General features: G+C 45.9%; 1 protein-coding gene across 1 annotated transcript; it reads right to left on the bottom strand.

Moving 5' to 3' along the window:
- Nucleotides 1-27,772: 27,772 nt before the first annotated feature.
- Nucleotides 27,773-136,163, bottom strand: hs3st6 (heparan sulfate-glucosamine 3-sulfotransferase 6). Its single transcript, XM_033041064.1, has 2 exons — nt 135,350-136,163; nt 27,773-28,887 (listed from the first exon to the last, which is right to left on the bottom strand). Exons 1-2 carry the CDS (start codon nt 135,805-135,807, stop codon nt 28,269-28,271), a joined length of 1,077 nt encoding a protein of 358 aa, XP_032896955.1. The 5' UTR covers nt 135,808-136,163; the 3' UTR covers nt 27,773-28,268.
- Nucleotides 136,164-144,179: the final 8,016 nt, after the last annotated feature.

Raw genomic sequence — 144,179 nt, 5'->3', positions numbered from 1 at the left:
TGATGGCAAGCAGTCCAAACTTCATCTCGGTTTAGTTTAGCTTAGAGATACAGCGCGGTAACAGGCCCTTCGGCCCACAGAGTCTGCACCGACCAGCGATCCCCGCACATTAACACTATCCTATGCACACTAGGGATAATTTACACATATACCAAGCCAATTAACTTACAAACCTGCACGTCTTTAGAGTGTGGGAGAAAACCCACGCAGGTCACGGGGAGAACATACAAACTCCGTACAGACAAGCAGCCGTGGTCAGGATCGAACCCGGGTCTCTGGCACTGTAAGCGCTGTAAGGTAGCACCTCTTCCGCTGCGCCACCGTGCCGCCCCAAAACAGAATAATGTGATTTTATTAAGAACTGCAGTGACTATTGTATGTCCACATGTTGTGGTGGGTGAAAGAGTTAACATTTTACCTTAAGCAGTAAAGCTCAACGTAGTCTAGTTGGCTGTTGTTTTTTTTTGTACATTCATCTCCATTGACAATGTCTTCTGCCCTCTGTCTATAAAGTTGACAGGGTCACATGATGAGAAAGTAAGAGCTGGGCCTAGTGTCCATCTGACTGACAAGTTCACATGATCACAGGGTGACCCCTACGACAGCCTGTGCGTTCTGACTGACAACATGGAATGGCCCAGTCCCAAACCAACCGCATCCCAAAGGACAAGACCTACACCAAAGTGACCTCAACACAGACTGTTCCTTTTGTTTCCACAGCGCTAGGAGATTAAACAACAAAAAAACTGGGGGGGTGGGGGGTGGGGGGGGGGAAGCATCAATATTCCGATTTCATTGGGTTGTCCCTGAAGATAATCCACATAGTAATTCCCAAACACATTAGATGGGGAACCATGACAATGGTGTGGCCTGTTCACCCGAACGTCACTGATGTGCCCGAGTTAGAATGCAACAAATATGGCTCCTTGCTCCTGATGAACCCAAGCACATTAAGTTTCCAGGCATTCTGTGGCTAATGCATTCCACACAATAGCGACAAAAGTTGTTCGTTTTTTGTAACTGATCTTTCAAAATTCAAATCCTGACTTTAATGGCCTCTCATCCAAATCCCTCGGCTCTCCGCAACACTGAGCCATGTCCTTTTGAGGCAGAATTATTCCTGTTTTTTTCTCCTTGAGAATTTGTTCATACGTTCCTAAGTGATAGGAGCAGAATTAGGCCATTCAGCCCCTCAAGTCTACTCTGCCATTCAGTCGTGGCCGATCTATCTCCTAACCCCATTCTCCTGCCTTCTCCCCATAACCCCGACACGTACTGATCAAGAATCAATCTCTGCCTTAAAAATACCCATTGATTTGGACACCACAACCTTAAGCAGCAAAGAATTCCACAGATTCACTATCCTCCTCATCTCCTTCTTAAAGGAACGTCCTTTAATTCTAAGGTTATGACCACTGGTCCTAGGCTCTCCCACTAGTGGAAACATCCTCCCCACATCCTCTCTATCTTCACTATTCGGTACGTCTCAATGAGGTCTACCCCTCATCCTCCTAAACTCCAGCGAGTAGAGGCCTAGTGCCGCCAAATGCTCACAGTATGTTAACCCATATGGTCCATGACAGGAGGCAGTGCTGGGAGGAAGAGTCTCCTAAACGCTGGGAATGTAAGATGAAGCCAAGGCATGGGAATCTCACAGAAACCTTAGAGAGGAATTCTACGCCAAATTACGTCCACACCAACGATAGAATGTTTTGGGAACCGTCATCGCAAACATTTCCTTGGCAGTATTATTGTCAGTGAATCTAAACCAAGTTGTCACATCTGCTGACTTTGTGATTTTTTTAATTTATTGTAGTTTATGTTCACATGTACCGCAATACAATGAAAAGTTATTTTGTTACGTGCTGACCAGTCAGTGGAAAAACTATATATGATGGAGCCACCCACAGTATACAGATACAGGATCAAGGGAATAACGTTATAACAGATTTTGTTTCCAGGGGACCTACCGAACCGCACCGCACCGCCAGGCCGGGCTGCTAACGTCGCCCCTGGCCCACACCGCATCCTCATCCGCTCCGCCCGCCACCGCCTGTGTTGCTGTATCAGTACTCCACACCCAGGCAGTTAAAAGGAAAGCCAACCTCATTACACAGGATCCCACCCACCCCCTGCACAAGTCCTTCCAACTTCTGCCATCAGGCCGCCGATATAAAGTCCCCCTATCCAAGAAAAACATCCACAAAAACTCATTCATACCCATTGCCATAAATAGCTTTAATGAAAAATGAACAAGGGACAAATTAACCCTGACGCACTGTCACTTTACACGTATCCACAACTTTTATCTTGTCTATTTTTACAGTTTCTAATCTTTATACTTGCTTTTAAGATCTATACACACTGTGTGTGCTCGCAGAAATCTGTGTTGTATGACTGCTTATCAGTACATTGTCCTGGTTGTATGTTGAGCCACGTTAAAGAAGAAGATTTTCTGTTACGACAGACAATAAAATTTTCTGAATCTGAATCTGAATCTGAATTGAGATCTTGTAGCTATGTAGCTCAGGACAGGTAAGACTTTGTTTAATGTTTCAGCTGAAGAAAGGCACCTCTGTCAGTGCAGTTCTTGCTCGGCCTACATGTTATTGTTGGGTCTCTACACATGAAAGACAATAAGTGCTGGAGTAACACGATGGGTCAGGCAGCATCTCTGGGTGACGTTCTGGGTTGGGACACTTCTCCACACTTGGTTATAACGGACAGTCGGCGATAGCAGACATCATCTCCCCTGCTATGGTCCGTTGTGACGAGGGATTACTGCAATTGGTATGAGCTATTCCAAAGTAGTCTATTTTAGTTTAGTTTAGTTTAGAGATACAGCGCGGAAACAGGCCCTTCGGCCCACCGAGTCTGCGCCGACCAGCGATCCCCGCACATTAACACCACATACTAGGGACAATTTTGCATTTATACCAAGGCAATTAACCGACAGACTTGTACATCTTCGGAGTGTGGGAGGAAACCGAAGATCTCGGAGAAAGTCCACGTGGTCACGGTGTGAACGTACAAACTCCGTGCAGGCAACATCTCTGGAGAACATGGATAGTTCACGATTTGGATCACGACCCATGTTCAGTCTGAAGAAGGGGCCTGACCCAAAACATCACCCATCCATGTTGTCCAGAGATGCTCCCTGACCCGTTGAGTTACTCCAGCACTTTGTGTCTTTTTTTCCCGGAAGGTGGCATCTGCAGTTCCTTGTATCCAAATAATAACATTACACTGTTCATAAAGTAACTTTATTATTCTGTAATGCTACATTAGCACCTGTAGTCGAGATCAACCCGGAACTCTGGCACTGTGAGATGGAAACATAGAAAATAGGTGCAGGAGTAAGTCATTCGGCCCTTCCAGCCAGCACCGCCATTCAATGTAATCATGGCTGATCATCCAGAAACATAGAAAATAGGTGCAGGAGTTGGCCACTTGGTCCTTCCAGCCAGCGCTGCCATTCAATGTAATCATGGCTGATCATCCAGAATCAGCACCCGTTCCTGCTTTCTCCCCATATCCCTTGATTCCGTTAGCCCTAAGAGCTCTACCTAACATATCTAAGGCAGCAACTCTACCGCTGCGCCATTGTGCCACACTTTTTCATTCGTTGTGACTTGACTGTAGGAAGGTGATATCATTTTGCCAGTTTTCGATGGTCGGACAGATGTTTCCTGCTGGAAGCAGTCAATGATTACAGTTTGGATGAAGGAGATGACGGATAAAAGTTGCGATCCTGCCCACTGATCTGATGGACATGGCCCTTAATATGAACAGCACAGCAGAGAACGATAACTAGCGACTGAATCATCTAGGGAGGAAGCTTAGATATAAACAATGACAAATTTTCACTGTTTATTTACATTTTTGTAAATATTCTAAATATTTAATCATTAGTTGCAATTATTTATCCAATGAAATTTGGCACCAGGGAATGGCATAAACATTTGTTTGTTAGCTGCCTATGTAATAAAACATCCGCCAGTTTCTCACACTGCATGTGAACTTAATTCTGCAAGTTACTATAAGCCCTTAACTTTTGTAAGCGATGAGTCCCAGAAATGCTCCCTGAAAGCTGTGAATGCCATTTTAAGTTGATAAGTACAGTATGAATGCAAAGAGCATTAGAGAATAACATTAAAAGACACACAGTGCTGGAGTAATTCAGCGGGTCAGGCAGCATCTTTACAGAACATGGATAGGTGATGTTTTGGGTCAGGACCCTTCCTCAGTGGGTCAGGCAACATCTCTGGAGAACATGGATAGTTGACGTTTTGGATTGGGACCCATCTTCAGTCTGAACAAGGGTCCCGACCTGGAACGTCACCCATCCATGTCCTCCAGGGATGCTGCCTGACCCTTGAGTTACTCCAGCACTTAGTGTCTTTTTTTTTGTAAGCCAGCATCTGCAGTTCCTTGTATCCAAACCATAATATTGCACTGTTTATAAAATTGCTTTATTATACTGCCAGGTGTCAACTTCTCTACATCGGTGAGACCAAGCGTAGGCTTGGCGATCGCTTCACCCAAGCACCTCCGCTCAGTTCGCACTAACCAACCTGATCTCCCGGTGACTCAGCACTTCAACTCCCTCTCCCATTCCCAATCTGACCTTTCTGTCGTGAGCCTCCTCCATTGCCAGAGTGAGGTCCCCAGCGCAAATTGGAGGAACAGCACCTCATATTTTGCTTAGGTAGTTTACACCCCAGCGGTATGAACATTGACTTCTCAATTTGCTTTCTCCTTCCTTTCCCACCCCTTCCCAGCTTTCCCACAAGCCTACTGTCTCCACCTCTTGCTTTATTTCCCCCCCCCCCCCCCACCCGACATCAGTCTGAAGAAGGGTCTTGACCCGAAACATCGCCTATTCCTTCTCTCCATAGATGCTGCCTCACCCGCTGAGTTCCTCCAGCATTTTTGTCCACCTTATTCCACTGTAATGCTACATTCACAGCTACAAAGGCTTTGGGATGTGTTTGGTTGTAAATATGGAATGCAGATTTATGTTGGGAATATGTGCAACCATGCATGAGTTTCACCAGGAACACTGAACCAAAAGTTCCCAAATGCAAACATGGGGAACTATAAAAGTTAAATATGAAAGAAAAATGTCCCGGGATTACTGTACATCTGGAATGATAAATAAAACATTGGCCCGAGTGTTAATGGGAACAATGCAGGACATCTGGAGAACCAGCTGACATGACTTGCACAGAGTCTTTTACCCACAGGAGGGCAATTAAGAACCAGATTTTGGTTTTAAGGTGAGAGGGACAAGATTTAATAGGAACCAGAGGGCAACTCGTTCACACAGAGGGTGATGAGAGTATGGAACGAGCTGCCAAATGCGGCACGGTGGCGCAGCGGTAGAGTTGCTGCCTTACAGCGCCAGAGACCCGGGATCGATCCTAACTACGGGCTCTGTCTGCACGGAGTTTGCACTTTCTCTCTGTGACCACGTGGGTTTTCTCCGGGTGCTCCGGTTTCCTCCCACACTCCAAAGACGTGTGGATTTATAGGTTAATTGGCTTCTGTAATATTGTCCCTAAAGTATAGGATAGAGCTAGTGTACGGGTGAACCTAGTGGGCCAAAGGGCCTGTTTCCACACTGTATCTCTAAACTAAACTAAACTAAACTAAACTTGAGGCAGGTACTATAACAACACTTAAAAGACAATTGAACAAATACATGGATAGAAAAAGGTTTAGAGGGATATGGGCCAATCGCAGGCAGGTGGGACTAACGTAGATGTGGGCATGGGCAAGTTATGCCTCAACTACCTCCTCTGGCAGCTCATTCCATATGCCCACCAGCCTCTGTGTGAAAACACTGCCCCTCCAGGGAGTTCCTGGGCTTTTGACCAAGAACTGCTGTAGCTTTGGGAGCAACAACAGCAGCAGCAGGAGGAGATTAGCAAGAGATACGACTGATTGGCTCTAGCCCAAGTGGGAGGAGAGAAGTGAGTCAGTGCTGGGAAAACAGTTGAAAACTGTGGAATTTGGTTTGTAAATCTGTAAATCAGGCAATTTATCAGTCAATTTAAGCAAGACTGCTCTTTGCGAGCGGCAGTGAGTGAGCGGCCTTGTGAGGGAAGTGCCCTGTGAGAAAAGTGTGAGTCTTTGGCTCGAGAGTCTTCGGAGAGGAGGCTGAGGAGAGGAGACTACGCAAAACACTGCAGAGGGAGAGACGAAAGAAGGAGATGTCAGGCAAGCTGATTCAGTGTGATGCTTGCAGTATGTGGGAGGTCAAGGACACCGCTGGTGCCTCTGGCTGCTACAAATGCGAAAAGTGCATCCAGGTAGAGCTCCTGAAGGGCCGTGTTGGGGAACTGGAGAAGCAAGTGGATGACCTCCGGTTCGTCCGAGAAACGGAGTCGTTCCTCGACAAGTCTTACAGTACGATTGTTACACCTAAGGTACTGGAAGAGAGAAGGTGGGAGACAGTGAGAACGGGAGGGAAACATGGAATGCCAACGTCCCCGGGGGTTGTACCTCTTGTGAACAGGTTCACCCACTTAGAAGCTGTCGGGACAGAAGAGGTGTTTACACTGGGCGGCGGACTGGCTTGTGATGCGAATAGGGCTGTTGAGCCAAAACCAAAAAGGCCTAAGGCAGGCAACGCCATTGTAGTAGGAGACTCCATTGTGAGAGGTACGGACAGGGGTTTCTGCGGCAACAGACGGGATGCGAGGATGGTGTGCTGCCTTCCTGGTGCCAGGATCCAGGATGTCACGGACAGAGTGCAGAAAATCCTCAAGGGCGAAGGTGAACATCCGGAAGTGGTAGTGCATGTCGGCACAAACGATGTCGGAAAGAAGGGGATGAATATTCTGCAGCGTGACTTTAGAGAGCTCGGAAAAATGCTGAAAAGCAGGACCTCCAGGGTTGTTATCTCCGGTTTGCTTCCAGTTCCTCGTGCTGGCGAGAGCAGGAACAGGGAGATACGGGACCTGAACGTGTAGCTGAGGAACTGGTGCACGGGGCAGGGATTTAGATTCTTAGATCACTGGGATCTGTTTTGGGGTAAGGGGGAACTGTACAAAAGGGACGGATTGCATCTTAACAGGTGTGGGACCAGCATTCTGGCAGGCAGGTTTGCCACTGCTACACGGGTGGTTTTAAACTGAATAAGGGGGGTGGGGTGTCGAATGGGCTAGTGGAGGATGGAGTTAAAGGGAAAGGGTTTCTTAAATGTGTGAGCGTAGAGACAGAGGGGTGTAAAATGAGGGTAGAAGCAATAGGTAGCAAGGTGAAAAATAAAAGTGGCAGGCCGGAAAATCCAGGGCAAAAATCAAAAAGGGCCACTTTTCAACAAAATTGTATAAGGGGTAAGAGTGTTGTAAAAACAAGCCTGAAGGCTTTGTGTCTCAATGCAAGGAGCATTCGTAATAAGGTGGATGAGTTGAATGTGCAGATAGCTATTAATGACTATGATATAGTTGGGATCACGGAGACATGGCTCCAGGGTGACCAAGGCTGGGAGCTGAACATCCAGGGATATTCAATATTCAGGAGGGATAGAGAGAAAGGAAAAGGAGGTGGGGTAGCGTTGCTGATTAGAGAGGAGATTAACGCAATGGAAAGGAAGGACATTAGTTTGCAGGATGTGGAATCGGTATGGGTAGAGCTGCGAAACACTAAGGGGCAGAAAACGCTGGTGGGTGTTGTGTACAGGCCACCTAACAGTAGTAGTGAAGTTGGAGATGGTATCAAACAGGAAATTAGAAATGCGTGCGACAAAGGCAAAACAGTTATAATGGGTGACTTCAATCTACATATAGATTGGGTGAATCAAATTGGCAGGGGTGCTGAGGAAGAGGATTTTTTGGAATGTATGCGGGATAGTTATCTAAATCAACATGTAGAGGAACCAACGAGAGAGCAGGCTATTTTAGACTGGGTATTGAGTAATGAGGAATGGTTAGTTAGCAGTCTTGTTGTACGTGCCCCCTTGGGCAAGAGTGACCATAATATGGTTGAGTTCTTCATTAGGATGGAGAGTGACATTGTTAATTCAGAAACAATGGTTCTGAACTTAAAGAAAGGTAACTTTGAGGGTATGAGACGTGAATTGGCCAAGATTGACTGGCAATTAATTCTAAAAGGGTTGACGGTGGATATGCAATGGAAGACATTTAAAGACTGCATGGATGAACTACAAAAATTGTTCATCCCAGTTTGGCAAAAGAATAAATCAGGGAAGGTAGTGCATCCGTGGATAACAAGGGAAATCAGGGATAGTATCAAAGCGAAGGATGATGCGTACAAATTAGCCAGAAAAAGCAGCATACCGGAGGACTGGGAGAAATTCAGAGACCAGCAGAGGAGGACAAAGGGCTCAATTAGGAAAGGAAAAATAGATTATGAAAGAAAACTGGCAGGGAACATAAAAACTGACTGCAAAAGTTTTTATAGATATGTGAAAAGAAAGAGATTAGTTAAAACAAATGTAGGTCCCTTGCAGTCAGAAACGGGTGAGTTGATCATGGGGAACAAGGATATGGCGGACCAATTGAATAACTACTTTGGTTCCGTCTTCACTAAGGAAGACATAAATAATCTGCCGGAAATAGCAGGGGACCGCGGGTCAAATGAGTTGGAGGAATTGAGTGAAATCCAGGTTAGCCGGGAAGTGGTGTTGGGTAAATTAAATGGATTAAAGGCCGATAAATCCCCAGGGCCAGATAGGCTGCATCCCAGAGTACTTAAGGAAGTAGCTCCAGAAATAGTGGATGCATTAGTAATAATCTTTCAAAACTCTTTAGATTCTGGAGTAGTTCCTGAGGATTGGCGGGTAGCAAACGTAACCCCACTTTTTAAGAAGGGAGGGAGAGAGAAAACGGGGAATTACAGACCAGTTAGTCTAACATCGGTAGTGGGGAAACTGCTAGAGTCAGTTATTAAAGATGGGATAGCAGCACATTTGGAAAGTGGTGAAATCATTGGACAAAGTCAGCATGGATTTACAAAAGGTAAATCATGTCTGACGAATCTTATAGAATTTTTCGAGGATGTAACTAGTAGCGTGGATAGGGGAGAACCAGTGGATGTGGTGTATCTGGACTTCCAGAAGGCTTTCGACAAGGTCCCACATAAGAGATTAGTTTAAAAACTTAAAGCACACGGCATTGGGGGTTCAGTATTGATGTGGATAGAGAACTGGCTGGCAAACAGGAAGCAAAGAGTAGGAGTAAACGGGTCCTTTTCACAATGGCAGGCAGTGACTAGTGGGGTACCGCAAGGCTCAGTGCTGGGACCCCAGCTATTTACAATATATATTAATGATCTGGATGAGGGAATTGAAGGCAATATCTCCAAGTTTGCGGATGACACTAAGCTGGGGGGCAGTGTTAGCTGTGAGGAGGATGCTAGGAGACTGCAAGGTGACTTGGATAGGCTGGGTGAGTGGGCAAATGTTTGGCAGATGCAGTATAATGTGGATAAATGTGAGGTTATCCATTTTGGTGGCAAAAACAGGAAAGCAGACTATTATCTAAATGGTGGCCGACTAGGAAAAGGGGAGATGCAGCGAGACCTGGGTGTCATGGTACACCAGTCATTGAAAGTGGGCATTCAGGTGCAGCAGGCAGTGAAGAAAGCGAATGGTATGTTAGCTTTCATAGCAAAAGGATTTGAGTATAGGAGCAGGGAGGTTCTACTCAGATTCAGATTCAGATTCAGATTCAGATTCAATTTTAATTGTCATTGTCAGTGTACAGTACAGAGACAACGAAATGCATTTAGCATCTCCCTGGAAGAGCGACATAGCAAATGATTTAAATAAATAATAATAAGTGATAATAAGTGTCCGGGGGGTGGGGGGGTGATTGGCAGTCACCGAGGTACGTTGTTGAGTAGAGTGACAGCCGCCGGGAAGAAGCTGTTCCTGGACCTGCTGGTTCGGCAACGGAGAGACCTGTAGCGCCTCCCGGATGGTAGGAGGGTAAACAGTCCATGGTTGGGGTGAGAGCAGTCCTTGGCGATGCTGAGCGCCCTCCGCAGATAACGCTTGCTTTGGACAGACTCAATGGAGGGGAGCGAGGAACCGGTGATGCGTTGGGCAATTTTCACCACCCTCTGCAATGCCTTCCGGTCGGAGACAGAGCAGTTGCCATACCATACTGTGATGCAGTTGGTAAGGATGCTCTCGATGGTGCAGCGGTAGAAGTTCACCAGGATCTGAGGAGACAGATGGACCTTCTTCAGTCTCCTCAGGAAGAAGAGACGCTGGTGAGCCTTCTTGATCAGAGTTGAGGTATTGTGGGTCCAAGAGAGGTCATCGGAGATGTTGACTCCCAGGAACCTGAAGCTAGAAACACGTTCCACCTCCGTCCCGTTAATGTGGATGGGGGTGTGCGTGCCGCCCCTGGACTTCCTGAAGTCTACAATGAGCTCCTTGGTCTTCTTGGAGTTAAGGGCCAGGTTGTTGTCAGCGCACCATGCTGCTAAGTGCTGGACCTAAGTCCAGCTAAGTACTGCAGTTGTACAGGGTCTTGGTGAGACCACACCTGGAGTATTGCGTACAGTTTTGGTCTCCAAATCTGAGGAAGGACATTATTGCCCTAGAGGGAGTGCAGAGAAGGTTCACCAGACTGATTCCTGGGATGTCAGGACTGTCTTATGAAGAAAGACTGGATAGACTTGGTTTATACTCTCTAGAATTTAGGAGATTGAGAGGGGATCTTATAGAAACTTACAAAATTCTTAAGGGGTTGGACAGGCTAGATGCAGGAAGATTGCTCCCGATGTTGGGGAAGTCCAGGACAAGGGGTCACAGCTTAAGGATAAGGGGGAAATCCTTTAAAACCGAGATGAGAAGAACTTTTTTCACACAGAGAGTGGTGAATCTCTGGAACTCCCTGCCACAGAGGGTAGTCGAGGCCAGTTCATTGGCTATATTTAAGAGGGAGTTAGATGTGGCCCTTGTGGCTAAGGGGATCAGAGGGTATGGAGAGAAGGCAGGTACGGGATACTGAGTTGGATGATCAGCCATGATCATATTGAATGGCGGTGCAGGCTCGAAGGGCCGAATGGCCTACTCCTGCACCTAATTTCTATGTTTCTATGTAAGGCTTTCAACAGCTGTTATTCAGTACTGGAGTCATATATCACAGAAACAGGCCCTTTGGTCCAACTTGCCCACGCCAACCAAGGTGTCCTGAATCTTATATAAAATATGGATGGATATTTTATACATTTATGTTTTTCATGTTCTGATCTTCCAATGAAAAGGATCTTATTCTTATCGAGTCCACACACAAGATTAGAAGTTGTTCAGCCAGAGCTGAACACACTTCTCAGCATCTGCATACAATGGTGTATGTCTTTAAGAAGGAACTGCAAATGCTGGAAAATCGAAGGTACACAAAAATGCTGGAGAAACTCAGCGGGTGCAGCAGCATCTATGGAGCGAAGGAAATAGGCAACGTTTTGGGCCGAAACCCTTCTTCAGATCACATGGTGTCTGTCTTGTCGCTTCTTGTGCTTCTTGTGCGTGGTGGTGGAAAGATTGGTGGAAACAGGGCTCTTTCCTTGACCCCATGAAAAGAATGAGGCAATTGGATCCACCTCTTTGGTTGTTTCATAGTAAATTTGACCGTTCAAAAAATGATTAAAATAAAATAAACTTCTGTTTTCGCATCGATTGATTTTCTGTTCTTTGTCCTTTTCTGAATTACAGAAATGTAGTGATGTTGTTCCCTAGACGACTGATTCTCTTACCTATGAGCGATGCTGGATACAGCCTGGACACCAGTGAAACACAATTGTAAACCCGAACACACATCTGACTTGCTCCTAACATCGAGAGGTCCTTAACAATCTCCATTGACTTTTCCATTAGTGCATTCATCGGTAGGTAATTTGGATTTCAAATTGTGGGAATGAAATCCCATTATCTGACAAATTGACCGAGTGCCACACTTGAAACACTAGCTCAATGTCACTGAGGAACATATTATGTATTCTATGTCTGGCAAAAGTGGCCTTCCCCCCTACTTATCACCATGTAGTTATCTTGGCTGTTCACCGCTAGAATAACCATTACAAGTGCATCGATGTAAGCCTGAATAATTAGGTCATAAGATCATAAGGGATGGGAGTAGAATCAGGCCATTTGGCCCATCAAGTCTACTCAGTCATTCAATCATGGCTGATCTATCTCTCCTTCCTAACCCCATTCTCCTGCCTTCTCCCTGTAACCTCTGACACCCGTACTTATCAAGAATCTATATATCTCTGCCTTCTAAATATCCACTGACTTGGCCTCCACAGCCTTCAGTGCCAAAAAAATCTACAGATTCGCCACCATCTGACTAAATAAATTTCTTCTCATCTCCTTCCTAAAGGAACGTCCTTCAATTCTGAGGCTATGACCTCTGGTCCTAGACTCTCCCACTAGTGGAAACATCCTCCCCACATCCACTATATCCAAGCCTTTCATTGCCTATCCATGTTCTCCAGAGAGACTGCCTGACCTGCTGAGTTACTCCAGCACTTTGTGTCCTTCACATCCATGCTGCCTGACCTGCTGAGTTACTTTGTAAACCAGCATCTACAGTTCTTGTGTCTCCATGGTTCGACAGTTCAGTATAGAAACTAACTGGGCAGTAACCATACAAAGTAAAGCAATCTTTGGATTTTACATGTGCGATGTGATTAAAGTACAGAAATGTAAAACGCAAGATGACTGTTCGTACATCTGTACATGTTTTGGTGTCTTGGCAACATTTCCACCATTGTGCGTTCAATTTGGGTGCATTAGAGAAAAAAAACTCAGTAAAGGAAATATCTGTAAAAGTAATGGATACGGCAGATTATGAAGATTGCTCATCATCTCAGTTGTGTAGATAATGCCCCTGTACCACTTAGGAAACCTGAACGGAAACCTCTGGAGACTTTGCGCCTCACCGCACGGAAACCTTGGGTGAGGCGCAAAGTCTCCAGAGGTTTCCGTTCAGGTTTCCTAAGTGGGACAGGGGCATAAGTAAACGTAAGATGAAAGTTGATGGAACATGGATAAATGCGACGGACAGTCACCTGTTCTTCGGGGCTATGCAGCTTGATTGACCCGACGGACCGCGCCCTGCGGCCTGCAGGGGGAGCCGCCGAGCCGGCCCCGTGCTCGCCCCCCGAGACCGGAGACCCGGAGGATGGGGCCAGTGATGGCGACGGATGCGAAGGGTCAGGGGTGAGACCGGTGGGAGAGGCAACCGTGGTCTGGCCTCCCGCACCCTCGTGATCAAGGTCACAGACAGAGTGGATGTCGGAGAGGATGTTTTCCAAGGATTGTTCATCCCTGTATGGCGAAAAAATAAAACTGGGAAGGCGGCTCAACTGTGGCTGACGAGGGAAGTCATGGACAGTGTTAAAGCCAAGGAAGGGGCATGTAAATTGGCCAGAAGAAGCGGCAAACCAGAGGACTGGGAGAAATTTAGAACTCAACAGAGGAGGACAATTGGGTTAATTAAAAGGGGGAAACAAGAGCATGAAAGAAAGCTTGCGGGGAATATAAAAACTGACTGTAAAAGTTTCTTTAGGTATGTAAAAGGAATAGATTAGTCAAGACGAATGTAGGTCCCTTACAGTCAGAGACAGGTGGATTTATATTGGGGAAACAAGGAAATGGCAGAACAGTTAAACAAGTACTTTGGTTTTGTCTTCACTAACAAACAATCTCCCGGAAATACAAGGGGACCGAGGATCTTGTGGAAGGGAGGAACCGAAGGGAATCCACATTAGTCAGAAAATGGTGTGAGGTAAGCTGTTGGGACTGAAGGCAGATAAATCCCCAGGGCCTGATGGTCTGCATCCCATAGTACTCAAGGAGGTGGCCCTGGAAATCGTGGATGCATTGGAGATCATTTTTCAAAGTTCTCTCGACTTTGGATCAGTTCCTGTGGACTGGAGGGTAGCCAATTTTTAAGAAAGGAGGGAGACAGAAAAAGGGGAATTATAGACCAGTTAGCCTTACATCGGTAGTGGGGAAGATGCTGGCGTCAATTATTAAAGATGTTATAGCAACGTATTTGGAAAGCAGTGACAGGATTGGTCAAAGTCAGCATGGATTTTTTGAGGATGTAACAAGTAGAATGGATAAGGGAGAGCCAGTGGATGTGGTGCATCTGGACTTTCAAAAAGCCTTTGACAAGGTCGCCGGAGACCCGGGTTCAATCCCGACTACGGGTGCTGTCTGTACGGAGTTTGTACGTTCTCCCCGTGACCGCGTAGGTTTTCTCCAAGATCTTCAGTTTCCTTCCACACTCCAATGACGTACATGTATGTAGGCTAATTGGCTGGCGTGTTTGTGAATTGTCCCTGGTGTGTGTAGGATAGTGTCAATGTGCGGGGATCGCTGGTCGGTGGGGACTCGGTGGGCCGAAGGGCCTGTTTCTGCGCTGTATCTCTGAAATAAAATGCGGGCTCAGTACTGTCTACTCTGTGCAATGGACCCGGCTACATCTGTAACTCTCTACAATATCTTGTGGTCTTGAGTGGAAGAACTGTTCCCAAACCGAGCTGTGATGCAAGCCGACAGTATGCTTACTGTGGTGCATGCTTACTATGATGTGGTTCAATCCACCAGAGAGTTGCTGGGATATATTGCCAGATTCTTTGCTTGAATATATAACCTGATTCAGCCATTTTAATCCAGTTACTTATTCTCCAGATTTTCACTTGTGCAAAATGATCTTATCATTAACATGTGTGAAACACAGTCAGAAATTCGCGGCCCTGATCTAATTAGTGAATCCATACGTTCATAAGTTGTAGAGCCAGAATTAGGCCATTCGGCCCATCAAGTCTACTCGCCATTCAATCATGGCTGATCTATCTCCTAACTGCAGTATCCTGCCTTCTCCCCATAACCCCTGATACCCACACTAATCACTGCTGCCCATGATGAATTGAAGACAAAGATAGATAAATTAGTTTGGAGGAAAGGAAAAGAAGATTGTGTTGATGTGGTTAAATTTCCACAGACCCATTGGGCCACACGGCCTGTTTCTGCAATGTAAATGACATGAAAGAGACATAGAACATAGAACAGTACATGAACAGGCCGTTCAGCCCATAATGTCTGTTCTGCACACGATGCCTGTGAGAAGCAGAGGAGGGCACCTCGATGTTGTAGTGGGCCGCTGGAGGCCCTGCAGCAGCCTGGGGGCTCGGCTGGACTGGGCGGCGCTCCAAGATGCCGAGCACACGGCCTGCAGTTGCACGGGGCTGCGGTGGAGCAACAGTGGAAGACACCAACGGCTATGCTTGGCCGGGCCGACACTGCCACGCCGCCAGGACAATGGGCCTTCATGGTCTGGTTAAAAACTCTGCACTTATAATATCTGAGACTTGAAAATGGTGCCAAACCCTTAGTGCGTAGGGAGTGGATGAGAAAGTGGGATAACATAGAACTATCATGTGAACTGGTGATCAATAATCGGCGTGGACTCAGAGGGCTGATTATTACAGTAAAGTCTACCTTTTTATGCTTTACTTTTGTAATCATATCAGTTATCAAACAGGCATTCTACAGCACGGGATACAGGCCCTTCGGCCCAACTCGCCATACCAATCAAGATGCTAGTCCCATTTGCCTGCATTTGGCCCATATCCCCAAGTTGATCCAAACTCATAAATTACATTGTGGCCACTTACAATGCGAACCCTCGGCAGTCGGGGGTAGGGTCACGTGACTGGGTAATGGCAGGAAGGAGTTGTCACGAGGTATAGGGGTGTGCCCTACCTGGAAAAGATCATCCACACATTCATCTCCTCCCGCCTAGATTACTGCAACTCCCTTTACACTGGCATCAGCCAATCTTCCCTGTCCCGCCTGCAACTGGTCCAAAACGCCGCAGCGAGACTCCTGACGGGCACCCGAAAAAGGGACCACATCTTCACCCCGATCCTGGCCTCTCTCCACTGGCTCCCTGTGCGGTTCCATATAAACTTAAAGATCCTCCTCTATGTCTACAAAGCCCTCAATGGGCTTGCCCCCACCTACATAAAAAGTCTTCTCACCCACCATTCCATCTCCAGGCCCCTCAGATCGGCCGACTTGGGGCTGCTGAATATCCCACGGTCGAGGCATAAGCTCAGGGGCGACCGTGCCTTTGCGGTTGCAGCCCCTAGACTGTGGAACAGTATCCCCTTTCCCATCAGAACTGCCTCCTCCATCGACTCTATCTATACTCCCAAGCCTTTCCTGACGTCCTCTGAGTGAGGGCTATATGTATACATGTATGTAGTTTGTTTTGTTGTGCTATTCTTATAACAAATGTAAAGCAATTTGGCCAACGAGAATTGTTTTTTAAATGTGCTATATAAATAAATGTGACTTGACTTGATATAATAACGAACCCCCGGGTCAACCTTCCCCCATTCGCGTGTGTGTTGTTCCTTTTGCTTTGACAATAAAGATCTCTTTGATTCACCATGCGTGGCTTGCTTATTCGCCTGCCATAACATCCTCAATATTCCAGCATTGCTGAACTGTTTACCTTACTTTAAGGCTGCCCAGGCTAATTCAGAAAAAGCACCACTTCTACTAAAAATAATGTAACTGGTAGAATTACTTAGCACATAGGGGGGTTGTTCTGATCACTGTAATCGCTGGCTTTGTGGAATAGATATCCAATTAGTCCCACCCCACCCGGACTATCATTTTTATTTTCCTTTCACCATTTATCCAATTGATCTTACTACTGAATCTGCCTCTGCCGTGGAGAGAGGCGGTGTGTTGAAGATCTCCGCGTGCCGTGGAAAATCGTTTGCACGTGTGCCATCTGGTTCTTTCACATCTGCATCCAGTTGTGCTACACTGCTGAGAACTACATTCTGTGTCTTCCCCTTCCCTCTACCCATTGTACTTCAGTTTGTGTCGTGATTGTAGTTATGTATAGTATCATCGGAATTGATTGGGTATCACCCTTGTAATAGTCTGTTCAAACTCCTACCTTCCGGCAAGGCCCTCTACGCCTGCACCTCCAGACTCAGGAACAGCTTCATCCCCAGAGCTGTCGCTGCTCTGAACCGGCCCTGCTGAGTGCCCCCCACCACCCACCCCCATGAACTGTATTCACGCACATCGACCCGGCACAGACATATTTGCACTTTAGACTGTTTTACTGTTCTTTTTTTTTAATTGAAATTTTTTAAATTTATAAATCATGTTTCTCGGTGTATCTAAATGTTATTAGTTGTTTAAGTTATGACTATCGGAAGGAAGCTGCATACCAAATCTCGTTGCACCTATGTGTAATGACAATAAAATATATTATTATTATTATTATGCGAAACAAAGCTTTTCACTGTACCTTGGGGCATGTGACAATAATAAACATAGACGTAAACCAGTAGAAACTAAGAATTGCAGGCACTGGTTAACACACAAAGGATAAGTGGGAGAATAACTAAGCACTGGAGAACATGGATAGGTGACATTTTGGTTCAAGACCCTTCTCCAGGCTGAAACGTCACCTATCCATGTTCTCCAGAGATGTTGCCCGACCTGCTGGAGTTACTCCAGCACTTTGTGTTCTAAACCCAAACCATTCTTCTTCCCTCTCTAAATGCTGGAGTTACTCAGCGGGACAGGCCGCACCTCTGGAGAGAAGGAATTAGGTGACGTTCTGGGTCGAGACCCTTCTTTAGACTGAAGAAAGGTCTTGACCCGAAACATCCAGAGATGCTGCCTGTCCCGCTGAGTTACCCCAGCTTTTTGTGTCTATCTGCGGTGTAAAGTTCCGGCAGTCTGCTGTTTCTTCCTACACACTGTTTCCCTTCATTTTTTTAAAACTGCTTATGCTTTTGAACATCTTTTATTGTTTATCACTCAGAAGGTTTTCTGCGTTTTGATGAGATTGCAGATTATTCAGTTTCTCTGCTGAACTCAAAGCCTTCAAGCTACCTTTATTATTCCCGCTCTAAGACCTCGACATATTTCCTATAGGCACTGTGCCCAGAATTGAGCACAATACCTCAGCTCAGGCCTAAACAGTCTTTTATACAGGCTTGACGGCATGTCTTTTCTTTTACATACGATCCCACCATTATTTTAAAAAGTACAAAGATGCCAGGTATAATTTTGAGAGACTTCTCTCTTTCTCCTGCCAACCGTCACCATCTGTCTACATACAACGTTCCCCTCATTGCGCTAATAAAAACATATGAGCTTCCAGTGAAGGTGGTGGAGGCAGGTTCGTTTTTATCATTTAAAAATAAATTGGATAGTTATATGGACGGGAAAGGAATGGAGGGTTATGGTCTGAGCGCAGGTATATGGGACTAGGGGAGAATACGTGTTCGGCACGGACTAGAAGGGTCGAGATGGCCTGTTTCTGTGCTGTAATTGTTATATGGTTATATGGTTATATCATTTCACATTCCTGTGCAATAGTTTCATCTGCCCATATTACTGGTTTGTCCAAAGAAAAAGGACACAAAGTGCTGGAGTAACTCAGCGGGTCAGGCAGCACCGCTGGAGAGAAGGAATAGGTGACGTTTCGGGTCAGGACCCTTCTTCAGACTTTAAAGTCGATGCGATGGTTTACATCTGGTTAACAAAATGTTAAAGTTAGAGAAATTAATAATGACAATCAATGAGAAAGCCCACGTCACAGAGAGAACACGTACAAACTGTACAGACAGCACCCATGGTCGGGATCGAACCTGGGTCTCTGGGGCTGTAAGGCAGCCGCTGCGCCACCGTGCCACCGCAAACTATCAACTTCCCAGGCCATATAATTGTACATTGCTTGCAGCCATTCAAAACAAACTCAGTTTCCTATCCCTGAGCCAATTTCTGAATTATTCTGTTATTGTTCTTCATATCCCAGAGGGCTTAAAGTTTATTAAACAGTTTAGATTATTGTCATTAAAATTGCCTAAAAATGTTCCCCCATCACTAACAACTGGCCAGCCTGTAACTGCTAAGTTTCCCCCTCTTTTTAGCAAACAAGTTGCAGCTTGCAATACTTCAGATCGCTGGCATTCTGCTCTACATACTAAACCAGCATCTGCTCTGAACTGACAGCCAAGGCGGTTCTCAAGATGGTTCTTTCTATGCATGTTTTAGGGCAAGGATTTTCAATCCAATATTAGTGTTTTCTTTTGAATACTATTGCAACACTGCGCAAAGAAACAAGGAGGATTTTCTTTAAAAATGCAATTTGATCTTTTAAAAGGTATTGACATAACCATTCTAAATGGAATGAAGCAATGGAGTGATTTTTTTAAAAATCACAAAAATGGTGTCAGAAAGAATAAATAAACAAAAGTAATGTTTATAAAGTTTGGCGATTTTCTTTTCAAGGTTCTGCCAGCATTTTATCAATGGATCGGGGGCAACACGGGGTGGTTGCGGGTAGAAGTTGTTTAAATGTCACAAATTATCATTCCTATCACCAACTATCGCTCAATATCGTTCAGGCAAATTGTGAACGACTTTCCTCCGACCTGTTACCGCTAGGACACAGGTTTTCTGCCTTCATAAGAGTTTCGAAATTAAGAGTTTCTCCGAGTTTGGGGTCGGTCTCAGGTGCTTTCTCCGTAACACCAAGCGTTCACAATATACTGTATTGTCCGAGGCGTGATGAAGTGGAGACTCTGTCGAACAGAAAGGCCACAAGTGTTCCAGGTCCAGCTCAGTGAATGCAAACACTTGAACCCTAACTGCCGGGGCAGCAATTAGGTTCAACAGGCCATTGTTCCGACACTTCAAAAATACAAATCCTCGCAGTCAACCCTCTTGAGGAGTATTCGCAAGATCCCGACGAGCATCCTTAATGAGTCGACGACCTGAGATTCAATGCGGTGGTGCCTGCTTCGGATGCTCTTAATACCGCAGTCTATATGGCATTGTGCGCTCGGAGAAAGGCCGGCTCTTAAAGAGAGCGGTGGCTTTACAAAAAGGGAGACACAGGGCCTCTTTGAGAGCACGGCTGGGTTTTTGCATATCTATATGGCTGCCCCCTGAATGCATTCACTCAGCTGGCTAATAGGATCGCTATCAAGCGTTCCAGCCCTTTCACAGCCACTTTGGGAAACTTTGAAGCTGTCACTGAGAATAATTTGGTGGAGTGTCACCGGGACCCAAACCCCAAACATGAGGGGTGTAGTCCATCACGCCGGGCCTGCCAGTGAAGCTGCCAAACACGTTGCAGTAGATGTGACACAGCCTCCCAGCACGCCAGACCCCAGCCCACTTTCATCTCCATTCTATTTTAGACATTTTGTCCCGGAATTGTACAGTCCCCTGGAGAATGCCAATAGGGGAAGGGGTGCTTTTAATTGCTCGGTGACTTTTGTTGGCAATCGTTGCAAACGGCGGGAATGAACATTAACTGTTTGCTCTTTACATGAACTGAACACGTTCTTCCCAGCTGTGGTCGGGCGACTGAACCGTCCTCGCACCAGCCAGAGAGTGCGGTGTTGACCTCGCATCCACCCCATTGGAGACCTTCCAACTTGGACTCTATTTATTTTTCGATAGATACTTCACGGAAACAAGCCTTTCAGCTCACCCAGTTCACACCAACCAGCTGTCACACTGTACACTATATATATACATATATATTTTTTACAGAAGCCAATTAGTTTAGAGTGTGGGAGGAAACCCACGCAGGTCACGGGGAGAATGTAGAACCTCTGTACAGATAGCACCCGTAGTCAGGATTGAACCCAGGTCACTGGCGCTGTGAGGCAGCAATTCTACCGCTGCGCCACCAACCATTTTGTCCTAAATTAACTGAACAGCTTCTTCTCAGCTTTTATCAGGCAACTGGCCCGCCCTCTCACCAACTAGAGAAGTCAAGTCAAGTCAAGTTTATTTGTCACATACACATACGAGATGTGCAGTGAAATGAAAGTGGCAATGCTCGCGGACTTTTATGCAAAAGACAAACAACCAAACAAACTATAAACACAATCACAAACACACATATTCTTTTACATAATAAATGATGGAAGGAAAAACGTTCATTATAGTTAGTCCCGGGTGAGATAGGCGTTTACAGTCCGAATGGCCTCTGGGAAGAAACTCCTTCTCAACCTCTCCGTTCTCACCGCATGGCAACGGAGGCGTTTGCCTGACCGTAGCAGCTGGAACAGTCCGTTGCAGGGGTGGAAGGGGTCTCTCATGATATTGTTGGCTCTGGAGTTGCACCTCCTGATGTATAGTTCCTGCAGGGGGGCAAGTGAAGTTCCCATAGTGCGTTTGGCCGAACGCACTACTCTCTGCAGAGCCTTCTTGTCCTTGGCAGAGCAATTCCCAAACCAGATGGTAATGTTCCCGGACAAGATGCTTTCCACCGCCGCTGCGTAGAAGCACTGGAGGATCCTCGGAGACACTCTGAATTTCCTCAATTGCCTGAGGTGGTAAAGGCGCTGCCTTGCCTTACTCACGAGTGCTGAGGCGTGTGATGCCCATGTCATATCCTCGGAGATGTGGACTCCCAGATATTTAAAACAGTTCACCCTATCCACAGGATCCCCATTTATCCTCAATGGAGTGTACGTCCTCGGATGATGTGCCCTCCTAAAGTCCATGATCAGCTCCTTCGTTTTTTTGATGTTCAAGAGGAGGCTGTTATCCTGGCACCAGAGTGCTAGATCAGCCACCTCCTCCCGGTAGGCCTTCTCATCGTTGTCTGAGATCAGGCCCACCACCACAGTGTCATCAGCAAACTTAATTATTGAGTTGGAGCTGAACCTAGCCACACAGTCATGTGTGTACAGGGAGTACAATAGGGGGCTGAGGATGCAACCCTGGGGCGATCCTGTGCTCAGGGTGAAGGACTTCGATGTATTCCCTCCCATCTTGACTACCTGGGGCCTGGCGGTGAGAAAGTCCAGGACCCAGGCACACAGGGAGGTTGTTGAGCCCCAATTCCATTAGCTTCCTGGCCAGTCTGGTGGGGACTATCGTGTTGAAGGCTGAACTGTAGTCTATGAACAGCATCCTCACGTAGCCCCCCTTCTGGCTGTCCAGATGGGAGAGAGCGGTGTGCAAGACCTGGGAGACCGCATCGTCCGTGGATCTGTTCGGACGGTATGCGAACTGCAACGGGTCCATGTGGCGAGGGAGGAAGGCGCAGATGTGTTTCTTCACCAGCCTCTCAAAGCATTTCATGACTACCGAGGTAAGGGCCACCGGACGGTAGTCATTCAGACAGGCTGGGGAGGCATTTTTTGGTACCGGTACAATGATGGATTTTTTGAAGCAGGCAGGGACCACGGACTTGTCCAGGGAGAGGTTGAATAATGTAGTGAGCACTGGAGCTAGCTGCGTAGCACAGGACTTGAGTACTCGCCCCAAGATGCCATCGGGGCCTGCAGCTTTTCTTGTGTTCACCCGTGTCAGAGCCCTCCTCACGTGGTGCTCGGACAGCGAGAATGTGTGCACATTCCTCCCTTCAGCTTCGGTAGCCAGCCCGCTGGCGGTATTGTCGATAGTCGGCAGACCTGGGTTGGTGTTGCCCCTCTCGAAAAGAGCGTAAAAGGAGTTCAGGTCATCAGCTAGGGAGGTGCCGGCACTTGCGGATGAGGGAGGGGTGCCCCAGTAGTTGGTTACAATCCGTAGCCCCTGCCACAGGCTTCTGGTGTCCTGCTGCTCCATCTGTAACTCCATCTTGTCTCTGTACCTTCTCTTTGCGTACTTCACCGCCCTTCGCAGTCGGTAGGACTCTGCCTTGTAGACGTCCATGTTTCCTGATGCCAGGCCTGAGTTGTAGGCAACGGTGCGAGCATTCAGGGCCACACGAACAGACCTGTCTACCCAGAGTGGTCCTGACCTCCCATCTACCCCTTTGGAAACCTACGAACTATATTTAATCGGTGTTGTTAGGTCCACCACTGATTTTCCGGCACGCTTGGTTCCAGAGCCTTGTCATATTACAGTCGAGCCAATCGCATAGTATAGGATAAAGGGAATAACGTTTAGTGCAGGATAAAGTCCAGTAAAGTCTGATTAAAGATAGTCCGAGGGTCTCCGATGAGGTGGTTGGTAGCTCTGGTCAGCTATCCAGTTGATCATAGGATGGTTCAGTTGCCTGATAACAGCTGGGAAGAAACTGCCCCTGAATTTGGAGGTGTGCATTTTCACATCTCCGTACCTCTTGGCTGATGGGAGAGGGGAGAAGAGGGAGTGACCGGGGTGAGACTGGTCCTTGATGATGCTGCTGGCCTTGCTGAGGCAGCGTGGGGGGTAGATTAGTAATTATCCATTGTGAATGGCTGTCAATTTAATTTAATACAGTATATTTAAATAATCTGTGTTGCATCTGTATCTTTGATCTGTAATTTTGCAAATCTTAAACCTCCAACAACATTGAGGGGCTGGGTCCCAGATTGACGATAAATATCCATTTCGAACATAAGGGCGGCATGGTGGCACAGGGGTAGAGTTGCCGCCTCACAGCTCCAGGGACCTGGGTTCGATCCTGGCTACAATTGCTGTCTGTGCGGTGTTTGTACGTTCTCCCCGTGACCTGCGTGGGTTTTCTCCGGGAGCTCCGGTTTCCTCCCACACTCCAAAGACGTACCTAGGTTTGTAGGTCAATTGGCTTGGTATAAATATATAAAATTGTTCCTTGTGTGTGTAGGATAGTGTTTAAGTGTGTGGGGATCGCTGGTCGGTGCAGACTCAGTGGGCCCAAGGGCCTGTATCTCTACACTAAGCTGAATGAAACATGCCTTGTTGTATCAATTACACGTTTGCTTAGATAACAACATAATTCAAACGAAGATCCAGTTTAGAACATCCCTCTTGAGAGCCATCACTTATGTTTTCGAGACAAAACATTGTGTGATCAAGATTTCAGAAATGACTGCAGGCTCTCCCTTAGTTGATGAGTATTAGCATGATCATCATACATTCTTCCAGGGACAGTGATGTGTGGGGTAACGTTTATGTAAGTGCTCATTCAAAATGTTCTGTTGTATAAATCTCATTCACCATATATTACATGCCTTTTTTTTAATATGGGTTCCACAAATATCAGTATAGCTTTAAATTACCCCCCCCCCCCCCCCTCCCCCCTACCCTGGCCATCCAGTAGTTCCACTGTTTAGAATTAACACCCTCGCCTTGGCCTATGCCATCTCCCGGTTGCCAAACACTTTAACTCCCCTGTTCAAGAAGGAACTGCAGATGCTGGAAAATCGATGGTACACAAAAAAGCTGGAGAAACTCAGCGGGTGCAGCAGCATCTATGGAGCGAAGGAAATAGGCAACGTTTTGGGCCGAAACCCTTCTTCAGACTTCTACACTTTAACTCCTCTTCCCATTTTCACACTTACCTCTCTGCAAAAAGGAGGAAAAGATTTAATAGGAATCTATTAGGGGTAACTTTTTCACACAAAGGGTGGTGGGTGTATGGAACAAGCTGCCAGAGGAGGTAGTTGAGGCTGGGACTATCCCAACGTTTAAGAAACAGTTAGACAGGTACATGGATAGGACAGGTTTGGAGGGATATGGACCAAGCGCGGGCAGGTGGGACTAGTGGGACATGTTGGCCAGTGTGGGCGAGTTGGGCCGAAGGGCCTGTTTCCACACTGTATCACTCTATGATTCCATGACTACTGTCAGAGTGGGGCCACACGCAAATTGGAGGAACAGCACCTCGTATTTAGCTTGGACAGATTACAACCCAGCAGTATGGATATTGATTGCTCTAATTTCACAGTAACCCCTGCATTCCCTCTCACCGCCCCTCCCCCAACCTAGTCGTCCTATTAGTTCCACTGTTCGCATCCCTGTGTCCCTTCGTTATATCTACTTCCCCAGCCAACAATGGACCATTGTGGGCTCCACCCTTCCTTGGTCATCTATTGCTGGATCTGATTCCTTCTGGCCATTTCCTGCCTCCAGTTGCCTCCAGTTGCCGATGCAGAACTGCAGATGCTGGTTAGTACATAAAAGGACACAAAGTGCTGGAGTAACTCAGCAGGTCTGGCAGCATCTCTGGAGAACTTTGGATAGGTGACTTTTCGGGTCAGGACCCTTCTCGACCCGAAACGTCACTATCCATGTGTAAGATGGAACTGCAGATGCTACCTTGTTGAGATTGAAATATGCATTTGCGGAGTAAGAATCTGTTCCCAAACTCCAGTCTTCCACTGCAACATGCTAAGTGGAGGAGAAAGCTAGAGGGCTAATGTAACTAAAATGGAGGAACACCAAAAATATAAATACTCAGAATTTAAGTCTACATCCGTTAAACAATGCTTCCAGTCTAGCAATAACAAAAATATTATTACTCAGCTTCCTAAAGCGGAAGAAAACAAATGCTTTGGATATGATAAAGAGACCCCTTTATAAATTTACGTGTCTTTAGATAGCGGAATAAATAAAAAGTATTATTTTTAGGAATTATGACTTTAGAAACCAATTGATAGAAAATATGTTTTGTTTATAGAAACAAGAATGATTTTTGTCACTGAATATAGCATTTCAATGATGAAATATTACTTAAAATAATATTGTTTTATACATAATGGAGACCAATGATTTCAGTTAATTATGTCCATCAGAAATAATTACCGTATACAGTTTCGGTGTTAAGTGAACTGTACTAAAATAACGCAACTCCACAAAAACGTAAGTAGTAAGCATGTTGCAAAACATACATAACTTTAGTTGAAAAAAATTATATTAGTTACTCTTAACTATACATTATGAATACAACATTAAAACATATCAATGTAAATTAACAGTTTAAAGCATGAAATCCAAACAGAGAGGACAAACATTTTCAGCATTGACACGATAGGTGAATCACAGATAAATTTTGTTTAGAGATACAGCGTGGAAGCAGGCCCTTCAGCCCACCGTGTCCGTGCCGACCACCAGCGATCCCCGCACACTAACACTATCCTACACACACCAGGGACAATTTACAATTTTACCAAAGCCAATTAACCTACAAACCTGCACGTCTTTGGAGTGTGGGAGGAAACCAGAGCACCCGGGGAAAACCCACACAGGTCACTGGGAGAACGTACAAACTCTGTACAGACAGCACCCGTAGTCAGGATTGAACCTGGGTCTCTGGCGCTGAGAGGCAGCAACTCTCCCGCTGCGCCACCGTGCCGCTTCATTAAACGGGTTTCCCAAAGTAATTTTAAATTGGTGATGACTTTCAATGCCAGGTCATGACCTGTGAGGTCCTCACTTTGGGCAACGCTCAACTTTCTGACAAACCAGACATTTTAAATAGTAGACACAAATTGTTGGAGTAAATCAGCGGGGCAGACAGCAGTATTCTGGAGAAAAGGAGTAGGTGACGTCTTCTTCAGACGGAAGATTCTTCGGGTCTAAAGAATGATTCCGACCTGAAACGTCACCTTTTCCTTTTCTCCACAGATGCTGCCTTACCCGATGGGTGACTTCAACATTTTGTGTCTATTTTCAGTCTAAACCAGCGTCTGCAGTTCCTTCCCATGCGTTTTACATTTGATATCAGGAAGGCACCTTTTTCATATCTGATGATGAGCCGACTGTAAGTACAGAACTCGACGAAGGGCCGAATGGCTGGAAGGGCCGAATGGCCTACTCCTGCACCTATTGTCTATTGTCTAGCGACTTGATCTTATCCAAAATAATAGACTTGAGGTGGAAGTGTTGCCAGATTCACTAATAGGAGACGGATCAGTCATCTATCATTTTGGTTCCACTGAATGATGTGTAGGCATCAGATAAGATTTATGGGGAAGAAAAGATTGCAGCAAAATCAAATCACTCTTCTTGGGAGTTTCCTGTTGCTTCTATAGCGGTTTCCTCCTACATCCCAAAGACGTCAATGTTTGTAGGCTGAACGGCCTCTGTAAAATTGTATCTTGTGTGTAGGCATGTGAAAGTGGGATAGCATAGAACTACTTTGAACGGGTTGATCGATGGTTGGTATGGACTTGGTGGGCCGGAGGGCCTGTTTCCATGCTGTGTCTCTAAACCTACAGATTTGGGTCAATTTAAATCAGGTGCGTGATTTTGTTTTCCAAGTTAAGGTTCCAGAATCACAATTTTTGATGGCACTTTTGTCCATTCCAAACCACTGCAACTGAAGATGCCCTCATAGACCATGTATTATTACCCAAAAGAAAGACACAAAATGGTGGAGGAACCAAACGGGCCTGGCAGTATCTCAGAGTTACTCCAGCATTTTGTGTCTTTTTTTTTTGGTATGAACCAGCATCTGCAGTTCCTTGTTTTTACATTTTTACTACTGCCTGTAAATCTGCTTCCAAGGCATTCAAACACGAACAAGTAAATTAATTTGCTGACTGACAAATTCTGTCGATTTTCTACATCTTTTTCATTGTTTGCAGTATTGAATGTAATCTTCGACAGAATAACACTTGGCAAAATCATATATATTAAAGGATTAAAAAAACAGAGCAGTCTCCTCAACCAAAAATGTGGACTCATCACAGAGTGGAAAAAGGGACAGGATATTTTCACTTGCAAAATAAACAGTGAATCCAACTTGTTGTATCCTTCTGCGTTTAATTAAGTTAATTTTATGATTCAGATTCAGAATGGTTTCATTTGTTGGGGTCAGTGGTTAACTTCAAAATGAATGTCAAATGCCTTGGACAACACGATAGCTGCTAAGGTAGACACAAAATGCTGGAGTAACTCAGCGGGACCGGCAGCATCTCTGGAGAGAACGAATGGGTAACGTCTCGTCTTTGTATACAGTTCAGTTCAAGTGTATAGCAGTAGTGCATTGAGGCAGTAAGACAGAGTCTCGACCCGAAACGTCACCCATTCCTTCTATCCAGAGATGCTGCCTGTCCCGCTGAGTTACTCCAGCATTTTGCGTCTATCTTTGGTGTAAACTAGCATCTGCAGTTCCTAAGAGTAGATTCAGAATACTTCAGAGAGACGCCTAGCAACGTCATTTATTTTAAAAATCTTGCAACCTCTAAAGATTATCCTTAATATTCAGCATTTCTGGACCGGTGAGATCTTGCAGTTCATTTTCAATACCAAACATGAAAGCAGCACTTTAGAATTTCGTTCCCCTCTGAGTATTATTCCTTGGTTTGTCATGTAACGTTTTTTTATTAATAAAGTTCGGCATAAAAAAACCTGTAAAAAGGATTTCATGAACTCTCGCAAAAATTGAGGCAAGTGAGACTGAACCTTTACAAATTCCCAGAGAAACCGAGTGCTGAGAAAAGGTTAACATGAACGAACTCAGTTGCTCTACATGCAGTTAATTGCCAGTTGTTTGTGCTAAGTATAATGTATTTCACTCCCAGCCAAAGTCCTGGCCCGTCATCTGGTAGAACTTCTGATTAAATGGCCTGTAGAATTCTTTAAGCCGTAGGACAACATCCATATCTATTTTCGGGTGAGTCCTTCCCTTTGATTTGCCCAGGCAACGTGGTTTACTGCTGCCCTCGGGTTTCTTCAGACAGGGAAAGCCCTTGGTCTCGTTAAAATAGAAATGCTTGTCAGTAACGACCCTCTTAAGGCCCAGGAAATCCTGCACCCGGCCCATCTCGCCGGCCGGGTCGCTAACGAGCCTCTCCCCGCTCACAAAGAGGATCTTGGAGAGGGGGAAATACTGCAGCCAGTTCTCCAGGTGCTTGGCGTAGATGCCGATGCGGACCGCGCTCCACGTGGTGTCGATCAGACCCGTGCTGACGTTTTTAAAGGTCAGCGCCTGAAAGCTGGGGACCCCCGGGTTCTTGGACAGGGTCTGGGTGTAATCCGAGATGGCCCTGGTGGCAGGGTTCCTCACCACCACGATCAACTTGGTGTTCCTCGACATGGAGGAGATGCGCTTCGGGGCTTCTTTGGTGACAAAGTAACTGGGCGTTTTCTCCATGGTGATCTGTCCTTCCAGAGTCCGGGGCATGAGGTTCCTACAAAAACAAAGAGGCAACATCTCAGAATTAAAATAAAGGAATTCGGGAAAGGCAGTGCGAAATGTCAGCCTGTGTTTTCGTCAAGGCCCTTTTGTCAATGGATATATTCTTAACAAATATGTTCCTTCCCCCAGGCCCAGGCCCAGGCCCAGGCCCAGGCCCAGGCCCAGGCCCAGGCCCAGGCCCAGGGCTTCGCAGTCTCCTGATGATGGAAAGACTGGTCAGAGATTTTGGGACTTTTCCCTGACTTCTGAAGTGTAAAGTGTTCGATGGTCAGTCAGCTCACAACCACGGTTAGCGACAGGTGATTGAATCTTGGAGTACTGCACCCAGCTCCAGTTGGTTTAGTTTAATTTAGAGATACAGCATCAAAACAGGCCCTTCGGCCCACCGATTAACACTATCCTACACACACTAGGGACAATTTACATTTATACCAAGCCACAGGGCACCCAGAGAAAACCCACACGGTCACAGGGAGAACATACAGACAGCACCAGTAGTCGGATTGTAAATTGTCACTAGTGTGTGCAGGATAGTGTTAGTATAAAAGCCCTGTCCCACGGTACAAGGTAATTCAAGAGCTCTCCCGAGTTTAAAAAAATCAAACTCGTGGAAGCACGTAGAATGAACGCAGCGGGTACGTCGGAGCTCGGGGACGTCTCTTAGCGGCTCTTAACGCTAACGGCAGGTACTCAGGAAACGCGGTAAGCTCGGGAAGACTCGTGAAGATTTTTCAACATGTTGAAAAATGTCCACGAGAGCCCCGAGTACCGACGAGCAGCCATTACCGTAAATCTCCGAGTTCGAATCAGGGCAAACTCGGGAGAACTCTTTGAATGAACTCGTACAGTGGGACAGGGCTTTTAATCAACTAATAGTAGTGCAATAATAACAATAATAGTCTATTGTAGTTCAGAGTTTATTTGAGGTTGTAGTGTTTAATAGCCTGATGGCTGTAGGGGAGAAGCTGTTCCTGAACCTGGACTGATCCTGAATCGGACAGTACCCTAGCTTATGGAAGGACCGTTGCGATATTACTTAGGAATGGCACCTTGTGAAGGACACCTTCAGCCTTTGTGTTGCACGTGGAGAAGAGATAACTGGAAAGCATCATATTTAATTTTCATTGAAAGATTACCCCTCCTCACATTTTGATCGTCCCCCCCCAATTAATTTCTAGGGCGCAAGCATGGACAGAACGAGGAGAATTGCCACAGTTATTGAGAAATAAACGATTGTGTGAGTCCACCCAGCTCAAGTTCCAGTCAGAGAATCGTGAAACGGAAGCGTTCGCTTGGAGTGCGTCCGTTCCCATGCAACGTGTCTAGTCCGCACCCTCCATCCATCTTGTGCTTCACTCTTCCGTCAGCTCCTCCCCCCCCCCGACCTCTCGACACGTCAGCCTAACGCCTCGCAAATCCAACTGCTTTGTGTGTCCTGCGGAGGTTTAGGTTGATCAGCCACAGACTTATCACACCAGCCGACATCAGATGGAGGGGGAATGTGAACTGTGAAAATCTTGGCTGGTGAAATTTCACTTTGCCGCCTCAATAAATCCTACTCCTGTCAACATGCTGGTCCATAAAATAACAGGTTAATGGACATCTTCAAATCTCAAAGGCTTTCTACATTCTGTTTAAGAAGGAACTGCAGATGCTGGAAAATCAAAGGTACACAAAAATTCTGGAGAAACTCAGCGGGTGCAGCAGCATCTATGGAGCGAAGGAAATAGGCAACGTTTCGGGACGAAACGTTGCCTATTTCCTTCGCTCCATAGATGCTGCTGCACCCGCTGAGTTTCTCCAGTATTTTTGTGTGCTTTCTATATTCGGTTTTGTGGACGAGCATTACAATAAGTGCTTCGCTGTTTCCTTCCCCTAGCTAACAATGATCTATACTACACTTCCCCTTTGCTGTCTAATTTTCACACCTTACACGTCCTTATCTCTGTGTCTCTCCCTCTCCCTTGCCTCTCAGTCTGAAGAGGGGTCTCGATCCGAAACGTCACCCTTTCCATCTCTCCAGAGACGCTGCCTAAGTTACTCCAGAGTTTTGTGTCTATCTTCAATGTTTGGAAACATTTTCAGCTGTGGCTTCGAATTGCGGTTACTTAAAACGAGGTCAATGAAAAGAAACCCTGAAAAAATCATTTAAAATCGCGTCCCCTTAATTGCTTTCTAGTTTATGTTCTCCTTCTCCTAAGGAGGTTTGCACACATCTATGCATTTTTCAAAAGGTATAATTTATAGTCTGCATTTACTTTGAGCACTGAACGCTATAATTTCAGTTCATTTTGGTAAAGTACTAAAATGCAACAGTTTTCTGATTCTTCATTCCCTTTCCATCTTCCTAATCCTGTCAAATGATTTGAGGAGGTGGATGAGGCAGGTACAAAGAAACTCAAGAAGGGTCTCGACCCGAAACGTCAGCTATTCCTTTCCTCCAGAGATGTTGCTTGGCCCGTTGAGTTATTCCAGCTTTTTATGTCTATCTTCCATGTAAACCAGCATCTACAGTTTCTTCATACACAGCTACACGGAAAGGGTAGGTTTGGAGGGATATGGGCCAAATGCAGGCGGGTGAGACTATAGATGGGGCAGGTACACAAAATTGCTGGGGAAACTCAGCGGGTGCAGCAGCATCTATGGAGCGAAGGAAATAGTCGACGTTTCGGGCCAAAACCCTTCTTCAGAAACCCTTCTGTATAGATGGGGCATGTTGGCCGGCATGGGTAAGTTGGGCCGAAGGGCCTGTTTCCATGCTGTATGGCTCTATTATGTAATTGACAGATTGGAGACAGCATCTGTGGAAGGCACTGGGTACGTGACGTTTTGGGTCCACGTCCTTCATCAGACTGGGCGACGTTTCAGGTCGGGACCCTTTTTCAGATGTCTTCTTCTGCCATGTCTTAGGTCTGGGCCCTTCCTCGGACTTACCACCCAGAAGACCCACTGCACACAAGGCAAGCCCCCCGGCTACAATCTCATCCTCATGCTGCCATCCAAGATAATCGATAACCCGGAATATTTTATCAGGGTGGAACGGTGGGAGAGTTGCTGCCTTGCGGCGCCAGAGACCCGCGTTCGATCCCGACCACGGGTGCTGTCTGAATGGAGTTTGCACGTTCTTCACCTTGCGACCACGTGGGCTTTCTCCAGGTGCTCTGGTTTCCTCCCACATTCCAAAGACATGCAGATTTCTAGGTTAATTGACTTCTGTAAACTGTCCCCAATGTGTGGGATAGAACTAGTGTACGGATGATCGCTGAACACCTTCGCTCAGACCTCCTGGACCTACCCGATCTCCCGGATACCACACACTTTAATTCCCCCTCCCATGATTGTGTGATCGTCTGGGCTGCGATCACAACTCTCCCGTCTTGCTAAAGATAGACACAAAGTGGCGGGGTCACCCATCAGGTCAGGCAACATCTCTGTAGAACATGGGTAGGTGATGTTTCAGGTCTGGACCTTTCTTCAGGGGTGCTGCCTGACCACGCTGAGTTACACCAGCACTATGTGTCTATCTTGGCATAAACCTACATCACGCCTATTCTCGCTTGCGGTCTTGGGCAGAGCCGACTCCATATCAAGCTGTGGCGCATCTGGATAGGGCTCTTTGTACGGTTCATCTGTGGAAGTCGGCAAGAGTCATTGGAGACTTGCCAATTTACCGTAGGCTTGTGAAGTAGAGGTGTCGGTATGCTTTCTTGGCCACAGCCTCAAAGTGGTTCGAAAATCAAGAATTAGAACTCAATTTAACAGTTATTGAAAGGGAGAAAATCAGGTTTCAAATTAGTCATTTCCAAATTGCTTTCATTGGCTTGCTGCATGATTTTGTACATTGCCACAGTAATGTGAAAGTGAGGAACCAGCTGCTGAGAACACGTGATGTACGGGATCTCTATCAACTTGGAGTTGATCGGGTCAATGCAGAGTCGTTTGCCCAGAGTAGCGGAATCGAGAAGCAGAGGACCGGAGGTTTAAGGTGAGGGGGGAAAGGCTAAATAAGAACCTGAGGGATAACTTTGTTACACAATGTCGGTGGGTAAATGGATCAAACTGCCGGAAGACGTACAGTAGATGATGTAGGTACTATCATAAACATTTAAGAGACGTTTCAACAGCTACATGGCTAGGACAGGTTTAGAGGGATATGGGCCAAGCGCGGGCAGGTGGGACTAGTGTAGATGGGGCGTGTTAGTCGTCGTTGGTAAGTCGGGCCGAAGGGCATGACTCAAACTGCTATTTCTTTATCATCACTGTCTCTACTATACGTGATGATGAGGAGGATGCTGGTTTAAATCGAAGTTAGACACAAAATGTTGGAGTAAGTCAGTGGGACAGGCAGCATCTCTGGAGAAGAAAGGTCTCGACCCGAAACGTCGCCCATTCCTTCTATGTGGCCCATGTGGCTAAAGGGATCAGGGGGTATGGAGAGAAGGCAGGGATGGGATACTGAGTTGGATGATCAGCCATGATCATATTGAATGGCGGTGCAGGCTCGAAGGGCCGATGTTTCTATCCAGAGATGCTGCCTGACCCGCTGAGTTATTCCAGCCTTTTGTGTCTAGTCTCTACCATACGATACCATGGGAGCCCCTTTCAACAGCCAGACTATAGGGCGGCTGTAAGGAAAGGCTTGACCATACACACACTCAAAGGACACTTGGTTATGGTCAATAATTGCTCGTCTTGTTAACAACGGTGTTCCACCTATGAAAAAGAAGATCGGAGCGGCACAGTGGCGGAGCTGGTAGAGCCAGCTGCATGGACTCGGTGCGCCGAAGGGCCAGTAGCCACGTTATGTCTCTTAACTAAACTCGAACTAAACAAAGAAGCCATCAATGTTTCGCTGTCAGCTGTCCAGATTTAGTAGCCGTTGCTGATAATATACAAATACTCTGCAAAATAGTTTGAAGAACAAGGCGGGTAGCCAGGCAGAACAATGAAGCACATAATATGGCCCAGTGAATAATATCTTTCAAAGACCAACTTCCAAAGCAATCCGCAAATGCTTGAAATACCCATTAACTTTGAAGAGTGAGCCAAATGTCCTATTGAAGAAATGCTCATCAATTGAAAAGTTATTAACAAAAACAGAGGAATTAGAAGAAAAAAAAATCCAACTGGCCTTTCTCTTCCACCAATGCTGGTCTTTTGATTCACAAAAACACACAGCGAAAGTATTATGATACCTTATAAGTCACTTCATGGAAACATCCCACCTCATCCAGACTCATATGATCTCCAGGGTAAGTGAAGAAATTCCCAGACTAATTTGGGGTACATAATCTGGGACATTCCTACCATTCCAATGTTCGAAATTAGTCTGGTAGATCGCTACTTTCTTGCAATGCACTGTCTGCAATGTATTGACGTCTAACTCAGATCCGGACCTTCCCAGCTAAGCGTGCCGATTCTCGGTTCACACAAACCTATTTTTCCAAAACGCAGAGCACAGAACAGGCCCTTAGGCCCACAATGCTCGTGCCGAACATGATGCCATGACCTATCGGGATGGGCCCGGGGATTGGCTGAGGACATGCCCGAGAATAAAGAGGAGCCTGGCGTGGAGGGGGAGGGAGGGGGGGGGTGGCCGAGAATGAAGGGGAAGTATTGCGGACCATGTTGAACAGTTTGTAACTTTGTCGAGGCCCTACACATGCCCTCCCTTTGCATACACTGTGTATGGCATTCACAACAAAGAATTTCACTGTGGCATGTCACATGTGCTAATAACGTTTCATTATTTCATTCATTCATTCACTTATCTACCTGCACAAGACCCACATCTCTTCATTGTCCCTATCCAAAAGTCTTTTATATGCCACCATCATATCCGTTTCAACCACCGCGTTCCAGGCACCCAGCACCCTGTGTAAGAAACTTTGCTCTGAAGTTGTTGCAAATCTTGACGTACACCAGTAAGCCACACAACCCACCTCCTAAAGAGCACGTCAAATCCAAACGTTTCAGTCATTCCCAGTTATTCCATGCTCAGTTTTTCCCCTTTTAAATGAACAATATCAAGACAATCCCTTTGGAAGGAAGGTTTAGCTGGGAACCGCTTTACAGTTAAAGAAAGACGCAGTGCTGGAGTAACTCAGCGGGTCAGACAGCATCTCTGGAGAAACGGAATAGGTGACGTTTTGGGTCGGGTCCCTTCTTCAGACTGAGAGTCGGAGGAGAGGGAAACTAGAGGTGTGAAAAGCTACAGAATAGATCAGAGCCCGCACCGATGACCCAGGAAAGGTGGAGCCCACAATGGTCCATTGTTGGCCGTGGAGGAAGTGATAACGAGGGGACGCGAACAGGACGTCTAGGGTGGGGGAGGGACGGGGAGAGAGGGGATGCAAGGGTTACTTTGAATTGGAGAAAGCAACGTTCACACCGCTGGGGTGTAAGCTGCCCAAGCGAAATACGAGGTGCTGTTCCTCCAATTGGCGCTGGGCCTCACACTGGCGGTGGGGGAGGCCCAGGACAGAAAAGTCAGTGGGGGAATGGGAGGGAGGGGGGGGGGAGGGGGGGGGGGTTCAAGTGTGACAACCGGGAGCTCGCATACCTTTCTTCAGACTTTACAGTGACTCAGGGCCCCACTTTTGATTTTGAAAAGAAGGGCTATTTGTTTGTTTAAGAAGGAACTGCAGATGCTGGAAAATCGAAGGGGGACAAAAATGCTGGAGAAACTCAGCGGGTGCAGCAGCAGCATCTATGGAGCGAAGGAAATAGGCGACGTTTCGGGCCGAAACCCTTCAGGGTTTCGACCTATTTCCTTCGCTCCGAAACCCTTCTTCAGACCTAAGGAAATAGGTAACGTTTCGGGCCGAAACCCTCGGGTTTCGGCCCGAAACGTTGCCTATTTCCTTCCCTCCATAGATGCTGCTGCACCCGCTGAGTTTCTCCAGCTTTTTTGTGTACCGGCTATTTGTTTGTGCTTTGCAAAAGAAGAAATGCAGTGGACTCTAACCACTTCACTGATTCTACCTCAGGCAAAAACCGAGTCCTCGAAATGATTTCCGCACACTAATGATTTTTTTGCACAGTAGTCGGTAAGGCATGGGGTTAGGTTCCACGCTGAGTCCACTCCCTCCAGCCATACTCTCTCTTCACCACACTTTAATCCTCATTCCCCGCCATTGGCAACCGCCTTAATCTCCCTGCTGACCAATGGAGCCTTTACTACAAAGCAAGGAGGCTGAAACGATCTCTTGACGGGCCTGATATTTATATGCGCAAGGAGTTTTGTGCAGGCAGATGAGATTAGTTGATCTTGTCATCGTGTTCGGCTCAGATGCTGCTGTGAGCCAGAGGACCTGTTCTGTGCTGTACTTTTAGCTGGGTTTGGAGAAGCAGCATAGAAACTGGCCCTTCGGCCCACCGAGTCCACCAGTTCCGTGTTATCCCTTTCACATCCCACGCACTAGAGGCAACTTACGGAGACAATTATGCAGCCCAACAATATTAACAGTGCAAACCCACACGTCTTTGGGATGTGGGAGGAAACCGGAGCACCCGGAGAAATCCCACAGAGAGAACGTGCAAACGCCACACAGACAGCACCTGAGATCAGGATCATAGAAACATAGAAAAGAGAGTATGAAGAGAGAGTATGGCTGGAGGGAGTGGACTCAGCGTGGAACCTAACCCCATGCCTTACCGACTACTGTGCAAAAAATCATTAGTGTGCAGGAGTAGGCCATTCGGCCCTTCGAGCCTGCACCGCCATTCAATATGATCATGGCTGATCATCCAACTCAGTATCCTGTACCTGCCTTCTCTCCATACCCCCTGATCCCTTTAGCCACAAGGGCCACATCTAACTCCCTCTTAAATATAGCCAATGAACTGTGGCCTCAACTACATTCTGTGGCAGAGAATTCCAGAGATTCACCACTCTCTGTGTGAAAAATGTTTTTCTCATCTGAGTCCTAAAAGATTTCCCCTATATCCTTAAACTGTGACCCCTTGTTCTGGACTTCCCCAACATCGGGAACAATCTTCCTGCATCTAGCCTGTCCAACCCCTTAAGAATTTTGTACGTTTCTATAAGATCGAACCGGGGTCTCTGGTGCTGTGAGGCAGCAACTCTACCGCTGCGCCACCGTGCCGCTCTTACTTCAAGCCAAACGCTGACATTTGAATCCACTCCAAAATAACGTTATTGTTATATTCACTATAGACAATAGACAATAGGTGCAGGAGTAGGCCATTCGGCCCTTCGAGCCAGCACCACCATTCAATATGATCATGGCTGATCATCCACAATCAGTACCCCGCTCCTGCCTTTGTTTGGTCACCCGATCAGCAAGCTCTACCAGTTGCGACACTGTGCCGCCCAATGAACCATAGTTAGCCCGCCCTTACATCCATGTACACAGCTTTCCACCAGGTTTCGGCCCGAAACGTTGCCTATTTCCTTCGCTCCATAGATGCTGCTGCACCCGCTGAATTTCTCCAGCATTTTTGTGTACCTTCAATATTCCAGCATCTGCAGTTCCTTCTTAAACAAGAAACTATCTATCTGCGTTAAAAATATCAGTTGATTTGGCCTCCACAGCCTTCTGTGGCAATGAATTCCACAGATTCACCACTCTCTGACTAAAGAAATTCCTCCTCATTTCCTTGCTATAGGAGACGTCCTATCCAGCACAAGTTTAAAGCACAAGTGTTTCAGCAAGTAGCTTTCGTATTTTAGACTGTGGAAACGGTGACTAATGGTGGTCAGGCTGGAAGAAGGGACGGGAGGTTCCTTTGTAAATGACAGTGTTCGGGACTGCGTGTGATTTCTCTGCACGTTCGACTTCACCATTGCCAACAGCGATGTCTGGCCGAGCTTATGTTTCCAGCCACTGGGTCAGTGTCTAATGAATGAACCTGCTGGGGATCACGGCTCGTCTCTGTCACCATTGGTGGCAGCTCTTGTTCTGCCTCACAGCCCCGGCCATCTAATCCTTAAAAGGTTGCAGCACACAATCAGAGACCAACGCCAGTGGCTTACACCAGCCTTCGCTGCCTAGGCATTATTCCTCTGTCTCAGTGGCACTTTCAGCCCGGGATATACTCAGAGAGGGATGGGACTTAAATAGGCTGATAGTGTCTTCATATCTTTCAGAATACATTGTTCAGTCTTTGTGAAAGATATATTATAGAGAGAGAGAGGGGGGGAAGGATGGGAGAGAGAGAGAGAAAGAGGGGGAAAGAGAGAGAGGGTGAGAGAGAGGGAGAGAGCAAAGATAGTAAGAAAGTCAGAGGAAGAGGGAAAGAGAGAGAGAGAAAGAGGGGGGAGAGAGAGAAAAACAGTGACAGAGGGGAGAGAGAGAGAGAGGAGGGTGAAGAGAGAGATGGGGTAGAGAGAAGAGAAAGAGAGAGGGAGACAGAGAGAGGGGATGGGGAATAGAGAGAGAGACAGAGGAAGAGAGCGAGATGGAGGTTGAGAGATGCGGGGAAGGAGAGAGAGAGAGAGAGAGAGAGAGAGAGAGAGAGAGAGAGAGAGAGAGAGAGAGAGAAGGGGAAAGAGGTGGGAGAGAGATGGAGGAGAGAGAGAGAGACATAGGCCGAGGGAATACTTTCATTTATTAAACAAGGAATCACTATGCGCAGAAAGAGAATGGCCACTGCTTGCTGAGGGGCAGCTGACCAAACGTGGATCAATTATACGATGTAGTGAGAGGAGCAAAGAGAGAGAATCTCCAGCCTGTGTTGATCAACTACACGTGCTTCGATTCTGTGATCTTCACACTTACTGAGCACAAGAACCAGAATACCGTCTTGTACTCCACCTGACATGGGATATTGGGCATCAGAGAGGGTCTTTCAATCCCTTACGGATTCTGCATGAACCTGCCCAGTCTCCCGAGTGGCTGGCGGCACAAAAATACCCATCAAAGAACGCGCTTGAGCAGAACGCCCAGTTCTACTAAACCTTGCCAGTTCCACCCCACCCTCTCAGCAGCTTTGCAGCCACATTAAACTGTTCAAACGCTTCTCTTACCACTGATGTTGGTAAAATCACAAATGGAGGAGGAGGCCATTTGGATGACCCTGTCTTTGCCGGTCGATCAACGCCTATCTCCACCTTCCAGCTCTGGGTCCAGAGGCACGAAGGTCAAGTGTAGAGGTACGTGGATAGGAAAGGTTTAGAGGGTTATGGGGAGAAGGCAGGAGAATGGGGTTGAGAGGGAAAGATAAGATCAGCCATGATTGAATGGCAGAGTGGACTTGATGGACTGAATAGCCTAATTCTGCTCCTATAACTTATGAACTAAATGAACCAAATGCACGCAAATGGGGCCAGCTTTATGTTCCCAACGTGCATTGGCCCTCTGAACACAAACTCCTGACATAATTGATTCCTACAAGTCTCTTACCACACCACCCTGAACACACACGCATCTCACCATTGCCATCGGGAAGAAGGTACAGGAGTCTGAAAACTGTAACGTCCAGGTTCAGGAACAGCTTCTTCCCAACAGCCATCAGGCTATTAAACACGACAACCTCAAATAAGCTCTGAGCTATAATAGACTATTATTAGTCTATTAGTCCAGCAATAGACTATTATTCTTATTATTATTATTATTGCACTCCTTTTCTTTGTTTTTTGAGTATGTGTGTGTATATATATATATATATATATATATATATATATATATATATATATATATATATATAATATACACACAAGTACACACACAAACACACATATGTATATACATAGTTTGTTCAAGAAGGAACTGCAGATGCTGGAAAATCAAAGGCAGACAAAAGTGCTGGAGAAACTCAGCGGGTGCGGCAGCATCTATGGAGCGAAGGAAATAGGCAACGTTTCAGGCTGAAACCCTTCTTCAGACTGATGTAGGGTGCGGGGGGGGGGGGGAGCGGGAAGAAGAAAGGAAGAGGAGCAGCCAGAGGGCTGAGGGAGAGCTGAGAAGGGGAGGAGACAGTGAGGGCCTTTCTTCTTCCCGCCCCCCCCCCCCCACATCAGTCTGAAGAAGGGTTTTGGCCCGAAACGTTGCCTATTTCCTTTGCTCCATAGATGCTGCCGCACCCGCTGAGTTTCTCCAGCAATTTTGTCTACCTTATATGTGTGTGTGTGTGTGTGTTTGTGTGTGTGTGTGTGTGTGTGTGTGTGTGTGTGTGTGTGTGTGTGTGTGTGTGCATGTGTGTGTGTGTGTGTGTGTGTGTGTGTGTGTGTGTGTGTGTGCGTGCGTGTGTGCGTGCGTGTGTGTGTGTGTGTGTGTGCATGTGTGTGTGTGTGTGTGTGTGTGTGTGTGCGTGCGTGTATGCGTGCGTGTGTGTGTGTGTGTGTGAGTGTGTATATATACACTGGACATTTTTTTCCTCTCGTTTATCATACTGTTTACAGTGTACTATGTTTACATATTCTGTTGTGCTGCAGCAAGTAAGAATGTCATTGTTCTATCTGGGACACATGACAATAAAACACTCTTGACTCTTATTACTTCAAAAACTGGAAACGTGCTACTTGGAATAACTGCTCCCGCTGTAAGACGGCTTGGAGTGGTTAAGTAGGAATCAATAATGGCAACTTGTATGTTTCACTGTGGCCTGGAGGTGTGTAAAACACGGACTGACAGGAAGGTTCGGTAGAAATCAATGATGTCAGGAGTTTGTATCCTGAGAGCTAACACGTAAGTTGAAAATATAAGGGCCTTTGCTCCTTCGCAAATTAATCTTTTCCAGTGATTATTTTATTTTGTCTTATCCTCCAGTGCTTTAAGGAATAAAGTCCTAGCCTGACCAATCTTTCCCTGTACCTCAGTCTCTATGATCAGGCATTACTTTCTCCATTCGGGAATACAGCGCGGAAACACGCCCTTCAGCCCGACTGAGTCCGCTCCGACCAGCGCTCACCCCGTACACCAACATCTGTATCCAGATACTTATTGGTAGTAATCGGTATTAGTATTGATTTAATATTGTCACGTGTACTGAGATACAGTGAAAGATTTTGTTCAAAATTTCGTGGAAAATGTTGTGAAGGTGTTTTAATCACCACTAATTGTAGAGACCAGTTTACAGTGTTTAAAAAAAAATGGAGACTGCCATGTCTGATGCTTAAGATGCTGTACTGTACTGTACTGCTGTGGCACATTGAAGCGCAGATAGATTTTTATTGGTAGACGAGTTTAGTGAGTTTGACTGATTATATTTTTTATGAGTTTTAATGGAAATACTGGATCATTTATTTTACATTGATTAACCGCCTTATTAAAAAATGGAAACGAGCAATACTTCACAAATGTTTTTCTACTTTACTAACGAAAAAGAGGAAGAAGGTTGGAAGAATTTTGGCTTCCGTCACAGATAATAGACAATAGACAATAGGTGCAGGAGTAGGCCATTCAGCCCTTCGAGCCTGGTCATGGTCCACGATCACAGTGAGGAACAATTTACACATTTTCTTTAACCGAAGCCAATTAACCTGCATGTGTTTGGAGTGTGGGAGGAAACCGGAGCTACCAGAGAAAACCCACGCAGGTCACGGAGAGAACGTTCAAACTCCGTGCAGACAGCACCCTTAGTCAGGATCGAACCCGGGTTCCTGACACTGTGAGGCAGCAACTCTACCACTGCGCCACTGTGACACCCTGAGGATAATTCTTAGGACAATTCTTACAGTAGTAAAACTCTGATAATTCATCGTTCCATATTTCAGAAATCCCTTGCTTCAGCAGCTGATGTTGGCTGAGCAGCTTTTTAAACTCACCAAGACCCCATTCCAGTGCTCCCTTTAGACACACAGCCTGATGTGGCAACTGCTCTTCTCTTGTCCGCCTCAACCTGTAGAGAATGGTGAACACAGCTCAGCCCATCACGGGCTCAGCTCTTCCATCTAGTCCATCTCCAGGCTGCACGGCGTCAGGGAGGCTGGAGGTATGGTCAAGGATACCTCTCCTCGTCTCTACCCATGATAGACACAAAAAGCTGGAGTAACTCAGCGGGACAGGCAGCATCTCCGGAGAGAAGGAACAAGCCGAGATCCTTGTTCAAACATCACCCATTGTTTCCCTCCAGAGATGCTGCCTGTCCCGCTGAGTTACTCCAGCTTTTTGTGTCCATCTTCGGTTTAAACCAACATCCGCAGTTCCTTCCAACTCATTTCCTCTTTTCTACCTTCTGGGAGAAGGAACTTGAGAACACGGATGCCCAGACTTAAGAACAGCTTCAGCACCACTGGAACAGTGCAAGAGATAAAACAGTGCATGCCCAGCTAAAATATATGAATCATAGATATCTATGATTTATAGACCGCACTGACCAACAAGCCCCATCTACACTAGTCCCACCTGCTTGCGTTTGGCCCATATCCCTCTAAACATGTCCTATCCATGTACCTGGCCAAATGTTTCTTAAACATTTCGAAACTACCTGCCTCAACTATCAAGTCAAGTCAAGTCACTCTTATTTATACGGCACATTTACAAAGCAATTCTCGTTGGCCAAAGTGCTTTACATTGGTGGAGGTACTAACGTTACACAACAGTGGTTCATAGATTAATTACATACATCACTACACACACATAGCCCTCGCTCAGAGGACGTCAAGAAAGGCTTGAGAGTAAAGATGAGTTTTTAGTCTCTACTTAAAGGAGTCGATGGAGGGGGCGGTTCTGACGGGAAGGGGGATGCTGTTCCATAGTCTAGGAGCTGCAACCGCAAAGGCACGGTCACCCCCTGAGCTTATGCCTAGACCGCGGGATGTTTAGTAACCCCAAGTCGGCCGATCTGAGGGACCTGGGGGTGGTGTGGTGGGTGAGAAGACGTTTGATGTAGGTGGGGGCAAGCCCGTTAAGGGCTTTGTAGACATAAAGGATTACAACAAACCAAAAGCTTTTCACTGTACTTCGGTGCATGTGACTATAAACAAAACTAAAACTGTATCTCTAAACTAAACTAAACTAAATTAGTCAAATACGCTTTGGATGCTTCCTTGAAAAATTCAAGAAATCATTATTATACTTCATACATTGTAACCTAAGATTTCTCATCACTTCCACGATTCATCTTTTCTGATTAAATTAAATGAATCCTTCATGCTCCGAAATTCCTTGTTTTGTTTTTCGATGGACGAGTTAGTGCCTCCTTCAACGTTGGATGCCCCCAACTACCAGCGGAGTCTGGCAACTCCGCAAACTGGGGAATTTTAGCGATGATGATGATGCAGGATAGATGCAGGAAGGCGTGGAGCTTGTTAGGGTGGATGAACCAAGTGGGATCAGCTGCCATCAGTTCCTTGGCTTTCCAAAGGTCTGCGAGTCAGTCTCTGCAATGAGAAACAGCTCGAGTCCCCGTGGTCCCATTTTACACACTTCCACTTGCTCCAAAAAAAACATAATTGTGGCCAGAAGGCCAAATCCAAAATGTAAAAGCTCACCTCTAACTTCTTCATTTCTCCAGGGTGGAATTGTTTGCTAACTCGACTCCCAGGTGGTTTGAAGACCAGGTTGTGTACATGGTAGCGACCAATTAGTTGCCATTCCATTATTATTGTCCACTTTATACGAGTGAAGACAAATCGGGTGTTTATTGTATTTTTTATGTTACAACATTTTCTTTGTGTCTTTACAGCGCAGTCTTTCCTTGTTTATCAAAGTAAATCCGTTTCACCTTGCCTCATAACATCTCTCCCAATGAGAAAAGTGCACTGTGAATGATACAGTGTCTATTTCTGCTTCATTTTCTTTAGTAGTGGATGCAAAATTCATTTTAAGTTGCACGCACTAAATGTGGAATGGAGGAATCTATTCATCTGCCGAAATGTGCTTCCATCGACACCCATTTAAATCTGGGTTCTCCGGCACTGTGAGGCAGCAGCTCTACCCGCCGCTCCACTGCACCACTAGTTGTGGGGTAGTGTTACCGAGGCAGGTTCCTTTCAATGCCAAGAACTAGTGTCACGCCAACACATCTGCGAAAACCTGGAGCTTTTAAAGGGGCGGCACGGTGGCGCAGCGGTAGAGTTGCTGCCTCACAGCGCCAGAGAACCCCGATTACGGCTGCTGTCTGTACGGAGTATGTACGTACTCCCCGTGACCCGCGTGGGTTTCCCCAGGTGCACCAGTTTCCTCCCACAATCCAAAGACGTGCAGGGTTGTAGACTATTTGACTTGGTATAATTGTAAATGATCCCTAGTGCGTGTAGGACAGTGTTGTTAGTATGCCGGAGCGCTGGTCGGCGCGGACTCGGTGGGATGAAGGGATTGTTTCCGCGCTGTATCTCTAAACTCAACTAAGAGGGGGTAGTTGAGGCAGACACAAAATTAAACTAAACTAAAGCCAATTGTGAGAGAGCGATTTCAATGGATAAAGTGGCAAGACTCACCTAAGCTAACAACGGGGCTGCTCAACCAGCTAATGAGGGGAAGCTACGTGAAGTTTGATAATCCAGCTGGGATGTATTCGGTTATTGATGAAATGTCATGCATGTGAAGGCAGCTTTAGTGATGGGGACCCCTGTGAATGCCGGGAATCTCAGAAACAGGTCGATGCGAGTGCACTGTTGAACGGAGAAGACAGCGCTCTTGTTTACAAGGGAAGTGCAGACAGTGGCAGTGCCACGATGACAACATCAATCTGGCCTTGGGACTCAAGGGATGCAAGAGACCTACGACTTCAGGGGCGGCACCGTGATGCAGCGGTAGAGTTGCTGCCATACAGCGCCAGAGACACGGGTTCGATCCCGACTATGGGTGCTGTTAGTCTGTAGGTTAATTGGCTTTGGTAAATAAATGTGAATTGTCCCTAGTGTGTAGGATGTTTAAGAAAGAACTGCAGATGTTGGAAAATTCGAAGGTAGACAAAAATGCTGGAGAAACTCAGCGGGTGAGGCAGCATCTATGGAGCGAAGGAAGAGATGACTTTTCGGGTCGAGACCCTTCTTCAGACTGATGTGGAGGTGGGGAAGGGGCGGGAAGAAGAAAGGAAGAGGTGCAGACAGTGGGCTATGGGAGAGCTGGGAAGGGGAGGGGAAGGAGGGAGAATGCAAGAGTTACCTGAAATTGGAACTGTTGTCTGATAACCCTCTGATATTTTCGCCACCTCCAACGGGACCCCACCACTGGCCACATCTTCCCATCTCCTCCCCTTTCGGCTTTCGGCAGAGACCGCTAACTCCGTAACTACCTGGTCAATTCTTCCCTTCCCACCCAAACCACCCCCTCCCCTGGCACTTTCCCTTGCAACCGCAGGAAATGCTACACTTGTCGCTTTACCTCCTCTATCCAAGGGCCCAAGCAGCCTTTCCAGGTAAGACAGAGGTTCACCTGCACCTCCTCCAACCTCATCTATTGCATCTGCTGATCCTATATTTTATATCTAATTAGGAGCACAATATGCAATCTGCATATCAGTCACAACAAGTCTGAGAAAAAATATCTCTCTCCTTGTTCATCAGTCACTGAAAGTAAGCATGCAGGTACAGCAGGCAGTGAAGAAAGCGAATGTTGGCCTTCATAACAAGAGGAGTTGAGTATTGGAGCAAAGATGTCCTTCTACAGTTGTACAGGGCCCTAGTGAGACCACACCTGCAATATTGTGTGCAGTTTTGGTCTCCAAATTTGAGGAAGGACATTCTTGCTATTGAGGGAGTGCAGCGTAGGTTCACAGGGTTAATTCCCAGGATGGCGGGACTGTCATATGCTGAGAGAATGGAGCGACTGGGCTTGTATACACTGGAATTTAGAAGGATGAGAGGATATCTTATTGAAACATATAAGATTATTAAGGGATTGGACGCGCTAGAGGCAGGAAACATGTTCCCGATGTTGGGGGAGTCCAGAACCAGGGGCCACAGTTTAAGAATAAGGGGTAGGCAATTTAGAACGGAGGTGAGGAAAATCTTTTTCACACAGAGAGTTGTGAATCTGTGGGATTCTCTGCCCCAGAAGGCAGTGGAGGCCAATTCTCCGGCTTTCAAGAGAGAGTTAGATAGAGCTCTTAAAGATAGCGGAGTCAAGAGATATGGGGAGAAGGCAGGAACGGGGTACTGATTGTGGATGATCAGCCATGAATGGTGGTGCTGGTTCGAGGGGCCGAATGGCCTACTCCTGCACCTATTGTCTACTGTCCTCTCATATGATCCTATTTCTTTGGCTGGTTCTTAAGTTCATACGTGATAGAGCAGAATTAGGCCATTCGGCCCATCAAGTCTGTCATCCAATCATGGCTGATCTATCTCTCCTTCTGAACCCGATTCTCCTGCCTCCTCCCCATAAACCCTGACACCTGTACTAATCAAGAATCTATCAATCTCTGCCTTAAAAATATCCATTGACTTGGCCTCCACAGCCTTCTGTGGCAATGTATTCCACAGATTCACCACCCTCTGACTAAAGAAATTCCTTCTCATCTCCTTCCTCAAGAAATATTCTTTAATTCTGAGGCTGGGGCCTCTGGTCCTAGACTCTCCCACTAGTGAAAATATCCTCTCCACATCCATTCTATCCAAACCTTTCACTATTCAGTAAGTTTCAACGAGATACCCCCTCATCCTTCTCATCTCCAGCGAATAGAGGCCCAGTGCCATCAAAAGCTTATCATATGTTAACCCACTCATTCCTGGGATCTTTCTTGTAAACCTCCTCTGGACCTTCTCCAGACCCAGAACATCCTTCCTGAAATATGTGGCCCAAAATTGCTCACAATTTTTGTTCTTAGTCCTGCCTGTGTTTGGCACGTATCCCTCTAAATCTTTCCTATTCACATAGACACGGTAATACTGTAAACATCACTGGTCCGGCAGCATCAAAGAGAAACAGAGTTACCAAAACCATAAGAGCTAAGCGTGGACACAAACCATGAAGAACAAAAAACCATCGAAGGGCCGAATGGCCCACTCCTGCACCTATTGTCTATTGTCTAAAAATAAATAAATCTATGAGGCCCTTTATACTTATCTGAGCTAAAATGGTGGCCACATGGTGACTAAAATGGTGGCCAATTGGTGGCTAAAATGGTGGCCAAAAATGGTGGCCAAGGGAGAACAAATGTTGTCGGACACAACCCTAAGATTCCTTAAATCAAGTTTCTAAAGAGCATCAATACAATCGTCATAATTAATAAATCAATTCCAAATGTATTCTTCTGTGTAATGAAAATATAACATGCAATCTCATTCCCAAGATTTAGTTTCAATGCACGTCGAATACACGGATGAGCATTTATGCCAGATTTTGTCCAACCGCAGACATCAAAACACAAAACTGCATCCAATGTTTACAAAGTTCAAGGACGTGAGCTCACTGAAGAAACTGCCCAGGGAATCTGCAACTCACCCAAAGTCAACAAGTCAGCCTGAGATGACTGTCTGGGATGGTTATATAAAGTCATCCATTGTTTTTCACTTCAGGGGAATGCTACAAACATGCCTTTTGTGAAATGTCTCCTTATAGATCAGGGGAGCCTGAACAGCTTCAATAAGCTGCAGAGTGGCTGGTGAGCCCACTTGAGATTTGAAGTGGTTTTGAGATTTGGCGTGTGGCGGCACGGTGGCGCAGCGGTAGAGTTGCTGTGTTTACAGCGCCAGAGATCCAGGTTCGATCCCGACTACGGGTGCTGTATGTATGGAATTTGTACGTTCTCCCTGTTACCTGCTTGGGCTTTCTCCAAGATCTACGGTTTCCTCCCACACTCCAAAGACATACAGGTTTGTAGGTTAATTGGATTGGTATAAATGTAAATTGTCCCTAGTGTGTGTAGGATAGTGTTAGTGTGCTGGGATCGCTGGTCGGTGCGGACTTGGTGGGCCAAAGGGCCTTTATCTCTAAACTAAACTAAACTAAATAGTGCAAGGATGGAAAGTTTAATTTTATTGTTTTAAACCTGAAGACAAAAGCAAATTAATTCCTCAGTAGGTTAAAATCGGTAGACAAAATGTAGAAACAAGGAACTGCAAATGCTGATTTATCACAAAGATAAGACACAAAGTGCAGGAGCTACTCAACGGGTGAGACAGCATCTCTGGAGAAAAAAAAAAAGATGGGTGATGTTTCGGGTCAGGACCCTTCTTCAGACTGCAGTCTGACGCCCAACATATGGAAGAAAGGTCCAGAACCAAAATGTGCAAACAGCACCCGAGGTCAGGATCGAACCTGGGACTCTGGTCTTGGAAAGATTTGTCCATTTGCGATGTCTGAATTTACTGGCACGATCAATGTTGGATAGGGTTAATGTGATTCTGGACCCTCTAGCAGTTTATCTTTTGCTCAAGGTTCCAGCACCTGTAGTCTCTTGCGTCTCCATCTGGTTTTGGTCGTATTTAGTTTCAGCGCAGTAATTTTGACACAACTAAAGTGCTTACTGGGTCATTTCAAAATGAACTGTTATGGGCCTAGAGTCACATCTAAAGCAGATGTGGGATGAGAAGAAGGCTCCTTCTCTGAAGATCGTTATTAAAGAAATGTGTTGTTACAACAATCCAATTGTTTTATATTCACCATTTCTGAGACCAGCTCTGTGCAAACTTCTGCGCCACTTAATTAACTGAATGTAACTTTCCCAGGTGGATCTTAGGATTTGAACGTGTCTGCTTCATAACTCTGAATGTTTGGATATTGTCCATATGTTGAGCAACGTGAGATGGGCAAGGTCTTAGACGTACACCTCTCTACTGTACATACCAATGAGAAACTTGTGAAAGCCAGTGCATTCACAGAAGGGAATAGTTTAGTTTAGAAATACAGCAGGGAAACAGGTGCAAGTTCACAAGTTATAGGAGTAGAATTAGGCCATTCGGCCCATCTAGCACTCCGCCATTCAATCATAGCTGATCTCTGCCTCCTAACCCCATTCTCCTGCCTTCTCCCCATAACCTCTGACACCTGTACTTATCAAGAATCTATCTGTGCCTGAAAAATATCCACTGACTTGGCCTCCACAGCCCTCTGTGGCAATGTATTCCACAGATTAGCTACCCTCTGACTAAAGAAGTTCCTCCTCACCTCCTTTCTAAAAGAGCGCCCTTTAATTCTGAGGCTGTGACCTCTGGTCCTAGACTCTCCCACCAGTGGAAACATCCTCTCCACATCCACTGTATCTATGCCTTTCATTATTCTGTTAAGTTTCAATGAGGTTCCCTCTCAACCTTCTAAACTCCAGTGAGTAGAGGCCCAGTGCTGTCAAACGCTCATCATATGCTAACCCACTAGTTCCTGGAATCAGGTCCATAGAGTCCACACCGACCATCGATCACCCATTCGCACTAGTTCCATGTTATCCCATTTTCTCATCCACTCTCGACACACTAGGGGGAATTTACAAAGGCCAATTAACTGACAAACCCGTACGTCTTTGGGATGTGGGAGGAAATTAGAGTGCCTGCACGCGGTCCCATGGTGAACGTGCAAACTCCACACAGGCAGCATAAGAGATCAGGATCGGACCCGGGTCTCTAGCACTGTGAGGCAGCAGTTCTACCAGCTGCACCACTGTGATGTCCTGGGGGGATATAGATATTACAACACAGGAGCTGGAGGAACTCAACAGGTCAGGTGGAGTGTGGAGGGAATGGACAGGCAACGTCTTAGGTTAGGACCCACCTTCATACCGATCCAGAGGGGCGCCAACCTGAAAAGTCGCCTCTCCATTCCTTCAAACGGATGGTGCCTGACCCGCTGAGTTCCTCCAGCACTTGGTGCTTTGCTCAAGATTCCAGCATCTGCTTTTATCTTCTTCCTTGTATCTCCCATTGCCACGGTGGCGCAGCGGTAGACTTGCTGCCTTACAGCACCAGAGACCCAGGTTCAATCCAGACTACGGGTGCTGTCTGTGCGGAGTTTGCACGTCCTACCAGTGACCCGCGTGGGTTCTCTCCGGGGTGCTCCGGTTTCCTCCCACACCCCAAAGACTTACACGTTTGTAGGTTCATGTGCTTGGTCACATTTATAATAGTCCCTAGTGTGTGTAGGACAGTGTCAGTGTGCGGGGATTCAATGAACAGTCTTCAATAGCAACTTACATTATCACTGCTGCTGATGTAGGCATTTTCAGTGCTGTTCCTCTTTATCACCAACTAAGTTGGCAGAACTCCAAAAAAGCAGCACGTTGATAGAATTCCAGTTTCAGAAAGTAAAGCACTTTCTGACAATTCACACTGACTCTCATCTTCACACAAAGAAGCTAATACCTTCACGAAACAGGACTTCGAAAAGTATGAAAAGAAAGAAAAAATCTGTCACCTTGAGCGTTTTTTTTTTTAGCACAATCCTGTATTGTGGAATGTCTCGGACGCCAGCATCTGTCTTAAATTGCCTTCTGATATCATTTCCTGATGCTTAGCGTAAATTAATGTCAGAAGTGTTTCAGAGACATGCAGAAACAAAGAACTGCAGATGCTGGTTTATACCCAAAGATAGACACAAAGTGCTGGAGCAACTCAGCGGGTCGAGCAGCATCTCCAAGAGGAAAAGGAATCGGTGACGTATCGGATCGGGAACCTTCTTCAGACTGACCTTTCGCAGTTTGAAGTAAGGTCCCAGGCCGAAACCTCACCTATCCTTTGCCTCCTGAGATGCTGCTCGACCCGCTGAGTTACTCCAGCACTCTGTATCGATCTTTGTGTTTCTGAGACAGATCAGTTTACTGCCTGATACGGCTCGCCATCCCTACAGAACTGTAGTTGCTCAAGTTGGAAACGGCTACCTTTAATTTAGTTTGGTTTAGAGATACAGCATGGAAACAGGCCCCCCGGCCCACCCAGTACGCACCGACCAGCGATCGCTCCGTAGACGAGCTGCGGTTCTGGCTCGAAGGGCCGAACGGCCTACTCCTGCACCTATTGTCTATTGCCTATATCCCAAAAGTCTAAAGTCTATAGTCTGAACTCTGAAGTCCAAATGATTGAATCCGTTTCACATGGAAGATATTGAAAAAAAGAGCCTTGGGGTTTAATGAATATAGAAGCGGCCAATATCGGCGTGACACCTCTCATTATCCAGCCCTACAGTCCCCAAGCCTGACTTAGCAACCTTTACAAGACACACTTCCAGCTGTTACTATGACCATACTAACCATTAAAATTATTTCTCCCAGGGACAGCCACACAAGCTACTTTTTTTTGATACTGAAATCTCACTGAAGCTTTTATTAATAACTGGGAGAAAATGAAATTTCCAGGTCTTTCATTTCAACAGCCTGCCATGTAAAAGCTTTCTTTTTACCACTATCTTTATTCATAGGCCGGTTCCAACACCCAGATGTCACTCTGTAGTAAGGGCGGCACGGTGGCGCAGCGGTAGAGTTGCTGCCTCACAGCATCGGAGACCCGGATTCGATCCTGACTACTGGTGCTGTCTGTATGGAGTTTGTACGTTCTCTCCGTGACCGCGTGGGTTTTCTCCGGGTGCTCCGATTTCCTCTCACAGTCCAAAGACGTAAAGCTTTGTAGGCCAGTTAGCTTAGGTAAGAATTGTAAATCGTCCCTCTTGTGTGTAGGATAGTGTCGATCGCTGGTCGGCACGGACTCGGTGGGCCGAAGGGCCTGTTCCCGTGCTGTATTTCTAAACTAAACTAAACTAATCCAAACCAAACACAATTAAACTCTAAATTGGAGTCTGAAGAAGGGTCCCGACTCGAAACCTCACCTATCCATGTTCTCCAGAAATGCTGCCTGACCTGCTGAGTTACTCCAGCAATTTGTGTCTTCTCCTGCCTAGACTAGGAGTCAGGCTGACAATTTTGGCAATGGAATCACACACCAACTTTGTGACCATGACAGGCCTCACAAACAGCCCGTCTCCTTGCGTTTCCAAGGAAGCTGTGCTCTGTTAGTGCACAATAAAAGGTCATTTTGTCAAAGTGCACATTTCTTCTCCAGGCACACTATACACACACAAATGCCGGATTAATGGCCTCATTTGCTCCTTTGCAAATGCTAATCCATTAATTTCCTATCCAAAAGCGTCATTTTAACATCTCATTATTTATGAACCTCCCACATTCAGCCCATGCAAATGTCCAACTCCCCTGAACCAAAGATCCTATAGGATCTTTGCCCTGAACTAGTTTAAACCCTTCCCCCCCCTCATCCCAGCAATAGTAAATGTAAAATATCCTGCCATTGACTCCATCTACACCTCACACTGCCACGTTAGAACAGCCAACATAATCAAAGACTTGTCCCTGTCATTCCTCCTTCTCCCCGCACCCGTCCGGTAGAGGATACAGAAGCTCGAAAGCGCGCACCACCAGACTGAGGAACAGCTTCTTCCCCTCTGTTATTCGGCTTCTGAATGGTCCCATCATAAGTTAGAGAACTGTCCGATTTTACGCAACATCGTTTACGCGTCACGACGCACGACGCGCGCTGGTGCGTGGTGACATAGGTAGTGACGCGCGCTGGTGCGTGGTGACGTAGGCAGTGACGCGCGCTGGTGCGTGGTGACGTAGGCAGTGACGCGCGCTGGTGCGTGGTGACGTAGGCAGTGATGCGCGGTCGAGCGCGGCACCCCAGGATTTGGGGATGTACAAAATCTTTGCGCGCCATCTGCGTGACACGCAAATGACACCCAAGTGGGACAGGCCCTTAAGACTCGAGTCTGGGAAATGCCAAATAAAGATAGGAAGGATGAGTGTGGGGAAATGAGGGGATTATAGGAAGATATCTTCAAAAAAATGGCTTTGACATTAAGTAATCTGGCATAGTTGAAATTCACGGCACATCATGACTATTCATCCCCATCATAAGTGACATCAAAGTCAGTGAAAATGGAGGAACCATCTAAGTGTAAATGATGTCAGTGATAATATTTTGAGGGAGTTACCAGACTGGGGTTGTAGAAAATTCCAAAAGATTTTTGTGTGTGCGTTGAACTCTTTTGCAGATTGATCTCACTGGGTGGAATGAATCAAAGTTACAGTGGGCAATATTATTCCCTGCCCAATGAACTCGTTATCCTTTTTCCTTATTACGACATACAGTGCATCCGAAACATAATTATCTCTCGATCTTTACAACTGTACGGGTTCCGACTTGGTCCTTTTTCAAAACTGCAGGAAACTACAGCTAGAAAGAGTGCAGAGAAGTGTAGGAAGCAACTTTGGTTTAAACTGAAGATGGGCACAAAATACTGGAGTAACTCAGCGGGTCAGGCAGCATCTCTGGGGAGAAGAAGGAATGGGTGACATTTCAGGTCGAGACCTTTCTTCAGACTGAGAGTCAGGGGGAAAGGGAAATGAGATGTATAGGCGGTGATGTAGAGGCATTTTTTGGTGAGATATAAAAGTAACGATGATCAAAGAGTGCCGAGTAGATTTACGGGGATGTTGCCAGGACTCGAGGGCCTGAGCTAGAGGGAGAGGTTGAGCAGGCTAGGACTCTATTCCTTGGAGTGCAGGGGGGTGAGATGATCTTATAGAGGTGTATAAAGTCGTGAGGAATAGATCGGATAGATGCACAAAGTCCTTTACCCAGGGGATTTTATTTTATTTATTTATTCATGTGTGTATATATTTATATCATGGTATATGGACACATTTATCTGTTTTGTAGTAAATGCCTACTATTTTCTGTGTGCTTAAGCAATGCAAGAATTTCATTGTCCTATACAGGGACACATGACAATAAACTCACTTGAACTTGAATCAAGAACCAGAGGACATTGGTTTAAGGTGACGGGGGAAAGAATGAATAGGAACCTGAGGGGTAACTTTTTCACACAAAGGGTGGTGGGTGGATGGAACGAGCTGCCGGAGGAGATAGTTGAGGCAGGGACCGTCGCAACATTTAAGAAACATGTACGTGGATGGGACAGGTTTGGAGGGATATTGTCCAAACGCAGGCAGGTGGGACTAGTGTAGATGGGACATGTTGGCCTGGTGTGAGTGAGCAAGTCGGGCCGATGGGCCGGGTTCCACGCTGTATGACTCTATGACTCTACCCACACGGGCCGCCCAGGGTGCCGGGAGGCCGAGATACTGGCCCGCAACGGTACTCAGAATAATTCTGCTCCTATCACTTATGAACTCATGAACTTATGTACTCAGCGACTTAACATCTTTGACTTATTGGCGTTGGGAATCGCAAAGGTTCAGAGTCCTCAGAGCTTATCGTTTCTCCTCCAGTCCCCAGTTCTGAAGTATTATTTGCCCAGAAATATCACTGCAGCTGAATAGTTAATCGTCTGATTTTTTTCTTTTTCCTCCGGTCATTTATTTAACCGTTTCTACAATGAAATTGCTTGGCAATTTTTAAATGTGCCAGGTTGCTGCTGCAATTGGAAATCTCTGTGAGAGTGCCGTTGCCTGCAGGAAACAGGAATCTCGAGCCTTCATTGACTTTCTGTCCAATATTGCTCTGTAAACAACACCTGCTAGGCAATTTATACCATCCCATTTCTGCAATACATATTGAAGAGCCAATATTCCTGCAACAATTCACTATCTCCCGAAAGGCCTGGCACTAAAGCTCGGAACATTATTAGGTTACATTCGCAAAACCACTACAGTAAATCTCACAGATATCGGCCTAAACTTTCAGAATCTGCGTCCATGCCCGGACTGTGAATCTTGTGTGGCACTGTCTCTTCAATTGGCTCATTCTCCATCCATGGACATGTACTGTGGACTTGAAATTGAATTTCTCAAATAGTTTTTTTTAAGGAGTCAAGAGAGTTTTATTATCTAGTGTCCTGAAACGGAACAATAAAATTCATGCTTGCAGCAGCACAACCGACATAGTACTCTGCAAACACTATAATAAATGACAAAAGAGTTCAGTGTTGGTATATATATATATATATAATATGTCCATATATGTACATATAATAGTGTGAATATAAATATATACGCACACACACATATATGTGGGTGTATACACGGCACGGTGGCACAGCGGTAGAGTTGCTGCCTTACAGCGTCGGAGACCCGGGTTCGATCCTGACTACAGGTGCTGTCTGTATAGAGTTTGTACGTTCTCTCCGTGACCTGCGTGGGTTTTCTCTGTGATCTTCGGTTTCCTCCCACACTCCAAAGACGTACAGGTTTGTAGCTTAATTGGCTTGGTGTATGTGTAAAATTGTCTCTAGTGTGTGTAGGATAGCGTTAGTGTGCGGGGATCGCTGGTCGGCGCGGGTGCGGTGGACTGAAGGGCCTGTTTCCACGCTGTTTCTCTAAACAAAAAAAATCTAAACTAAACTATATTATACATACACACGCTATATTATATATATATATCCCTCCTGGGATAAATAAAGTTCTATTGTATCATATCGTATATACACACACACTATGTTTTATATACATATATACATACACACACTATATTATAAATATAGTGGTAAAACATGGAACTAGTGTGAACGGTGATTGATTGTCAGAAGATAGACACAAATGCTGGAGTAACTCAGCAGGTCATGCAGCATCTCTGGATAATAGGTGACGTTTCGGGTCGGAACCCTTCTTCAGACTGAAGTTCATTCTGAAGAAGGGTCTCGACCCAAGACGTCACCCATTCCTTCTCTCCAGAGATGCTGCCTGTCCCGCCGAGTTACTCCAGCATTTTGTGTCTATCTTAAGCTTGTTTCCATGTTGTAGCTTTTAACTGAACTAAACTAAACTTCCAGCCAGGAGTGTCTGAGGTTAGCTCTGTAGCGTGTCCATGGCTCTCCGATATAAAGATTATGCCCTTAGAAAGCTCTGTGATTCACAAATATGTCAAGGCCCCTCTGAATTCCTCTCACTTTCCCGCTACCTCCCATCACTACTACACTAATTCATTCAGTATCATCACTGCTCACGATCTGATACTTGCATTGTGGAATGTTCCCTTAAGAGCTGACTCGAAGTAATCACACCAGTCGGTTGTGCTGAGAAAAATACTGGAACCCACAACTAATCAATAGAGAGAGTTTCTATTTCCTACAGGCAATAGTGCCATCACACTGGGGTTCAGACTGCAGCAGTGAATATGCTCACTTGCAAAATAAGTCCAGCATGGAATCTATGTCAGATTCAGCAGAGCACTGCACAGGGAAACCTAATGGGCCTGTCTCACTTACGCAACTTTTTCGGCGGCGCCCGTCATGGGTCGTTACAGGTCGCCGAAAATGTACAACATGTTGAAAATCCAGCGGCGACCAGAACAAGGTACGACTCTGTGGGCGACTACTCACGACCATACAGGCTTCACCCCACGACATGTCGCCAGGGTGTCGCCTGTATGGTCGTGAGTCGTCTCCTCAGTCGCCCAAAGAGTCGTAGCGTCTTTCTGGTCGCCGCTGGATTTTCAACATGTTGAACATTTTCGCCGACCTGTAACGACCTATGACGGGTGCCGGCAGTCGCCGAAAAAGTCGCGTAAGTGGGACAGGCCCATGAACAGTATTTATTGTGGAAAGATGGAACTGCAGATTCTGGTTTATACTCAGCGGAGATAGGCCCAAAATGCTGGATTTAACTCAGCGGGACAGTCAGCATCTCTGCAGAGAAGGAATGGGTGACGTTTCGAGTCGAGACCCTTCTTCAGACTGATGTCAGGGTAGTGGGGCGGAACAGAGATAAGATGTAGTCGGAGACAGTAAGACTAGCGGGAGAACTGGGAAGGGGGAGGGGATGGAGAGAGAGGGAAAGCAAGGGCTACTTAAAGTTGTGGTCACGGCTTTTGTGTCTATCTTTAACCCAACCATATTGTTCACTGCGCTTCAGATTCTTCATGGTTACACAACTTTCAACGTTACTCTGATCCACAACACTGACTTAGCTTCATTAAAAAGTGGTAAAGCAATTTGCAGCAATATAAATCAAAAGCTTCATCTGCCAAACATCATACTTCATAATCTAATCCAAACATTCTTATGATCGATAACATCTCTGTAACAGTCAACACTTGTACTCAAGTTAAATTATTTCTGTCCAAATTGTTGCAGATTTCAAAACATTCCTACCAAGTGCATAATCTTGACTGTGCTTTGAATTTACTATTAGGGATGAGTTCAGCACAATACAACATACCAGAGGGATTTGGAAATTAGCAGTGAAATCAGTGAGTAGTGAAAACCTTTTAAGGCAGAGATTGATAGACTCTTGATTAGTACGGGTGTCAGGGGTTATGGGGAGAAGGCAGGAGAATGGGGTTGAGAAGGGAAGATAGATCAGCCATGTTTGAATGCCGGTGCAGACTTGATGGCCTAATTCTGCTCCTATCACTTATGAACTTATGCCGATAAACAGTGAAACAAAAATGGCCGGGGTTCCAACCTGAATCATCGCCCGTCCACGTTCTCCACAGACGCTGCCTGTTCCGCTGAGTTACTCCAGCACTTTGTGTCTATTTCTAAATTAATAACTATCAGGGTTTCTTTCAATTTCAGGTGATAGGAAAAGAATTAGGCCATTCGGACCATCAAGTCAACTCCTTCATTCATTTATGGCTGATCTATCTCCCATTCTCCTGCCTTCTCTTCATAACCCCTGACACGCATACTAATCAAGAATCTATCCATCTCTGCCTTTAAAATATCCATTGACTTGGCCTCCACAGACTTCTGTGGCAAATAATTCCACAGATTCACCACCCTCTGACTAAAGAAATTCCTCCTCATCTCCTTCCTAAAGGAACATCCTTTCATTCTGAGGCTATTAACCACTGGTCCTAGATTCTCCCATTAGTGGAAACATCCTCTCCACATCCACTCTATCCAAGCCTTTTGAATAGGTGACATTTCATGCCAGGACCCTTCTTAAGTCTGAATAAGTGTATCACCCCGAAACGTTACCTATCTATGTTCTCCAGAGATGCTGCCTGACCCACTGACTTACTCCAGCTCTTTGTGTCTTTATTTCTTTTTGCAAGCCAGCATCTGTAGCTCCTTGTGCCTCCTTTATAGAAGAGTATTTAGAATGAGTTAAAGAGCGTTTAGAATAATAATAATAATAATAAATTTTATTTAATGGGCGCCTTTCAGACATCTCAAGGACACCTTACATAGTAATCGGAATAACATATAATCGGAATATAACAAGTAATAAAGACATCACAGAGACACAAATTAAAAACAGAATTCAATCCAAAAACAGAAAATCAAAAACACAGTGTGAAGACTAAATGAATGAATGACTAAAATCCAGTCTGAAGAAGGGTCTCGACCCGAAACGTCGCCTATTCCTTCGCTCAATAGATGCTGCCTCACCCGCTGAGTTGCTCCAGCTTTTTTGTCTACTTTCGATTTTTCCAGCATCTGCAGTTCCTTCTTAAACATTAATAATCACTACATCGCTGCATTAATCTTTTTGTTGCTTAGAATTAGAGAATGTACCTTTAAGAATGAGATGAGGAGGAATTTCTGTAGTCAGAGGCTGGTGAATCTGTGGAATTCATTGCCACAGACGGCTGTGGGGGCCAAGTCAATGGATATTTTTAAGGCGGAGATTGATGTATTCTTGATTAGTACGGGTGTCTGGGGTTATGGGGAGAAGGCAGGAGAATGGGGTTGAGAGGGAAAGATAGATCAGCCATGATTGAATGGCGGAGTAGACTAGATGGGCAGAATGGCCTAATTCTACTCCTACCACTTATGATCTAACGTTGTGCTATAGACCTATGGCATACTTGTAAGTTTATGTAACCTCAGAAAGTTAACTTAAGTTCCCCACAGAAACAAAAGATAAATAAATAAATGTCAATTTTTCATGATTTTTATATAACATTAGTCAACTGCAGCCTGACTTAAAGAGACAATCATTCTCCCATAAATCTTGGACATGCTAATGATCAGCATTGTAATGCAATATAGAACTGATGGTTTAATTTGGCTGTCAGCTATTCCTCAATGGTGCCAAAGGCTCTCTATCCCAGATAGATTGTTCTTTTTCCTTGTGAGCAACTTCCATTTAGCCAGCCGAGATCACCACACTGTTGAGGTCAAAGGGATGCTTAACTCCAGGAGAACAACCTTAAAGAAACAGGCCGATTCCTGATGAAAAATAAATCACTTTGCTTCAAGGCTTTTTAAAGCAGAAAATAAAGATCCATCTCCTGTTCCCGGCGATAACTATAATGCATAGAACAATTTTTTAAGTGGTAGGTTTGCGGCACGGTGGCGCAGCGGTAGAGTTGCTGCCTTACAGCGCCAGAGACCCGGGTTCAATCCTGGCTACGGGTGCTGTCTGTACGGAGTTTGTATGTTCTCCCTGTGACCTGCGTGGGCTTACATAGAAACATTGACATAGAAAATAGGTGCAGGAGTAGGCCATTCGGCCCTTCGAGCCTGCACCGCCATTTGATATGATCATGGCTGATCATCCAACTCAGTATCCCATCCCTGCCTTCTCTCCATACCCCCTGATCCCTTTAGCCACAAGGGCCACATCTAACTCCCTCTTAAATATAGCCAATGAACTGGCCTCAATTACCTTCTGTGGCAGAGAATTCCACAGATTCACCACTCTCTGTGTAAAAAATGATTTTCTCATCTCGGTCCTAAAAGACTTCCCTCTTATCCTTAAACTGTGGCCCCTAGTTCTGGACTTCCCCAACATCGGGAATAATCTTCCTGCATCTAGCCTGTCCAACCCCTTAAGAATTTTGTAAGTTTCTATAAGATCCCCACTCAATCTTCTAAATTCTAGCGAGTACAAGCCGAGTCAAGCCGAGTCTATCCAGTCTTGTAGTTAGTTATAGAGAGACAGCCTGGAAACAAGCCCTTTGGCCCATTGTTACCGTGCTAACCAGCGGTCACACATATACCAGCGTTAACCGACACTCGAGGGAACAATTTTACTGAAGCCAATCAACCTACAAAGCCCCACGTCTTTGGAATGTGGGAGGAAAGCAGAGCACCCGGAGAAACCCCTCTATGCAGAACAAGGTTGCCCACCCCTGATCTACGTATACACTCTAAATGGAGAATGTCCAAATTCCGCACCGCCAGGATCGAACCCGGTTCTCTGGCGCTGTGGGGCAGCAACTCTACCGCTGCACCACCGTGCCGCCCCAATTGGCCTCTGTAAGATTGCCCTGAGTGTGTCAGATGAGATAGAGAGCTAATGTAGAACTGGTGTGAACGGGTGATCGATGGCCAGCATGGACATGGTGGGCCGAAGGGCCTGTTTCCAGGCTGTATCTCGAACAACCAAAACGATTTCAAAGCAGTGATCTTTGAATGAATCGACGGGGATTTCAACGGTATGCCGAGGATGCGAGCAGGGGGTGACTCAATCGTAAAAGATGCCGTCTGGAAGGAATAATCTTAATGTGTTTCAGCCAAGCACAGGCAGGGTGCACCTCGCTCGCCTCCCAGGTGGAACGGTGAACAGAAGGATGGATGGGCCATTCGTCGACATTAAGCAGACTCTAGTGTCATGATTCGACAGCATGCTCAACTTCAAAGCCACTGGCGTGAGTACCTGTATGCCTCTTCAATTTGCACTGTTGACGGTCTACATAAAGATGAAAGCCCTTGCACCCCAGACGACACAGGAGGGGGAGGGAAGGACTCATAATATATCCAGGAATTCCTAAGTGAGATTTTCAGTCAAGATTGCAAGATTAATAGAAGCAAAACAAAATTCTATGTCTTTGTGGAAACTATAAAGCATCGGAGAGTCACAGAGTTACACAGCGTGAAAACAGGCCCTTCAGCCCTTTAACTCCTCTCCCATTCCCAACCTGACCTTTCTGTCCTGGGCCTCCTCCATTGTCAGAGTGAGGCCCAGCACAAATTGGAGGAACAGCACCTCATATTCCGCTTGGGTAGTTTACACTCCAGCGGTATGAACATTGACTTCTCTAACTTCAAGTAGCCCCTTGCTTTCCCCCTCTCTCCACCCCCTCCCCCTTCCCAGTTCTCCCACCAGTCTTACTGTCTCCGACTACATTCTATCTCTGTCCCGCCCCTCCCCTGACTTCAGTCTGACGAAGGCTCTCGACCTGAGTTGACCCAGGGGTGCTGGTTCGAAGGGCCGAATGGCCTCGTCCTGCACCTATTCTCTATGTTTTCTATGAAACGTCACCCATTCCTTCTCTCCAGAGAAGCTGCCTGTCCCACAGTTACTCCAGCAGTTTGTGTCTTCCTTCAGCCCAACTTACCCATGCCGATCAACATGTCCCATCTACACTTGTCCCACCTGCCAGCGTTTGGCCCATATATCCCTCTAAACCTGTCCCATCCATGTACCTGTCTGAATGTTTCTTCAACATTGCGATAGTAGCTGCCTCAACGACCTCTTCCAGCAGCTCGTTCCATACTTGGATAGGCTGGGTGAGTGGGCAAATGTTTGGCAGATGCAGTATAATGTGGATAAATGTGAGGTTATCCATTTTGGTGGCAAAAACAGGAAAGCAGACTATTATCTAAATGGTGGCCGACTAGGAAAGGGGGAGATGCAGCGAGACCTGGGTGTCATGGTACACCAGTCATTGAAAGTGGGCATGCAGGTGCAGCAGGCAGTGAAGAAAGCGAATGGTATGTTGGCTTTCATAGCAAAAGGATTTGAGTATAGGAGCAGGGAGGTTCTGCTGCAGTTGTACAGGGTCTTGGTGAGACCACACCTGGAGTATTGCGTACAGTTTTGGTCTCCAAATCTGAGGAAGGACATTATTGCCCTAGAGGGAGTGCAGAGAAGGTTCACCAGACTGATTCCTGGGATGTCAGGACTGTCTTATGAAGAAAGACTGGATAGACTTGGTTTATACTCTCTAGAATTTAGGAGATTGAGAGGGGATCTTATAGAAACTTATAAAATTCTTAAGGGGTTGGACAGGCTAGATGCAGGAAGATTGCTCCCGATGTTGGGGAAGTCCAGGACAAGGGGTCACAGCTTAAGGATAAGGGGGAAATCCTTTAAAACCGAGATGAGAAGAACTTTTTTCACACAGAGAGTGGTGAATCTCTGGAACTCTCTGCCACAGAGGGTAGTCGAGGCCAGTTCATTGGCTATATTTACGAGGGAGTTAGATGTGGCCCTTGTGGCTAAGGGGATCAGAGGGTATGGAGAGAAGGCAGGTACGGGATACTGAGTTGGTTGATCAGCCATGATCATATTGAATGGCGGTGCAGGCTCGAAGGGCCGAATGGCCTACTCCTGCACCTAATTTCTATGTTTCTATGTTTCTATACCCCCATCACCCTTTGTGTGAAAAAGTTGCCTCTCAGGTTCCAATTAAGTATTTCCCCCTCACCTTAAACCTATGTCCTCTGATTCTCAATTCCCCAACTCTGCGAAAAAAGGCTCTACGCATTCACCCTATCTATTCTATAAACATAGAAAAATTGGTGCAGGAGTAGGCCATTCGTCCCTTCGAGCCAGCACCACCAATCAATCTGTACATGGCTGATCATCTAAAATCAGTACTCCGTTCCTGCTTTTTCCCCATATCCCTTGATTCCTTTAGCCAGAGACCCAGGTTCTGTCTGTTCGGAGTTTGTACGTTCTCCCTGTGACCGCTTGGGATTTCTCTGAGTGCCCCAGTTTCCTCCCACACTCCAAAGACGTGCAGGTTTGTAGATTAATTGGCTTTGGTAAACTTGTAAATTGTCCCTAGAGCGTAGGACAGTGCTGGTGAACGGGGATCACTGGTCGGCAAGGACCCGGTGGGCTGAAGGGCCTGTTTCCGCGCTGCATCTCTAAAGTCCGAAAGAGACCTCTCATCAAACAGGCAACTGATTTGCTGAATGAAAACTATGCGGTGATGATGTCTTTTCGGCCTTAATGCTCTTTAGTACAGTTTGTCCCAAGGGAGTACGCACTAAAACAGCAGAAAAGCAAGATCTCAGAGTGTTTAACTATTCCCGACCCCACGAATAAACAAATATAAGACAGTTGGAGCAGTATTTGTGCAGGAAGAAACTGCAGGTTTATACTGAATATAGACACAAAATGGTGGAGTAACAGCGGGTCAGGCAGCATCTCTGGACAAGAAGAATAGGTGACGTTTCGGGTCGGAACCCTTCTTCAGATTTTTGCACGATATTTGTCTTTTGTTACCAGAAAATGGCCGGTATTTAGAAAACGTACTTAAAAAATAAAATATGCATAGTTCTGTTTCGTGACTTCCTGAGTGTTTGCTTTGATTGTTGAAGGAGTCACATCAGCACTAACGATAGTCCCCCAAACAAGAATCAAACATTCCAAAAGAAGTATTTAATGAGTGGCTCAAGAGATAAGAGATGACAATTTGAGAGTGATGTATTATTTTGAGATAACTCAGGATGGCACAGTGGTGCAGCGGTAGAGTTGCTGCCTTACAGTGGGATTCGATCCTGACTACGGTGCTGTCTGTACAGAATGTGTACGTTCTCCCCGTGACCACGTGGGTTTTCTCCGGGTGCTCCGGTTCCCTCCCACATTCCAAAGACATACAGGTTTGTAGGTTCATTAGCTTCTGCAAATTGTAAGTCGTGTAGGATAATGCTCGTGTGCGGGGGTCGCTGGTCGGCGCGGGCTTGGTGGCCCTGGTTTCCTCGCTATATCTCTAAAGTAAAGTCTAAAGATGAGGTGGACTGTCAGAACCTTTTCCCCCAGGGTGGAAATGTCAATGACAAGAGGACACAGCTTTACGGTGAGAGGGCCAATGTTGACAGGAGATGTGCGGGGTACGTTATTTTTTACATAGTGAGTTGTCGGTGCCTGGAACGCGCTGCCAGGGGTTGTGGTGGAGACAGATTAGATAGTGGGGTTGAAGGGTTTTATTGATCGAGCCAGTGGGGGTATGGATCACGAGCAGGCAGAGGAGATTAGTTCAACTTGGCACCATGTTTGTCAAGGGCATTGTGGGCAGAGGGGCCTGTTCCTGCGTTGTACCGTTCTCTGTTAAAACAGGTCCCTTACATGGCATTTACACTACAGAAAAATGGGCCATGTCTCCCAGCTGGTCTGTGGTCATCTAACCACATCAACACAATCCTCCGTCCTATCCTCCACACTCATCTGCCTTTGTCTTCAAGCATCTCCATCTGTTTTAACCACTTCCTTCTTTAACAGGTTCCACATTTAAAACCCTTCTCTTCAGCTCCTTATTGAATGTGTTACTGGGTATGTCACGTTTATAGCTGCTGGTTTTAGACTCTCTCCCCCACAAATGGAAACAGCTGTGTCTTTCAACCTACTACATATTTTTTTTTTAAACCCCTGCTTATTTTTAGCCTTCTCCTTCAGGGTAAATTGGTTCAGCTTGTTTGCTTGCCCATGAGAGTTTTAACACGTTATTTGGTTTAGTTTGGAGATTGTTTTGAAGTTGAACAGAGCAATTTTAATTTAGTTTAGTGTAGTTTAGAGATACTGCATGGAACTTGGCACCTATGGCCCACCGAGTCTACGCCGACCAGCGATCGCCCATTCACACTTTCATCCCACTTTCCCATCCACTCCTTACACACTAGGGGTAGGGCCAATTAATCTACAAACCCGCACGTCTTTGGGATGTGGGAGGAAATCGGAGCACCCGAAGGAAAGTCATACGGCTACAGGGAGAACGTGCAAACTCCACATGGACAGCAGCTGAGGTCAGGACGAACCCGAGTCTCCGGCACCGCGAGGCGTCAGCTCTACTAGTTGATTGATGGAAACTTAAGTTGAATAAAACTCTTGTGGGCAACGGTGACAAAGTCTTTCAGTTGCACTTGGACACGGGATCCATCCTAGTCAGATATCGGGTAAATAGTTTTGATTCTGGAGGAGACAGAGCCAGCCTCTCTGGAAGTGACGGCATGGATGGATCTGTAATGAAGAAGCAGGTGCTAACTCTGTGTGTATGACATGCACATGTTATCTTTACTTTATCTTTATTTTAGACTTTAGAGACTTTAGAGAAAAGGGTCCTTCGGCCCACTGAGTCCGCACCAACAGGTGATCCGCTAACACTAACACTATCCTTCACACTAGGGACAATTTACAATTTTACCAAAGCCAATTAACCTACAAACCTGAAGTGCGGGAGGAAACCGGAGCACCCGGAGAAAACCCACGCAGTCACGGGGAGAACGTACAACCTCCGTACAGACAGCACCCATAGTCAGGTTCGAACCCGGGTCTCTGGCGCTGTGAGGCAGCAACTCTACCGCTGCGCCACCGTGCCGCCCTTAATCAAGGGCCATGTCTGTGGCAAATGACCCCCTCCTGCTAGCTAATTCCACAACTGACATCAAGCATGTGTTGCAATCCAATAGGTGTCAGTTAAAATTGCCCAGTAGTTTCCAACTCTAAGAGGAGAGCAGACAAAATGTGTAGGAAAGAACTGCAGATGTTGGTTTAAATCGAAGGTAGTCACAAAATGCTGGAGTCTGAACAAGGGTCTCGACCCCAAACGTCACCTATTCCTTCTCTCCAGAGATGCTGCCCGTCCCGCTGAGTTACTCCAGCATTTCGTGTCTATCTTCTTAGATGCCAGCCATTGAATGGTTTTCAGTGACGGCTTAGACAAAAGTGCTGGAGAAACTCAGCGGGTGCAGCAGCATCTATGGAGCGAAGGAAATAGGCAACGTTTCAGGCCGAAACCCTGAAGGAAATAGGCAACGTTTCGGGGCGAAACCCAGAAGGGTTTCGGCCCGAAACGTTGCCTATTTCCTTCGCTCCATAGATGCTGCTGCACCCGCTGAGTTTCTCCAGCATTTTTGTCCCCCTTCGATTTTCCAGCATCTGCAGTTCCTTCTTAAACATTCAGTGACGGCTTAATGTGTGCACGGAATTTCGCAATTAGGTTTTAGATCAAATTCACAGCGCGCAAAATCTCACACCGCCCGTTGGAATTCCTAGATCGCTTTCTTTTAGAGGGTTGGGTGGTCTATGAGTGTCCACACGCATGAAAAACAACCCCAGACCCCACGAGCTCATGAAAGCATCGGAGACTTGCCTGTCTGCTTCACTCGGAGGATAACAAGGTTTCAATACATTCACAACGCCGATTTGAAATCTTCAAAATGAGCGCCTCCCTTTCCAAAAATAACATTCTACATACTTCTCCAAATGCTTCACACATGCTCTTCTTGGCTTGTATTCAACGCAAGCACATTTTGCCCTAAACAGCAGTACAACGGCTGAGTTTGAGTCATTGAAGTATTCATTTTCTATAAGGTAATCACAGGGTACGTTTTGCAAGTAACTGTTTTTATTGCAGCATCTTACTGCATGCTCTTCTCTTGCGCAGTCCATCATCGGTTCTGACCTCCCTTCCATCGAGGGGATTTATCGCAGGCTGGAAGTATCATCAAAGACCCACACCATCCTGGCCACATACTCATCTCCCTGCTACCTTCAGGTAGAAGGTACAGGAGCCTGAAGACTGCAACAACCAGGTTCAGGAATAGCTACTTCCCCACAGGCATCAGGCTATTAAACCTGGCTCGGACAAAACTTTGATTATTAATAAACAATCATCTGTTATTTGCACTTTATCATTTTATTTATTCATGTGTGTATATATTTATATTATAGTATATGGACACATTGATCTGTTTTGTAGTAATTGCCTACTATGTTCTGTGGGCTGAAGCAAAGCAAGGATTTCATTGTCCTATCAGGGACACACGACAATAAACTCACTTGAACTTGAACTTGAACTGCAGCCGGAGCTAATAGATCCTGTGTTGCGGCCAAAAGCAAATTGGAGGAACAGCACCTCATATTCCGATTGGGCAGCTTACAACCCAGCAGTATGAATATTGATTACTCTAACTTCAAGCAACCCTGGCATCCCCTCTCTCTCCGACACTCCCCCACCCAAGTCATTGTACTGGGTTCAAAGTCGTCTTGTTGAGTCCAATTGTCTGTATAACTCGTTATCACCACAGCTGACAATGGCCTGTTTCCTTTATCATTGTTACTATTTTGCATTATCATTCATTTGTTCTGTATCTCTATACTTCAGCATCCATATCTCTCGTTTCCCTTTCCCCTGACTCTCAATCTGAAGGAGGATCTCGACCCGAAACATCACCCATTCCTTTTGTCCAGAGATGCTGCCTGTCCCGCTGAGTTACAGCTTTTTGTGTCGGATGCCATGTTGTTAATGAAGCGCTGAGATGTTATTTGTGACGTCCTGGGTACTATTTAGCCATCGATCCCTGCCATTCACACATGTAGCAGATTTAAATCACGCGTGTGTGCGTGTGTTTGTGCTGGGAGTTTGCTGCGTGTGAATTGGCTGCACATGTTTCCGACATTTCATTGTCATATATCAAGAACCACTCAATTGCTCAAATGGAAGTGGCTTGGACAACTAACCAATTCAGGAAAGCACGTCAGAACAATGGAACACAGAACAGCAAAAGGCCATTTGGCTCACAACGTCCGTACCGAACACGATGCAATCTGAGTTAATAAAATATGTACACATCTACACTTCACGCTGCCTCAGCAAGGCCACCAGTATAATCAAGGACAAGTCTCACCCTGGTCACTCCCTCTTCTTCCCTCTCACATCAGGCAAGAGGTACAGAAGTGTGAAAACTCACATCCTCCAGATTCAGGGGCCGCTTCTTCCCAGCTGTTATCAGGCAACTGAACCGTCCTCTCACCAACTAGACAGAGGTCCTGATCCCCCGTCTACCTCATAGGAGACCCTCGGAGTATCTTTAATCGGACTTTATCTTGCACTAAACGTTATTCCCTTCATCCTGTATCTGTACACTGTGGGCGGCTCGATTGGAATCACGTCTAGTCTTTCCGCTGACTGGTTAGCACGCAATAAAAAAGCTTTTCATTGTACCTCAGTACACGTGAAAATATTTTTTAAATGAAACAAAACTAAATTAAACTAAACCATACAATAGAAATGCAATTGTTTCAAAGCTTCAGAAAGACAAATAGGTTACAATCTTGTAAAATAAAAAAAACATAATTTTATAGATCAAAAACCCTGGAGGTTATCAGCAAAACTGCTGAATGCTGTATCTATTCTTCACGTTACAAAGAGTTAAAGCATAAAGTTATGGAACTTTAAACTTTTTATTTTTCTATGGGTCGTATTAGTAATGTTATTATAAGGCAATAGCTTCTGGGAATGGAATATTATTGAGTTCAAACCCCCTTTTCCTCCAAAACACACATTATTTTATTCCATTGTACAAGAGTGTTTGGAAAGAAAACACAGACGGAGCAATCATATTCACAGGAAGTGAAACTCCCAAATTTATACACACCTCGCTTCACAGGAAGCTCAATTCACAGATATTCATTTTAGTGGAACGAATCCCTGTTGATTTTTACTTTTTGAGCAAGCTTGCTAACTGTATCAATGAACTTTAACTTGACCTTCCTTCAAGCCAGAATCGTACAGCACAGAATCAGGCCCTTCGGCCCACTCTGTCCATGCTGCCTGTTGTACCAACATACAACGATCCCTTTTTACCCGCATTTTTTTTACTATACAAATACTTTTATTCAAAAAAAATAACATAAATATACAAAATAGCACAATCAAAGACTGCCTATGTTGACAGTTTTACAAATAAAACGATCATCAAATTAATATACCTCCAAATTTATCAACAAAACACTCAAACCCCCGCGACGACCAGCGTCCACGGAAGGCCTCCAAAGTCCCTGTGGACACCGCGTGTTCCCTCTCACACTCCAAAGACGTACAGGTATGTAGGTAAATTGGCTTGGTAAATGTAAAAATTGTCCCTAGTGTGTGTAGGATAATGTTAATATGCGGGGTTCGCTGGTCGGTGCAGAGCCGATGGGCCGAAGGGCCTGTTTCCGTGCTGTATCTCTAAACTAAACTAAAAATATATATATTTATTTATTTTCTCTCAAAAGGTTCCTCATAAAACCGCATTTTCAGAAATCACGGAAATGAAACCACATATTCCCACATCGTCGTTAAGTGTCTTTCATTGAGTGGTGATAAAGAGGCATCTTTCTGCTTTCCATTAGAAGAGGAATGTCAGCTGACGGAACCAGTGGTTTTACAGGCTTCAATTCAATTCAATTCAAACTCCAGCTATGCCGATCACAGAGGATCTTTGGATGAAGTTGCTGCTTGCCCAAGTAAGGACAGGCTTTGACATTGTTAAACCAGAGAATATCTTCTTCATTTAACCTCAATCTTTCTGCCAAGCATCCCACAGCCAGTCATGGTCCCAAACAGATCAAGGACATAGACAGAGGCCAACAATGCAAAATGGAAGTCATCTAAAAGAAATGTCAATGATCAAACAAACAGGATAATAAGCATCTTATGCATTTGCATTCAGCTCAAAGCTTTGGTATTAACAGTGGTCTAAACAGTTTGAACAATCTGGAATCATTAAAAAGACTATGGAAACCAAAGACCAAATTTCCCTGTTCAACATTATGTGGCAAACAATTCATCTTTATCTTTGATGTTAAGCCTGGCAGATTCTAAGTATTCATATAGATATTAAAATGATCATAATGCACCGGTAATGAACAAGGAAAGAATTAGAGTGTTGTTGTTAAACTGGTAAAACATGGATAAACAGTGCTGAATGCTGAAGGGATTTTTATTCAGCTACTAGATTCATAGAGTTGGATAGAACGGAAACAGGCCCTTCGGCCCACTACATCCATGTTAGCCTTTTTGCCTTTTATAGACTTCAGAGATACAGCGTAGAAACGGGCCCAGCGAGTCCACGCTGACCAGTGATTACCTGTACACTCGCACTATCCGACACACTCCAAAAACGCACAGGTTTGTAGGTTAATTGGCTTCTGTAAAATTGTAAATTGTCTCTAGTGTATAGGATGGTGTTACTGCACAGGGTGAATGCTGGTCGGCATGGCCTGTTCCCCCACTGTACCTCTAAAGTCTAAAGATCAAACACCAGAAATGGGGAACAGTGTGATTTGAACCTGTTCATTCATCAGTCAGTTCAGTTTAGTTTATTGCCACATGTAAAGTGAAAAGCTTTTGTTGCGTTCTAACCAACATAGGGTGACTGGCCTTGTGTGAGCTGTATTAGCAAGAATTGAAAAATTATTCTGACTTTATTTAGTAACAGAATCTTACATTAAAATACTGGGAGGATTCAGACTAGTTAGTAATTTGCTGCGAATTTTTACCTCAATATAACCTGTCATTTCATTTGGGTAGTAAGTAGTTAAATTCAATGTTTTTATATTTTAACTAACAGTGTAAGGTTGTCCGAGCCAAATACCTTTCCATTACATTTAAAACCATAACAAAGTTTGCCTAACATTGACTCTTGAGGGACAAACCTGTTCTTTTTAAAAACTAAGATAGACACAAAAAGCCGGAGTAACTAAACTAAACTCAGCGGGTCAGGCAGCATCTCTGGAGAGAAGGAATGGGTGACATTTTGGGTCACGACCTTTCTTCAGACCCTTTCTTCTCGACCCAAAACTCTTCCATTAGTGGAAGAGTCTAGGACGACAGGCCATAGCCACAGAATGAAAGGACGTTCTTTTAAGAAGGAGTTGAGTATTGGAGCAAACAGATCCCACTGCAGTTGTACAGGGACCTGGTGAGACCACACCTGGAGTATTGTGTGCAGTTTTGGTCTCTTAATTCTTGCTATTGAGGGAGTGCAGCGTAGGTTCACGAGGTTAATTCCCGGAATGGTGGGACTGTCATATGATGAAAGAATGGAGTGACTGGGCTTGTATTCACTGGAATTTAGAAGGATGCGAGGGGATCTTATAGAAACATATAAAATTATTAAGAGATTGGACACACTAGATGCAGGAAATATGTTCCCGATGTTGGGGGAGTCCAGAAACAGGGGCCACAGTTTAAGAATAAGGGGCAGGCCATTTAGAACTGAGATGAGGAAAAACGTTTTCACACAGAGAGTTGTGGATCGGTGGAATTCTCTGCCTCAGAAGGCAGTGGATACTGATTCACTAGATGCATTCAAAAGAGAGTAACAGGAGATAGAGCTCTTAGGGCTAGCGGAATCAAGGGGTATGGGGAGAAGGCAGGAACGGGGTACTGATTGGGGATGATCAGCCATGATCACATTGAATGGCGGTGCTGGCTCGAAGGGCCGAATGGCCTACTCCTGAACCTATTGTCTATGTATTTATGTATGTAAATTAATTTTGTCAGAGGGTGGTGAATTTGGGGAATTCTTTGCCACAGAAGGCTGTGGAAGCCAAGTTAGTGGATATTTTTAAGGCAGAGTTAGATAGATTCTTGATTAGTACAAGTGTCAGAGGTTATGGGGAGAAGGCAGGAGAATGGGGTGAGGAGGGAGAGATAGATCAGCCATGATTGAATGGCGGAGTAGACTAGATGGGCCGAATGGCCTAATTCTACTCTTATTCCTTATGACCTTATGAAATGTCACTCATTCCTTCTACCCAGAGATGCTGCCTGTCCCGCTGAGTTACTCCAGCATTTTGTGTCCATCTTCGGTTTAAACCTGCATCTGGAGTGCCTTCCTGCACTTTTAAAATCCTAATTAGGATTAGTTATGGGATCTTCAGCGTAGGCCCAGTAATTGGGATAAAGTCCACGGATTGAGCTGAGGTGACACCGCTGACTAGTGCCAGTGCTTTAGTCACTGCCAACAGCACACAGCAGCCAGAAACATGAATGGAAACTCTTCCAAATAGAAAGGGCTGGCAGTTCTGATTGCTCTGTATTTGCTGTAGAGTCCACTGATGCTAATCTCACCACTGAAAACAAGGCGGTGAAATAAATGGGGCATTATATCACTCTGGCTCCGCAAACACCACAGTGCTGGTGCATAGCAAGTACTAAAGAGCTCCTCACTGCTATATTTTCTCAAATGTCTAACTTAACCCTTTTGTGACTGTTTGCAAAGAACCGATTGACGTGTTAATTATTACCTGTAACATCGAAGCACCGATGATGGATCAATGGCGCTTTTTGTTGTCACATGTGTAAACGCACGGTAAAATTATTAATTATAGCCATTCCTGAACACATCCTCGATTAGCAAAGTGTACAGGAATAGTCTCCTGATCCCGCGTGCAAGAGGCGCCATGTTTTGGCGCTATTTTCAGAGTCCAGTCCACACTCTAGGTGTTATGGGCGATGCCCGCTCCAGGCGAGTTCCAGGCTGCGGCGAGGCCTCCAGCCGTCGCCTTCCCTTGGACGTGCGGATCGACCGGCGAACCCACCACCCTCTCCTCGCCCGTCCACCCTTGTTCCCCGTGGCCGACCTCGAGGGCGCGGTGGGCCAGACCCCGGTTCCCTCTCCTCTCCCACCGGCCTCGTTCCCCATCTGCTCCCATTATTAAAAGTCCTGAACGAGGGCATTGTGCAAGTGGCAGAATTCAAGGGAGATATCGCCAGTGTTTCAGGCCGCCCCCATCCCCCAATGGAACTAAGGGATGGCGCAACAGTCGAGCTATTGCCTCACAGCGCCAGAGACCCGGGTTCGATCCTGACTACGGGTGCTGTCTGTAGGTTCTGCTCGTGAGTTTTCTCCAAGACTTTCGGTTTCCTCCCACACTCCAAAGACGTGCAGATTCGTATGTTAATTGGCTTGGTGTAAATGTAAAATTGTCCCTACTGTGTGCAGGGTGGTGTAAATGAGTGTGGATTGTTGGTCGGCACGGAGTCAGTGGGCCGAAGGGCCTGTCATTGCGCTGTGTCTCTAAACTAAACTAAGCACCAGTCCCTCCCCCCATCCTCCCACTGCCAGTACCACCACCACCACCACCACTTCCCACAAGCTCAATTATGTGTATTGTTTCCTGTCAGCCTCTGGGCAATTCTAGTAACGGGCCACATTTTCATCACATCGAAAATATCATCCTCCAAATTGTCATCTTTAATTATTAACCAGACCTCCCTTTGACGAATCTCCAGCAAGTCTACCAATGGAGAGCCGCCGTTCTTCATTATCTTTTTTTTCAATCCCAGAGACAAAATCTCATTAAATTAAAGATTAATTCTCATTGATCTGAAAGGAAAATAGCACCAGAGCGTCGAGCCAGACCCCGTAGACCACGCGGGATAGTTGGTAGCCGTTGAGTCGGCTCTGCGCTAAGTACTAGATAGCCCAGGGGCCTTGTGAGATAATAGCTAGACTTAGCCGTAAGAGGAGGTCGTTGTGAGACTTCCATCTGAGCTGCCAGCATCTTTGGCCAGCACTTTAATATTTCCACCCGGCCTTAAGTAGCACATAAGCGGCTAGGTGGAAAATATGTTTGAAAGATTTCTGCAGAGGACGGATGATCCTCCTTTGAAGATCGAACGAGGCCCTGATAAAAGTGGTGGCCGGGACGGAACTAATTACACTTGTTTTCAGATTCCGCTGCTAGACATCGTCACTGAGTACACTGCCCTCTTTGATCACAAAACTCTGGGAACACTGTTCTCGGGATAGGAATTATATGGAAAACAGAACGACTGCAGAGAGAACATTTCTTCACATTCTTAAAGGGTTTTTTTTGTGGAAGAGACTAAATATCACCACGTCCGCCGATCGGTATGTTGGCAGGATAAATTATTTTGAAGCACAAATCTTAGTGGCACTGGTATGAACATTTTTCATATCATTAATAAAAAAAGGTATTGGGATATATAAACCAATAAAAGTATATCATCGATCCAAGATTAAACAGAAAGCACTGCATTGTCAAAGAAGTCTATTTTCAAGGGTATGTGACCTGAAACGTCACCTAAACATTTTAGAGTTATGGAATCATACAGCGTGGAAACAGGCCCTTCGGCCCAACTCGCCCATGCCGACTAACATGCTGAAGAAGGGTTTCGGCCCGAAACGTTGCCCATTTCCTTCGCTCCATAGATGCTGCTGCACCCGCTGAGTTACTCCAGCACTTTTAGAAACATAGAACATAGATGCAGGAGTAGGCCATTCGGCCCTTCGAGCCTGCACCGCCATTCAATATGATCATGGCTGATCATCCAACTCAGTATCCCGTACCTGCCTTCTCTCCATACCCCCTGATCCCTTTAGCCACAAGGGCCACATCTAACTCCCTCTTAAATATAGCCAATGAACTGGCCTCAACTACCTTCTGTGGCAGAGAGTTCCAGAGATTCACCACTCTCTGCGTGAAAAATGTTTTTCTCATCTCGGTCCTAAAGGATTTCCCCCTTATCCTTAAGCTGTGACCCCTTGTCCTGGACTTCCAGGACAAGGGGTCACAGCTTAAGGATAGAGGGGAAATCCTTTTGTCTACCATGCATACACTAGTCCCACCTGCCCACGTTTGGTCCATATCCCACTAAAATTATTCCTATCCATGTACCCATCCAAATGGGGGTGAAGGAAAGAGCGTTCACTGTTTCCACCAATCTTTCCGCCACCACGCACAAGAAGCGACAAGACAGACACCATTGTGTGCAGACGCGGACAAGTGTGTTCAGCTCTGGCTGGGCATTTTCTAATCTTGTGTGTGGACTCGATAAGATGAAGAAGGCCTATCCAAATGTCTTCTAATGTTGTTATAACTTTATAAGCAGAAACCCATTACCCTTTACAGAATGTTATCTGGAAGAAGTATTTCATATGCTAGTAAATCACCAATTCTTTTAAATTCTTTTAAATTCTTTTAAAATACCTATTTATTTTTTACTAATAAGTGTACATATGTGTTAATGGTTGTCGTGTTTGTATTTTTTTTAACCGGAGGAGATGTAATGGAATTTCGTTGCACAGTATTGTGCAATGACAATAAACGTATTCATTCATTCATTCATTCATTCATTCATTCATTCATTCATTCATTCATTCATTCATTCATTCAAAACATAACTTTTAGCACTTCAGAACCTGTCTTGGGAAAAACTTTATGTTTAAGAAGGAACTGCAGATGCTGGAAAATGGAAGGTACACAAAAATGCTGGAGAAACTCAGCGGGTGCAGCAGCATCTATGGAGCGAAGGAAATAGGCAATGTTTCGGGACGAAACCCTTCTTCAGACCTAAGGAAATAGGCAACGTTTCGGGTCGAAACCCTTCGGGTTTCGTCCCGAAACGTTGCCTATTTCCTTCGCTCCATAGATGCTGCTGCACCCGCTGAGTTTCTCCAGCATTTTTGTATACCTTGGGAAAAACTGACACAGCTTCAGGTTAGATGGTCATGTACAAAACCTTTTCCACTTAAACAATGTCGCTCCAAACTGCACTCTCAGTCTGCGCTCCTGGTTGCTGTTAAATCTTTCTCCTCTCACCTTAAACCTACGTGCTCAGTTTCTACTACTCAGAGTAAAATTCACCCTGTCTATTCCCCTCATGATTTTAGACAGACACAAAAAGCTGGAGTAACTCAGCGGCTCAGGCAGCATCTCTGGAGAGAAGGAATGGGTCGAGACCCTTCGACCCGAAACACGCCACCCATTCTTTCTCTCCAGAGATGCTGCCTGTCCCGCTGGGTCACTCCAGCTTTTTGTGTCTGTCTTCGGTTTAAACCAGCATCTGCAGTTCCTTCTTACACACAGTTCCTTCTATAAGATCACCCCTCAGCCTCCTGCACTCCAAGAAATAAAGTCCTAGCCTGCCCAAACTGTCCCTGTAGGAGGAACACGAGGAACCGCAGATGTTGGTTTTAGCAAAACAAAAAAGACACAAAGTGCTGGAGTAACCCAGGCAGCATCTCTATTGAAGATGACTAGGCTATGACCTTTCTTCAGACTGGAAAACTAGTTGTCAGCGGAGTGAGGGGGGGACACAGCAAGAGAAGCAAAGTGTCTTTGTGGGGGACATTGGTGGCAGTATTTGGAGATCTAGGGGGACGGCAGAGATGCTGCTGGAGGGAGGCCAGGGAGGAGAGAGAGAGAGAGAGAGAGAGGAAAGCGGGGCGGATGAGTGAGAGCAGAAGTGATCTGGGCTGCCCACTGTGTGGGCAGGAGGCAGAGGGAAGCCAAGAGGCAGCAGCGTTAGAGCCCGTGGCCAACGGCAGCAGCAGGGGGCAGCAGAGGAGGAGCAGAAGGCCATCCGGAGGCTGGCTGATAGCTGGGTCGGTGACGGAAGGCGGTGAGGGTGGCCAGACGGACGCAGCGCTGGTGGTCACGGACACACACAAAGGCCAGATGGACGCAGAGTAAAGTTGCCGGGGGATTATAACCAGCTTAGGGCAGCAACACTGTCTTGTGTAGGGAAGTACTACAGATGCTGGTTTAAACCGAAGATGGACGCAAAAAGCTGGAGTAACTCAGCGGGATAGGCAGCATCTCTGGAGAGAAGGGATGGGTGACGTTTTGGGTAGAGACCCTTCTTCAGACAGCAGTGTCTTGATTAGTGCGGGTGTCAGAGGCTATGGGGAGAAGGCAGGAGAATGGGGATAGGAGGGAGAGATAGAACAGCCACGATTGAATGGCGGAGTAGACTTGATGGGCCGAATGGCCTAATTCTGTTCCTATCACTCATGATCTTTTGTTAACTGTGACCCTTGTGTAGGAAGGAACTGCAGATGCTGGTTTACACTGAAGATAAGTGCTACTTTCATTACTTAGTATTGAAAATGAACGTCAAGATCTTACCAGTCCAGAAATGCCGAATAACAAGGATAATCATTAGAGGTTGTGAGATGGTAAATAAGTGATGTTGCTCGGCTTTCCTTCTCTCTGCAGTATTCTGAATCTGTTCTTAGCAGCTCTTGTGCAGGAAGGAACTGCAGAAGATGATTTACACCGAAGATAGACACAAAATGTTGGAGTAACTCAGCGGGTCAGGCAGCATCTCTGGAAAGGAAATGGTGACCCTTCTACAGACTGAGACCCTTGCATTCCCTCTCTCCGTCCCTCCCCCACCCGAGTTCTCCGGCCAGTTTCACCGCCCTTCTGATTAATTTTACTGATTGTTTACCTCCTTGCCACCTTTCTCTCAGCTGACAATGAACCGTTCCTACATTTCCTGAGCATCGTCTGCTTTGATCTGTCGTTTTCACACCTTACCCCTCCATATCTCTAGACTCCCTCTCCCCTGACTCTCAGTCTGAAGAGAGGTCTCGATCCAGGGACGATTCACAGGAGCCAGTTAAGCTGCAAACTCGCACGTCTTCGGAGTGTGGGAGGGAGCGGGAGAACCCGGGACAGGAAAACCCAGGCGGTCACAGGGAGAACGTGCAAACTCCGCACGGGCAGCACCCGAGGTCAGGATCGAACCCCCGGGTCTCTGGCGCTGTGAGGAAGCGGCTCTACCGTCTGCTTCTTTCTGGCACCCATATCTCGTTTGTTCTGATGAATTATGCAAGATAATCAGTATGAGCCAGTGCGTTCAATGTTGTCCTCATTAACGTAATCATGAAACAACCTGTGGAATAGATAAACTAATTCATAATTTAGTCATTCAGTTAGTTTAGTTTTCCCCTCAGTTGGTTGCCTCTATAATTTGGATAAAATATTGATTTATACGCGTGTGTTTCCGTATCACGCCGACTAAGTCATTAGTTTTTGTGTTCGACACAAACCTTTGCCCAGGTCTCAGTGCTGTTTAAGATGTCGTCATGACAACTAAAACAATTTGGAAGCAACAAAACATGGTCCAGTAAGCAACATTGCTCGGTGTTATCAAGGATCAAGACTTTCCCAGCTTGGCCTGGGCTCAGTTGGCCCATCTTGCTGCGTGAAACATATTGAGTTTCTGTACTTAAGCCAAGGGAGAATATGAAATTCATTCACGCAACTCTGCACAAAATATATAGGGCCCTGCACAGAGTGGATGCGGAAAGGATGTTTCCACTAGTGGGAGAGTCCAGGTCCACAGGCCACAGCCTCAGAATAAAAGGAAGTACCTTTAGAAAGAAAACATAGAAACATAGAAAATAGGTGCAGGAGTAGGCCATTCGGCCCTTCGAGCCTGCACCGCCATTCAATATGATCATGGCTGATCATCCTACTCAGTATCCTGTACCTGCCTTCTCTCCATACCCCCTGATCCCTTTAGCCACAAGGGCCACATCCAACTCCCTCTTAAATATAGCCAATGAACTGGCCTCAACTACCTTCTGTGGCAGAGAGTTCCAGAGATTCACCACTCTCTGAAGATGAGGAGGAACCTCTTGAATCTGTGGAATTCATTGCCACAGACGGCTGTGGAGGTCAAGCCAGTGGATATTTTTTAAGGTGGAGATTGACAGATTCTTGATTGGTACAGGTGTCGGGGGTTATGGAGAGAAGGCAGGAGAATGGGATTGAGAAGGAATGGTAGATCAGACATGATTGAAAGGCGGAATAGACTTGATGGGCCGAATGGCCTAATTTGCTCCTATGACTTATGAACTGCTAATGAAGATTGGCTTAACATTGAATAGAATATTTGTTTGCATGTTTATCTATCTGTTTCTAACCCGCCACCACCTGTGTTGCTGTATTGAGATCTTGTAGCTTTGCAGCTTTCACCCTGGGGGATTTGCGGGACCGCTGGGCACCGCAGGGGGTTGAATGCACCCTCAATAAGGATTGTAACATAGTTGTATAGTAGTTTATTTAGGGTATTTGTTTGTGTTGTAATATGGTGGTGGGTTCTGGTTTGTTTTATTGTAGTGTAAATATTATTTTTTAATAATTGAATACATTTTTTGATTATATGAAAAAAACAGTCTGTTTGCTTTTTCGTCTTTTTTTAAATTTTTAGTGTGTGCTAAAAGTTTGTGAAAATGTTCTCCGGTTTGTTTTATATGGGGGGAGGGGGGGGGAGGGGGAAACTTTTTTCTCCGTTTTTTACCTTGCCGGAGATTCGATTACTTTTCGGGTTGCAATCACCGGTCGCTCTGCAGCCTACCACCGATGGAGCTGGAGGCCTCCTCGGGCTGACCTTGGGCCCCACGGCGGGGCGTGGACTTACATCGCTCCAACCGCGGCCTGCGGACTTTACATCGGGAGCTCGCAGTCTCGGGAGAGGCCGTGGATGTCGGGAGCTCCAACGTCACGGAAGGTTCGACCAGCCCCGACGCGGGGTTCGATCTTCCGGCGCGGGAGAACTGACATCCCCCCCGATACAGGAACCGATCGACCCGACGCGGAGGGCCCGCCACCGGCTACGGCAGTCAAGATAATCCCGTCAATGGACGGCTCAAGGCCCTCGACCGCGGGAGAGCAATGGGAAGAGATTGAACTTTATTTCGCCTTCCATCTGTGAGGAGTGCGGAGGAGGCACTGTGATGGATGTTTATGTTAAAATGTGTTTTGTGTGTTCCGTTGCTTTTTATTTGTATGACTGACTCGGCAAATGAAATTCCTCGTATGTTGCAAAACATACTTGGCTAATAAAGTATTATTGTGATTGTGATTGTGATTCATTACAACTAGGGTTTATTGTATCTTGATTAAGGGAACGTCTTTGCTTAATAGATAGGTGTGAAGTCATTTCAAAATCTGCTCTTTAAACACAAATGATTTGAGAAAACGAGTTTAGCGAGTGATTGTCAATCTTGGTCATATCATAACACACTTCATATCATAACCATTTACGGACAAAATATCAAATGAACACTTTCCTTCCAGCAAAATATAAATGTCAGATTAAGTTTTGTTAAATCGTCTGAATGACATTAGCTGAAATTAGTTAATTTAATAAAACATTGCCTGATTGGATTTCAGAACAGAGAGATCAGTGAGGCTGATGTTTACCGGGCAACCTTATCACATGGGAAAATCTTGCATGTCTTCCAGCAGTTTTTCTTCTGTACATGGTAAATCAATTCCGATTATCCACTGGACATTTGAAAGGAAACCATATAATTACAGTGCGATCTCCTCTGACAGGAAGCAGCTGATATGGAACTATTTACCACCCACTGATATTTTGATGCTATCGTCTTGGAACTATAGATAGACACAAAAAAGCTGGAGTAACTCAGTGGGTCAGACAGCATCTCTGGAGAAAAGGGAATAGGTGACGTTTCGGGTCGAGACCCTTCTTCACCCATTCCGTTTTCTCCAGAGATGCTGCCTGTCCCAGCTTTTCCTGCCTCTCTTCGGGTTTAAGCCAGCATTTGCAGTTCCTTCCTATACACCTTGGAGCCATATATAGCATCACTGTGAAGATGCTGAAGGGCCTGTCCCACTCGGCGATTTTTTCGGCGACTAGCCGCATAATTGACTGACGTATCATGTCACCGAAAAATTCGCAACGTGATGCGGCGTGATGGCGTTTGACGCGCTGCTTTTTTTCAAGTGTCGCAACATTTTTTTGTCGCCCCTGGATTTTGAAATGTTCACAATCTTTTGGCGAAACTGATATGACGCCGGCAGTCGGCGAAAAAATCAGCAAGTGGGACAGGCCCTGTACCTACTCAAAAGAGACGAGCGGGGCAAGGTTCAATATACAATATACAATAAACAATAGGTTCAGGAGTAGGCCATTCGGCCCTTCGAGCCAGCACCGCCATTCAATGTGATCATGGCTGATCATCCCCAATCAGTACCCCGTTCCTGCCTTCTCCCCATAATCCCCTGACTCCGCTATTTTTAAGAGCCCTTGAAAGCATCCAGAGAACCTGCCTCCACCGCCCTCTGAGGCAGAGAATTCCACAGACTCACCACTCTCTGTGAATAAAAGTGTTTCCTCGTCTCCGTTCTAAATGGCTTACTCCTTATTCTTGAACTGTGGTCCCTGGTTCTGGACTCCACCAACATCGGGAACATGTTTCCTGCCTCTAGCGTGTCCAAACCCTTAACAATCTTATATGTTTCAATGAGATCTCCTCTCATCCTTCTTTACAGAGAGGGTGATGGGTGCCTGGAATGCGCTGCCAGGTGTGTTGGTGGTCAGATATGATAGTGGTGTTTAAGAGGATTTTATATTGGCACATGGATTTGCAGTGATTTTTTTTTTTGTCTCCTTAACAAGGAGGCACGTTGGTGCAGCGATAGAGTTACTGCCTCACAGCGCCAGAGACCTGGGTTCGATCCAGACTGGTCTGGAGTGGCCACCGAGCCACTCCAGACCAAATCAACTCAGTTCAGTTTACTGTCACGTGTACCGAGGTACAGTGAAAAGCTTTAGCTGCATGCGACACCAGTCGGCGGAAAGATGAGACATGATTACAATCGAGCCGTTGACAGTGTACAGATCAGTAAAGGTCCTGTCCCACTTGCCGATTTTTTCGGCGACTGCCGGCGTCATTGACTGACGTATCAGGGTCGCCGAAAGATTTTGAACACTTCAATATCCAGCGGCGACAAAATAAATGTTGCGGCACTTGAGGAAACACTGCGCGTCATACGTCATCACGGCGCGTAACCGCCGCGATCTTTATCGGTTACCTGTAACGTCAGCCGATGATGCCGGCAGTCGCCGAAATAATCACCATGTGGGACAGGCCCTTTAAGGTAGACAAAGAAAAATGAAGCTTGCAAAGTTTTTTGGAAATAACACCAAGATCATTTTAGAAACTGTGTCACACACAGTGGCTTGTGCAATGAACCAGCGTGGATCTGAGTCCGAGGGGCTGCACCTTTCTTCCAGAGCCGACCCAGAAATTAGGTCCAGATGGCTCAGCATCCAGATTAAAATCAACTGTTTCCATTGATCATTTGCCAACCAACGTTTAGCCTCAATTGCGGTAGAAGCAGACTTAAGGGCCTGTCCCACTTTCACGACTTAATTCACAACCTTTTTTATTCGTGGACATTTTTCATCAGGCTAGGAAAACGCCCCGACCTACTTGATGCCACGAGTACCTACGACTAGCATCACGACCTACCTATGACATACCTACGACCTTGTGACGGCCATGCTGCGCGTATGAGTCAAGGGCAAACTCGGCAGAGGTCGTGAATTAGGTCGTGAAAGTGTGGAACGAGGAATGGTGACACAGTAATAGACACAAAATGCTGGAGTGACTCAGCGGGACAGGCAGCATCTCTGGAGAGAAAGATTGGGTGACGTTTCGGGACATGGGAGGAAACTCATGCACCCTGAGGAAGCCCACGAGGTCACAGGGAGAACGTGCAAACTCCACACAGACAGCACCTGAGGTTAGGATCGAACTTGGGTCTCTGGCGCTGTGAGGCAACAGCTGCGCCACTGTGCCGCTCATATTATATATTTTTCCAATTGGCAATGATGATAATTAATTTTATAGAATGAGTAGTTTGCCATTAACATTTCCATTTGAGATGTTCGGCTAAATTTCTTGTTCTTGTGTGATGTCGACCAGTGGTTTGGTTAAAGGATTTCAAGGGGTGAATGACTAGGGTTGTGCTGTGTACAGATGATTCTTTTTAAAACTACCTAGGGTTTGTGGGATTATATAGACACTGGAGGCCCTGCAGCATCCTGAGGCTCGGCTGGACCGGATGCCGCTCCAAGTGGCTGAGCACGTGGACCGGACGCGGCCTACGGCGGTGGAGGACACCAAGGCTACGCTTGGCCAGGCCGACCCTGCAACGTTGCCAGGACAATGAGCCATCAAGATCAGGTCACGATCCCGGCACTTACAACAACTGGGACTTGAAAATGGCCGCAAATCTGTATAATGACCCTGTATAATGTGTGGGAAGAAACTGCAGATACTGGTTTGCACCGAAGATAGACACCGAATGCTGCAGTAACTCTGCGGGACAGGCAGCATCTCTGGAGAGGAGGAATGAGTGACGTTTCGGGACGGGACCCTCTCGACCTGAAACGTCACCCATTCCTTCCATCCAGAGATGCCGCCAGTCCCGCTGACTCCACCATTTTGTGCCTAGACTCTGTATGCTGCACTACTGCTATACACTTGTACTGTAACACAGATGATTATCTAACATGCATCTAAGTGGTTATGTATAAACTTGTACTGAACTGTATACAAAAATGAATTTCACTCGGTACATGTGACAAATACAGTACCATACCATCGTAATATTGATTGGAATTAATATATATTTATTCCAAATGTTGAACGAGGACATATGTGTTTGATTCACCAGAAAGTTGTTCCAATACATCAATAGACAATAGACAATAGGTGCAGGAGGCCATTCGGCCCTTTGAGCCAGCACCGCCATTCAATGTGACCATGGCTAATCATCCACAATCAGTACCCCGTTCCTGCCTTCTCCCCATATCCCCTGACCGCTATCTTTAAGAGCCCTATCTAGCTCTCTCTTGAAAGCATCCAGAGAACCGGCCTCCACCGCCCTCTGAGGCAGAGAATTCCACAGACACAACTCTCTGTGAGAAAAAGTGTTTCCTCGTCTCCGTTCTAAATGGCTTACCCGTTATTCTTAAACTGTGGCCCCTGGTTCTGGACTCCCCCAACATCGGGCACATGCTTCCTGCCTCTAGCGTGTCCAAACCCTTAATAATCTGATATGTTTCAATAAGATCCCTTCTCATCCTTCTAAATTCCAGAGTGTACAAGCCCAGCCGTTCCATTCTCTCAGCATATGAATTATCGCTGTGCGTGGTAGGGTGAGAGTAACTGACCACAAAATGGGGAAGGACATATCCAGACGTAAATAAAAATAATGTCCATCCCTCAGGATCCAATCTTGAGTGGGTTTAATTGTGCGGGGAAATGTTAATGGCCTGCCAATTGTGGAAGGAAACCGTCAAGTAGTAGTAAGGGGTTCATTTATAAATTGCTTCTACCAAGCTGCAGTGAGAAAAAGCTTTTCCAGACTGAATGAAGACATTAACAGAGGTAATAAATGCACAAAATAAAAGTTATTGTATCAAATTGATTCTGACAACCTGTAATGATTCTATTCCCATTCTGTTGCAGCAGATAGTCACAAAATGCTGGAGTAACTCAGCCGGTCGGGCAGCCATTCTGGAGAAAAGAATAGGTGATGTTTCAGGTCGGGACCCCTCTTGACCCACTGTTTAAAGGGGCTGTCCCACTTGGGCGACCTAATTGGCGAGTTTAGAAGAGTTTGAAAAAATGACATGTTGAAGACCTCCTTCGAATATGTTGAAGACCAGCTTCAACTAGCTACGACTAGCTACGACTAACTTCGGGAAAATTGGGCACCGAATAGTGGACAACCTCCTTCGACTATGATGAAGACTATCTACGACTACCTTCGACTACCTTTGATTACCTACGAGTAACATGCCGACCTACTACGACTAAACCTACGAGTAAAAAAAGTATCGATTTTTTCCAAGGCGGGCATTTTTTAACATATTGAAAAAAACGCCACGACCTAGCTGAGGACTCGAGTACGCGGAGGCCACTCTCGAGCATGAAGGAGAGTTACGAAGACCTCCTACGACCTCGTGTCGACCATGCTGCGAGTATGAGTCGAGGGTAAACTCACCAGAACTCGTGGATTAGGTCTCCCAAGTGGGACAGGCCTTTTACTGCTGCTTTTTGCGTCTATCTTTCGTTTAAACCAGCATTTGCAGTTCCTTCCTACACTGTCGAAGCCGGTGATTAGTAAATGAATCAAAGCCTTTAGACTTTAGAGATACAGCGCGGAAACAGGCCCTTCGGCCAACAGAGTCTGCGCAGACCAGCGATCACTAGCACTATCCTACACACTAGGGACAATTTACAATTTTACTGAAGCCAATTAACCTGCAAACCTGTGCATTTTTGGAGCGTGGGAGGAAACCAGAGCACCCGGAGAAAACCCACGTGGTCACGGGGAGAACGTCCAAATACATAAAACTTATATAAAAAACCAATGCCTCGAAGTTCTCTCCCATAATCACAAGAATTTTGATATAGTCCCGTATAATTGTAACTAAAAAAGATATTAAATTGACTTGGAGCAGCACAGCCTGTGAGTTCCTGTGTTTACACTCAGACATGGAAATTAAACACGTAATGTAAACGTGAGGCTTCCACCGAGCTTGCCAGGAATTCTCCAACTCTCTCTGGCAGAATCTATGGATCTTAACACAGTGATGCAACTTTGTTAGTCAGACCCTACTGATGACCGAGGAGCACATAGTCATAACATTGTTCCGTAACATCTTCTGCTGAGTCACTGCAGGAGAATCAAATACTGTGAGTGTTCGTCATGCACTGAATATCAATTTCATGTCTATTATCCAGCGGGACCAAGATTTTAGTTCAGATTAGTTTAGTTTAGTTTAGTTTAGTTTAGTTTAGTTTAGTTTAGTGATACAGCATGGAAACAGGCCCTTCGGCCCACTGTCCATGCTGAGTTCTATGTTATCCCATTTTCTCATCCACTCCCTTCCCTACACACTAGGGGGCAATTTACGGAGGCCAATTAAAGCCCCGTCCCACTTTCACGACCTAATTGGCGACCTCTGCCGAGTTTGCCCTCGACTCATACTCGCAGCATAGTCGCCACGAGGTCGTAGGAGATCGTAGGACGCCTTCGTAACTCTTCCTCATGTTCGTGAGTGGTCTCCGCGTACTCGTGACCTCAAGTAGGATGCGGCATTTTTTCCAGCCGGATAAAAAAATGTCCACGAGTATAAAAAAGGTCGGCATGGAAAAAATCGATACTTTTTACTCGTAGGCAGGTAGGTCGTAGGTAGGTCGTAGTAGGTCGTAGTAGGCCGTGATGGTAGTCATAGGTCGGTAACTGGCCCGTGAAAAAAAAAGCAAACATGACATCATTTTATCATGTGATCATTTTTCACTCGTAGCTGGTCGCAGTTGGTCTTCGGTGTGGAAGACTGAGGTCGAGGGGGGTCGTAGACATAGTCATAGTAGGTCGTAGGCATAGGAGGTCTTTTACTTTGTCGAGTCAACATGACCTTGACATTTTTTTCAACTCGTCTAGGGTCTTCTAAACTCGTGGATTAGGTCATCCAAGTGGGACAGGCCCTTAACCTTCAAAACTGCACGTCTTTGGAGTGTGGGAGGAAACCGGATAATACCCACGTGGTCACGGGGAGAACGAACAAACTCCACACAGACAGCACTGGAGGTCAGGATCAAACAATGCAAACACTTGAAAATAAAATAAAGGCAGATGCTGGGATGGTGGAGAACAGCTTACCAAAATTCTTTTGTTTCTTTCCCAGTCTGATGAAGGATTTTCGACATGAAACATTAATTCAATTTTTCTTTGCACAGATATGGCCAGGTCTTTTAAAATCAGTTTTTTTTAGTTTAGAGAGAGTGCAGAAACTGGCCCTTCGACCCACTGAGTCCACGCCGACCAGCAATCACTCCGTATACCATCACCATCCTACACACACTAGGGGCAATTTACAATTTTTACCGAAGCCAATTAATCTACAAACCTGCGCGTCTTTGGAATGTGGGAGGAAACCTGGAGCACCCGGAGAAAACCCATGTGGTCACGGGGAGAACGTACAAACTCCACACAGACAGCACCCGTAACCAGGTTCGAACCCGGGTCTCTGGCGCTGTAAGTGCAGCAACCCTACCGCTGCGCCACCGTGCCTGCTGAGTTTTTCCAGCAATTTTATATTTAATACAAAGATGTTTTCACAGGCTTGCAACCTGTTCGTGTCGTACAAAAAAAACACAGATACAAATCTCAAATCTCGCGTAAAATCAGCGACATGTCTCGGAACCCCGAATAAATGGACAATCAATCCCTTTGCCCTGTTTAGCTGCCTCTTTGACACTTCATCCTTGAGCCTGAGCTTGATCCAGCCCCATAACCTCCCCGCAGCTCAGGCGAAGTGTTAGGCCTGTAGTGAGAGTATTGCCAGACATGAAGACTTGCCGCTGCTTTTTAACGCTGAGAACCTTTTAACGTCTGTTCACACACAGACCTCAGTTGCCTCTGTGTCCACTTTGGAAGTCACAAGTTGTGCAGAACATAGAGATAGAATCCCTCATGAACACCGACACACAGCCTGTCTCCACCCATCGATCTCCGAGGCTTTCCGTACCGCTAACTGCCTCTAAAGACCAACCCGTGCACGCTCTCTTGATTCCAAACCCCATGAGGGGAATTATGAAGATTTTCTTTTTCTTTATCCAGCATTTAACTCTTTTGCAAGACTCTCCAATTTCCTGTTGGAAAGCCTGCTAGCAAGTGCCCGATATTAACTGTAATTATCTTGGTTTTCGAGTATACCACGGAGAAACAAACAATCTGGATTTGAGTTATGTCGTTAAAGACTTTCTTCTCTTCTCGCCTTTAGATCTTAGGAACACATGTATTTTTAAATAATAGAAGCACTGTGTCCCAGCTATTACTGAATTAAATCCACATTACATCAAGAGGTCGCGTTAACTGCCAGAAACCGTGACATAAAGATGGCGAATAACTAACCGCTTCAAGTACTAAATCTTCAAAATTCATTCTAATTAATCAAATTATGTTTTCTTTTGCAATGTACATTTTAATATTTTCCTTTAAACAATGGGACTCTGAAGACTCATTAAGATTGATACAGGACACCGAGTTAAGACATATTGTTAAAATGCTACGATTGTTTAAGTATCTTGATAAATGACCAACTAGTGTTTATTTAAAATGAGTGAGGCTTGATGCCCTGAAACTGTAGTTTACCCGATTCCTTAAATTTATTATTCACAACTTTTCTTTGCTTGAATAGACGCTAAATTATTTTTTAAAAGCACCATAGCACAAGGCGTGATTTTATGTTAGGTTTAGTTTGTTTAGTTCAGTTTAGACACAGCGTGGAAACAGGCTTTTCGGCCCACCAAGGCTACAACAACCATCAATCACCCGTTCACACTAGTTCTACATTATCCCACCTTTGATTGCCTGCCTCAGAGGGAGGTGGAGGCAGGTTCTCTGGATGCTTTCAAGAGAGAGCTCGATAGGGCTCTTAAAAATAGCAGAGTCAGGGGATATGGGGAGAAGGCAGGAACGGGGTACTGATTGGGGATGATCAGCCATGATCACATTGAATGGCGGTGCTGGCTCGAAGGGCCGAATGGCCTACTCCTGCACCTATTGTCTATTGTCTATTGTCATGCACTCCCTACACCCTAGGGGCAACTTACAGAGACCAGTTAACTTAGAAACCTGCGCGTCTTTGGAGTGTGGGAGGAAACCGGAGCACCCGGAGAAAACCCACGCGGTCACACGGAGAAAGTACACACTCCGTGCAGACAGCACCCGAGGTCAGGATCGAACCTGGGTTCTCTGGTGCTGTGAGGCAGTGGCTCTACCACCTGCGCCACTGTAACAGCATAGTCTTGCTATAACCTCTGGGCCCAAAATGATGGTTAGTAATGGCCCAGGTTCGTCTACCAAGTAGATGCACCATTGACTTAGAGAAGAGAGCAAATACAGGGTCTAAATTTGAATCTCGTCTAAAAAGAAGTTGGAACTCAAGCCAAGCGGCGCATAGTTTTGTCTTGACGATCCCTGAAACACAGGTTGAAGTTTACTTCTTGGGAGTTTCTCCATAGTTCCAGTACATCAATATTTAGATAGGTGCGTGCTGCAGCCACAGCAACGTTTGATAATCAGCAGACATGAATCCAGTTTCATTCTTGTTGAAGAAACTGAGATATTTTCACCCCGCTTCTGATCTAAGGCAGCATCAAGAGGACACAAAGTGCTGGAGTAACTCAGCGGGTCAGGCAGCATCTCTGGAGAACATGTGCAGGAAGGAACTGCAGATGCTGTGTTAAGCTGAAGATAGACACAAAAAGCTGGAGTAACTCAGCGGGACAGGCAGCATCTCTGGAGAGAAGGGATGGGTGATGTTTTGGGTTGAGAATGAAGAAGGGTCTCGACCCGAAATGTCACCCATTCCTTCTCTCCGGAGAAGCTGCCTGTCCCGCTGAGTTACTACAGCTTTTTGTGTCTATCTCTGGAGAACATGGATAGGTGACGTTTTGGGTCGAGTCCCTTCTTCAGACTTGAGGTCGATTGTCTCTCCAACGATGGAGACAGAGAGATCAAGAAAGGGGAGAGAGGTGTCAGAGACAGTCCAGGTGAATTTGAGGGCAGGATGGAAGTTAGATTAGTTTAAATTGGTTTAGTTAGTTTATTGCCACGTGTACCGAGGTACAGTAAGCTTTTTGTTGCGTGCTATCCAGTTAGCGGAAAGACTATACGTGATTACAATCAAGCCATCCACGCTGTACAGATACAGGATGAAGGGAATAATGTTTAGTGCAAGATGAAGTCCAGTAAAGTCCGATTAAAGATAGTCCGAGGGTCTCCAGTGGGGTGGATGGCAGCTCAGGACAGCTCTCTAGTTGGTGACAATAGACAATAGACAATAGACAATAGGTGCAGGAGTAGGCCATTTGGCCCTTCGAGCCAGCACCGCCATTCAATGTGATCATGGCTGATCATCCCCAATCAGTACCCCGTTCCTGCCTTTTCCCCATATCCCCTGACTCTGCTATCTTTAAGAGATAGGATGGTTCAGTTGCCTGATAACAGCTGGGAAGAAACTGTCCCTGAATCTGGAGGTGTGCGTTTTCACATTTCTGTACCTCCTGGCTGGTGGGAGAGGGGTGTTGAAGTTAATGAATCCCTCGAGTTCTGCATGGGTGCAGGAGGCAGCCCTGATGCATTCGTCAATATAGTGGAGAAAGAGTTGAGGCCTGGAACAAGGGCTGCTCAACATAACCAACACAAAAGGCAGGAATAGCCCTGGCAGCTTAGTCAGCAGCAAAGATCTCAGTGGAAGGGCTTAGGCATTGATTTTCCTACATTCTGTAGGGATTTATTTTTTATCACCATTGATCACTTATTCTGTGGGAAACAATAAACAACCAGAAAAAGAAAATTGCCATTGACTTCACATCCATAATGTAACATTAACAAGTCTGCTTTGTTCTAGTTTAGTTTAGAAATACAGCGAGGAAACAGGCCCTTTGGCCCACTGAGTGCGCGCCGACCAACGTTCTCTGCACATTAACACTACCCTACACACACTATGGCCACTTTAAAAAAATGTTTAGTACCAAGCCCTCCCCGTTGGATTGCAACCTTGTCGTGGTCGGGGAGCTTGTGTGTCTCAGTGACCCCTAGAGCTATGCCAGCGGGAGATTCGTCTCCTGTTAGGGTCTCCCATGCTGGACAGGTCGAAGTGTAGAGGTGAAACGAAGAGCGATCCACTGGTCCTCCAGGTTGGAGGTCGAGCACAGGGCTAACAACCCTGTCTCGTAAAACAAACATGTTACAGAAACAGCAACTGAAGGAATCAACAAGGAGTGAGGACTCCCGGTGGCTCAGCACTTCAACTCCCCCTCCCATTCCGAATCCGACCTTTGCGTCCTGGGCCTCCTCCATGGCCAGAGTGAGGACCACTGTAAATTGGAGGAGCAGCACCTCATATTTTGCTTGGCAGTTTGCACCCCAGCGGTATGAACATTGACTTCTCTAATTTCAGGTAGTCCTTACGTTCTCCCCCCCTTCCCAGCTCTCCCTCAGCCCTCTGGCTCCCCTTTCTTGAGCAAAAACTTGGCAGAACTAATCAAAGATTGGAAGAGGCACAGTGGCGCAGCTGTTAGAGCCGCTGCCTTACAGCGCCAGAGACACGGGTTCGATCCTGACCTCGGGTGCTGTCTGTGCGTGGAGTTTGCCCATTCTCTCTGTGACCACGTGGGTTTCCTCCAGATGCTCTGGATTCCCCCACGTCTAGGGTTGCCAACTGTCCCGTATTAGACGGGACATCCCGTATATTGGGCTACATTAGTTTGTCCCGCCCTTGTCCCGTATTTGACCGCTACTACTCGGGTCGAGGGGACTGTCGGGTCGGAGCGCCGCATCCGGCCCCGCCTCACCCCGTCCCGACGTAGTGCAGCCCATGGAGTGCAGCAGCAGCGCCTCGCCCGTGGTCGCACCAGCCCGGCCAGCTGTCCGACCTTCGGACCTTCGCTTACCGCCGAAACCACCACCCCTCCTTCTCATGGCCGATCATTGTTTCATGAGTTGGATGGGGTGCCGGACTTTGCGCGCGGCCCGGGCCAAATCTCCTCAGCTGGCCCGCCAGGCTGGGCTTTGTGTGCAGTCCAGCACCCGGGCCACACATCATTCACCCAGCCACGGCCTAGTCGGCCAATGAATTGCCATCGGGAATTTGTCTCGTATTTTGACCCTTTTGTCCCTTATTTGGGAGTGAGAACGTTGGCAACCCTATACCCACATCCCAAAGACGTGCAAGCTTGTTGGTTGATACAAAACACTCTCCCAGCTGAGATACCGGGCGGGAGACATTGCTTCATACAGTCCTCAACAGCCTCTGTAAAATAGTCCTCTCTAAAGTCGCACTTACGTGGGCGAAACAGATCCAGATTTATTGCCAGATATCCAGGCTAGGTGTGGATTGTTGCTTTGTTAATTAGTAAACTAAGCAATAAAATCCTGACTGATGTTACTGTTTCAAGGGTCAGTTGTAAAACAATTATATCACTACCACAGCGATATGGGGAAGTGGGATAAAGGGGATGGGGTTAGGAAAACAAATAAGGCATTGAGAAATGAGGCTGTTAAACCATGTGCCTTGTTCGAGATAGTGTTTGTGGTCTTCAGTATTACCAGCGGCTAGTTCACTAAACACCTGGCCGGCACGCCATTCCTTTACCTGCATCAGATACCCATATAATCTTGTGCTGTGTTGTCCTATGCTCCATGTTCTCATATCATCTGGCCTTGTGGAAGGAGTTGGAGTCTTTGTGCCCAAAGTCAAGAGTCAAGAGTGTTTTATTGTCGTACGTCCCAGATAGAACAATGACATTCTTCCTTGCAGCAGCGCAACAGAATATGTAAACATAGTACGATGCAAACAATATAATGAACAAGTTAAAAAAAGTTCAGTGTCTGTATTTATATATAAACACATACATATAAACACACACATATACAATACAATCCATCTATCTATATTACTAAAACTCTGTTCTTGACCGCTTTTGGCGATCTGTGCTGCGATTTCCGAGAGAACGCCGCCACCTACGGCCGTCATTTTTGGCCACCTCGCTCAGAGCCCCCCTCTGCCGCATGTGTGCCGAGGATTTTTCCCGTCGATGAAATATGACAGAGATATTAATGTTTTTACAACATTCCCCATTCTCTCTGCTGCCCCCGCTGGCGGCAGGGGGGAGGGACTATAAAACCAGGAAGTGGTGTGCCTCAATCAGTGTCTGCAAGCTGGAGGAAGGCAGAGGGTCACGTTTCTCTGAGCTGTGAATAACACTGAACACATGTCTACTCAAATGTAAGTGCCCTTAGTGGTTCTAAAATGCTTGCAGAATGTGTCTATTGGTTCTAAATCTTTCAAAAATGTCTATTGGTTCTAAAGCTTGCAAAAAGTGTCTCTATTGGTTCTAAAGCTTGCAAAAAAAGTATCTATTGGTTCTAAAGCTTGCAAAAAGTGTCTATTGGTTCTAAAGCTTGCAAAAAGTGTCTATTGGTTCTAAAGCTTGCAAAAAGTGTCTATTGGTTCTAAAGCTTGCAAAAAAGTGTCTATTGGTTCTAAAGCTTGCAAAAAAGTCTATTGGTTCTAAAGCTTGCAAAAAGTGTCTATTGGTTCTAAAGTTTGCAAAAAAAATGTCTATTGGTTCTAAAGCTTGCAAAAAAATGTCTATTGGTTCTAAAGCTTGCAAAAATATGTCTATTGGTTCTAAAGCTTGCAAAAAAATGTAATGGCTGATCTATCTTTCCCTCTCAACCCCATTCTCCTGCATTCTCCCCCAAAACCCCTGACATCCGTACGAATGAAAAATCTGTCAATCTCCACCTTAAAAAATTTCCACTGACTTGGCCTCCACAGCCGTCAGTGTCAATGAATTCCACAGATTCACCTCCCTCTGACTAAAGATATTCCTCCTCATCTCCATTCTAAAGGTATGTCCTTTTATTCTGAGGCTGTGGCCTCTCGTGCTAGACTCCCCCACTAGTACAAACATCCTCACCACATCCACTTTATGCAGGCCTGTGTTTTGGAAAACAACACAGAAAGGTTCCTGTGGATGGCTCGATTGTAATCATGTTTATCTTTCCGCACTGGTTAGTGGGCAACAAATGCTCTTCACTGTACCCTGGTACACGTGACAATAAACTAGACGGAACTAAATGTAATGAAGAAGGGTCTTGATCCGAAATGTCACTTATCCATTCCTTCCACAGAAGCTACCTGACCCGCTGAGTAAAGCCCCTGTCCCACTGTACGAGTTAATTCCCGAGTTCTCCCGAGTTTCCCCTGATTCAAACTCGGAGAATTACAGTAATAGCCGTCCGTGGGTACTCGGGGCTCTCGTGGACACTCTCCGCACTGTTGAAAAACCTTCAAAAGCTTACCGCGCTTCCAGAGTACCTGCCGTTAGCGTTACGAGCCGCTAAGAGACGTCCCGAGCTCCGACGTAGCCGCTACGTATATTCTACGTACTTACCACGAGTTTGATTTTTTTTTTAACTTGGGAGAGATCTTGGGTAAACTCGTATAGTGGGACAGGCCCTTTACTACAGCAATATGTGGCTAACTAGATGTGACAGATTATCCTTCTTAAATCATTCTTGAGTCAGTAACTGCAGTGCAATTAGTTTAATTTATTTTAGTTTAGAGATACAGCATGAAAACAGGCCCTTCTGCCCACCCAGTCTATGTAGCATCTGTGGTGAACACAGGGGCGACACGGTGTCGCAGCGGTAGAGTTGCTGCCTTACAGCGCCAGAGACCCAGGTTCGATTCTGACTGCAGGTGCAGTCTGTACGGAGTTTGTACGTTCTCCCCGTGGCGGTATGGGTTTCCTCCGGGCGCTCAGGTTTTAATCCCATACTCCAAAGACGTGCAGGTTTATAGGTTCACAAAAATGCTGGAGAAACTCAGCGGGTGCAGCAGCATCTATGGAGCGAAGGAAATAGGCAACGTTTCAGGCCCGAAACGTTGCCTATTTCCTTCGCTCCATAGATGCTGCTGCACCCGCTCAGTTTCTCCAGCATTTTTGTGTACCTTCGATTTTCCAACATCTGCAGTTTCTTCTTAAACAGGTTTGTAGGTAAATTGTCCCCCAGCGTGTAGGATTGTGCTAATGTACAGGGTGACCACTGGTCGACACGGACTTGGTGGCCCAAAGGGCCTGTTCCTGCGCTGTATCTCTAATGTCTACAGTACAATCTAAACAATGAATAGATGACATTTCGGATAGGAACCCTTTTTCAGACTGAAGGGACCCGACTTGAAACGTCGCCTATCCATGTTCTCCAGAGATGCTGCCTGGCCCGCTGAGTTACTCCAGCACTTTGTGTCCTCTCTGTAAACCAGCAGCTGCAGTTCCTTGTGTCTCCAATGAGCCAGGCATTGTGAAATTCAAGTACATCCACTGACCCAAATAGAAAAGGAAGATTGAGATGGATTTGGTTAATTTTGTTAATGCGATGATATAAATATTAATACAAGATTTCACTTGATAGATTTGACTCTTTAAGTCATATAGTATGATGATCAAAGAGATTAATTATATCGAAGCCATATGGAGGGTTTGAGATAAGATTAAAAAAACTAGATGCTGAGAGAATGTCGCATACTGGAAACCAAAACCAGGGCCTGTTTTTAAAATGTACCTCCAGGCTATGGCATGTGAATAAAAGGACTCTTTATCCTGCTTATAATCTCAGTTTATACAAAACGAAGCCGCGTTCTAAATGGCAGATCTGCTCATCCTACGTATTAAATGACTTTCATATGAGGAAAGACTGGATAAACTCGGCTTGTACTCGCTGGAGTTTAGAAGATTAAGGGGGGATCGTATAGAAAAGTACAACATTCTTAAGGGGTTGGACAGGCTAGATGCAGGAAGATTGTTCCCGATGTTGGGGAAGTCCAGGACAAGGGGTCACAGTTTAAGGATAAATGGGAAATCTTTTAGGACCGAGATGAGAAAAACATTTTTCACACAGAGAGTGGTGAATCTGTGGAATTCTCTGCCACAGAAGGTAGTTGAGGCCAGTTCATTGGCTATATTTAAGAGGGAGTTAGATGTGGCCCTAGTGGCTAAGGGGATCAGGGGGTATGGAGAGAGGGCAGGTACAGGATACTGAGTTGGATGATCAGCCATGATCATATTGAATGACGGTGCAGGCTCGAAGGGCCGAATGGCCTACTCCTGCACCTATTTTCTATGTTTCTAAATGCTAGGCATAAAAAGTTGGAGTTAACTCCAGAGTGAATCCATCCCTTTAACCTTTATACACAGTGCCTCGTGCAATTAAGTAGTTTGAGTTCAGTTTGAGTTTAGTTTATTGTCACGTGTAGGACACTACACAATTACAATCGGGCTGCCCACAGTGTGCAGATACATGACAAAGGGAATAACGTGAATAAGGTTTAGTGCAAAATAAGGTCCAGTAAAGTCCAATCAGAGATAGTCCGAGAGTCTCCAATGAGGTAAAAAACTCTCTAATTCAATTATTTTTTCAAGTAATATTTGTTGCATTTTACAAACTTAAATATGATTATTTATGAATTATAGTGAATTCAAAGACTTTTGCAGATAGAATATTTTGTTTGCATTTAAATGTCTTCATTTAATTGATTGAATTTTATTATTATTGGTTATTGATTTATTGATTTTTTTGGCTATTATATGTTATCTATGAGTCTGGTGAAGACGGTAAATGAAATAGAGCTCCCCGATATCTCTGCTTACCACAAGTAAGTCTCTCTAGGCTTTGAAGCTAAGTAGCTATTCTGGTAGTCATTACTCCGCAGGTCAGGCAGCATCCACAGAGAATATGGATAGGTGACATTTTGGGTCGGACACTGTCTGAAATGTCACCTATTCATGTTCCCCAGAGATGTTCATACTGTTTCTCTCCATAGATGCTGCTGCACCCGCTGAGTTTCTCCAGCATTTTTGTCTACCCTCATAAACATGTTGTTTAGAAGAATAACTCTCCTGGTATAAATGCCCGTAACTAAACCACGCCTCGGATGTACGAGGCCAGAATGACGGAAACCTATTTGCTGCCCACTTCAGCAAGGGGAGCTGAAATCATCGACAAGCCGATCTTGAGTAACTAAAACCAGACAGCTGCCCGCTATCTGTCTCCTTGTCAACACCAGATGAAAGAGCATGTGTCCCAACATTGATCTGGCACTAGAGAGGAGCACAGCATGCAAGGTTCAACCCAGCTTAGTTTGTTGTCACGTGTACCGAGGTACAGTGAAAAGCTTTCATTGCGTGCTATCAAGTCAGCAGAAAGACAATACATGATTATGGAGCCATTTATAGTGCACAGATACATGATATGGGAGTAACGTTTAGTGCAAGGTAAAGTCAGTAAAGTCCCATGAAAGATAGTCCCGAGGGTCACCCATGAGAGCTATAGTAGTTCAGCACTGCTCCCTGGTTGTGGTAGGATAATTCACTTGCCTGTTAACAGCTGGGAAGAAACTGTCCCTGGATCTGGAGGAGTGCGTTTTCACACTTCAAGGTCTGCCGTCGTAAGTTTATGCGTGATAGGAGCAGAATAAGGCCATTCGGCCCATCGCGTCTTCTCCGCCATTCAATCATGGCTGATCTATCTTTCCCTCTCAACCCCATTCTCCCGCATTCTCCCCATAAACCCCTGACACACTCACTAATCGATACCTGGCCCGTATTTCAGGCCACTGTGCTCACCCCACAGGCCTCGCTTTGATCGTTAATGCTGAGCATTTTACGACCGGCCCAAGTCAAACAGAGTAATCTATCCGAGCTGTGAACTGTCAACACCTGGGACAGGTGAATCTACCAACACCTGGGACAGGTCGGATAAACCTCCACTCTGGACCCACAGGCACCTAACAACCTTGGCTGATATTTAACTTTTACGGTCAACTCTAAATTGCTGAGGGGATCGAATCAATTGCAGGAGGTGAAGAGAATATAAATGAAGAAATCCCATGATTGAAAGATCAATGACTATTAGCTTGACCAAACAAATTACTTAATCCTGGAATTCTCTTTCTGAGATCCTAGTCAATCCCTCATAGACACAAAATGCCGGAGTAACTCAGCGGGACAGGCAGCATCTCTCGACCCGAAACGTCACCCATTCCTTCTCTCCAGAGATGCTGCCTGTCCCGCTGAGTCACCCCAGCATTTTGTGTCTATCTTCGATTTAAACCAGCATCTGCAGTTCCTTCCAACGCACTAGTCAAACTGGACACCTTCCACTTCTGTGTGTCGGAAGGAACTGCAGATGCTGGTTTAAACCGGTTGGAAAACAAAAAGGGGTCTCAAGCCAAAATGTCACCTATTCCTTTTCTCCAGAGTTGCTGTCTGATCCGCTGAGTTACTCCAGTTTTTTGTGTCTCTCATCATCTTTCACTCTTTTGTTTTCTCTCTACTAAGAAAGCCTTGAAGCTTTCAGTCTTATTCCTCACATCGAAATAATTGGAACACAAAACACAGAACAGGAGCATGATCGAGCCATTTACACTGTATAGATACATGATAGGGGAATAACGTTTAGTGCAAGGTAAAGTCCGATCAAGGATAGTCTGTGGGTCCCCGATGAGGTCGACAGTAGTTCAGGACTGCTCTCTGGTTGTGGTAGGATGATACAGTTGCCTGATAACAGCTGAGAAGAAACTGGAGGTGTGTGTTTTCACACTTCTATACCTTTCGCCTGATGGGAGAGGGGAGAAGAGGGAGTGTCCGGGGTGCGACTCGTCCTTGATTAGTCTGCGGGTAATTGATATTTTAGTCGTTGTTCACAATGACCAGGTGGGTCGGAAGCCTTTTGCCGGCGGCTGCTGTTTGACAGTGACGGCTCCTGCTAATGCGCTGCCACAGACAGCGAGCGGCCCAGCTCCGCAGCGTGTGTGAGGGTGGGCGGTGAGGAGCAGTGGTGCGTCACCCCGTCACCATCATCGCACGCCCACTCCACTGACAGGCTGCTCTCTCACAGTTACCCTGGCATCAGCCAAGCCCTGCGAATCATAGTCATCCAGTGTGGAAGCAGGCCCTTCGGCCCATCTTGCCATTACAAGCCCCAGCCACACCAGTCCCGCCTGCCTGCATTTGGCCCATATCCCTGTAAACGTATCAATAGACAATAGGTGCAGGAGGAGGCCATTCGGCCCTTCGAGCCAGCACCACCATTCACTGTGATCATGGCTGATCATCCCCAATCAGTACCCCGTTCCTGCCTTCTCCCCATATCCCCTGACTCCGCTATCTTTAAGTGCCCAATCTAGCTCTCTCTTGAAAGTATCCAGAGAACCGGCCTCCTATCCATGGACCTGACCAAATGTTTCTTAAACATTGTGATAGTACCCGCCTCCACCAGGGGCGGCACGGTGGCGCAGCAGTAGAGTTGCTGCCTCACAGCGCCAGAGACCCAGGTTCGATCCTGACTACGGGTGCTGTCTGCACGGAGTTTGTATACTCTCCCCGTTACCTGCGTGGGTTTTCTCCGAGAGCCACAGTTTCCTCCCGCTCGCAAGTTTGTAGGTTAATTGGCTTCAGTAAAGATTGTAACTTTCAAAGAAGAGGAAGTACTGACACTTTTGAGAAATATAAAAGTGGATAAGTCTCCAGGTCCGGACAGGATATTCCCTAGGACATTGAGGGAAGTTAGTGTAGAAATAGCAGGGGCTATGACAGAAATATTTCAAATGTCATTAGAAACGGGAATAGTTACGGAGGATTGGCGTACTGCGCATGTTGTTCCATTGTTTAAAAAGGGGTCTAAGAGTAAACCTAGCAATTATAGACCTGTTAGTTTGACGTCAGTGGTGGGCAAATTAATGGAAAGGATACTTAGAGATAATATATATAAACATCTGGTTAAACAGGGTCTGATTAGGAACAGTCAACATGGATTTGTGCCTGGAAGGTCATGTTTGACTAATCTTCTTGAATTTTTTGAAGAGGTTACTCGGGAAATTGATGAGGGTAAAGCAGTGGATGTTCAGTAAGGCCTTTGACAAGGTTCCTCATGGAAGGTTGGTTAAGAAGGTTCAATGGTTGGGTATTAATGGTGGAGTAGCAAGATGGATTCAACAGTGGCTGAATGGGAGATGCCAGAGAGTAATGGTGGATGGTTGTTTGTCAGGTTGGACGCCAGTGACTAGTGGGGTGCCACAGGGATCTGTGTTGGGTCCACTGTTGTTTGTCATGTACATCAATGATCTGGATGATGGTGTGGTAAATTGGATTAGTAAGTATGCAGATGATACTAAGATAGGTGGGGTTGTGGATAATGAAGTAGATTTTCAAAGTCTACAGAGAGATTTATGCCAGTTGGAAGAGTGGACTGAAAGATGGCAGATGGAGTTTAATGCTGATAAGTGTGAGGTGTTACATCTTGGCAGGACAAATCAAAATAGGACGTACATGGTAAATGGTAGGGAATTGAAGAATGCAGGTGAACAGAGGGATCTGGGAATAACTGTGCACAGTTCCCTGAAAGTGGAATCTCATGTAGATAGGGTGGTAAAGAAAGCTTTTGGTGTGCTGGCCTTTATAAATCAGAGCATTGAGTATAGAAGTTGGGATGTAATGTTAAAATTGTACAAGGCCAATTCTGGAGTATGGGGTACAATTTTGGTCGCCTAATTATAGGAAGGATGTCAACAAAATAGAGAGAGTACAGAGGAGATTTACTAGAATGTTGCCTGGGTTTCAGCAACTAAGTTACAGAGAAAGGTTGAACAAGTTAGGGCTTTATTCTTTGGAGCGCGGAAGGTTAAGGGGGGACTTGATAGAGGTCTTTAAAATGATGAGAGGGATAGACAGAGTTGACGTGGATAAGCTTTTCCCACTGAGAGTAGGGAAGTTTCAAACAAGGGGACATGACTTGAGAATTAAGGGACAGAAGTTTAGGGGTAACATGAGGGGGAACTTCTTTACTCAGAGAGTGGTGGCTGTGTGGAATGAGCTTCCAGTGAAGGTGGTGGAGGCAGGTTCGTTTTTATCATTTAAAAATAAATTGGATAGTTATATGGATGGGAAAGGAATGGAGGGTTATGGTCTGAGCGCAGGTATATGGGACTAGGGGAGAATACGTGTTCGGCACGGACTAGAAGGGTCGAGATGGCCTGTTTCCGTGCTGTAATTGTTATATGGTTGTCCCTAGTTTGTGTAGGATCATGTTAGTGTAGGCGTGATAGCTGGTCGTCATGGACTCGGTGGGCCGAAGGGTATGTTTCTCTCTAAACTAAACCAAACTATCTCCTCTGGCAGCTCATTCCATATACCTGCACCATCCTTTGTGTAAAAAGGTTTCCCCTCAGGTTCTTATTAATCTTTCCCCCCACCTCACCTTAACACTGTGTCTCCTGGTTCTCGATTCCCCTACTCTGGGAACCGATAGATTTGGGAATTTGAATTCAACTCTGTAAAAATAACAAGAATAAAAGCTGGCCAACAACTGTTGTAAAATTCCAGCTGATTCTCTAATGCTCTTAAAATGGGGAAACACAACATCTTTATAATTTGTATTTGATTAGTACGGGTGTCAGAGGATATGGGGAGAAGGCAGGAGAATGGGGTTAGGAGGGAGAGATAGATCAGCCATGGTTGAATGGCGGAGTAGCCTTGATGGGCCGAATGGCCTAATGAACTTATGAACTGTATCCAGTCTCGTCTATAAGCAACATCAGACTCACTCTAAGCGAATAGGCACTGTGGCGCAGTGGTAGAGTTACTGCCTTGGAGCATCTTGGACAATACAGCTCACAATACAAACACACTGGTCAACCTGAGGAGCACCTTCAGCAACAGACTGGTTCCACCAAGATGCAGCACAGAACGCCACAAGAGATCCTTCTTCCCCGTGGCCATCAAACTGTACAACTCCTCCCCTTTCTGTCGTGGGGTAGACTGACTGCCCTCCCTCCCCCCCATCCAAATCTTCGCACATCCCCAATCCTTTCCACTTGTCACTTTAAGTTCATGTTTCACGTATCTAGTGTTTTATGACTGTTGACAGAAAACAAGGCAGCAGCCAACGCAGTGACTTAGTTTTGTTGCATGTCTTAACGAGCAGTTTAAATTTCACAATTCACCCAGTTAAACCATATATATAAATAGGATCACAGAATATAATGCCATTGCGCCAAAGGTAGACACAAAATGCTGGAGTAACTCAGCGGGGCAGGCAGCATCTCTGGAGAGAAGACACTTCGGGTCGAGACCCTGTTTCCTTGCACCATATGGTCTGTCAAACCAGCCCTGGGATTTTTCTCCTTATGAGTCTAATTTTTACTCACTCGATGATATTCCTCTTTCTGAACCTGCTAATTCCCTCGTAAAATATTTATTGACTTTTGCTTCAGTAACAATTTGATGCTGAGCCTCCAGAAACCTTTCCTATCTTCCCTCATTATTACCGTGGGCTCCAAGCAGAAGGAAAGAGAAGGTGCATTGTAAATGGGAAAAAAAATATATTTTAAAAAAGCAGTTTTGATTTCTGCCCCCCCCCCCCACCAACCCCCCCCCCCCCCCCCCCCCCCCTCACCCCTCACCATCTCCCAATTATTGCAAAATAGTTTTAATTCAAGCATGGCTCATCAACAAACTCAAGATTTTCATCCAACATAAACATCAGTCTATTCATTTTCATTTGCTTGACTTGTACCTAATAACGACTGCCACTTACATGTTAACAGCCATGGCACAGAGTTGTGCTAAATATATATACACACACAGGGTCCATTATGAAAACATTTTTTCTCTCAATAAATAATAACTAACTTTTTTCCCCTCTAAGTATCCACCCCTCTTAGACTTTCGAAACATTCCAAACTGAAGTTCCAGTTAGATTGTGAAACTTTACACGACTCTCAGTCCAAGGAGCCAACCTTTAATCTTGTCGGCCTGAACTTTGTTCATCGACTCTGAGAAACACCAGTAGCTGCACAATTGAATCTCGAGTGTAGACCCAGTGAAAATTCAATATGGATCAAATTGCATTCAGTTGGAGGACAAGAACAGCAGTTCACATACGTTATCCCAGATGCCCACAGAGTGATTCAGGCCACAGAAGCCAAGGAAGTTCCTTTTTTGTTTTAGTCCAGGGATACGGCGTGGAAGCAGGCCCTTTGGTCCACCAGGTCCGCACCGACCAGCGATCGCCACACATTAACACTTTCCTACACACACTGGGGACAATTTTACATTAACCCAGAAACCTGCACATCCCTGGAGTGTGAGAGAAACCTGAAGATCTCGGAGGAAACCCACGCAGGTCACGGGGAGAACAGACAGCACCCGTAGTCAGGATCGAACCCGTGTCTCAGGCGCTGTAAGGCAGTAGTTCTACCGCTGCGCCACCGTGCTGCCTTTAATCCATGCTAGAAATTGTTAGAAATGTGATAATTATGGATCAATCCTCACTTCTAATTCAGCCCATGAGGACTATGTGGGCCCTTACATAGTCTAGGGGACTGTCCAATCCATTTCTCCCCCATTGCGGACATTGGGCCTTCGTTTAAGGAACTGATGCGTTAAAATGCTGAGAACTATATTCTGCACTCTGCATCTTCCTTTCCTCTATCCAATTCACCTCTACCCCATTGCGAAATTGGACTTTGTCTCTGGAACTGGTGTGCTGCAACGTTGAGAACTGTATTCCGCACTCTGGACCTCCTGCACTCTACCTGTTGTAGAGTCCGGGAGACATACAACACAGGGACAGGCCGTTAGGTCCAACTTGTCCACGCCGACCGAGGTGTTCCTTACAAGATAGTCCCACTTGCCCGCGTTTGGCGCATATCCCCCTCAACCTTTCCTATCCATCTACCTGTCGTTTTCATACAACTCTACCACTGCGCCTCTGTGCCTCCCTATCTCTCTAAACCATTCCGATCCATGCGCCTGTCCAAATAGGGCGGCCATGGTGGTGCAGCGGTATAGTTGCTGCCTTGCAGCGCTTACAGCGCTGGAGACCCGGGTTCGATCCCGACTACGGGTGCTGTCTGTACGGAGTTTGTACGTTCTCCCCGTGACCGCGTGGGGTTTCTCCGAGACCTTTGGTTTCCTCCCACACTCCAAAGACGAACAGGTCTGTAGGTTAATTGGCTTGGTGCATGTGTAAATATTGTCCCTAGTGTGTGTAGGGTAGTGTTAATGTGCGGGGACATTGGTCGGCGCGGGCTCGGTTAGCCGAGGGACCTGTTTCCGCGCTGTATCTCTAAAGTAAACTAAACTAAATGGCATTATAGTATCTGGCACCTTGTTCCACATACCCAGCAGGTTTGCTGGCCCAGGGAGATGTTAGCTAGCAGGTTGCTCTGCCTAACACAACCAGTTGACAGCGGACATCTCTGCAGTGGCCTGACTCATCATGTGTAACCTAACTTTGAGCACAATCCCATCCCCGGGATTTGGGAAAGAAGGGTCTCGAACCTGAAACGTCACCCATTCCTACTCTCCAGAGATGCCGCCTGTCCCGTTGAGTTACTCCAACATTTTGTGTCTATCTTTGGGAAAGGATCGCTGGCTTAAGGCAAGAACTGGGTATCTTTTAGACTTTAGACCTCAGAGATATAGCGTGGAAACAGGTCCTTCAGCCAACCAAGTCCGCAACATCCTCTTGCACACTATCACTGTCCTTCTACGAGGGACAATTTACAATTTTTACCGAAGCTAATTAACCTGCAAACCTGCACGTCTACGGAATGTGGGAGGAAACCGGAACACACGGAGAAAACCCATACGGTCACGGGTAGCTACTCTACCGCTGCGCCACTGTGAAGCCATTTTGGTTTTTGTTTAGCTTAGCATAGGAACAGGGCCTTCGGCCCATCAAGTCCATTGAGGAGGAGCCATCTTGGGGAACGGCTGCTAACCAGCAGCCGTCCGTTTAATTCACTTTTTTTTGGAGGTTTTAGTGAGTTCTGTGCCTTGTCTGTGGGAGAAATTACTTTTTAATGTGGGGGGTAGGGGGTAATAATATTTGTAGGTCCCTACCTGGTTGGTGAGGCAGCTTTTTCTCCGGGCTGCCCCGTCGACCCGTCCTCGTGGCCTACCAGCGGGCGTGGAGCGCCATTTCCTGGCGGGGACCGCCCAGCACCTCGGCACAGCGCTGGAGCGCTATCGCGGAGCGGAGCGGGCGATGCCTTGCCTGGGTCACTGCGCTGGATCGACGCGCTGGAGCTCCGGTGAGCTGTGACCGCCGAGATCAACACCTCCGGGCTGCGGGTCTGCGGAGCGGAGCAGGCGGCGCCGACTCTAACATCGGGAGCCAGGGAGCTCCAAACCGGCGCGGCCTTGTCGGCTTCGGAAGCCGCGGTCCTCAGTTAGGAAGCGGCCGTTCCAGGTGGCCCTGCCGCTGAGAGGACTCTGGGCCCTCGCGCGGTTTGCATTTTGTGAGCTGCTGTTACTAAAGGGCCTGTCCCACTGTACGAGGTAATTCAAGAGTTCTCCCGAGTTTCCACTGATTTGAACTCGGAGAATTACGGTAATAGCCGCTCGTAGGTACTTGGGGCTTTCGTGGACATTTTTCAACATGTTGAAAAATCTTCACGAGCTTACCGCGCTTCCCGAGTACCTGCCGTTAGCGTTACAAGCCGCTAAGAGACGTCCCGAGCTCCGACGTACCCGCTACGTACTTACCAGGAGTTTGATTTTTTTTTAACTCGGGCGAGCTCTTGAATTACCTCGTACAGTGGGACAGGCCCTTAAGTCAGGAATAATTCGGAAAGAAAAAGACTCTCGCTGTTCTGCAGCTTTATTATTTCTGGCGGCTGGGAATAATTGAAAACAGTCATCAGCAACATTCGGGATGCAAATGGCTAACTCGGTGACCCCTGGTAAAGATGAAGGTAGAAGCAGCACCTGCAACAAGCAAGATAAACACCAAAAACCCACATCCAGAAACGTCCAGAGAAATGCCAAGTATAATTACATTCTTATCCTAATGTTTACATAGCGACTCTCAGCATGTGGACCCCACCTCTTGTCGTGTTAATACAGGACCTGACCTCCGCAGTCTGTCCCCACTCCACACAGCTTGAGTTTTTTTAATAGCTCGATTGCCGATAAACATACTGCATGTTTGGCAAGAAATGTTGCGACGAGATTAGCATTTTCATCAACAGCTTGTAAAGGTTTTTCCTCAGAAGAACCGCGAGAACGAAACAAGAGTCGTTACCCATCGACAGTACACATGCAGCCGAGTGTACAGCCTTAGGATGCATCTGCCCAGCAGACAGCCGATGATAAAACTTGTTTATAATCAAAGAACTACGCAATTATTTACTCAAAGGGGAAAAAAAACTGTAAGGCTCATGGGGAAGGAAGCCCTTAAGTCCTTCATATTGACAGTGCTCATGGTCTGGCAATTAAACACTACAACTATATAATACCACACACCACACAGAACCATATGCTGGAGATTGTCACAAAATGCTGGCGTAACTCTGCGGGACAGGCAGCATCCCTGGTAAGAAGGAACGGGTGAAGTTTTAGGTCGACACCCTTCTTCAGACCTGAAATGTCACCCATTTCCTTCTCTCCAGAGATGCTGCCTGGCCCGCTGAGTTACTCCAGCAGATTGGTTGCAAGTTGTAAAGGTGGCACAGTGGCGCAGCGGTAGAGTTGCTACTGAGATAGAATCTACTGGGGTGCTGTACGGAGTTTGTACGTTCTCCCCGTGACCTGCGTGGGTTTTCTCCGGGTGCTCCGGTTTCCCCCCCACACTCCAAAGACGTTCAGGTTTGTATGTTAATTGGGTTCGGTAAAGATTGTAAATTGACCCTAGATTGTGTGGTATAGTGCTGGTGTGCACGGATCGCTGGTCGGCGCGGACTCGGTGGGCTGAAGGGCCTGTTTCCGTGCTGTATCTCTAAACTAAAGTAAAAGTGAACAAGGAAGCCCTGGGTTCATCCCAGGCTGAAGCACTGGTACAAGGGCTAACGGAATCAGGAACGGGGTACTGATTCTGAATGATCAGCCATGGTCATATTGAATGGCTCGAAGGGCCTTATGGCCTACTCCTGCATCTATGTTTCTAATACTCCACACAAGGCCTAAATCAGTGTCTACCCGATCTGTGCTTCATATATCTTTCCATGCTTCCATCAGGTCACCAAAGTAAAGATCGGCACCAGGTTGCAGTTGCCTTTCGTTAATTGAGGGGGACACGGCAAATGAAAATAAAACAAAGTGATCCGTTACATTTCCCTGATGTCGCTTTTACAATATTCATCAGGGTTTCGGACGGATGAAACCGAGTGATTATTTCAAACACAAATATGCAGAATGACTTCCGAGCTTCAACTAATAGGATTCCTCCAGGATGCGGACGGTTTGAAACAACTGTCTAACGATTCGCAACCTCCAGTTTTGGCTGAAAGTCTCTCGTTCCACGACTAAGTGGGTCCACGGAGACATCCCCCATTTCCCTGACCAACTCCTTTATACTTCATGTAGATCCAGCCTAAACTACAAAAAATATTATATTCTGATGTTACTTACAATCATTTCAGCGAGAGCAAAAATCAAAATGCAGCCATTGTTCCCTATTACAATACTCTGGGGCGATTTGACATATTTAACGGTGAATCTGCGGAATTCTTTGCCACAGGAGGCTGTGGAGGCCAAGTCAATGGATGTTTTTAAGGCAGAGAATGAGAGATCCTTGATTAGTACGGGTGTCAGGGGCTATGGGGAGAAGGCAGGAGAATGGGGTTAGGAGAGAGAGAGATGGCAGACTATGGGCCTTGATGGGCCTAAATCTTATGAACTTATGACCTTTAAGACCAAGCAACCTACGAATACCAAACAAGATATTTTCTAATCATAGAAGTTCTACAAAACACTTCTGCTAATGTCTACGTCAGTCACCTTTGATTCAAGAACTGCGGCAGGCCTGAACATTACGATAAGTAAAGCATAAACAGATGATGATTTTGAAACAGTAATATTTGTCTATTAGGCACCCCAGATTCATCACTCTGGCAATAAAGTAACTGAGCTATCTTTTATTTCCCCTCCTGCTACCCTGACAAGATTTCACCTAATGAAAGCAATATTACCATGAGACCAATATTACTATGAGAATGTCAGTATGTTCTCCCCGTGACCCGCTTGGGTTTTCTCCGAGATCTTCAGTTTCCTCCCACACTCCAAAGACGTACAGGTTTGAAGGTTAATTGGCTTGGTAAATATAAAAATTGTCCCTAGTGGGTGTAGGATTGTGTTAATGTGCGGGGATCGCTGGTCGGCGCGGACTCGATAGGCCGAAGAGCCTGTTTCCGCGCTGTATCTCTAAACTAAACTAAACACAGCAGCTAAAGTTTACTAAAGCTTGTAGAATATCAGCAATTCTAACACAAACAGGGTAAAACATTGCTGAGAATTATATTCTGCCCTCTGTATTTCCCTCTTTGCTCCATCTTATCTTAGTTTAGTTTAGAGATACAGTGTGGAAAAAGAACCATCGGCCCACCGAGACCACGTCGATCATCGATCATCCGTTCACACACGTTCTATGATATCCCACTTTCTCATCCACTCCCGACACACTAGGGGCGATTTACAGAACACAATTAACCTACCAACTCGCACGTCTTTGGGATGTGGGAGGAAACCGGAGCGCCCGGAGAAAACCCACGCAGTCACAGGGAGAAAGGATCGAAGCTGGGTCTGTGGCGCAGTGAGGCACCAGCTCTACCGCTGCGCCACCGTGCTGCCCACAATAGTAAAGAGGTTAAATTTAAAAAAATATTGGAACTATGTAAACATAAAGTGCTCTCTCGTAAAATGAAGAATGTAGAAACAAGGAACTGCAGATGCGAGTTTATACAAAAAAGGACACAAAGTGCTGGAGTAATTCAGTAGGTCAGGCAGCATCTCTGAAGAACATGGATAGGTAATGTTTTGAATCGAGACCCTTCTTCAGACTCAAATGTTCAGTGAGAGTGGACACTGGATTACCATGGGTCTGAAGAAGGGTCTCGACCCGAAACATCACCCATCCCTTCACTCCAGAGATATGCCTGTCCCGCTGAATTACTCCAGCACTTTGTGTCTATCTGCTGGGTTATCAAATATCTATTACATTCTGTTGCACAAATCTCTCTGGAACTATTGTGCTACAATGCTGAGAAGTATATTCTGCACTCTGTATCTGTCCCTTCACTCTACCTCGAAGGTAGACCCAAAATGCTGAGGTAACTCTGTGGGACAGGCAGCATCTCTGGAGAGAAGGAATGGGTGTCTACCTCAGACTTAAACCAGCATGTGCAGTCCTTTCCTTCACTCTACCTAATGTGTTCAAGTTTGGCTTCATTGTGTTTATGTGCGGTACCATTTGATTTGATTGCACAGCATGCAAAGCAGAGCTTTTGACTGTACCCCGATACACATGACTGCAATAAAATTCAACCTAAACCAACAGTACAGTGCACAGATTTATGAGTCATGGCCAATTGACTCCAGCTTCATTCATTGGGATGGTCCTTGTGGGATATGGTGGTCCCTCAGAGGGTGAGGAAGGGGATATCCTTATGCCGCCTGTCAGTGCTGTCAGTCAGATGCTCGCTGACAGCAGCTAGCCTTGCTGAGAGGATAATGTTACGTTCTCATCCTCAGTTGGGAAACACGGCTCGTGACTCAGCTGAGAACGGGCGGACATCAGCAAATTAAGTTGGTTCCTTTTGCCACACTCCACTGGCCCACTGTCAATCCATCAAGAACCAAGCTTTATTTATGAGACCTTTCCAACGTCCCAAAATATATTATTCTGCGGGTTAATTGACCCTCTGTAAATTGCCCCCCCCCCCCCCCCCCTACTGTGCAGGTAGTGGATGAGGAAGTGGGATAACATCAAGATTCAAGAGAGTTTATTGTCATGTGTCCCAGATAGTCAAGTCAAGTCAAGTCACATTTATTTATATAGCACATTTAAAAAACAACTCTCGTTGGCCAAAGTGCTTTACATTTGTTATAAGAATAGTATAAACAAACAAACTACATACATGTATACATATAACCCTCGCTCAGTGGACGTCAGGAAAGGCTTGGGAGTATAGATAAGTTTTTAGTCCTGACTTAAAGAGTCGATGGAGGGGGCAAATAGGACAATGAAATTCTTGCTTTGCTTCAGCACAACAGAATATAGTAGACATGAATACAGAACAGATCAGTGTGTCCATATACCATTATATAAATATATACACACATGAATAAATAAAACAGACAAAGTGCAAATAAACAGACAATGGGCTATTAATGTTCAGAGTTTTGTTGGAGTTGAGTTCAATAGCCTGATGGCTGTGGGGAAGAAGCTGTTTCTGAACCTGGACGTTTCAACTTGGGCGGCATGGTGGCGCAGCGGTAGAGTTGCTGCCTTACAGCGCCAGAGACCCGGGTTCGATCCTGACCACGGATGCTATCTGTATGGAGTTTGTATGTTCTCCCCGTGACCGCGTGGGTTTTTTCCGGGTGCTCCGGTTTCCTTCCAAAGACGTGCAGGTTTATAGGTTAATTGGCTTCTATGAATTGTCCCTAGTGTGCACGATAGAATTAGTGTACGGGTTATCGATGGTCGGGGCCTACTCAGTGGGCCAAAGGGCTTGTTTCCACGCTGTATCTCTAAACTAAACTAAGAACTAGAGTGAATGATAGTTGGCATGGACTCGGTGGGCCGAAGGGCCTGTTTCATAGTTGTATCGCTAAACTAAACTGTACTTATGTGGAGGAAGGAATTGCTGGTTTAAACGGAAGATAGACACAAAAAGCTGGAGTAACTCAGCGGGACAGGCAGCATCTCTGGAGAGATGGAATGGGTGACATTTCGGATCGAGCTGTACTTATGTTCAAATGGTTGGCCATCTTTTAAAAAGATGCACAAAAGGCCTTGTCAAATTTCAGAAGAAACATATTGAAAATTTAAAAGAAAAATTTCTGCCTTGCAGATCAAGAAAGGCCCGTTTTTTTACCTCAATGGGTAGAACCAAAGGCTTTCCCCCCAACATTTATACCTGAAACTGCTTCCATCTGCTTGGTTATGGTTAGAGACTGCAAAGACGCAGCTAAAATTACAGAGCTGACTCCGAAACGGTGGCTTCCCGCCTGTTTTATCTCGGGTTAGAGAAGGGTTCCTTTGAGAAGGAGTTACCGAAGTAATCAGTCTCTGAGTGGTTACGTGGCATCAGCTTAACGTTAAGGATTGTAAAGCATCACTGCGGAACGCCCAAATGGAAAAAACGAAAACAGAAAGAACCCTGATAGCCAGCATGCAAAAACCTTTTACAAACGTTATCACAGTCACAGCCGGCATTCCTTCTCTGATCTGCTGATATGCTCCTTCAATAAATGGCCTTCATTATTGCATCAAGATTCAGTGGAAATCGGAAAGCATAGCCTGAGGGCAAACCTCTATCAGTATTCAATGATAATAATATACGGCACGCAGGCAGGGGAAATGGTGCTCCTGTTGTGTCAGAAAGAAACACAGCTGATTACAATCTCCCCTTAGAATATTGGGGAAAACGTGAAAGGCTTTTTGCACTACAGTAGGCCTCGTTATAATGGACCATGGAGGGGGGGAGGGAGGGGAGTTTCAGCTTAGTTTAGTTTATTGTCACGTATACCGAGGTACAGTGAAAAGCTTTAGCTGCGTGCTAACCATTCAGCGGAAAGAATGTACACAATAACACTTGAGCCACCCACAGTGTACAGATGCAGGATCATGGGAATAACATTAATGCAGGGTAATGTCCAGTAAAGTCCGATTAAGGGTAGTCCCTTATTTTGTCCCTTATTTGGGAGTGTGAAAGTTGGCAACCCTACCTGGGATCCAGGTGTGTTTATAATAATAATAATAATACATTTTATTTATGGGCGCCTTTCAAGAGTCTCAAGGACACCTTACAAAAATTTAGCAGGTAGAGGAAAAACATGTAAGGGGAATGAAATAAATAGTAGACATGACTAGTACACAAAGTAAAGACAGAATTCAATACAAAACACAATATGAGGCACTTAATGCACAGATGAAAAGGGAGGGGGACGTGGGGCTAAGGATAGGCAGAGGTGAAGAGATGGGTCTTGAGGCGGGACTGGAAGATGGAGAGGGACACGGAATTGCGGATCAGTTGGGGGAGGGAGTTCCAGAGCCTGGGAGCCTGGAGAAGGCTCTGTACCCAAAACTGCGGAGGTTGGACTTGTGGATGGAGAGGAGACCGGCTGATGTGGATCTGAGGGACCGTGAGGGTTGGTAGGGGGAGAGGAGGTCAGTGAGATATGGGGGGGGCCAGAAGGTGGAGGGCTTTGTAGGTGAGGATCAGGATTTTGTAGTTGATCCGGTGGGAGATGGGAAGCCAGTGAAGTTGTTTGAGGACTGGAGTGATGTGATGCCAGGATTTGGTGTGGGTAATGAGTCGGGTGGCTGCGTTCTGGACCAGTTGGAGTCGGTTGATGTAGGTGGAGCTGATGCCAAGGAGAAGTGAGTTGCAATAGTCCAGTCGGGAGGAGATGAAGGCATGGATGAGTCTTTCAGCAGCGGGAGGTGTGAGAGAGGGTCTGAGTTTGGCGATGTTGCGGAGATGAAAGAAGGAGGTTTTAATGACATGGCGGATGTGAGGCTCAAGGGAGAGGGTGGAATCAAAGATCACGCCAAGGTTGCGGGCCTGGGGAGATGGGGAGACAGTGGTGCCGTCGATGGTGAGAGTGGGGTTATTGATTTTGCTGAGTGTGGCTTTGGAGCCTATGAGGAGGAATTCTGTCTTATCGCTGTTTATGGCCCCGGCCTGCTGGTAGCTGGGGGAGGGGCAAGAATCGGCGGAGTCAATGGTCGCGGTCAATGAGGAGAGATTTAACAGGAACCATAGAGGCAACACTTTCACACAGAGGGCCGTATGAAACAAGGTGCCAAATGCAGAAGTTGAGGCAGGAACAATGAAACATGTGATTTGGATAGGAAAGGTTCAGTGGGCTACAGGCTAGGTGCAGGCACGTGGAATTAGTGTGGATGGGATATTCTGGTTGGCGTGGACAAGTTGGGCCGAAAGGCCTGTTTCTGTGCTGTGTGACTATGACTCTATAAGGGACAGCGGTGGTTTAGTTTTTAGTTTCGTTTAGAGACACAGCACGATCCCCGCACATCCTACACACGCTAGGGACATGTTTCAATCTTTATACCAAGGCCAACTAAACTACAAACCTGTACGTCTTTGGAGTGTGGGAGGAAACCGGAGATCTCGGAGAAATCCCACGCAGGTCACGAGGAGAAGGTACAAACTCCGTGCACCCATAGCCAGGATCGACCCTGGTCTCTGGCGCTGTGAGGCAGCAACTGTACCGCTGCGCCACCGTGCTGCCCTCGGTGATGGCGGCGGCAGGCGCGGCTTGACAGTGGCCGGGAGGCGGTGAAGGCCGGTGATGGCATCGGTAGGTCTGTCTGCTAGAGTCAAAATCCGTCATAACAAGGTCCGTCAAAACAAGGGTTTACTGTGTTTTTAAACAAAGGTTGACCTCCACCTTACGAGAACCAAATCGTGTACTCACCACCTAGTTATATAAACCTTGCAGGTAGGAATCCTGAAAAGAAGTGAAGTTATAGGAGTTCAAGTTCAAGACTTCAAGAGAGTTTATTGTCATGTGTCCCAGATAGGACAATGAAATTCTTGCTTTGCTTCAGCACACGTGAACATAGTAGGCACGAATACAGAACAGATCAGTGTGTCCATATACCATTGTATAAATATATACACACATGAATAAATAAACTGATAAAAGTGCAAATAAACAGATAATGGGCTATTAATGTTCAGTGTTTTGTCCGAGCCGAGTTTAATAGCCCGATGGCTGTGGGGAAGGAGCTATTCCTGAACCTGGTCGTTGGTGCGATGATTCGAGTTCTGCTGTTTGATTTACTTCAGGACCTCTCCATTTACCCGCCTTCTGATTTTAGCAGCTTCAAGTTTCAGGATCATTCAGAAAGTTAATGTGTCTTTGAAAATATCAAACAGCCAATACGATACGATACGATACAACTTTATTTATTCCAGGAGGGAAATTGATCTGCCAATAGTCATAAAAACACAAAATACATCAAACATGAAATTAAAGTGACGAGGGGAAAGGATTGGGGATGTGCAAAGATTGGGGGGGGGGGGGGGGGGGGGGAGGAGTCAGCCTCCGTCTACCCCACGACAGAAGGGGGAGGAGTGGGACAGTTTGATAGCCACAGGGAAGAAGGATCTCCTGTGGCGTTCTGTGCTGCATCTTGGAATAGATAAAATAGATATCATAATGGATAGAAATGAACATTCATATACAACTACAAAAAGTTGCAAGTTACTCTATTTTCTGGCAACTGCTGGTCCAGTGTACAGTTTAATCTGGATGAAATTCCCTTCCGCCCAGACAGCGCTCGTGGTCAGGATTGAACCCGGGTCTCCGGGCGCTGTAAGGCAGCAACTCTGCCACTGCCAAACTTGACCCCAATCTGTACCAACAAGTAATCGTAGAGTGTTTGCCAGCACGGAAATGTATGCCAGCTCAGTAATCAGCGCCACAGATGGCTGATCATCCACAACCTGTTCCTGTCAGCATGGCACAGGAAGAATTTATAATTGCATTAGATTACCTGAAAATTAAAATGCCTGTGTATTCACTTGACCCACTAGGGCATAAGATGGCCGAGATACAAAAATAGTACTTTTGTTTAAAACCCTTTAAAAGTGGGAGGCACAGTGGCTGAGTTGTTGCCTTGCAGCACCAGAGACCCGGGTTTGATCCTGACTATGGACGCTGTCTATACGGAATTTGTACGTTCTCCCTTAGAACGGAGACGAAGAAACACTTTTTCTCACAGAGAGTGGTGAGTCTGTGGAATTCTCGGCCTCAGAGGGCGGTGGAGGCAGGTTCTCTGGATGCTTTCAAGAGAGAGCTAGATAGGGCTCTTAAAAATAGCGGAGTCAGGGGATGTGGGGAGAAGGCAGGAACGGGGTACCGATTGGGGATGATCAGCCATGATCACATTGAATGGCGGTGCTGGCTCGAAGGGCTGAATGGCCTACTCCTGCACCTATTGTCTATTGTCTATTGACCTGCGTGTGTTTTCTTCGGGTGCTCCGGTTTCCTCCCACATTCCAAAGACGTACAGGTTTGTAGGTTAATCAGCTTCTGCAAAGTGTCCCCAGTGTGTGTGTAGGATAGAACTAGTGATGGTGGCCGTTGGTCGGCGCGGACTCGGTGGGCCGAAGGGCCTTGTATCCAAGCTGCATGTTGAATAGTACAATTCTGTTTGGATATGTGTAATAGACAGCTTCAACGATCCATATTGAACACGATGGCAAACGTTAGGAAACCAGAAGACCAGGGAACAAGCCTCTTCCATTTGAACGCTGCATAACATTTGTAGCTGCAGGGTTGCTAGTAATTGGATGATGGAATCCATTTCAGTATTTGTTTTGTCTACCGTAGAGAAATCTCTTTCTCCTGGTTCATTGTGTGACAGCCACAAAGATGGGTTTCAGATGTTCGACAGGAATTCTCTTTAACGCTGGTTAACTCCCTCAACCTGGTCCACACATGTTGTGGAAAATGGGGTGCAGGCACCTTCCCCATAATGCCAGATGTTTCAACCCCTGTATTCGGGGGTTAGTTTAGGTTGGTTTTAGTTTGGAGATACAGCACGGAATTCCTACCACAACCAGTGAGAGCGGTGCTGAACTACTATCTACCACAGAGGTGACCCTCAGACTATCCTCGATCGGACTTTGCTGGCTTTGCCTTGCACTAAGCAGTATCCCCTTATCGTATATCATCTACACACTGTAAATGGCTCGATTGTAATCATGGATTGCCTTTCCGCTTCCTGGATAGCGTGCAACAAAAGTCTGAAGAAGGGGTTCGACCCGAAATGTTGCCAATTTCCTTCGCTCCATAGATGTTGCCTCACCCGCTGAGTTTCTCCAGCATTTTTGTCTACCTTCGATTTTCCAGCATCTGCAGTTCCTTCTTAAACGCAACAAAAGCTTTTCACTGTACCTCAGTACACATGACAATAAACTAAACTAAACTAGACTAATCAGGCCCTTCGGCCCACCGAGTCCGTGCCGACCAGCGATACCCGTTCACTAGCCCAAACACTAGGGACAAATTACAATTTTACCGAAGCCAATTAACCTACAAACCTGCACGTCTTTGGAGCGTGGGAGGAAACCGGAGCACCCGGAGAAAACCCACGCGGTCGCGGGGAGAGCGTACAAACTCCGTACAGACAAGCACCCGCAGTCGGGATCGAACCATTGTCTCTGGCGCTGTGAGGCAGCAACTCTACAGCTGCGCCATTGTACCGCCTGTCTGCACCATTTCCGGCTATTTTGCTAACCAAAGTGAAATAAGTTCTTGCAAAGTGAAATATGATCAAAGCTCAGATGATCAAACTGCTGTGGAATTTGTTAAGGTCATAATCTTAATATTTGTGTTCACCAAAGATGAATCTCCTGCAGAAATCAGCGTTCCCTACCAGAAGCACTGAAGTCTCGAGGCTTTAAAGTTCACTTCTTGATTTTAGTTTAGTTTAGTTTGGAGGTACATTATGGAAACCGGCCCTTCAGCCCACCGAGTCCATGCCGACCAACCATCACCCGTACACTAGTTCTATCGTGCACACACTAGGGACAATTCAGAGAAGCCAATTAACCTACAAACCTGCATGTCTTTGATTCAGATTCAGATTCAATTTTAATTGTCATTGTCAGTGTACAGTACAGAGACAACGAAATGCATTTAGCATCTCCCTGGAAGAGCGACATAGCAAATGATTTGAATAAATAATAATAAGTGTGGGGGGGGGGGGGGGTGATTGGCAGTCACCGAGGTACGTTGTTGAGTAGAGTGACAGCCGCCGGGAAGAAGCTGTTCCTGGACCTGCTGGTTCGGCAACGGAGAGACCTGTAGCGCCTCCCGGATGGTAGGATGGTAAACAGTCTATGGTTGGGGTGAGAGCAGTCCTTGGCGATGCTGAGCGCCCTCCGCAGACAACGCTTGCTTTGGACAGACTCAATGGAGGGGAGCGAGGAACCGGTGATGCGTTGGGCAATTTTCACCACCCTCTGCAATGCCTTCCGGTCGGAGACAGAGCAGTTGCCATACCATACTGTGATGCAGTTGGTAAGGATGCTCTCGATGGTGCAGCGGTAGAAGTTCACCAGGATCTGAGGAGACAGATGGACCTTCTTCAGTCTCCTCAGGAAGAAGAGACGCTGGTGAGCCTTCTTGATCAGAGTTGAGGTGTGGGGTGTGGGAGGAAACCGGGGCACCCGGAGAAAACCCACGTGGTCACAGGGAAAAGGTATAAACTTCATACAGGCAGCAATTGATCTGTAGTCAGGATCGAACCCCGATCTCTGCGATGTAAGCGATATATATATATATTGGCAAATATATTGGCAAATTGGATAAAATAATGAAAAACATACATATATATGCATATCTTTCAGTGTATCATCCAATTTATATGTATATTTATGTGTGAGTGTGAGTGTGTGTGTGTGTGTGTGTGTGTGTGTGTGTGTGTGTGTGTGTGTGTGTGTGTGTGTGTGTGTGTGTGTGTGTGTGTGTGTGTGTGTGTGTGTGTGTGTGTGTGTGTGTAAATATATGTATGTATATTTTCCCTTAAAATGCATTAAAAATACCACAGAAAATGCTCAACACAATGAACTACACTACCTGGACATGGAAGAACAATTTATAATCTAAAATCTCAAATTTGCTGAGGACTTTGCTCTCTAAAAGCCAGATGCTGGATATTTTTGAACTGTTATCATTGCATTTCCTTCCTGTCCAGGTCTGTGGTGGGATATGCAAGGGACTGACGCATCTGCAGTACAGCTGGTCCCTGGAACAATCTTCCACTCAATTCTTGCTCACGTTTTTACTTTCCTGTTGAAGAATGCTTCGAATGCAACTGGAACACAAGGAGTCCGAGCTCCATTCAGAATGCCCGGCAGCCAATGGCCTACATGTGAAGGAGCATGCCTTGGGTATGCAAGCAAAGAATTTCACTGTGTGACACTACGGTATTCATTCATAAAGTATTCATTCAATTACTTGCTCCAATTCATTTCACTTCTCCGTGGATCATCACCTTGTCGTGGTGGAGAAGCTTGTGTGGACCAGAGATCCTGAGAGCGATGCCGTCTGGAGCTATGCTCCTGGTAGGGCCACCCATGGCGGTAAGGTCGAGGGGGAGGTCCCTGACAAAGAGCAAATCCAACCAAGACCTCAACGGTGGAACAGGCGGAGGACGATGGCTGACCTTAGTGGAGCGTCACAACGGCTGGGAAGGCGGATGAAGGCTGCAGCAGAAAAGGGTCTCCGGTCATCTTGGACTCCATGCCACTGGATCCTGACCTAGATCTGTCAAGGACTGTCTGTGCACCAGTCTCCCCACGTTAAAATAAGTCACGCACAGGCAAACTCCATATAGGGAATAACAACCTGGAGACACCCATGGCCAGCCGTGACCGAAGGGGGCCTAAGATTCAGTTCAGCTCAGTTTCAATTTAGTTTATTGTGACGTGCTCCGAGGCTCAATGAGAAGCTTTGCTGCGTGCTAAACAGCTGTCTGAAGAAGGGTCTCGACCCAAAACGTCAGCCACCCAATACGGACCGTGGCCTCAGGCGTGGTCAAGGGAGATGAGTGGGCCGGAGATGGTGTTGGCAGGAGGTCGGCAGGTCAGTCCGCTCTAACCTAAATCCGTTATAGAGAGGTCCGTAAAAACAAGGGTTTACTTTAAATGTTCTCAAGAGAGAGGTGGATGATCAGCCATGATCATATTGAAAGGCGGTGCTGGCTCGAAGGGCCGAATGGCCGACACCTGCACCTACTTTCTATGTTTCTAAACACACACTTCCGAGAGGAACTAATAGTTAAAGCAAATTTCCTGTACATTCCTCCCTCATTACCTTCAAAATAAAACGGATACTAACTGACACAACTAAACACACACTGCTACCACGTTTGAATCCCTTGTGAGCCTGGCTAGAATTGAGCTCCACCTGCTTATTTTGTATTTTATTGCAGGTCTTGGATTACAGAGGATTGCTTTAAAGCCCTGTCCCACTGTACGAGGTAATTCAAGAGCTCTCCCGAGTTTAAAAAAAAATCAAACTCGCGGTAAGCACGTAGAATGTACGTAGCGGGTACGTCGGAGCTCGGGGACGTCTCTTAGCGGCTTATAACGCTAACGGCAGGTACTTGGGAAACGCGGTAAGCTCGTGAAGACTCGTGAAGATTTTTCAACATGTTGGAAAATGTCCACGAGAGCCCCGAGTACCTACGAGCGGCTATTACCGTAAATCTCCGAGTTCGAATCAGGGGAATCTCGGGAGAACTCTTGAATTAGCTCGTGCAGTGGGACAGCCCCTTTACACTGAAGGATAATATTTCAAGATTGCAACAAAAGCAGTTATAATTTTACTAGCCAGCACAAACTGATCGCCTTAATCTTGTAAATTTGTAGATGATTTGTACTTGCTGGCATATTGTCGTGTCGAGCTTGTGCAAGACTTTGTGAATGCTCTACAACACTGATGACCCAATCAGCCAAGACACTAAACAGATTTGCCAAATATTTTTTTTGTACTTGTATAAAATATTGACATAATGTACCCTGACACCACTCCGTGAATCTGTCCTTTTCCCCCGCGATCAAAACCAGAATGTCGTGTCGCGCGGAAACCGTAATGGCAACTGCAAAGGACAATGTGATTCAAGTTGAAGATAGACACAAAATGCTGGAGTAACTCAGCGGGACAGGCAGCATCTCTGCAGGGACGGAATGGGTGGCGTTTCGGGTCGAGACCCTTCTTCAGACCCAACCTGAAACGTCACCCATACCTTCTCTCCACAGATGCTGCCTGTCCCGCCAGGTCACTCCCGCATTGTTTGTCTATCTTCGATTTAAACCAGCATCTGCAGTTCTTTCCTACACGTGTGATTCAAGTTAATTGACGTCACTTTCCACGAAATAAAATCCCAGATGCTGCCTTCCAGACGTAAATGAGGTTTTTTTTTCACTGCAGTCAATCCATGTGCCTATAAAAAGACATTCCCGTAAACTCTTCCTACTGTCGTGTAAACACATTTCTTTCATTAGAAGTCTTGATGTTGATCTCACGATTTTGAAGAGTTTATAATAGCAGAGGTCAGGCCAAACTGCTGGGAATGTATTGTTCATCCAAGCACAGATAGATGCTTTGTTATTTCGGTTTTGTTTAAAGGTACAACATGGAGGAAGGCAGGCCCTTCGGCCCGCCGAGTCCACGCCGACCATCGATCAGCGAGGACCCGTTAGTTCGCTTTTGTTCCGTGTTATTCCGCTTTCTCATCCACTCTCCACAGACAGGGGGGGCAATTTACGGAGGCCATTTTAAACTACAAAGTCGCACATCTTTTGGGATGTGGGAGGAAACCGGGGCGCACGGAGCAAACCCACACGGTCGCAGGGGGGAACGTGCACACTCCACACAAACAGCAGCAGAGGTCAGGATCGAACCTAGGTCAGGATCAAACCCAGGGCAGTCATGGTGGCGCAGTGGTAGAGTTGCTGCCTTACAGCGAATGCAGCGCCGGAGACCCGGGTTTGATTCCTGCCACGGGTGCCGTCTGTTCGGAGTTAGTACAGTTCTCCCCGTGACCTGCGAGGGTTTTCTCCGGGTGCTCCGGTTTCCTCCCACAATCCAAAGACAAAGTGTTAATATGCGGGGATCGCTGGCCGGCGCGGAGCCGGTGGGCCGAAGGGCCTGTTTCTGCGCTGTTTCTCTAAACTGATGAGGATAATGAATATTAACTAATGAGGTAGCTACCATCTACCTCATTGGAGACCCTCAGACTATCTTTAATCGGGCTTTATCTTGCACTAAACCTTATTCCCTTTATCATGTACCTGTACATTGTGGATGGCTTGATTGTATTCAAGTATAGTCTTTTCCGCTGACTGGTTAGCGCGCATCAAAAGCTTTTTACTGTACCTCGTACCTCATTACACAAAACTAAACTAAAACAAAACTAAACAGAGTGGCAATGGCGCAGGGATAGAGTTGCTGCCTTACAGCGCCAGAGACCCGGGTTTGATTCTGGCATGAACATTGAATTCTCCCAATTTTGTTAGCCCTTGCTATCCTTCCCTTCCTATCTCTCCCTCAGCCCTCGGGCTTCTCCTCCTCCTTTTTCCTTTCTTCTCCCTGCCCATCCCCCATCAGTCTGAAGAAGGGTTTCGGCCCGAAACGTCGCCTATTTCCTTCGCTCCATAGATGCTGCTGCACCCGCTGAGTTTCCCCAGCATTTTTGTGTACCTTTGATTCTGACAACTTGGGACCTGCGTGTATTTGCTCCCACGCTCCAAAGACATGCAGGTTTGTAAGTTAATTGGCTTGGTGTAAATGTACAATTGCCCGTGTGTGTGTAGGATAATGTTCGTGTGCGGGGATCGCTGGTCGGCACGGGCTCGGTGGGCTGAAGGGCCTGTTTCCGCGCTGTATCTCTCAACTAAATCTAAAACATAAACTAATTTGACGCTGGGCGGTTGAATTTCGTTGCAAGACACCTTTTTCTCTGTAAATATAGAATTAAATACGATCCCGGCCACGTGAAAACAATAAATCAATTGCAGCCGATTGATGGAGGCGTGCATAAAGTTAAATAAATAAATGGTGCCGCTGGCAAATACCAATTGATTTATCAAACCCCTCCAGTTTACACTCTCCCCGCGCTGTGCACTTCTCCTGCTCAGTGAAAGCAAATCATAGTTAACTACTTGTTTAGTTTAGAGATACAGCGCAGAAACAGGCCCTTCAGCTCACTGAGTCCGCGCCGACCAGCGATCCCCTCTCATAGAAACAAAGAAAATAGGCGCAGGAGGTGGCCATTCGGCCCTTCGAGCCAGCAACGCCATTCATTGCGGTCATGGCTGATCGTCCCCAATCAATAACACGTGCCTGCCTTCTCCCCGTATCCCTTGACTCCACCAGCCCCAAGAGCTCTATCTAACGCTCTCTTAAATCCATCCAGTAACTTGGCCTCCACTGCCCTCTGTGGCAGGGAATTCCGCAAATTCACAACTCTCTGGGTGAAAAAGTTTTTCCTCACCTCCGTCTTAAATGGCCTCCCCTTAATTCTAAGACCGTGGCCCCTAGTTCTGGACTCGCCCAACATTGGGAACATTTTTCCTGCATCTAGCTTGTCCAGTCCTTTTATAATTTTATATGTCTCTATAAGATTCCCCCTCATCCTTCTAAACTCCAGTGAATGTTAGCTCACTAACATTATCCTACACACTAGGAACATTTATACCAAGCCAATTAACCTACAAACCTGTACGTCCTTGGAGTGTGGGAGGAAACCGGAGCACCCGGGGGAAAAATCCACACAAGTCACGGGGAGAACGTGCAAACTCCATACTGGCAAGCACCCGTAGTCGGGATCGAACTTGGGGTCTCCGGCGCTGCTGTGCCGCCTTGTAAATAAATAATCTGGGTTTTAAATATGTTTTCCTCAAATAATACTGCACTGGAAAAGGTTACATACCATTTTTCCCCCTATGCGGGCTCTTTAGAAGATAGAACAGTAGAGGAACAGGCCCTTCGGCCCACAATATCCATGCTGAACATGGTGCCAAGTTAAACTAACCTCGTCTGCCTGAACGTGATCCATATCCCTTCATACCTTGCATAATGAAAGAGCCTTCTGATCAGTTCCTATCACCACACTCTTTCCCTTGGGGTTGAAGAGATTTTTCCTTCAAGTCTTTAAGTAAGAACTGGTAACATCGAAGGTAGGCACAAAATTCTGGAGTATCTCAACGGGTGCCGGCGCCAATTCCTTCTCTCCATAGATGCTGCCTCACCCGCTGAGTTACTCCAGCATTTAGTGTTTCCGCTTCAAGCGATTGCCCGAAAAAACGTAATAAAATCATTCAGTGGATCTGCTTTCACAATCCCATTGGGCCATGAATTTGGGATCACAATTCCCGGCATTAGAGGAAAGATCGCCAACTCACTTTTTGGTTCTTTTGACAAATCTGTGCCTTTTGATCACCAGTCCTTTCTGTCATCATGAGAAACAGTTTCTCCTTCAGTCTATAAATGATCAACATCCACAAACCACAGTAACCCTTCTCCAGTATGACATGTCTATCCAGCACATCACTCACCCCTTATGATTCTAATGAGTTTTAGCCAACTCGGTACTGAACTAAATTATTGCTTTTTTTTTTTCCCCGCTGCGGATTAGGGCCGAGTTGGAATTGGCTGGAGATCAAACAAGTCTATTTAATAAAGGACTACAGCCGGCAAACGGGGAAGAGTTATAAACTAGCGGGCAGGACTTCATTTAAATCCTGGTCCCAAAGGTATGAAAGACGCAATGGGTGAGATTGCTGGTTCTCCAAGTAATGCGTTCAACCATGTTACCCCCCCCCCCCCTCGGTCCCATATTACCCGCCCACCCCGCCCCCCCCAAGTTGGAATCCATACCACAAAAGATCCCCCTCCCTCTACGTTCAATTATCTTACACATTTTGAACATTAGACTTCAGACTTTAGAGATACAATCATAGAAACATAGAAAATAGGTGCAGGAGTAGGCCATTCGGCCCTTCGAGCCTGCCCCGCCATTCAATATGATCATGGCTGATCATCCAACTCAGTATCCCATCCCTGCCCTCTCTCCATACCCCGATACCTTTAGCCACAAGGGCCACATCTAACTCCCTCTTAAATATAGCCAATGAACTGTGGCCTCAACTACCTTTCTGTGGCAGAGAATTCCACAGATTCACCACTCTCTGTGTGAAAAATGTTTTTCTCATCTCGGTCCTAAAAGATTTCCCCCTTATCCTTAAAATCGGGACTTATCATCGGGAATTCTCTTCCTTCACTCTGGGACATTGCGTGCAAACGTTGCCTGCCCAAGGCCAACAGCATTATAAAAGACCCCACACATCTCCATCATGGACTGTTCACTCTGCTGCCCTCGGGCTAAAGGTATCGCAGTATAAGGAGCAGAACGGCCAGGTTTTGCAACAGCTTCGATTGCAATAAGTAACCCCAATATTTTATTTAATTTACAAATACCAGCTTGGAAACAGGCCCTTCGGCCCACCGAGTCCATGCTGACCAGCGATCACCCATTCACACTGGTTCTATGTTATCCCATTTTTTCTCACCCACTGCCTACACACTAGGGGCAAATTAACCTACAAACCCACGCGTATTTGGGAGGAAACCGGAGCACCACGCGGTTACAGGGAGAACATGCAAACTCCACACAGACAGAACCCTACCAGCTGTGCTGCCCAATATTTGTGCAAAATAAAACCTGAAGTTCAACCAAGGACAGTCCGTGGGCGTTCGTCGTTGAGGCGAGTGTGCCTGTTGGTTGTTGGGAAGAAGCAGCTCCTCAACCTAGTAGTCATGGTTTTCAGGCTCCTGTACCTTCTTCCCGATGGCAGGAGTGAAATGAGAGCATGGGGCCAGCGTGGTGGCGGGTCTCTGCTGATGCTGGCTGCCTGTTTGAGGCGGCGACTTCTGCAGATTCCTTCAATCACATCCTCACAAGAGATGAGTAGGAAGGAACTGCAGGTGTTGGTTTAAACTGTCATATGCTGAGAGAATGGAGCGGCTGGGCTTGTACACTCTGGAGTTTAGAAGGAATCTTATTGAAACATATAAGATTATTAAGGGTTTGGACACGCTAGAGGCAGGAAACATGTTCCCGAATGTTGGGGGAGTCCAGAACCAGGGGCCACAGTTTAAGAATAAGGGGTAAGACATTTAGAACGGAGACGAGGAAACACTTCTTCACACAGAGAGTTGTGAGTCTGAGGAATTCTCTGCCTCAGAGGATGGTGGAGGCCGGTTCCCTGGATACTTTCAAGAGAGAGCTAGATAGGGCTCTTAAAAATAGCGAAGTCAGGAGATATGGGGAGAAGGCAGGAACGGGGTTCTGATTGGGGATGATCAGCCAAGATCACATTGAATGGCGGTGCTGGCTTGAAAGGCTAAATGGCCTACTCCTGCACCTATTGCCTATTGTCTATTGTCTAAATCGAAGATTGGCACAAAAAGCTGGAGTAACTCAGCGGGACAGGTAACTCAGTCTGAAGAAGGGTCTCGTCCCGAAACGTCACCCATTCCTTCTCTCCAGAGATGCTGCCTGTCCCGCTGAGTTACTCCAGCATTTTGAGTCCATCCTCACAAGAGATCATCATTTAAGATTGTCATTGATTGAGCCGTACTAATGTTTGGGTAGAAAAATAAATCACTGTTCGCGGCAAGGATCTTATGACTAAAACGTCCCAGGCTGATGGATCTAAAAGCTGACTCAAGATCTTCTCACGGGAAGTCTGACAGAGCTTGCATTTTTGTTTAATGTTTCATTTTATAAACAGGAACAAATTCAACACAGCAGTCACCTGGTGTGGGACTGGATGATAAGTCAACTATTTGTAGCAGATTTTAAAACTTCCACAAGCTTTTAGGGCCTGTCCCACTGTACGAGCTCGTGGATGTCACGTAGCGGCTCGTACGAGTAACGGTAGGTACTCGGGGAATCCGGTAAACTCGTGACGTTTTTTCAACACTGTGAAAAATGTCATCGAGTGAAAAAATACTCGTGATGAAATAAATTGTTACTTTTTACTCGTACGAGCCCCTACGTACCCGCTACGTACATTACACGAGCTCGAATCAGGGGAGAACTCGGGAGAACTCTTGAATTACCTCGTACAGTGGGACAGGCCCTTAACACTGTTGTCACAGACCCAAAGGAGAATTTCGAACAGGCTGGATCAAAGAAGTATTCTTTAAGGAACGCCTTCAAGGAGAGGAGGTTTAGTGAGGTAAATTCTCTGCTTCAGATTTCATAGTTTCATGGAGTCATACAGCATGGAAACAGGCCCTTCAGCCCATCTTGCCCACACCGGCCAACATGTCCCATCTAGACTAGTCCCACCTGCCTGCGTTTGGCCCATATCCCTCTAAACCTGTCTCATCCAAGTACCTTCCCAAATGTTTCTTAAATGTGGTTGTAGTATCTGCCTCAACTGCCTCCTCCGGCGGCTGGTTCCGTACACCCACTAAAAAAGTTGCCCCTCAGGTTCGTGGAGTACCCGGAGAAAAACCCACGCAGGTCACGGGGAGAACGTACAAACTCCGTGCAGACAGCACCCGCTGTCAGCATCGAACCCGAGTCTCTGGGGCTGTGAGGCAGCAACTCTACCGCTGCGCCGGCGTGTCGCCCTATTCGCGTGTTAAGATGCAATCGAGATGTAACTCGAAAACCGATCTATTTCCTTGCTGAGGGTAGATAAAAGGTCTGAAGAAGGGTCTCGACCCGAAACATCACCTATTCCTTCGCTCCATAGATGCTGCCTCACCCGCTGAGTTTCTCCAGCATTTTTATCTGCCTTCGATTTTTCCAGCAACTGCAGTTCCTTCTTAAATATTTCCTTGCTGATGCCCAGGGACCAAAATACCACGGAGGAAGACCCACAAGGGTCTGAGGAAGGTTGCCTGCATCGGGGCCTGGCATCCAGCTCGGGTTGGCTACACCATTGCCCGGGCAGGGCGGAAGGGATTTTTCTTCTGTGCCGCCCCTTTTTTTAAGTTTAGTTTTGATTTTAATTTAAAAATACAGTGTGGAAACACGGAACTTGCCGGAATGTAATATGCAATGATTACCTACTTATTGTTGTGTAGGAAGGAACTATTGATGCTGGTTTACTTATGGGCCTGTCCCACTTACGCAACTTTTTTGCCGACTGCCGGCACCCGTCATAGTTCGTTACAGATCACCGAAAATGTTCAACATGTCGAAAATCCAGTGGCGACCAGAACAAGGTACAACTCTTTGGGCCCCGTGACATGTTGCCAGGGCGTCGCCTGTATGGTCGTGAGTCGTCTCCTCAGTCGCCCAAAGAGTCGTAGCGTCTTTCTGGTCGCCGCTGGATTTTCAACATGTTGAAAGTTTTCACCGACCTGCAACGACCTATGACGGGTGCCGGCAGTCTCCGAAAAAGTTGCGTAAGTGGAAAAGGCCCATAATGCTCCTCAGGAACAAATCCAGAGAGATTCCACCTTGTCATAAGGTCATAAGTGATAGGGGTAGAATTTGGCCATTCGGCCCATCAAGTCTACGCCGCCTTCCAATCATGGCTGATCTATCTCTCCCTCCTAACCCCATTCTCTTGCCTTCTTTCCATAACCTCCGACACCCGTACTTATCAAGAATCTATCTATCACTGCCTTAAAAACATCCACTGACTTGGCCTCCACAGTGGCAAAGAATTCCATAGATTCACCACAGTTTGTCATCCTTGCCGAGTCACGTAAAAGAGAAGCCGATCAACGGTTATTGGCAGGAGAATGTATAACCCGATGGAACCCAAGCTTAACACTGTATTGACAGGTGACAGTCATGACTGACCACGTTAACAAGGCAAACTGTACCATCACACGCTCAACCTTTCCCATCAGCTCGGCCTCTAAGCGTTCCGCTTTAAAGCCCGCGATATGTTCCACTCAATCCTCACTGGAACCCGGGAGAATTAGTCCATCGTATCATTAGACCCATCTCAATCCATCAATAATACAAGCATTTCAATCCATACTAAACCTTGAAGAACGCTCTGAACTAAGAGGAATTGATTCATAAATTATAATATCGGCTCTCAATGTGGCATTTCAACCCGAAACCAAGGTTTATCCCTTTGTACGATTTTTCCAACCCAACCACAAGCTTTAGCTGTAAAACTGCAAGAATCTATTTTCATTAAATGTCGAGACAAGGAACGCTCCTCAGGAACAAATCCAGAGAGATTCTACCTTGTCCTAAGGTCATAAGTGATAGTGACCTTTAAAGATGGTGGTTTACCAAGGAACGACATAAAGTGCTGGAGCAGCTCAGTGGCTCAGGCAGCATCTCTGGAGAACATGGATAGGTGACGTTTCGGGTTCCAGTCTGAAGAAGGGTCCCGAACCGAAACGCCACCTATCCAAGTTCTCCGGACCTGCTGAGTTACTCCAGCACTTTGTCTCTTTTGTGTAGGAAGGAACTGCAGATGCTGGTTTAAACCATAGATAGCCACAAAAAGCTGGAGTAACTCAGCGGGTGGGGCAGCATCTCTGGAGAAAAGGAATGGGTGATGTTTCAGGACGAAATGCTACTTTCTTGTTCTTCCTTGTACTGTGACTCTCCACTAGGGGGTGCAGGGGAGCACAAAGGACATTATTTTTAGTATCCATCTGTAAAAGCACAAAGTTTCAGGTACTTAACCCCCCCCCCATTCAAAGTGCAGCACCTGTACCTCACATCGACGATAGTCTTACCCTAGACGTCTGCAACATTAGACGGCTTTTAGACTATGGAACAGCATCCCTCTTCCCATCAGAACTGCCCCCTCCATCGACTCCTTTAAGTCGAGACTTAAAACTCATCTCTACTCCCAAGCCTTTCTTGACGTCCTCTGAGCGAGGGCTATATGTATATAGTGATGTTTGTATTTAATCTATGAACCACTGTTGTGTAACGTTAGTACCTCCACCAATGTAAAGCACTTTGGCCAACGAGAGTTGTTTTTTAAATGCGCTATAGAAATAAAAGTGATTGACTTGACTTGACTTCAGTCCCATTCTTGTATCTCGTACAAGCTTGCACGCTTACAATGACATTCAAATCATCTACATGTATGTTAGAAATGGCGGCACGGTGGCGCAGCTGGTAGAGCTGCTGCCTCACACCTCCAGAGACCACGGTTCGATCCTGACCTCAGCTGCTGTCTGTGCGGAGTTTGCACATTCTCCCTGTGACCGCGTGGATTTCCACCTGGTGCTTCGGTTTCCTCCCACATCCCAAAGACGCGTGAAAATGCCCACCTCCAGATTCAGGGGCAGTTTCTTCCCTGCTGCTCTCAAGCAACTGAATCATCCCACCACAACCAGGGAGCAGTGCTGAACTACCATCCACCTCTTTGGTGACCATTGGACTATCCTCGATCGTACATTGCTCTGCTGGCTTTACCTTGCACTAAACGTTATTCCCTTACCATGTATCCATACACTGTAAATGGATCGATTGTAATCATGTATTGTCTTTCCGCTGACTGGATAGCACGCAACAAAAGCTTTTTACTGTACCTCGGTACACGTGACAATAAATTAAACCGTAAGTGTAAGACGTGCGGGTTTGTAGGTTAATTTGGCCTCTGTAAAATTGTCGCCTTGTGTGAAGGGAATGGTTGGGAAAGTGGGGTAATATTGAACTAGTGTGAACGGGCGATCGATGGTCGGTGTGGACTCTGTGGGCCAAAGGGCTTGTTTCCATGCTGTATCTTTACACTAACCTAAAGTAAACTGATGCTGGAACTCTGATAAGAGAGCTCCTATACATCAGGGGCACAAGATACAGAAGCACCATGAAAATGCTCCACATTTACACAAATGAAATAACATCCTGAAAATCACACCGCATGGCCAAAGAAAACATTTTCAGTCAACATTAACTACTTGGTTCATATCAATTTGATTGGGAACATAGAAACATAGAAAATAGGTGCAGGAGTAGGCCATTTGGCCCTTCGAGCCTGCACCGCCATTCAATATGATCATGGCTGATTATCAAACTCAGTATTCCATGCCTGCCTTCTCTCCATACCCCCTGATCCCTTTAGCCACAAGGGCCACATCTAACTCCCTCTTAAATATAGACAATCAACTGGCCTCGACTACCTTCTGTGGCAGAGAATTCCACAGATTAGTACCGGTGTCAGGGGTTATGGGGAGAAGGCAGGAGAATGGGGTTTAGGAAGGGGAGATAGATCAGCCAATGATTGAATGGCGGAGTAGACTTGATGGGCCGAATGGCCTAACTCTGCTCCTATCACTTATGAATGTATGAACATCTATTAAAGATATGCTGTTAGAGACTACATTGCAAATTACATGCTGAAAATCTACATTTGATAACACAAGAACACATTTGTCAAGCCACATTGCTGTGAAATGTCAATAATTAGAATGCTTGTGGAATCTTTTGACTTTTCAAATCCGTTAAAAGTATTTCTTATGAATATTAGAGTGCGATAGATGATGAGGTACAGTTCTGTCTGTACTTGAATGTTTAATTTGTAATGATGGCAACTTGTAACAAATTCAATTAAGTCTATAGGTAGACAAAAGTGCTGGAGAAACTCAGCGGGTGCAGCAGCATCTATGGAGCGAAGGAAATAGGCAACGTTTCGGCCCGAAACGTTGCCTATTTCCTTCGCTCCACAGATGCTGCTGCACCCGCTGAGTTTCTCCAGCACTTTTGTCTACCTTCGATTTTCCAGCATCTGCAGTTCCTTCTTAAACAATTAAGTCTATAGTTCATCTAATTTCTCCCTCAACCTTTCCCAGAGAAGACGTCTCAGTCAATAGAATTACAGCTGGACACAAATGGCATCGAGATGTAAAATAAAAGCTCTCTTCAACAGACTTGTTAAACATTGCACATTGAAACAAACCACGTTTTATCCCATGTAAAAATCTATCAAAATAGAATGAAATGTTAGGTGGTGATTGAATATATGTAAAAGCGGGTCTGAAGTAGGGTCTCGACCCGAAACGTCACCCATTCCTTCTCTCCAGAGATGCTGCCTGTTACTCCAGCATTTTGTGTTTTTCTTCTGTATGTAAAGAAGGGTTTGAAATGGTTTCCAGGCTATGATTTATTGATAGTGAGAGTTATTTCCCAAATAAAAGTTATTATGCCCCAATATACTTTGACAGTGTTATTTAAAATGATAAAAAAAATGTCTTACATTGTAAGGGGCAAAGTTTTACAAGTGTCAGGGTTTTTATTTGTTAAGAGGTCAGCAATAAGAAATGTATCCGGTCTCTCTTGATATAATTTAACAGTTACTTTTCACTCCGAAGCTTTATCATAAGATTTTAAAGAAACTTTAAATTCAGAAACTTGCTTTCCACGCTATTGTTTGCCCGGACCAGAAGAACGAAAGCGCGGACCGGAGCACACCGGACTGGACTGGACTTTGGAAATGGCGCCAAAAACCTGTCAACTTGTACACTGTGTAAGTGGACCATTTCTATACACCGTGTACTTAATCGGGGATTGTGCTTGGGTATAGTAATACTTCAGTGAACTGTATGCAAAGAAAAAAAGAATCTCACTGGACCTCAGTACAAGTGACAATAAAGAACCATCGAACCACAGTCTGGCTACTTACCTCATATTTCCATAATGCACAATACAGTTTCTATTTCACACCATAAACACGGGCTGGTGCTCCATTATTTATCGTTAGCTTGAGAACTTATTGCAGTAACAATGATGAGGACGAAAACAGATCATATCATTTATATGTCCATAAGTTATAGGAGTAGAATTAGGCCATTAGGCCCATCAAGTCTACTCCGCCATTCATTCATGGCTGATCGATCTCTCCCTCCTAAAGCCATTCTCCTGCCTTCTCCCCATAGCCCCTGACACCAGTACTAATCAAGAATCTGCCAATCTCTGCCTTTGATATCCATTGACTTGGCCTCCATCGCCTTCATTTTGTCTTGGACGTTCTAAATTCGGAACATATCACAGAGGTTTTAAGGATAGTTTAGATTAACTTAGTTGGGAGGTATAGCATGGAAACAGGCCCTTCAGCCCACCAAATCCATGCCGACCATCGATCGCTCATTCACGCTGGTTCTATGGTATCCCACTTTCTCATCCACTCCCTACACATTAGGGGCAATTGTCAGCGGCCACTTTAGCAACAAACCCGCACGTGTTTGATAGATAAACCTGATCTTTTAAATATCCACCAAGACAATGTTATTCTTTCAAAACACATGAAGAATATTATGCCTGATAATGTTGCCGTGACTGGGTGAATAACAGATATAGACCGACATCATGCACTTTTTCAGGCATTACTTAAACTCCTCGGAGGTCAACATTTTGTGATTTTAAGGAAGGATGTGAGTTCTGCCATTTGTGTTGTGGAAATTAAATAGGAATATCGCCGGCCAGGGCATATTTGCGAAGTAATTGGTATCAGAGGAACTCAAAAATAATCATTTTAAATGAACATGGAAAAGGATGGGCAGAAATTGAGAGCAATATCCATACTTTTCCTTTTAAATCAAAGTGCCTGTGATTAGACTAGACTACTTATTCTCCCAGGCTCACACTAAACCCTTTAGGCAATTAATTCTTACTGTCATTTTGAGAATATAGTACTGACATTTTGACAGTGGATAATGAGGGTAGGTCTCTCCACGATAAATGGATTTTATTGGAAATCATATCTGAATGATTAGTAGCCTTAGAATATCAAACAATGTAGACATCTTGTTTCAATTTATAGTTTTAAAATCTTTAAATACGGGGGAGGATTTAAAAATATATATATATAAACCGTAATACCATAGCTTAAAAAGAATCATTGATACGGATACTTTAAACTAATACTTAACATAATATATACATTTAATAAAATTGTATGGGGCTGAAAATTACATCTTCTGAAAGCCACTAGTTACACACTGAAGTAATGTTGTATTTTCTATACTTTTAATAATATCTAATATATACACCAAGCATTCTGTCTTCCAGATATAATTGCCATTGCAGATGACATTCATCAGGAATGTCCCTCAGTCTTTAATCCTTTCGCATTTACACCACCCCACAAGGCTTGTGGTCACTCCAAAAGCTTGCCACCCATTGAATCCAAACTTTCCTACGTTTATAATAGCCCTTAATAACCGCACAATAACTTCAAGGTTGTAACCCGAGTCAAGGTAGGGGGTCACAAAATACTTGAGCATTTCCCCGCACAGTCGTGGCTCTGTGTTTAGTTTAGTTTAGTTTAGTTTAGCGCAGAGGTACAGCGCGGAAACAGGCCCTTCAGCCCACCGTGTCCGCACCGACCAGCGATCACCGCACGGTAACACTATCCTAAACTAGGGACGTTTTTTACATTCATACCTAGCCAATGAACCTACAAAGCTGAACGTCTTTGGAATGTGGGAGGAAACCGAAGTTCTCGGAGAAAACCCACACAGGGGAGAACGTACAAGTCCAGTACAGACTAGCACCCGTGGCGGGGATTGAACCCGGGACTCTGGCACTGTAAACACTGTAAGGTAGCAACTCTACCGCTGTGCCACTGTGCCGCCAAGTTTTCTGTATGATTTTAATTTGCAGTCCCTCTGAAATAAGATATTGTTCTCCACGTTAATAATGAATTGACAATGTTCTGATCAACCTTGGCTCCTTTACATTGGCAGGACAGCCTAAGAATTGGTAAATGCGCCCCACTGTAGCCTAGGTAGACAAAAATGCTAGAGAAACTCAGCGGGTGAGGCAGCATCTATGGAGCGAAGGAAATAGGCAACGTTTCGGATCGAGACCCTTCTTCAGTCTGTCGCCTATTGGAGTTTAGACATTGGAGTTGTTGGGACCAAGTGCGTCCAAGATGGCGACCAAAGCAGGCGACTATTTGCGTGCGAGCCACAGAAGCAGATCGACAACCACATATTACAATCGCTCCACACCTTTAAATCTCTACTCCTGCAGAAACATTTCTTACGTTAACGATGACATTCCCTTACCATGTATCTGTGCACTGCGAATGGCTCGATTGTAATCATGTATTGTCTTTACGTTGGCCCGTTAGCACGCAGCAAAAGCTTTTCACTGTACCTCGATGCACGTGACAATAAACCAAAGTGACACTGAGACCACCGAGTTGCCCCACGCTAGAGTAACGGTTTGCTGTCACACCCTCCAAAACACTCCACCACTACCTCGAATGCGACCAAACCTGTATTGGCACAATAGCCAACTTGGCACAATAGCCAACTATCTGTCTAACCCAGGAAAGTGACCAAACTCTGCTTGACCATTTGCATCGGGATGATTGTACCACTAAATGAGAAAAGCCAAAGTTTGGAATATCAACGGAATGAGGACCAAGCATCATTGTGCTGAAGTTTTCAGCAACACAGTTCCCACCCCCTCAGGGTTACGGTCTATTGAATCTCACTATCACATTCATATGGAAGATAGATACACAATGCTGGAGTAACTCAGAAGGTCAGGCAACACCTCTGGAGAAAAGGAATAGGTGACGTTTTGGGTCAGGGTCCTTCTTCAGACCCTTCATATATTGTATCTCAAAAGTTTTTTTTTCTAATTTTATTTATGTGGCTGTGTTTACAATGACTAGAATCCATCAAACTTCACAATGAATATCAGCTGGGTAGGAAGGAACTGCAGAAGCTGGTTTAAACCAGAGATAGATACAAAATGCTGGAGTAATTAAGCAGGACAGGCAGCATCTCTGGAGGGAAGGAATGGGTGACGTGTCGGGTCGAGACCCTTCTTCAGACTTCATCAGACAAACGTTAGTTGGATGAATTCTGCTTTTGTACATCTTGGTCTAAGCCTTCAATGGCTTTGCACAGATTTTCAAAAAAAAAAGTTTTCAAAAAGCCTCTTTTATCTCTTCCTTACGATTGAGCCACAAATATTTAAGAACAGCTGCCTCCCATTAACACTGTCGGTTCTGTACATATGTCAAACGGCATTCTGAAATATAACGTCCAGTGCTGTTACCCAGTCGACAATTGGTATAAAATTGTGATAATTAAGATATTCGCCTTGTTAAACCATAGAGGTTGGTCACAGAGTAACGACTTCTGATTTTAAGAATGAAAATGCAATTCTGCACACACCCCCGACCCTGAGCAATGCCGATAAGATTGAATGTGTGGGGAAGGAACTGCAGATGCTGGTTTAAACCGAAGATAGACAGAAAATGCAGGAGTAACTCAGCTGGACAGGCAGCATCTCTGGAGAGAAGGAATGGGTGACGTGATGTGTCGGGTCGAGACCCTTCTTCATTCTCGACCCCGAAACGTCACCCTTTCCTTCTCTCTAGAGATGCTGCCTGTCCCCCTGAGTTACTCCAGCATTTTGTGTCTATCTACTGAATAGATTGATTTTGTTTGAAACGGCCACAATAGGGCCAATTACTATTGTGTGGAAGTGCCGCTGTGTCTTGGCCAGGACTCTCTTGTAAAAGAGATTTTTAATCTCAATGAGACTTATCCTGGTTAAATAAAGGTTAAATAAAAAATAAAAAATAAGTGCCACTCAGAATGTATATGCTCGGGTCGGTCGCTTATGTTATCTTATTTTTATCTAGAAGAAATAGTAACAAAATATTCCATTGAACACCAAATAGTTTGGCATCCATATCAAGACTGCTTCTGAATAAGAACCTGTCTTCAGCCGGGACCGCTTGTCAAAATAAATATTTTATCTTTCATAATTCCACAGTTGCAGTTTCATATTTTTATGATTCCTGATTAAATCATATGTCTGGGGTATTAAGGTACTTTCTTTGCAAAATGCATAAAAATGTCACATCTGCACACAGAGCACACAAAGCAGAATATAGCAACTTAATATCCACACATTATCTGTCACAATATCTACCGCCAGGGAGTCTAAAGGAAATGTAATGCCTCCCTCTCAACTTTATCCACAGCAAGTTTCTGATTCATATTTCACATTCTTAATTCTGATTGATATTTCACGATCATGTTACACATTTTAGACACTGACACAAACCTCCCCAGCAAAAAGCAGGTATATTCTTCACAATACTATATTAATGATTATACAGGACACCCACATGTAATGAAGGATAACTAGGGCTCATTAAGAATACCAAGGCTGGGCAAAGTAAATATTTTATATATTGTTACGTTCCATGCTGGATTGATAATACATGATTGAACAACAGATAGCTGTTACATGCCAAGTTTTGCAAATGCATAATTATTTCATGTTTAGTTTAGCAATTTTATATTTTCAGGTTATGTTTGCAAATGTATCATTTTTTTCAGATTAAGTTTGGCAAATAGATAATCGTTCCCAGATTATTTTTTTGCAAATGTTTGATTCTTTTAGGTTTAGTTTTGCAACTGTATATATATTTTTAACATTAAGTTTAACAAACGCGCAACTTCTTCACGATAAATCTTGCAAATATATCAATTTTTTCAGATTAAAATTTGAAAAATTTGTGATTTTTCTCAGATTAGGTTTTGCAAATATATTAATTCTTTCAGGTTAATTTTTGCAACTGCATTTTTTTTCCAGATTAAGTTTTCCAAATGTTATAATATATCAGTTTGAAAACGTTGTAAATGTATATTTTTCCAGGCTACGTTCTAAATGTATATATTTTTGAGAATAAATGTTGCAAGTGTATCTATTTTTCAGGATAAATATTCTAAATGTATATATTTTTGAGCATAAATGTTTGTAAATGTATAATTTTTAAGATAAAAATTTGCAAATAGTTACATTTTCCGTCTAATGTCTAATTATTACAGGTAGATAGATTTTTTTTTCAAGTTAGGATTTACAAATGTATATTTTTTCCTGCAATTGTATAATTCTTTCAGGTTAGATGTTGCAAATATCCAACTTTTTTTTTCAGGTTAAGATTCACAATCCTTTCCTGTAATTGTATCATTTTTCTTCCACCTTAAAATTTTCATATATATATATATAACTTTTTCAAGGGTAAGATTTAAATAATGTATATATATTTTTCACCGTAATTGTATACTTCAGGTTAAATTTTGCAAATGTACAACTTTTTTTTCCACGTTAAGATTTCAAGATTTCAGGTGTAATTTTAAGTTTTGCAAAGGTCTAATTTCTTTAGCAGTTTTTTTTTTTTCTTTTTTGCTGCTACTCTTGCGATTTTTGAGGGGATGGGGAGGGGAGCAGGTCGGCTGCTTCCAGGGGGACAGTGTGTGTACCTGTACCACTCCAGACCCCTGTCGTAGTTCCTGTCGAAGAAATGAGGCTCTGCTCCCACGGCTCTGACCTCGGGGTGGATCCGCAGGAACTCCAGCAGGGCGCGGGTGCCTCCTTTCTTCACCCCGATGATGATGGCTTGGGGGAACTTTTTAATCCCGAAGTTGTTGAAGGTTGAGATGTTCCGCGCTGCGGGCTGGGCGCTGCGCCGCTCCCGTCCCGTGTCTGTAGCCGCTGCCGCTGCCGCTGCCGCTGTGACATGAGCGGGCAGCAGCGCAGTGGGTGCCCGGCGCTGGCTGTACAACACGGGCATCGTTGCCCCGGCGGCAGCGCCGTCGCTGCTGCAGCCCGACAGACAGTAGACGAAATAGGTGAAGACCGTGATCATGGTCAGCAGCAGCAGCGGCGCCTTGGTCTGAGCCCGGAGAGAAGCGAGGTGTAGACTGCGACTACATCCCATGAGTTGCCTCCCTGCGCTGAACAACGGGGGCAAACATACTTCTTTCTGCACACAATTGCAATTAGCGCAGCATTTGGATTTTTCTCCCCGAAGCTCGCTTTCTCCCTCCCAGCAGTAGCACTGGGACCTGGCACACACAAACTATCCCAACTTCTCAATTCTTCCTCCAACGCCTCATTTATGCTTTGCGCAATTGCAGTGGATTTGGAGAGATTTTGCACCAACAAGGATTCGCATCTCAATCTCTCCCTGTGTGTGTGTGTATGTCCACGCCAGTTATTTTGCCTCTCAATGTACAACCTGCCCCCTTTGCTTCCCACATGATAAACAATTTTAACTCGCTGTAAGTTCAGTCTTTCGCACGGTTCCTCCCCCACAGCCCGGCTATTGGGCGATATTCAAACAGCCTCGAAACGTATTCAAATCCTTGCCAAAAAAAATAATAAAATCGCCCTGGCACCTGCTACAGAAATACCCCTTCCTCAGTAACCACACTTAGGGACTTGCAGTAACACAAAGCAGCAAGAACGCGGGCTAGGTAACATTACCCATTCATTTTATCTGTATCGCCTTTATCATCGTTACTTTTTTGCATATCTTTCATTCATTTGTTCTATTTCTCTCCACATCACCGTATATATCCCTCGATTCCCTTTCCCCTGGCTCTCAGTCTGAAGGAGGGTCTCGACCAGAAACGTCACCCATTCCTTCTCTCCAGAGATGCTGCCTGTCCCGCTGAGTTACTCCATCATTTTGTGTCTATCTTCGGTTTAAACCAGCACCTGCAGTTCCTTCCGACACATTGTCTGTCTGCATTCACTTATGTCATTCAGCCACAGTGTGTTACAGCGTGGAAACAGGCCCTTCAGCACACACTGGCCAACATGTCCCATCTACACTAGTCCCGTCTGCCTGCCATTTGATCCATATCCCTCTAAACCTGTCCTATCCATGCACCTTTAAATGTTTCTTAAACGTTGTGATGGTCCCTGCCTCAACTATTTCCTCCGGCAGCTTGTTCCATACACCCACCACCCTTTGTGTGAATATGTTACTCCCTCAGGTTCCTATTCAATCTCCCCCCCCCCCCCCCCCCCCCCCCCCCTCCTCCCCTCACCTTAAACCTACGTCCTGTGGTTCTCTGAATTAAATACTGTAAATACCTGAATTAAGTGACTGCAACATCTCAGGACTGCTTTAGTCCTATCATAACATTTAAAACATTTGGACTGGTACATGGATAAGATGGGATTAGCAGGATATGAGCCAAGTGTGAGCAGGTGGGACTAGTGTAGATGGGACATGTTGGTAGGTGTGGGCAAGTTGGGTAGGTGTGGGCAAGTTGGGCCGAAGGGCCTATTTCCACACTCTATGACTCGACATAATACCTTTTGAGGATAATAAGGAGTATATGCAAGTCATAAGTTCCAGGAGCAGAATTAGGCCATTCGGCCCGTCAAGTCTACTCTGACATTCAATCATGGCCGATCTATCTCTCCCTCTCAACACCATTCTCCTGCCATCTCCCCGTAACCCCTGACACCCATACTAATCAAAATGGGTAAGTAGGGCAAATGGCTAATGTATCTGCACCCTTCTCTGAGGATCACCATCTTGTCTGTATGACTTTATGACTATGACAGACTTGGTAAGACTGAGTGCTGGAGTAACTCAGCAGGTCGGGCAGCATTTCTGGAGAACAAGGACTCTTCTTCAGACTGAATGTTGGGAATGACATGGATTGTTTTCTCTGGAACACCAGAGATTGTCTGAGGAAGGGTCTCGATTTGTTCTTTTCATACCTTTCTTTCATTTATTCTTTGTAGCTTTTCACATCTCTGGTCTCCCTCTCCCCTGACTCTCAGTCTGAAGAAGGGGTCTCGACCCAAAACGTCACCTATTCCTTTTCTCCAGAGTTACTGCCTGACCCGCTGAGTTACTCCAGCTTTTTGTGACCATCTTGCCTTGTTTAAAACTTCCCTTCACCAACCCCTCTGCCCCCCTGTGACTTTATTCCCAATGGTTATACAATCCACAACTCTGTAAAATCTGTCTCCCACCTTCCTTTCTTATCTCTGGGCTTTGCTCAAACCACGTGTCTCTCAAACAGCCCTCTCGCCTATGTCGATCTATTACCTGCCACGCTTTGTCCAGCCGCCTTTTCCAGCTTTCTTCTCTACTCGACAATCAGTCTCGAGCTGAAAACGTCACCTATCCACGTTCTCCACGGATGCTGCCGGACCCGCTGAGTTACTCCAGCACTTTGTGCCAATTTGCCTTCTTCAAATCCATTCTCTCTTGCTAATAACTTCCGAATCTGACCCTGAATTATGGATTATGAACTAAGAGCTTGTTACAGTTGACATGACGCCAATGCACTGACATTGACCCTGCTACCATTATTGTGTGTACCTGTTGTGTATTTCGAGTGGAGCATTATATCTCCAATTTTGGTATATTGATTACCCGAGACAAGGCTTCTCTGGTTTGGGTTTAAAGCTAACTTCAACTGGGAAAGCAAAACATCTGGAAAATATGCAGTGATCCAGATGTGGCTATAAATTGCTGCTGGGTGACCTGATTATGCCTTGATTAATGAAGACCCTGATGCTTTAGGTGCCGAATGTTAACCATTTTTCCAAATCATTGAATGTATAATGTAGTGAAAAGGAACAGCATTTTTTGAACTTCTATGTGTCTTCAGACTTTAATGATACAGTGAGCAGTAATTTTGCAGCAATCCATCCAAGACCTCAACGGTGGAACAGGCGGAGGTTGATAGCTGACTTCAGTGGAGCGTCACAACGGCTGGGAAGGCGGATGAAGGCTGCAGCAGAAAAGGGTATCCAGTCATCTTGGACATCATGCCACTGGATCCTGACCCAGATCTGTCAAGGACCGTGTGGTGGCTGTCTGTGCACCAGTCTCCCCACGTTAAACAAAGTCACGCACAGGCGCCCTCCATAGAGAGGCCAGTCATACTCGTTTCGAGTGACCGCTGATGATGATGACTTGCGGTTGCTGAATTGAATCTTCCTGGCCTCTGTGAATTGCCCCTTCGCGTGTAGGTGAGTGGATGCGAGAGTGGGATAGCGTACTACTAGAGTGAACAGGTGGTTAATGGTTGGTGTGGACTCAGTGGGCCAACAGCCTGTTTCCATGCTGTATCTTTAAGGAACAGTAAGGCAAATCTGTGAACTTCTCATAATCTGTTAAGGATCCTAGCATAAATTATTTAAAACATTTAAAATAATTTAACAATTATTTAAAAAAAATCTTTCATGATTAATATACATTTGGATCATGAGGTCCTGAATCACTTCATTTGCAAACACAGTCACATTTATGCACCAAACAATCATGTCCTTACTTTGCCACGGAAACAGGCCCTTCGGCCCGACTTGTCTATGCCGACCAACATGTCCCATATACACTTGCCCCACCAGCCTGAGTTTGGCCCATATCCGTCTGAGCCTTTCCCATCCACGTACCTTTCCAAATGTCTTTTAAATGTTATTTTAGTCTCTTTTTTACTCATTATTGGAGAAATGCAGAATCATCAGCCAAACACCTAGCATTATTTCTTTTATTAATATTTCATTTCACTTTGTAAATTTTAGGTGAATCAGTTTGTGAATCAAACCTTCTGCAAGTGTGGTTTCCAATGTGTCAGATGACTCTTACAAAATATTTTAGTCCTTTTTCCTCCTGGCTATGAGTGAATCCATTGCGCACATGTATATCCAGTGAATCAATTAGGAGTGAATTACTGCACATACAGTAGTTTAATTCCAGTTGGCTTCATACTGTCACTGTTTATACTGCTTCAGCCATCGTTTAGGGGCTTGATTAGTACTCAGCAATAGCCTCAGTGGAATTTTGATCGAGGATGTATATATTATCTTTAGGCTGAAACCCTGTGAAATTGGGAGGAAGACCTCATCAAAGCCACAAATCAGATAAGTGATGGGTTCATAAGTTCATAAGTGATAGGAGCAGAATTAGGCCATTCGGCCCATCAAGGCTACTCCGCCATTTAATCATGGCTGATCTATATTTCCCATTTAACCCTATTCTCCTGCCTTCCCATAACCTCTGCCAACCGTACTAATCAAGTATCTATCTGTTTCTGCCTTAATAATATCCATTGACTTGACCTCCACAGCCTTCTGTGGCAAAGAATTCCACAGATTCACCACCCTCAGACTAAAGAAATTCCTCCTCATCTCCTTCTTAAAGGCACATCTTTTAATTCTGAGGCTTTGACCTCTAGTCCTAGCAGAAGCATCCTCTCCACATCCACTCAATGGAGGCCTTTCACTATTGGGTAAGTTTCAATGAGGTCCCCCTCATCCTTCTGAACTCCAGCGAGTGCAGGCCCAGTGCTGTCAAACGCTCATCATATGCTAACCCACTCATTCCTGGGATCATTCTCGTGAACTTCCTCTGGACCCTCTCCAACGCCAGCACATCTTCCTCTGATATGGGGCCCAAAATTGTACGCAATATTCCAAATGCGGTTTGACCAGGCCTGAGGTCTTCAGGGACTACCCACAACAGTTCTGTTGGAGCACTCAGTGGAGTTGAGAAACTTTCTCAAAAGGCTCACGGGCCTGAATATAACATCGTTCTCAGGCAAGTTTTAGTTTAGAGATACAGCGCGGAAACAGGCCCTTCGGCCCACCGAGTCCGTGCCGACCAGCGATCCCCGCACATTAGCACCACACTAGCGGCAATTTACATTTACCCCAAGCCAATTAAACTACAAAACCCATGCATTTTTGGAGTGTGGGAGAAAACGGAAGATCTCAGAAGAAACCCACGTGGTCACAGGGAGAACGTACAGACTCCATACAGGGCGGTCACGGTGGCGCAGCGGTAGAGTTGCTGCCTTACAGTGAATGCAGCGCCGGAGACCCGGGTTCGATCCCGACTATGGGTGCTGTCTGTACGGAGTTGGTACGCCCTCGCTGCGACCTGCGTGGGTTTTCTCCGAGATGTTCGGTTTCCTCCCACCCTCCAAAGACGTACAGGTTATGTAGGTTAATTGGCTTGGTAAATGTAAAAATTGTCCCTAGTGGGTGTAGGATAGTGTTAATGTGTGGGGATCACCGGTCAGCGCCGACCCAGTGGGCCGAAGGGCCTGTTTCCGCGCTGTATCTCTAAACTAAACTAAAGCACCCGTAGTCAGGAACGAACCTGGGTTTCAGGCGCCGCTGCGCCACCGTGCCCAACCAAGTAGTAAAGGCAGGGTCTGAACCTGGTTTCGGCGCCTTGTTATATTTAAGAGGGAGTTAGATGTGGCCCTTGTGGCTAAAGGGATCATGGAGAGAAGGAGAGAACAGGATACTGAGTTGGATGATCAGCCATGATCATATTGAATGGCGGTGCAGGCTCGAAGGGCCGAATGGCCTACTCCTGCATCTATTTTCTATGTTTCTATGTTATATTTTGTTAGGATGGTCCAAGATTCCAGCATGTGGGATGAACGGCACGCAAGGAGTTGCAAGTCGTCCTGTGTTCCAGCGCATTCCTGCCAAATGTAATCACCCAAATCAGTAGCTTGAGGCCACATGCGCATGGTGGAGTGATCACGAGGATCTAAAGTGATAGAGCTCTCACAGTGCCGCACTGTCCTCTGTCCTACTTCAATGAGTCCATGCCACATTATTATTAAATAACCAGCCCGACGCAAGCATCTTGCTTATTTTTGCAGCAGATAAAGGCAGGAAGGAAGTTCACATGAGGCTGATTACATCTACCTATCATGAGTCTACATTTGTTTTTGCAGGCATTGATTTTATCTGAACATTCTGTATAGTCCATTTAAAACTATTTTTACTTGCAGATTAAACATCCACGTTTGTTTGGTTGGTCTCAAATGAGACCATCGTAGGGCCGGCACGGTGGTGCAGAGGTAGAGTTGCTGCCCACCAGCACCAGAGACCCAGGTTCGATCCTGACTACAGCCGTGCTGGATCTCAAAACTAAACTAAACGTTGGGTCATAGGGAGTGGAAACAGGCCCTTCGGCCCAACTTACCCGCACACCGACTGACATTTGGGCCTGTGCTTGGCCCATATCCCACCGAGTCCGCGCACACTATCCCACATACACTAGGGACAAATAACAATTTTACCAAGACAATTTGCACACAAACCTGTACGTCTTTGGAGTGTGGGAGGAAAGCCGGAGCCCCCGGAGGAAACTCACACGGTCACGGGGAGAACGTGCAAATTCCGTACAGACAGCGCCCGTAGTCAGGATCGAACCTGGGTCTCTGGTGCTGTAAGGCAGCAGCTCTACTGGGCCTGTCCCACTTAGGCGACTTTTTAGGCAACTACAGGCGACTAGTTTTGTCGCCACATGCTCGCCGGGCGTGGTCTCCTCAGTTGCGCAAAAGTCGTAGCGTCTTTCTGGACTTTAATAGATTTTCAACATGTTGAACATTTTTCGGCGACAGTGGTTTTGACGCCAATGAGCGTAGACTTGATGTAGATGCTGTCGGAGGTGCTGTCGTAGGTTGTCGCCATGATGACGTAGGTGGTCGCTGGTTTTTCGACGACCTGCTACGACTATGACAGTCGCCAGCAGTTGCCTAAAAAAATCTTCAAGTGGGACAAGCCCATAACGCTGCGCCACCGTGCCCACGTTATGCAAGACGGGTGAAGCTGGGTCGGAGCGAGCATGTTAAAACATTTTTGAAAACGGGGCCCTGTGTCATGAAGGAGGGATTGAAGGAAGTAACGCATATATAACATGGCATCTCACTGACAATCGACGGTGAACTCCAATGTCGAATCGACCTCCAAACCGATGCAAATTGGAGCAATTTAGCGGTTCTGAGAGGGAAGAGCGGAGAGAGAGCATCCAATTAGGAGCTGTGTTTGACTGCCTGCTCAAAATGCTTCAGTGTGAGCAATCACACTTCGTTCAGCTGTTTAAACAACGCAAAACGCTTCAAGATCCAAGAGTAAATTATACTTCACCATGAGCTAAAGTAGCGGCTTTCACCGGGAAGTCACCGTTTGAGGGATATTTAAATAAGGGAGATATCTTCACCCTCCACTTGGTTACACCGTGCAAGGGAATATTGGACAATTCAATGGTTCTTTAGTGCCGCGTATTCGCTGCCCAGTGAAATTCTTGCACCCGGTGCCGTATATAGACGCCATTTACAAAAGAATAAGAACGAGTCTAGTCTGCGTGATAGACTGGGCGACATTCACAACTCTCTGCAATTTCTTGTGGACTTGGACAGAGCAGTTCCTAAACCAAGCAGTGATGCATCCCGTGCTGCGTGACTCTATGACTCTAAGTTAATAAGGGAATAATGCAAGCGCAGAATTGGGCGGCACAGCGGTAGAGTTGCTGCCTTACAGCGCCAGAGACCCAGGTTCGATCCTGATTATGGGTCTGTTTATACGTTCTCCCCGTGACCTGGTGGGTTTTCCACGGGTGCTCCGGTTTCCTCCCACCTTCCAAAGACATACAAGTTTGTAGGTTAACTGGCTTGGTATAATTGTAGCTTGTCCCTCGTGTGTGTGGGATAGTGTTAGCGTGTGGGATCACTGGTTGGCGTGTTCTCGGTGGGCCAAAGGGCCTGTTTCACCGTATCTCGAAACTAGACTAAACTATGGCAGTAGTTAGAGATTGTACGGTGCACAGGATATCAACGGGTTTAGTTTCTATTATACGTGGCATCCTGACATCTGGAAGTACGTTACAAATAAAACCATGTCATTCCTTTCATGCACGATCGGCAAGCTTAATTATATTTTCATCACAAGGCATATGATTCACGGAATATTTTTGAAAGCCGCAACACACCACGTAATGGAAGCAAATGTTACCTCAAAGCTTCCTCTATTATTATGATCCACCCCTTAGTAATTAGTCATTGGAAAAGCAAGGTTGCTCTTGTGTTAGATGAGACAAACGTTTAACGCTGGCAGGAATATTGTCACGGCTTCTGATGGTGTGGCTTCAATCATATGGATCCTCACATCTTCCAGATCACTGGCCTCCTCTCCTGCTAGCGTAACTATTACTCCAAGATGTTTTTATTTTCTTCAAAGATAGTCACAAAATGACATGGACGCAAAGTGGCGGAGTTACTCGGCAGGTCAGGCAGCATCTCTGGAGAAGAGGGATCGGCGACGTTTCGGGGTCGAGACCGTTCCGACTGAGAGTCAGGGGACTAAATCAGGCAACTGAACCATCCTACCACAACCAGAGAGCAGCGCTGAACTACTATCTACCCCTTTGGTGACCCTCGGACTATCTTTCATCGGACTTTGCTGGTTAAACCTTGCACTGAACGTTATTCCCTTATCATGTATCTACACACTGTAAATGGCTCGATTGTAATC

Source organism: Amblyraja radiata, chromosome 22 (genome assembly GCF_010909765.2).
Source record: "Amblyraja radiata isolate CabotCenter1 chromosome 22, sAmbRad1.1.pri, whole genome shotgun sequence".
NCBI classification, from domain to species: Eukaryota; Metazoa; Chordata; class Chondrichthyes; order Rajiformes; family Rajidae; genus Amblyraja; species Amblyraja radiata.
The sequence above is the reverse complement of the archived record's forward strand: the minus strand, read 5'-3'. Positions and strand labels throughout refer to the sequence as shown.

What these genes read in the sequence shown, in the direction of transcription:
- hs3st6 (XM_033041064.1), bottom strand. Translation starts at nt 135,807, where the DNA reads ATGGGATGTAGTCGCAGTCTACACCTCGCTTCTCTCCGGGCTCAGACC. An exon ending in AGGGGTCTGGAGTGGTACAG is followed by an intron (nt 28,888 to 135,349) that starts GTACACACACTG and finishes TTGTTTTTGTAG; the next exon opens with GAACCTCATGCCCCGGACTC.